General features: G+C 43.3%; 8 protein-coding genes, 2 long non-coding RNA genes and 2 pseudogenes across 16 annotated transcripts in view; 10 read left to right on the top strand and 2 right to left on the bottom strand.

Annotated features, from left to right (window-relative positions):
* LOC129603849 (uncharacterized) overlaps positions 1-5,068 on the top strand; it is a 10,672-nt gene extending 5,604 nt beyond the window's left edge. Inside the window, exons 2-3 of one of the 3 annotated variants that reach the window (XR_008694077.1) lie at positions 3,230-3,327; positions 4,484-5,049. The gene's annotated coding sequence lies outside the window, so the exon portion shown is untranslated. Of the gene's footprint in view, positions 1-3,229; positions 3,328-4,483 lie in introns of those variants that run through there. The other 2 variants (XR_008694078.1, XM_055507147.1) reach the window with 2 other exon arrangements.
* Positions 5,069-10,901: 5,833 nt separating this feature from the next.
* LOC114851054 (carbohydrate sulfotransferase 12-like) lies at positions 10,902-13,318 on the bottom strand. 3 transcript variants are annotated; one of them, XM_029142591.2, is made up of 6 exons: positions 13,194-13,318; positions 12,961-13,118; positions 12,695-12,852; positions 12,426-12,569; positions 12,048-12,349; positions 10,902-11,818 (listed from the first exon to the last, which is right to left on the bottom strand). In XM_029142591.2, exons 2-6 carry the CDS (start codon positions 13,079-13,081, stop codon positions 11,578-11,580), a joined length of 966 nt encoding a protein of 321 aa, XP_028998424.1. In that variant the 5' UTR covers positions 13,082-13,118; positions 13,194-13,318; the 3' UTR covers positions 10,902-11,577. The 3 variants fall into 3 exon arrangements, with proteins under 3 accessions (XP_028998424.1, XP_028998423.1, XP_055363121.1); XM_029142590.2 differs by having other exon boundaries at positions 12,695-12,855; XM_055507146.1 differs by lacking the exon at positions 12,961-13,118 and having other exon boundaries at positions 12,695-12,855; positions 13,194-13,269.
* A 5,298-nt stretch (positions 13,319-18,616) lies between these two features.
* On the top strand, positions 18,617-29,381 carry LOC114851047 (zinc finger protein OZF-like). Of its 3 annotated transcripts, none has more exons than XM_029142576.3 (4): positions 18,617-18,887; positions 19,043-19,087; positions 21,802-21,851; positions 24,157-29,381. In XM_029142576.3, exons 1-4 carry the CDS (start codon positions 18,632-18,634, stop codon positions 25,129-25,131), a joined length of 1,326 nt encoding a protein of 441 aa, XP_028998409.1. In that variant the 5' UTR covers positions 18,617-18,631; the 3' UTR covers positions 25,132-29,381. The 3 variants fall into 3 exon arrangements, with proteins under 3 accessions (XP_028998409.1, XP_028998412.1, XP_028998410.1); XM_029142579.2 differs by lacking the exon at positions 24,157-29,381 and adding an exon at positions 22,864-24,148; XM_029142577.3 differs by lacking the exon at positions 19,043-19,087.
* Positions 29,382-35,057: 5,676 nt separating this feature from the next.
* Positions 35,058-40,291, top strand: LOC129602895 (zinc finger protein 239-like). The gene is made up of 3 exons (XM_029142578.3): positions 35,058-35,413; positions 36,545-36,594; positions 37,174-40,291. The coding sequence occupies exons 2-3, from the start codon at positions 36,577-36,579 to the stop codon at positions 38,224-38,226; spliced, it is 1,071 nt and encodes a 356-aa protein (XP_028998411.1). The 5' UTR covers positions 35,058-35,413; positions 36,545-36,576; the 3' UTR covers positions 38,227-40,291.
* Positions 40,292-45,284: 4,993 nt separating this feature from the next.
* Positions 45,285-54,724, top strand: LOC114851051 (zinc finger protein 239-like). The gene is made up of 3 exons (XM_029142586.3): positions 45,285-45,369; positions 46,229-46,276; positions 47,019-54,724. Exons 2-3 carry the CDS (start codon positions 46,259-46,261, stop codon positions 48,144-48,146), a joined length of 1,146 nt encoding a protein of 381 aa, XP_028998419.1. The 5' UTR covers positions 45,285-45,369; positions 46,229-46,258; the 3' UTR covers positions 48,147-54,724.
* On the top strand, positions 45,300-60,715 carry LOC114866886 (zinc finger protein 431-like). Its single transcript, XM_041069798.2, has 3 exons — positions 45,300-45,369; positions 46,229-46,276; positions 56,375-60,715. The coding sequence occupies exons 2-3, from the start codon at positions 46,259-46,261 to the stop codon at positions 57,584-57,586; spliced, it is 1,230 nt and encodes a 409-aa protein (XP_040925732.1). The 5' UTR covers positions 45,300-45,369; positions 46,229-46,258; the 3' UTR covers positions 57,587-60,715.
* A 9,179-nt stretch (positions 60,716-69,894) lies between these two features.
* On the top strand, positions 69,895-75,245 carry LOC114851048 (zinc finger protein 665-like). Its single transcript, XM_029142580.3, has 3 exons — positions 69,895-70,034; positions 71,003-71,050; positions 72,231-75,245. The coding sequence occupies exons 2-3, from the start codon at positions 71,033-71,035 to the stop codon at positions 73,524-73,526; spliced, it is 1,314 nt and encodes a 437-aa protein (XP_028998413.1). The 5' UTR covers positions 69,895-70,034; positions 71,003-71,032; the 3' UTR covers positions 73,527-75,245.
* On the top strand, positions 69,896-100,588 carry LOC114851049 (zinc finger protein 470-like). Its single transcript, XM_029142581.3, has 3 exons — positions 69,896-70,034; positions 95,605-95,652; positions 96,817-100,588. Exons 2-3 carry the CDS (start codon positions 95,635-95,637, stop codon positions 98,110-98,112), a joined length of 1,314 nt encoding a protein of 437 aa, XP_028998414.1. The 5' UTR covers positions 69,896-70,034; positions 95,605-95,634; the 3' UTR covers positions 98,113-100,588.
* On the bottom strand, positions 77,767-83,492 carry LOC129603850 (uncharacterized). The gene is made up of 2 exons (XR_008694079.1): positions 79,457-83,492; positions 77,767-79,183 (listed from the first exon to the last, which is right to left on the bottom strand). It is a non-coding gene; the product is annotated as an uncharacterized LOC129603850 (long non-coding RNA).
* A 5,917-nt stretch (positions 100,589-106,505) lies between the features above and the next one.
* On the top strand, positions 106,506-111,372 carry LOC114851046 (zinc finger protein 271-like; annotated as a pseudogene).
* A 12,007-nt stretch (positions 111,373-123,379) lies between these two features.
* On the top strand, positions 123,380-126,752 carry LOC114851063 (uncharacterized). The gene is made up of 3 exons (XR_003784977.3): positions 123,380-123,988; positions 125,381-125,428; positions 126,598-126,752. It is a non-coding gene; the product is annotated as an uncharacterized LOC114851063 (long non-coding RNA).
* A 243-nt stretch (positions 126,753-126,995) lies between these two features.
* LOC114851059 (zinc finger protein 239-like) lies at positions 126,996-128,539 on the top strand (annotated as a pseudogene).
* The last annotated feature ends 9,881 nt before the right edge of the window (positions 128,540-138,420 follow it).

Below are 138,420 nucleotides of genomic sequence, written 5' to 3' on the forward strand. Positions count from 1 at the left end.
ACTAATTACACGTTCTGGAATAACATATGTTCTAATTTATTCAGAATGACAAAAAATACAAATTTACAACTAATACAATACAAAATTCTTCATAGAACTCACTATACAGGACAAAGGATGTTCCAAATGGGTCTCACAAACTCAAATATTTGCCCTCACTGTACAGATAACACAGCAGATAGATTCCTACATGCATTCTGGTCATGTTCACCTGTGCAGCAATTTTGGCAAAGAGTATGTGAACACCTGTCAACCCAGTTAAGCTGTCCAATCCCAGCAGCCCCTGCACTTTGTCTTCTAGGAGATCTAAGTGGGCTTGATCTAGAGACAAACTCATCACACACACTTCTTTCTGCCCTCTGTGTCGCAAAGAAAATCATCCTCATGAACTGGAAAGCTAAAAAAAATTAAGCATTACTCAATACCTGAACAGCTTGTTAGATTATACCACCTTAGACACATTGTCTGCTTCATCAAATCAATGACCAAAAACTATACTCTGATTGATTCCATTTCCAGGTAAGGATGCGTGGGGCTCGGGTTCTGCGTCATGTCTGGCACAGTGGTGGAGGGGTGACTGGTGGTTGGGGGTGCGTGCCTACCTAAGGGACCGGGACAACGGGACTGGTGGATTCTGGGCTGGCCGCATGGGTCCCCTGCGGCGGGGGTGTGGTGGCTGCTGAGACCGGCGGCCCTGTGCCGGGGTGGGACCATTTTGAGGGTTGGCGTGTGCCTGTCTCCGGGGAGCCGGAGGCGGGCCTCCCTGCCGGTGTGCGGGGGCGGACCTGGGGGTGGAGACCTGGGTGACCTGCGTCCGGGGGACTCCCTCTGGGGGTGCCTGCCTGTGCCCGGAGGGGTGTCTCTCCCCTGGGGCGCTGCCCCCGCTCGGGTGGGGCGCTGCCTGCCCTAGCGGTCCGACGCCCTCTGGTAACTGCTCGGGCCTGTTGCAGGGGGGGTTGGCGGACTACTCAGGCTAGAACCTTCATTGGGCCCTGGGCGGAGGCTGGCCCTCAATGCACAACCGCAGAGTATGTGTGTGGGTTTGAGTGTCACACTACACGGGGCGAGCATGGGCATACTTGAGCGAGAGAACGGGTAAGTGTGAAAGAAGGGTGAGGATGGCTCTGGATGTGCTGCGTGTGGCGCCTGGGCAGTAGTACTGCGGTCCCTGGGTCTCGGCTGTCCCTTCCTGGCTGGGGGTTGTGGGGGGTGGTGGGATAGGTAGCAGAGCCAGTCGGGAACCTGGCTCTGCGGACCCTGGCGCTCTGCTTCCCAACTACATTTCTCCGCATTCATCCACTTAGGTCTGCAAGGGGCGTCCCGCTGATGGAGGGACCGGGGCTACTGGGAAGTGGTTCCGTCCCTTCCAAGTGGGATGCTCTGCAGTTTTAATTGCATTAGTCATACACACTTGTCCAGGAATCTGGGGGCTCCTTTCGGGGGGGCCAGTAGACGGAGCCTTCCTATTGATGGCTCTGTCTGCTGGACCCCCCGGAGAATTGGGTAATTGGGTATCTCCCAAAGTTCCTCATACTTAGCTACATACACATACATTTAGGGCCGGGGATGGGCTCTTTCACTGGGGCCTGGGGCCGAGGCCAGTTGTGGCCTCGGCCACTGGCCCTGATGGGGAGATCACCACCCAGTTTTAACTGCAAAAAGAGTTGGTATGCGTGTGGTGCGGTTGAAGTGTGGGGGGTCCGGTTTTTCGCCCGGGGTACGATGATCGTCTGCCTGGGTGGCCTCTTTTCTGCTGACCCCACCAAGTGCTGGCCTTGTGCTGCAGGCCGCTGTAGCGCCAGGTGATGAGGTCGGGCCGATGGGGTAGGCCCCGCTCCGCCCATGTGGGGGTGGTGGGCTGGGGGCGGGCCCCACTCTGGGCGCGGGGGCATCTTCTGGCGGGCTCCCTACGGACCGTGGGTCCTCGGGCTCTACTCTTTCAGGCCAACCCTCCCGCCGGGGGGAGTGTTTGCCCCTGGTTCTCATGGGGCGGACAGCGTTGACCCCCGGTGGCCCACTTTGGCCTCGGGTGCTGTCTCTGTGGCTGCTGCAGCTCTGCCTGGGGGGCTCTGTGTGGGCGGCTTGGGTTGCAACACCTGCCCTCCTGGAACTGAAGGTGTGTGGGCTCCCTGGCTGCTGGGATTCCTTCCTCTGCTTGCTGGATGGGCGTAGTGGCGGAGCCCCTCACATCACCCTGGCTTCCACAAGTGGCATTGTTCATGCACCAACGTCTGCCTCACCCTTTGGGTGAATAATGTTAAGCTACAGCCTTACTAACCTTGTAGTGGGACACTTTCCAAATCCAACTGTAAGTATTATTGATACTTATCGCTACCAATATGAATAATGTGTGAATATGGAATTTGTGGTGTTGTATGTCATGACTTTTATTAAGTAGTATGGGATATGTATAATAATGCACATATGTATGTATATTGTATGTATATGTTTGAATTAGTATGTGCACATACCTTAGCACTATTATTGGTATTAGTATTAATCTCCAAGGTAAACCACAGTACAAAAATGGTTTAGTTATGAATGTGTTAGCCTAAGGTACATCCCTGCTTCTTATTTATTTTTTTTATTTATTTATTTATTTATTTGCTCCGATTGTTTACTTAACAGATTTGCTTGGTTTCAGCAGCTGGTTGCACCCCTTAATAAGTATATATATTCTAAATATACTCTTCTTGTTAAAGCAAAGCTGTCCATCACAATGTGGCATTCAGCGTAATATATGCTGCTTGCTAAACTGCTGGACAGAACAAAAAAAAAAAAGATTAGTTATTATCCTCTTTGTGAAGTGTTTATTTATGTAGTAGCTCCTTTAACTACTCCACTTAAAACTTTACTTTTAGTGTACTAATTACCAGATTGTTTTAAGTTAAAATATATATAGTATCATTTTCAGTCAAAACATTTTTTTCACTAATTTCTTATTAACCTGATCACTGAAACCATAAAAAACAATGGTCTTTTGGCCAACATCTTCCCTCATCGTGTTGCACAACCCACATCTCTCACAATACGTATGTACTACGCATACAGTACCAAACAGTGTAACATTAAAAACTAAGAATTAAACTAAAATTAAGAACTGAAATTTGCAGCATTATTTTCTACTCGAATCATATGTTAAGTTTTCAGTGTTGAACAGAACTAAATTGTCAGTGAGATGGCTGAATGAAGTAAATGATGCTGCGTTAATGCCATGTTTTTCATGCAGCTTCGGGGCAGCCAATGACCAAGCTTCAAATCCTGTCTCTATGGAGACACAAATATGTGGTCACCACCGAAATCTAGAGTGTTGCCTACTTAATTCAGGTAATCAAAAATTATTTGTTTACTTCACTCAAAAAAAGAAAAAAAATGTCACGGAAACTCAAAATGTTAGTTATAGAGTTAGTTATTAGAGCTTTTCATGAGTTTACAATACTTATTCAATTTAGTTATTTTAAACATCCGGATTTACATTGCCTTTAGACTCTTTTCAATATTCTCACTCTGCATTTTGTAGTTCTCCTCACTGTTGCTGACTCCCTTTTTAACGTTTTATGAGGTGTATGTAAATAGTTATTTTGTAAAAATTGTACGGGCTTTATTTCTACCTGTAATGGCTGAACATTCTTGACTCTACCATAAACTAGTCTCCTCCTTTTTATTATGTCCTTTTTTATATCATAACCTAAGCACTATAGAGCACACCCAAATTTAAGCCCATTAGCTTTAATACATTTTTTTTGTGTTCAGTTTTTGTGAATTCCTGTGCGGAATTACTGCAACCTGTTTCACCTCTTGTGTTCCTGGTTTTTGTCAGTTCGTCATAGTTGTCGCAGCTTACAGATATGTTATTTCTGTCTTTTGTGAAGGTTTGCTCTGTCCTATGTTTTGTTAGTCATCATGTGTGCCCTGAAGGACAGGCCTTTTTGTCTCATCTTCGATAAGTTGGTGATTGTTTTGACTTTTGTTGAGCACAGGAACTGTGTGGTTGGTGTGTAAGAATAAATGAAATGCCTTCAATATCTCTTTAAAAAGATAGCTATTTATTTAAGGTAGAAAGAAGAATCCGCTCTGTCTTCTCTGTCTATTCCGCACAGTCAGAAAGTCAATCACAAACATATGGGTGCTTCCTTAATAAAACGCGATGTAAAGTAGACACTCTGATTAATCAATGTGCTGAAAGGATTCATGTTAGGATAAATGTGGGCTATAGATAGTTTACACTCAATTTAGCTTTGATTGATGTCATATATTTGCCAAATGTGGGGCACAATAGTTTATAGGTATCTGGGCCATATCTGATCATACAGTAAGTTATGATCACTTCCATGTTACACAAACTGTAAGACCACATCTGTGTCCTGTTCAGACACACTAAAGAAGTAACAGAGGTTTTTAGACTTTGCTCCCTTTTGGTGTTGTAGTTTTCTGGTGTAATCATGAGCTTTAATTTTCTTCTCTTTTATGTCCATCTCTTTAGAAACAAAGAGGAAGAGGATGCTCAAGGGCGTATCTCTGTCAGCAATGTGACCAAACCTTCGCCAGGCCATACTCACTGAAGAATCATCAGAAGATTCGCTCTGTAGAGAAACCATATAGCTGTGACCAGTGTGCCAATACATTTAAAACAAGAAGTAAACTAAAAGCCCATCAGCAAATTCATACAAGAGAAAGACCATACACTTGCACTGAATGTGGAGCAGCTTTTAAAAGGTCAGATACTTTGAAAGTCCACTGTTTTGTTCACACTAGCAGAAACCTTATTGTTGTAAAGAGTGTGGTAAAGCGTTCTATAATCACTCTAAGTTAGTTAGACACCAACGTGTTCACACTGGAGAGAAACCTTATTTGTGCAAAAAGTGTGGAAAAGCATTGTCTTATTGCAGTAGCTTAGTGATACATCAGTGTGTTCACACTGGAGAGAAACTTTACTCATGTGAACTATGGGGTGCCAAATGTACTGTAAAAGTAGAACCTATAACTAGTTTTCTCACATTTAACTAAATGACACAACATGTTTTCTCACATTTAGTTAAATGTGCAAAAGTCTAAATGTAAATGTTAAATATAAATGTTAAATGTAAATGTTAAATGTTAAATGTTAACTGTTAAATGTTAAATGTTAAATGTAAATGTTAAATGTAAATGTTAAATGTTAAATGTTAAATGTTAAATGTTAAATGTAAATGTTAAATGTAAATGTTAAATGTTGGCCGAGTGTAAAACTGAATATTCATGAATGGGCAAGTAGACTCTACCCCTACCCTCAAACGGCGCTGATCTAAGATCAGTGACGCGGACTCAAACACGTCCAACAGTACGCATAGCTCCGCCCACATCTGACACTGGATCGGTGCACGAAAATACTGGAGAGAAGCCTGAAGTCGAAGCCATCATGGCCGCCAGCTCAGACTCCCTCCCGTTGGGGGAGATTGAACGGGCTGTAACGGCAGGTGTGCGGGCTGAGGCTCCGCTTCAAACTGCCGTTCTGTCGTAAACACCATTAATGAGGAGTCAAGTAGGTTTAAAAAGAATATTTGTGTGGCGCCGGTGGAGAATTAGTTGGCTAACTATACTAGCTAGCCGAAGTTACATCCAGGCTAAAAACAAAAGTTTCCAGATCAGATGTGGGCGGGGTTTGCGCGCACTGTTTGAGGTGATTGAGTTCGCGTCTCTGATCCGAGACCAGCGCTGTTTGAGGGTAGGGATGGAGTCTACTTGCACATTCATGAATATTCAGTTTACACTCGGCCAACATTTAACATTTACATTTAACATTTACATTTAACATTTAACATTTACATTTAACATTTACATTTAACATTTAGCATTTAACATTTAACATTTACATTTAACATTTACATTTAGACTTTTGCACATTTAACTAAATGTGAGAAAACATGTTGTGTCATTTAGTTAAATGTGAGAAAACTAGTTATAGGTGCTCCTTTTACATTTGGCACCCCATAGTGAACGGTGTAAAAAAAAGTTATTCAATTATGACCATTATCTATAGATACATAAATGTCTTCACAGTGGAGAGAAACCTTACTGGTGTGAACAGTGTGGAAAAGTGTTCTCTCAACAAAGTAATTTACTGGTACATCAACGTGTTTACACTGGAGAGAAACCTCACTCATGTGAATAGTTTGGAAAAGCGTTCTCTCTCATAACTCTACCTTAAAGAAACACCAATATGTTCACACTACACAGGAAAATTCCCATCTTCTCCTGAGCCTCTGCAGTCACTGAAAACATCTGTAGTATGTGGTTCTGAGTTCTGGGGCATCTTTTTTTGAATGCCAGCCATTGTTGAGGAAATTAATACTGTTTGTTTGAGTTTGGTTCTGTGAATTTGTTTGCAGTTATTTTGTGCAATAAAATGTTTGATTAAAATATTAAAAAGTAAGAACTGTTTTGTAACAAAATAAATGCATTATATTATATATTAAACTTATATTATCTATTAAACTTAAATTATTATATAATAAACATTAGGAAATATAAGCCAGTCATAAAACAGTTTGCTTGAGTTCGGTTCTAGTTCTGTGGATTTATTTGCAGTTTTTTTTGCTAATTTGTTCAATAAAATGTTAGATTCTATTATTAATCAAAAGAATGGTTTTGTAAAAAAATAAATGCACAAAATTAGGCAGTTATAAGACTTGTTATAAAAACATATCACTGGGTGAAAACTGGCTACAAACTTAAGAAATAACCTCTATGAGAAATTTGCGATGCTGCAGAAGGTCAACCCTATTGGACCCTAGCTTTAAAGAGCTGGGGTTCTGCAGCTTAGGCTCTGCCCGAACTGCCATCGATAGGCTGACCAGCGAGTGTGCTGCAACAATGCAGGTGGAACCAGCACAGGCACAGCCACATTCACAACCTAGAACAGGCTCTGTGAACAACTGGAGGACGGCGGTCTGTGGGCCCTGCTGGACAGGGATGTTGGGGCTCAGCAGCAGGTGACCAGCATGGAGCCAGTGCTACAGTGGAGGTTCAGAGGTAAAGTCAAGATTACGATATACATCACTATTTATTTGATGCTCTGCTGCTGAATGACAATGTCCCAATAACTACTTTATAGTTACTTAAAGGAACCCCAACTTCCACGAAGAGAGGACCCACTGAAGTACTGGGTCCCCGACAAGATTTTATACCCGCACCTTTATGAGCTGCCAATGAACTTCTTGTGCACACCTGCTTCCTCTGTGTCCTGTGAAAGGATTTTCTCCAAGGCTGGCAAAGTCGTCAGCCAAAGACGAAGGAGGCTGAAACCTAGCACTGTTCATAAAATCCTGTTTTTAAATAAAAAATCTGAAAAATAGCCCATGTAGTAATTTTAGCTTGTCCCTGTTTCACAAGCACACCCCCTCTTACTTTATACGTATTATTCACAATGTAGCACAAGCAGTTCTCACACCATCACAAATCTATCACAAAATAATCACATAAAATGATTATGTACATATTGAAGTACAGCAAGAACAATGACGCTGGTTGGAGCAGATGATTTACTTGCAATGCACCACCAGATATCACTGTTCTGTGTGGTTTTAAAGCTGCACAATATTTTTATTTTTACAGCACAATCCGATGAACCTTGTGGAAGCTTTAAGAGGCTTCAGCTACCATCCCTAGCAAAAGGCCCACAGCCCCTGCCCAGCAGCCTCCTCATACTATCTCGTGGAAATGATAAGTCCTTTTATCCTATGCCGGCTCTTTCCAGACTTATCCTTTTGCTGCACAGGGAAGACCGAGGGAATGAAATAAACCAAACGAATACATAAACATAATACAAACACAAACAATAACCAATAATCTGTGCTGTTACACTCTTCCTATTTCAATAATCAATAAAATAACTCCAAATTAAGCCAAAACCCACTACAAACTCAATTACTCCTATTAACCTTTGGCGGAGGCCAAAGGTTTCAAAATTGCGCCTGGCTATGGGGTCACTCTCTTTAGCCAAACCAACAGGAGAACATGAGGGAAGATGGTCTATGTCCTTCTGATGCATTTAAACATGTGAAATAAAAAAATTTAACTATGGTTGTGGGTAGTGATGTGTCCGGCAACACTGATGTGTTGGCGCGCAGAGCGAAACCCCGTGTCTGTGCACGTATCGCGTTAGGAAAGTCATGTGACCGATACAGATCCCGTATCAGTCGATGCCTGAGGCGCCAAACTGTTTATAAAGAAGCACATGTGTTGGGCTGCATCTGCCGAAAGGAATCCCTGAGCGTTTGGCGTTCATCGTCAAATTCCTCTATAATTATGGAGCAGCCTCAAGCTAAAAGAAAGGTTTCCACTGTGTGGGACCATTTTGATCTCATATCGGAAAATAAGGTATCTCTTTTAGTTTTTCTTGTTTCATCCTGTTCAAGTTTCCACTTGATGTATCTGAATTCAGATTAATTTCAAGGTGACTCTTAGTTTACTAATCATAATATTTTCTGCAGGTTAAATGTTTGACAGAACTTTCCTCTTTAAATAAAACCACCTCACAGTGTGTTGATCCCAGCAACACTTCTAGACCCTCTATCCAAACCTCTTCTGGCTGTCCTTACATTTTCTCTGCACTCCAGCCTCATCTGTGCTATGTAAACAGGTCTTTTCTACAGCTGGAGGACTTGTATCAAAAAAGCTAACAGACTAAAACGTTGGAAAAACTTGAAAAAATTGAAAAAGAAAGGCATCCCCATGTTCACTTAGATTTTCACATTATGAAACATGTTCACTTTGTCGACTGTGTCAGGAATATCAATTAATTATTTAATTATTTAAATTTAAATAAAGATATGAAATAATACTAAATAAAATTGAATGACTTAAATTATGTTATTGTATATATTAGGTCATCAAATAAATCAGTGTCAGCTGTCAACTAGGTTGTTTGTAAGGATTTTTAAAGTCCAGCAGGTGTCAGTATTCAGTGACACAGTATCAATACAGTTTTGCAATGCGTCTAAACGCTTCATGACGCCTCATCTAGATATGTACAGTAGATGAGTAATGTATTGGTCCAGGTTTGATAGACCGTCATAGTTCTTGGTTCATTGGCTTCCCAAAATCATGGGTGGGGTTAAGGTTAAATTAAAAGATAAATTTCTTCATAATTTGAATCTTCATCTGATTTTGTCAGGAGAGGTGTAGAACCCAAATGCACAGCTCAGAGGCGAGGTTAGGTTTAGTAGCTTTAATGCTCACTAGGTAGTCAGACAGACAGAGGTCAGTACACAGATTGGCAGAGCAAACAAAACAGGCAGGGATCAGGCAATAAGCAGTTAGTTTCCAGCACTGGTCAAAAATACAAAGGCAGAGTTCAAATACAAGAAGTGAAGAAGCAGGCAAGGCAATGTTAAGTACCAAATTAAGACTGGAAGCTAGACATGACATGACTATAGAGTCAAGTTGTTAACCAGGCTTTCTGTCTTCTTTTTCAAAATTCTTAGATGTTGGTTTTGATCTTGTTAGCATATGTCCTCCCTCTGTGGCTCCTACTGCACTAAGGTCAAGATACACATGCCCCTAAGGTTGCCTAGCTTGGATTATGGTTTGTTCCTCGTGTGACATGTTGTGGCCATTGAGGACCTTCTTTTTTAATTCTTCTTTATTTCAGACACAAAAGCAGTTGATATATAAACACACATAATTTCACACATATACAGGTAAATGCTAATCAGCTTTTAATTTACCTAGTACATGCTGGAACGGTGTAGGAAGAAGTTAGACTTATCTAGTCCTGCCCCATGACATTCCCTTTCAATCATTGGTCTGTAATCAATATCTGTACTGTACATAGAGTATTATTTTCATACATCACATAATGTATTATATTAAGGAATTATTACAGAATGTTAATATTTGTATATGACACCCACAATGTTCCATCTGATCAATCAACAAGCCTGTTCTTGCATATATTTTCAATTAACACATTATCCATTATATAATATTGCCTTTATTTTATTATATTATTTGTGTTATTTATTATATTTTTCCATTATATATTTTTTATTTGTTTTATTCTATTATTTTTTATGTCCTCCCTTAATGTATTCTATAGTTTTACACCACTTATAAAAAAAGAAAAATGTTTTTTTGGTGCGTATTAGCACAAATAGTGTCCCATTTTTAAGTTATTTAATTATTTCACTACGAGGATTGAGACCAACGATCATTCACGGTGTTCACAGAGATCATCGACTGTGCCAGGCTTCTACAGGAACTAGTTTACTAAGGGACACAGCTGTCTCAGTAAACCAACCTCTCAATTTTCTTAATCAGACATACAACACAAAAGGTCTCTGAGACTTCCTCTAAGAAGTTAAAATTCCCCTATAGATTGACTTACAATGACATCTATATAGTCTAAATTAATTAAAATTTTCGCAGTTTCTACTCTGCCACTGTGTCAGTCAATGTACTATCACAAATCTGTTTACGAGGACCCAGTCCTCTTAAGTAGAGATGGAAAAAAGGGAAATTTTGATTATTTTAACTGACTCAGATCTTTAACTCTCTAACAGTAAAGTGAACAAATTACTTCAAGTCTTTTGTTCATTTTGTTCATTTACAGCAGATAGCGCACTGGGTGTTGTAATAATGTTCGTGGTTCTCAAACACTATATACTAAAGATAACGTGGTTTGCTTCAGCGGACAAATTATAATCACAAATGCCACAAGCAATTGAAATCATGTGAAAACCTAGCAAATAGGCCACAGGGCCTGAGCTGTGAACAATGAACAAGAACGATTAACTAAACCGTGCAGCCCAAGCTGCCTTTTATTGTTGTTAAATTGTGTATTTTAAATTGTTAACTTCCTTTTTACTAAAAGAAACACAATCAGTTTAGACCTGTCATGAATCACATCCTCTGTAGCCATGTCTGTGTCATTTCCAGTTTTATTTATAATTCTAGCTCTGGTCTTAAGTCACGTTTCCTTTATTTCCTGTCGTGTTGCCAGAGCTGTTTTTTATTTGTTGTTATGTTTAGTCTAGCCAGTCACCTTGTCACCTTGCCAGATTGTTTGTACCTTTCACTTTGTCAGTCAACATTCCAGCACTCATCCAGCCGGTTATTGCTTGTGCCTGTTTTTTGACCTTACCTTGCCCTTGCCTGTACCATCGCTGAAGTTAAGATTCCTGTGTTTGACCGCTGAATGCCTGAATATCCTGCTGCCTGCTGATTTTGACCTTTAAAACTTTGTTGTATGAACCCTATATGTAAGCTACACATTTGTGTCCAACTGTACTACAGGATTTACTTGCAAGGAGAGAGCAGTTTACAGCAAAGGCAACTTCCTCTCACAAAGGTGAAGAATACAGCTCATTAAATAATTAGTGTCCACCCTGGGGCAGAGCATGGTTACACAGTACATGAGGAACATACCTTCTGCTCAGATCACACGCCTGTACTCCCTAAGCAGAAGGAAGGAGGTGTAAAACGCATAGCTATTCAGTAAAATTCTAACAATGCTTCAATTTTTAAATGCATATTTTCCAACAGTTGTGATAATTCCTGTGTGACCCAGTAGGCATATGTATTTAAATTGATTTTTTCTCAAGCATCCAGTAATTCAACTGGTTTCCTGTAACCAAACAGTCTGAAGTCTCCCTCGTAGAGCTTGTACAGCCTCCTTCTGTCCTCAAGTGGCACTGTTCTAAACCAGCCCCAAACAAAACCATTGGTAGTCACATTATAATTGCCAGGAGGGACCTTTATGTCGCTCTCCAGCTTCAAGATCTTTAGCAGGAGATCAGCATCTTCCTGAAGAGTCTCCAGATGGCCAACAAAATCATACCTGGGAGGAAAAACGAGAGCTGGATGAACTTCTAGCTCAGCAAACAAGACAGCTTGGAAGCTGTAACTTCTATTTTTTTTCATTTTCTTGGCTGTTTGGGAAAAGTTATTTTGATTTTTTATTCTTTTTTTGTTCACATCTTGTTTCCCAGTCTGTCCTCTGTTTTTTCAACACAATAAAATATAACCTTCAAAGTTTTATTTATGGTAGAAAAACTTTTCACCCTTACTGTATGAGGCAGGGCTGGCACAAGCGGTGCATCTGATTCCAGTGAGGGTCAAAGGGCTGTTTCTGCGTCTGTGGGTCCAGCAGGTACTGGATAAAGTTGTAAAATGAAGGACGCACCCCTGATGCAAAAGCCTTGGTTGCTGTCTGTGATGACTGGGAGAGGTTGCCATAGCGACGAAGAATGCTGTAGGCAATCTTTTCATAGTAGTACTCATTGTTCTGCATCTTGTCTCTGTAGGCAGAGATGAGACGGACGAATGGATCCCGCACAAACAGGAACTTTGTGTAGTGCTTCAGCTTTGCCTGTGGTCAGAACATAAGTGTCAGAACCTGTCACATGAACCTGAGCCAACTGAATCCGCCTCTGATGCAGACTCACCCTGATCTCTGCTCTCGGAAAACTGCTCAGGAGAGTGAAATTGTTCATGTTGTGGATGAAGTAAGGAGATAAAGACATGAGGTCCAGATCGAGCTGATTCTGGTTGAGGACAAACATGAACCTTTTCAAGTTGGTACATGCAACCTGTAGATAGAAAAAGACTGAGCTGTTTATAATTTTATGAACAAACATGGCTGATCAGTTAGTTGCAGAACCGATAGGTAAAATGGGGGGATGTTTAGGTTTGTGCAGGCCATTAGTTCATTCACCTTGGGAATGTAGCAGTAGATGATACCATGAGTGTCATCCACGATGAAGTTGTCCAGCTCCATTAAACTCATGCCGTCTGAAAAAGCCTCTCTGTCACCATCACATGTTTCATTCAATAGCTGCTTTCTCAGGTTTTGTGTGCGATTCATCTTCTCATCTGCTGTGATGAGAAGAAGCAAGATATTAATGCAGGATTTTAATCTATTCTGTCCATCTATCTCCTGTACAGATCCATTTACTGTCTAGTCACACAGACATGTTGCACCTATGGTTTGTTGTGTCATGTCCATTTCATGAAAGAACATCAAGAAAAGAGATGTAAAGGCCAGAAATCCCAGTAGTCCCATAAATCTGCGGGTGAGTAGTACTCTCTTGCAAGCTTCCATCACTACAGAGCTCAACCCATGAAAGCTCAACTTGGACCTGTGTGGATGTACCAGAAATTAATTTATATTTGTTCAAACTAAGGTATCACACACAGTCATGCTCATTACTCACCTTGGTGATAAGTGTCTTTCTGGAGTTACAGCTCATTAATCGTACCTCAGCGTATCTCAACACTATTTCTACCCTACTCAGAACTTTTTTTATAGGAGGTGCAATAATAAAATGTTGACTTACCTGTGTGTGCACATTTGCTGTAAATGTTAACAGGACTGGCTGGATGTGAACACAGTCAGGTGGCAGTGACGACAAGATTAGAACCGCAGATACGTCAAGCATGTGATGTATTAAAGTGAAACTCAACAGCTGCATGAAGAGGTCCTTTTATCAAGGTCAAGTCCTTCTAAAACATGGTGGCAAGGTTATAGGACTTAGAATCATGACTCAAAGACATGAAAGCGCAGCTAAGATTTATGGAGCGCTTTAGTTGGGATTCGGAAAATATGTTTTAGTTATTTTGTCAGTATTAGATTGTGGGTCACATTGTCACAGTTATGCAACTTTTATGTCAAACCTAATTCTACGTTTGTGTAGAAAGTAGAACATACAGCAGCAGCTTCACCCGTGTCATGTTCTTTTTTTACCTTAAGGAACTTTATGGATTAAGTAGTGTTCTAAAGCAAAATTGAGAAATTTGAATGTATTTTTTTTTCTATCAAATCCCTGTCAGCTACTCATTCAGTGGCTTTTTGTGAATTTGTTTTAGTATTTTCCTAAAAAAAATTGGCAGCAGTAATGCTGTCCGAGGAGTGCAGTGTGGTGCTGGCAATGCTAAGATTGTGGGAGATGCACTTTTGTGTTGGTGAGATAAATAGGGGTTTTGTCTGTTGTCTAGTTGCATCTGTCTTAAAAATCTACCACTAATCTGCCACTAACACACATCCACTGTGGTGACCCACAGTGAATAGGAGGAGTGGTCCATCCATCCATCCATCCATCCATTTTCTTAACCGCTTACTCTCTAGTGCGGGGTCACGGGGGTGCTGGAGCCTAACCCAGCTGGCTACAGGCGAGAGGCAGGGTACACCCTGGACAGGTCGCCAGATCATCACAGGGCATCACATAGATAGACAACCATTCACTCACACAATCACACCTACGGGCAATGGAGAGAAGCCAATCAACCTAATGCACGTCTTTGGACGTAGGGGGGAAGCCGGAGAACCCGGAGAGAACCCACGCAAACACGGGGAGAACGTGCAAACTCCACACAGGCACCAGGGCCGCCTCCGGGAATCGAACCCAGAACCTTCTTGCTGTGAGGCGACAGTGCCACCGCACCACCGTGCCGCCCCGAGGAGTGGTCCCTGGACTCCAAAAGGCTTCAGTTTCCTTAACAGATAGAGTCTGCTCTGTCCTTTTTTATAAAGTGCGTCTGTATTGTGTGACCAGTCCAATTTATTGTTGAGGTGAACGTCCAAGTAAGAGTCCACTCTCTCAAAGTCCCTTCCCTGGATGTTCACCGGTGTTAGTGTGTGTGCCTATTAAAGTCTACTACCAGCTCCTTGGTTTTACCTGCATTAATCTGGAGGTAGTTCCGCTGGCACCAGTCCACAAAGTTCTGAATCATTTTTTTGTACTCCCTGTCATCCGTAATCAAGCCAACAATGGCAGAGTCATGTGAGAACTTCTGCAGGTGATAGGATGCTGAGCTGGACATGAAGCCTGCGGTGTAGACAGTGAACAGAAACTGAACTGAACAGAACTGTTCCCTGTGGGGCTCCTGTGTTGCAGAGGAGCATGTCAGACTCACTGTGGTGAGCCCTCACATACTGCAGTCGGTTTGAGAGGTAGTCCAGCATCCATGCAGACAGATGTTGGTCCACCCCCATGTGCACCAACTTGTCCCTCAGCAGCAACGGTTGGATAGTGTTGAAAGCACTGGAGAAGTCAAATAACATGATTCTCACAGAGCTCCCAGCCTGATCCAGGTGTGACAGAGCTCTGTTCAGGAGGAAGATGACAGCATCCTCTGGTAATCCCATGAATTTGACCCTGGCAGGGACTTACTGCTGATGCACATAGTCAAAAGGCTGATTACTGTATGTGACCTTTGACCCTTTCAACTTTTGAGATTGTGGAAGATTGTGGATTATGTATGCTGTCAATTTACAGATTGATGATCTACAAGCATCTAAGAAGACAAATACACACTTACAAACAAACAAAATACAAACAGTGACATCTCGTGGCCGTTGGTGTAAACGTCAGAAAACAAAGTTAATTATCTTTATCAGGTCAAAGTTTCTACAGAAATGAACGAAACAGCTGTACATAACAGCATAAATGGAGTCTTTCACTTCAGATGAAGATGTTCCAATGGCAGCTACAGATGGCTGCCTCTGTGTTTTAGTGCACTCTACTTTGTCGTGTTTTATGTTTTAATTCAGTCTTCTACCACAGTTCTGGGCACCCTTTCTCCAGAGATGAGCTCATAAACATCAAAGTTACAACCCTACAAAAGCTTGACAAAGACAGAGGTAATGTTACGGTAAAGGTTAAGTCAATAATATTATCTTGCTGTTTCCGAACGATGATTGATAACGACATCTTCACTGTTAACAATTACAACATTATTTGCTAATCAATAAATAGCAATAGTGATACTGCACTTTTTAGTGTGAACTTATTATTTCTTATTGTCACAATCCAGGTCCTGTCTTATTTTGTCTCCATATCCGGTTTCTATTATAGCATGTTTAGTTCCTACTTTACTTCCTGTCACATGATTCACCAGCTGCCGCTAATCTGTAATTCATCACTGTATTCAACCTCCAGTTCTCACCCCAGTCCTCTGCCAGATCTTTGTGTGTATTATCACCACTCTCCAGCGTTCTTAGTCTTAATTTCATACCTGTTCCTGTTCATTCCTGGAATTTAATGCATTGCAACGGGGCACCACGTGAAATCTTGCCTAGGGTGCCAAACTGGTCAGGCTCGGGCCTGCCCCAGCTGTTTACTTTAATGCTGTTTCACTCCACACCCCCTTTTTAAATTAGGGGTAGACAGAAATGTAATGACCAAATCATATCCCTGCACACACACACAGACACACAGACATAAAGTAATTATCAAATTAATACGATAGTTTTGGGGAAGGAAACTAGTAAAAGAAAAGACTACATCAGTGGCCTGTCTGTGAGTTGACCCTTTCAGGGCTGGTTCAACCGGTTGAATGAGGCCAAATCCTTTTGCTGGTGCTGTGGTGTGCAAGGGGAAATTTTGTGTTGATCGCAGAAGCATGTTGGACAAAAAGAAAAGTACACCACCAGCAGTAAAACAATTGTGCAAAATCAAAACAACAGTAATATTAGTGCAAGAATACAACAATAAACAACAGTAATACCAGTAAAAACACCAACAGGAAAGTAAACACAAACAGAAAAAATATCAGCAAAACAAAACAGCAGTAATAATAGTGCAGGAAAAACAACAGTAATACTATTAAATACTTTCATTAAATACTATCAAAAATACTTGTACATAGATCAGTAATAAGGTATGAATGTTGCCTCTGCATACCCTACTTATTCACAGTGGCAACCATGATGTGGATGGTGGAGACCTGAGATACTGTACAACAAGGCATAGTGACAATTGTGTGTCACTGCAGTGATATATTGTAAAGTCTGATTAATGTGAGGGGTTACCTGCAGTAACACTCCTGCACTGTGGGTGTAACAGTCTGGTGCTAAAGGAGCACCAAATCGGCAGTACGGTGTGGTACAGCGTGCAAGTTGACATCTCCTCTGTTTTCCCTGGCATATCAAAATAAGTGGACATCTACCAGACCAGGGGGCTATTGCAAGTAGGATTAATAAAGCCAAGATAAAAGAGGAAGGGCGGCTTGACCTAGTTCAATCGGCGTGTCCTGGCTTTTTCCGTTGCACATTTGCTGAGCCAGGATGAGAAACTGCAGCTAGATCAAGCCTAGTGTAGATTGTGTAGATAGATAAGTGGGCGCTCGTGGCATTCTTAAAAAGACCAGGATTCATAGGATTAACAGTGGAGCTGACTGACTGATCAGGCACTAGGATTCATTTTAGCCTGGTTGTTAGCCTCTGTAACTCTGTCGTAGCCAGGTAAAATGATGCAAGCACTTCCAAGGTTTCAGTGTATCACTGAAACCTATAAACGCCTTTATTTTCAGTAAAATCAGTTTCATCATCACATGAAATTCTGAAGCACTAATTAGGTTAGCACAGGTAAATATAGCAGTTACATTTATGTGGATACTGGCCCACACAAAGATTAGAGGGAATGAGATAGCAGATTCACTGGCAAAGGAAGCAATTAAACAGGAAAGGTGTATGGATGTCGATATTAGTAAGGCAGAAGCGAAAACCTTAATTAAAAGTGAAATAATCAACAAATGGCAAAATAACTGGAATAAGAGACAAACAGGCAGACATTTAGAATAGGATACAAAGGGAAGTAGGAAAGATGAAGGCAGCAGGAGGAAACACAAAGGAATACAATATAATATCAAGACAAAGATTACTTATAAAGGGAAAACACCAGTCAGGGCTGTGTGAATTTTGTCAGGTGGAGGAATCAGTAGAGCATGTGGTGTATAAATGTCAACAGTACAGAACTCTTCTCTCACCCACCTCCTGCACCGTGTCCAGAGTGCAGCCCAAGACAGAGCTGGACGTGTTGATGACCCTGTCCAGTCTCTTCCTGTCCCTCACTGTGATGCTGCTGCTCCAGCAGACCACACTGTACAGCATGGCTGATATATAAGTCATAGAAGGTCTTCCAGGTCTAATAGGGTGTTAATCTGCAGTGATTCTCTCTCAGTGGTGTTTCAATTACTGTGGGGGGGAAGAGTAAAGTATCACCAGGAGGTGTTATTTGATGTTATTGAATTATTAAGTAGGAACAGTAGCAGGGAGATTGTATTGATGTGGGTTCCGGGACACGTGTGTAATAAAGGGAATGAGTGGGTGGACAGGGTGGCGAAAAGGGCAACAGAGCAGGAGGAGGTTGTGGAACATGGTAAATTGTCAAAGGGTGAAAGTAAAAGCATAGTGTGAGTGAATATTGTGAAGGACTGACTGGACAGTTGGGATGAAGAGGATGAAGGACTGAAGCTTTATAGTATCAAAAAGAATGTGGGGGCAGGTGGAGGACTAGATGGTCGGGGGAGAGAAGAACAGGTTATTTTAAGTGGATTAAGAATTGGGCACACGTATCTGAATAGCACTATACGTTTGATGGGGAGACACGTGGATGGTAGGTGTAAGTTTTGTGGTGAGGTGGACGTAGTGGAACATGTTATAATGGAGTGTGAAACGTATAGGAGGAAAGGAATGGAATGGTGAGAAGTATGAGTGAAGCAGGAATGAAAGATGTGTGTTTGAGGAGTGTGCTGGAAGTTGCGGGATCAGGGAGAGGGGCGGAAGCCTTGTTTAAGCTTTTAAATGTTACTGGGTTTAATGGGTAGAAGAACATGAGCGTGGGTGAAACCGACAGGGGGCGGTAGTGCACCAATGAGGATGCAAGCCGCCGTTAAACGCAATAGAAGAAGAAAAGTAGGAAGTCTCGAGTTGGATAGCTCTACTGAAACCAGGCCTGTTCATACTACAGCTCCATTTGGAATTCTATCCGTCGCCAAATCTCCACTACATCTCCACCAATGCTTTGATCAGCTGAACACCGGGGCGAGACGGGAGCGACGATCGAAAGCAACAAAGGAGAACAAAGGGCCGAACAGCAACCAACGCAACGAACGGAGGAATCGGCCGGGTCAGTAGTAGTAAGGTTTTAAGTCTGAGCAGAGACATAAGAACTTGTGAAAATGTCCAGTAAACGTCTTGTAGATGTTGTATTTCTCGGTAACTATGACCAGTTTGTTTTATTGTTCTGTATCTGTTTAAATTCACCCACACTGTCCGAAACAGACAAAGGCACGTGGTGGTCCGAAGGTTCGAAGCCTTACACTGCAGGTTCGTGGTGATTCATCCGACCGCGGTCCAATGGGCCGCTGTTTGCTTTTCCCTGTTCAAATGAACAGTCGCTATATTCGAGGTGCGCGATTCGTGCGATAGTTACGGTAAAAAGTGTTGCGATCACCGAAAATATTCCATCCATCCATTTTCTCAACCGCTTATTCCCTAATGCGGGGTCACGGGGGTGCTGGAGCCCAACCCAGCTGACTATGGGCGAGAGGCAGGGTACACCCTGGACGGGTCGCCAGTCCATCGCAGGGCAACACATAGACAGACAACCATTCACACACACACTCACACCTACGGGCAATGGAGAGAAGCCAATCAACCTAATGCACGTCTTTGGACTGTGGGAGGAAGCCGGAGAACCCGGAGAGAACCCACGCAAGCACGGGGAGAACGTGCAAACTCCACACAGAAAGGCACCAGGGCCGCCTCCGGGAATCGAACCCAGAACCTTCTTCCCGAAAATATTCACTGATGGAAAATATAAAAGTAAAAGGGAATCGGCCTCTATTCCAAAACTTTTTTTTAATAAAATGACTTCTTCAAATTGGTACATCACCATTTCTTCACAGTTCTGCTTAGTACTACTACCACAACAAATATCAACCTATTTTACTGCATAGTTTTATAGTTAGAGAAGAGAAATTAAAATCTTCAATGTTGTTACAGAGCGGTCATAACGTGTGCATGAAAGGTAAATGCCCTGTTGACCTCTGACAAGACAGTCGTGTGCAGAACGAATGGGCGTGTGGTGAATGCAACTTTTATCTAATCATTTTTATTCAATACTGACACACTCAAACTCAGCGTTTTGATCACAGTTCAATAGTGATGGGAGAGAATCACACTCTTTAAAAAAATAATTACAATAACTACAGTTTATTGGTTGTTATACAGAAAACATGGAGAATGGTGATGTACTACATTGAGTAACGGGTTTATTCGAAACTGAATTAGGTCATTTTTGAGTATTCTACTTTGCAGCACGATAGTAGTAGTACCAGTGATCTACGAAATAGAGAAACAGGTTTTATTCAAAGTCAAGTTTGATCAGATGATTTACATACCATTTAACAGATAAATAGTACTTTACTCCAAAACTATACATTAAAAGTATTTGATATTTTCTGTATTCCTCGTCCATGAAGTACTAAGAAGAACTGTGAAAGAACAGTAATGTACCAATTTGAGGAAGTCATTTTATGGAAGGTCAAAATTCAGATATTGATGTCCATTCAATGTACAGAATGATATTTTATTGATTGATTTCTCCCAAACTAAAAAGTAAAAGTATTTGAGGAAGTATTTTTAATGGAAGCTCAAAGTTCAGGTATTGATGTCAATTGAACTAACTTACTGTTCGATAGTTTATTGATGGATAACTCTGAAACTATACAGTAAAGGTAGGTTGGTAGGTTGATATTTGCCGTGGTAGTAGTCGAGGTAGTATTAAGCAGAACTCTGAAGGAATGATGTACCAATTTAAAGAAGTCATTTTATTCAAATCTAAGTTTTAGAATAGAGGTCAATTCCCTTTTTATATGTTCCATCAGTGAATATTTATTATAAACATTCACTGTAAATTCTTTATTTATCCTAATATCGCCTCAATTGCTCATTAGAGTGAGTGTCTCTACTCTTCTCAGTGATCGCAACAATGTTACCGTTACTATCGCACGAATCGCGCACCTCGAATATAGCGACGGCTCATTTGAACATGGAAAAGCAAACAGTGGCTCATTTGATCGCGGTCTCATACGAGCTGTTGGTTTTTATCTGTGGGTATTTTGTTGCTCTTTCTCTCTGTTCTAAACTTTCATTGGTTCTGTTGAGCGTCACAACCATTGAGTCACCGTGAGTTTTTCCCTTGACTCTTGTTACTTTGGAGTCAGGGGGCTCTGATCTTTCTGGTCTTTCTTACGCATTACCTGAGCGCAGACTGTGTTACGGGTAAAACGGTGTTTTGTTTTTTTTTTGTTTTTTTTTTTTGTTTTAAATCAAATCTGATTGCTGAAATTGTAATCACCACTGAAAAGCAAGCTGAACTTAATTAAATAACATTAAAAAAAATACAGCTTAAACATTTCGAATTTGCCAAAACAGAATTTCATATAAAATAATAATAATCTAATGCTTTCATACCTTTATTTTTTTATTATGTTTTGGCAGAAGTATTCTCTAAATTGTTTTTATTAGCTAATCATAAATAACCAGTCATAAGCATGAATCAAAGTACTTAAGCTAATGAATTGGATTGGCGCTAGAATGCAATGCAATTATTGTCAGTTCATATTAATGTAAACAACTTATAAACAAATATATAATTATTCAAATGTTTGGCAGAAGCCTTATGTTGAAAATCTGCTTTACGTTATTTTTATCTGAAGATTCTGTACGTAGGTAGATCAATAATGTCTATTCTAATTACTTATATTGTTTTTCTTTGTTTTGTGTATATATAAAGCAGTTGCTAAAGCTTTCCACTTTGTCACATTCACGATTTCCTGATTGATGTTTCCTCATTCTTTTCATTGTACTATTGAGCCACAAGCAAAATCTGATGAAAACTATATTATATCATTAATATAAATTGGCCTTTTATACTTCAAATCTACTTTACCATAAATTGGTTTTGAAACATCTGTGTATATATACTTTAATGAAATAATTCTAATTTGTACTACTGTCGTTCTCCCCTTTATCAGGTTCAGATCCACCTCTGCTTCCTCCAACAACCATGGAAGAACAGAAAAAGGTATTGTCAAACTTATTTCCTTGTTTCCAACTTTTAACCTTTTTTCTATAATCCATATTGATGGTGTATGTAACTTTTACCTTAATCCAGGTTACTTTTCTCTTTGTAAAGTAAGTGAAGTGTCATCTCATTTTTCAGATTGTCAGTACTATGTATACTAACAAATTTGTGTACTTTCCACACTTTATTCAGTGAAGGACCTTTCCTTCTGTGTCAAAGAGTCATTTGTCCTATGAAAAGAGAAAACTAAATATTTGCAGAGATGTGAGGGGTGTACTCACTCTTGTGACATACTGTACATAAATTTAATATTTCTATCTGTAATGACTGTTGAACATTCTTGGCCCTGCCATAAACTAGTCTCTTTTTTATGACCTTTTTATAAGACATGCACTACTCATTTCTAAATTGAATCCCTTTGTCATTTGTTTTTAGTTTGCTGCCTTAAATTTTCAAACACGTTTTAGAGTTTAGAGTTACACTCTGATTGATCAATGTGCAAAAAGGATTTGGTTTAGGATACATGGGCCACATATACTGCATAATATGTGAGCTACAGTTGGTTTACACTCAGTTTAGTCTGAATTGCTATCTTGTCTTTGCCAAATGTGGGCCACATTAGGATAGGGATGTTTGGGCCATATTATATTACACAGGCGAAGTTATAGTCACCTCTGTGTCCATATCACACACACTAGACTTGATTTATTGGATTGGATCAATGAAAAAACTTTGATAGAAAATGTAAACGTTATTGTTGGCTGCAGCACTACTCCATACTCAAACCCAGCTTGTGTGATTGGAGCGGCCCATATAAGCTATGGGGTCAACGTTTTGTCTTTCTTTCTTTTTTTTGCACAGACAAACATGACAAACGCAACTTTTAAAATAGATTTCCAGTGATTGCAGTTGGCATTGAAAATGTTTCTTTCTTCTTATAATATGCATATCTCTAACATTAGATCTTTCTTTTACATGCCTACCTACACCCTGCTGGCTTCTTCCAAACCAGGTTAGACCTTTTTTCCCCTCTCTTTGGCGGTGGATGCCATAAAGAAAATGTGGGCCAACAAATGTCAACACTGACAATCATCGTTTCTGAATTGAGTACAGATGGGTTAAAAGAAATTGTAGCAATGGCAATTCAATGCTCAGTTTCATTAATTCAAAGTTCAAGCAAAAACTTTATCAATTGCATCTTGTATTGTCATGTTTTTTTGTAGTCTTTATTCAAATGGCAATGCATTTTGCAATTGACAATTCAATATGCTATTTGTTAATTTAATTTGAAAATGCATTTTGCACATGGAAATACAATATGCCTTTTAAAAAAGGCATTCTGTAAATGGCAATGCATTCTTAAAGTGTTGATTCAATCACCCAGTTTCATTAATTAAAAGGTTAAATAAAAACCTAATCAATTGCATTCATTTTCTCGTGGTGTAGGGGTCTCTTATTCAAATGCGACAGCAGACAGCTGGAATGCATTGCATGATCTGTGAACACGCTTAAAGAGTGTCAAAATTCAAAAAAAGCGTTCAAACTTGATTTGGCCAATGTTAAACAGTCCTAACCAATCAGAGTCCACTACTGCAACTTCTGCGTCTGAAACTTTTTTTGATGAACAGATTAGAAATAACATTATTCCTCCGCCATCAGACAGGCCTGTGTGCTGTTTGGTTAACCGGTGTTGTGTTTGTCTAACAAAACATACCACTGTTTGTACCTGTTGGAGACCACTTTAACGAGCTTTAACACTTTAACTTAAAATGCTGCCATCAAGGCCAATGAAGGTTCCTTTCTGCCTCAGTTTCACTTTACTGCTACTGTAAGATTAGGGTTAGTTTCAAGAAGAAAAGGCGTGTCAATAAGGGAAAGGACAACAGTGTCGGCAGCAGCTCCCTCCGCTATGAGGAAAACATAAACAAGACAGCGAAAAAAGACTCAAAGTGTGTAAGGAACTAATTGTGAGGCTATTTAATTCTAACGTGTTACAGGTGCTGTATGATAAATGGATGTTGCAGTAGTGCGTATAAATTTATTTAAAAAAAATCTGTAATCTCTTTGTGAACAGTAAATATCTCTTGTTACATGAATTCATGCAGCAAACATGAAAAAAGCTTCTTTTTATTAAAATCCAGTGGGTGCTGCTCAAACTTTGGTTTGCTCTATAGTGCAGGAATTACGATAGTATTATAAAAAGAAGCAACAGCAGTTCTCAGAGACCTTGCTCTATTTTGGTGTTGTACATTTCTGGTGTGATTATGAGCATTAATTTTCTTCTCTTCTATATTCGTCACTTTAGAAACAAAGAGAAAGACGATGCTCAAGGCTGTATCTCTGTCAGCAATGTGACCAAACCTTTACCAGGCTATCAGAGCTGAAGAATCATCAGAAGGTACACCATGGAGAGGAACCATACAGCTTTGGACAATGTGGCAAAACATTCACTGCAAGAAGTAATCTAAAGACCCATCCGCAAGTTCATACGGGAGAAAGACCATACACCTGCATTGAATGTGGAGCAGCTTTCAAAAGGCCAGATGCTTTAAAAGTCCATTTACGTGTTCACACTGGAGAGAAGCCTCACTCGTGTGAACAGTGTGGAAAAGCATTCGCTAATCGCAGTAGTTTAGTGAGTCACCAACGTGTTCACACTGGAGAGAAACCTTATTCTTGTGAACAGTGTGGAAAAGCATTCTCTAAAAGAAGTAGCCTCGTTATTCACCAACGTGTTCACACTGGAGAGAAACCTCATTCTTGTGAACAGTGTGGAAAAGCATTCTCTTATCGCAGTGGCTTTGTTAATCACCAACGTGTTCACACTGGAGAGAAACCTCATTATTGTGACCAGTGTGGAAAAGCATTCTCTCAATACAGTCATCTACTGACACACCAACTCGTACACACTAGAGAGAAGCCTTACTCGTGCGGACGGTGTGGAAAAGCGTTCTCTTATTACAGTAGCTTAGTGATACACCAACACGTTCACACTGGAGAGAAACCTCACTGGTGTGAAGTGTGTGGAAAAAAATTCTCTCATCGCAGTAACTTAGTGAGACACCAGCGTGTTCACACTGGAGATAAACCTCACTTTTGTGAACAGTGTGGAAAAGCGTTCTCTCGACACACTTATTTACTGATGCACCAACAGGCTCACACAGACACTGGAGAGAAACCTCACTCATGTGAACAGTGTGGAAAGTCATTCTGTTACAGCAGTAGTTTATTCAGACATCAGCGTGTTCACACTAAAGAAAAACCTCACTGGTGTGAATAGTGTGAAAAACATCCTCTAATTGCAGTAGCTTTGTGAAACACCAACATGTTCACACCAAACAGAAAATTCCCATCTTCTCCTGAGCTTCTGCTATGGTGATTCTGACGTGCAAATCACAAACAAACAAAAAGCAACAACATTGGAACACTGAAGAAAGGGTAGGGACCAGGTCTTGTTTCTGATTGGTTGCATGCTAAGTCAGTCTGGCAGAATTTCTCTGCGAGCTTGGAGATCGAACAATGTGGTAGGTGCTTGGATAGAAAACTAAAACAGACTCCATGTTAAAACACTATGAAAATGTTTCATTAACTGAATCTGCAAAGATATCTCCCTCACATGCATTGTTTGTTAGATGGAATAACAGCTACGTACTTTGTATGGTGCAGCTTATGTACTGAGCTGAAATTTGCCTGAGCACCAACTACCTTGTTTGGTAGCCAAACAGCTGTTCAGCCCCGCAAAGTCCTGATTAGGTCGCTCTCCTTACATCTTATTAAAGAGTAGACTCCGTCCCACTGAGTCCTGCTTCTTTCAGTTTTGGTTTGAGTGTCTGAATAGACATTTAATGTTAAAAAATCCATCCACCCATTTTCATCTGCTTATCCGGGGGCCGGGTCGCGGGGGGCAGCAGTCTGAGCAGAGTTCCAGACTTCCCTCTCCCCGGACACTTCCTCCAGCTCTTCTGGTAGAACCCCAAGGCGCTCCCAGGCCAGCCGAGAGGCGTCCAGGAGGCATTCGAACCAGATGCTCAAGCCACCTCAACTGGCTCCTCTCGATGTGGAGGAGCAGTGACTCTACAGGCTCAACAGGTGACTGAGCTCCTCACCTTATCTCTAAGGGAGTGCCCTGCAACTCCACGGCGGAGGCTCATTTCGGCCGCTTGTACCCGTGATCTTGCCCTTTTAGTCATGACCCAACGATACACTGACCGCATTACTGCAGCTGCCGCACCGATCGGTCTGTCAATCTCACGCTCTTTTCTTCCCTCACTTGAGAACAAGACCCCAAGATACTTGAACTCCTCCACTTGGGGCAGGAACTCTCCTCCAACCTGGAGAGGGCAAACCACCTTTTTCCGGTCGAGAACCATGGCCTCAGATTTGGAGGAACTGATTCTCATCGCAGCCGCTATGTTAAAAAATGTTGACATTTTATCATACCAAGGATTGAACTTTAGAGCTGAGTTGCAGTAACTTTGTTTCTCTGGACTCGTGTGATCTTAATCTGAAATCCCGTGGAGTTGAATTTGCTCTGCCATACAGTGATATTTATAACTTCATCATTCTTTAATAGCATAATGCCTTATATTGAGTTCACAAAATTCAAACAAACAAAAGGAGCTGCTGTTATGGTAGATAAACTGAAAAATGTGTGCTTTAACATACATACCTGGCATTAAATAAAAATAAAACAACTTAGACCTGTGTCAATGCCAAATTACCCTGCATTTGTTTGCAGTATAACATTTTACTTGAAACGGGTACATAGAGTGACAATAGGAACATAGTAGGTTAGAAGTCAGCTCTGTCCTGGGTTGTGCTCTGGGCGCAATACAGGACGTGGGTGACAGAAGGTTCCTGGCAAAGCCGACATCTATCCTGGACCTTGACTTTCACCTACTGCAGGACACACCTTCTAATCTGGGAAGCAGCTTCAGTGACTGACTGAACCACCCTTGCTGTGTGAAGGAGAGATGACGCAGGTCAGGAAAGACATTTTCATCATGCTGGACTATAAACATAACACTCGGTTGCATATTATTAATCCAGCTTTAATGACTTAGTATAAACGGTGCTCAACTTATGTGAAGCAGACATTCAAATTTTTCAATTAGTCCTCTCCATGTTTTACTTTGATCAACTTCTTGGCACCAGAACTTTAACTAGAAAGCCAGTTGAGAACAGTTATGCTTAAGTTTACTAACTTTCCGCAGGTACTAAGAAGTAACCTTCACCCATAAGCATAGCATAGTAGCTTTGGAAAGTTTTTCTGCCGGATGCCCTTCCTGAAGCAAGGCCTCACTGAGGGGACTGTACCAGTGACCTAGACGATAGGAGTGCAGCTCAAACCACCGTGCCATAAATCAGTATATTACTTGGTGTGTCAGTAAGTCTACTTCATCTAAAGCAAAATGTTGAGCCTGGTGAAGGCATTCATTTTCATAAAAACTAATTAAAGTACTCAACCCACAGACATACAACGATAACGCACAAAATCCTTAGTTGAATAGCCCATAATATTTTAATTAGCACAGCAAAGCCACGTTTTAGCTTGCAGGGAAAAACTGGAAATGAAAGTTAGACTGACTTGGCTTGTGACCAATCAGAAACAAGACCTGGTCCCTACTCTTTCCACAATGGTTTAAATGTCGTTGTGTTTTCTCCTATTGTTTGTTTGTGATTTGCACTTCAGGGCCACCGTATTCTGCAGTCACTCAGAACATCAATAGTATGTGGCTCCAAAATCTGCAGCTGCTCTGTCCTCATGGGATCCTGGCTGCCTTATGTATGCCCAATGTCAGAGAGAGATAGAGTCCAGAGGAACAAATCTCAGTGGTGATTTTAAAATTAAACAAAGGCAAGGTGGAAAACAAACATCACAAGAGTTAAGTGTTTAAAAAATTGGGAATTTACAGCTTGTTTTACACCAGTAACTTAATGTTTTACATACACCATTAAGATGATTTTCTAATAATTGTTTGAAGATAGGTTACAATTCTTTTTAATACATATATAAAGATTTTCTGACCTTGTGATCAGGATGAAATTGAGTGTTACAGAACATGAGTCAATACATGGTAATGTTAAGAGATAAAGTGAGCATGACATAAGCAGAATATGTGATTAAAAACTGTTTAGTAGTTTTTAGTTGATTAGTAGAGAGACTACTGTTGCAGGAGGACACTGTCAGTCTGGACATAAATGAGGAAAAGATGATTTTGAAGGAGATTTGTCTAGAAAGGCATTACTGCCTCTTCATGAGGCAGGATGAAGCAGACCTGCTTCTTAGTGCAGGTTGCTCTGAAACGAGACTCTCCTGCACGACTCATGCACTCGTCAACCAGCCTTAAACTTTAGGAAGCATAGGAATTGTGAGTAGATTTGCAGTATTCATAGAGAAGGACAAACATGTATATATTCATTTTGATATTCTAGACATTTTATTACTTGCTTTTAGCTTTTGCATTTTGCTAAATAAAGTACAAACCTTGCTAAAAGTAAATTTCCTTCTTTTAGTTCTATCTTAATAGGAGTTTCTTTAAAGTGCTCACAGCTTCTCTTTCCTCATTGATGTAGATTGTATGGTTGGGTCAAGTTTGTCAGTTTATTCTAGATTGATAAATCAACACATCTTGTGTAGTAAATGTTCACCAAAAACTATTCCAGCAACCACAACAACTGTTGCAATAAGAAGGAAGCTATTGTTAATGATTAGAATCTGTGATCTACTGGTCTGTACAGGTGCTGATTGTGGTTTAAGCAAGTGGGTGAAGGTAGAGAATAGCTGGATGAATTCCTTCTCTACAGAGGAACCTCAATTTTAATACCCCAGGCAGGTTGACAAAGGATCCACTTTAAGGTGTGTGGCTCAGCTGGTTTCTCACACTAAAGAGTAAAATTATAAATTTTCACACCATGTTCATTGTTTGTTCATTTTAAATAGCTGTTGTTAACACAGCGGTGTCTTAGGTAAAATTAAGGGAGACATCCTTTCTTGTTCAGCTCCACTTGCATTGCTGCGTGTTGCTTATCACATGTGGAGTGATTTAGATTTTTCAGCATCCAGCACATAATCACTGAAGACATGCATCTCTACTTTCCCTAAATTAAAAGTTGTTTAATGTTTATATATGTTTATATATTTTTTTATTCATAGAGGTGTCTCCTACACATGTTTATGTTGCAGATGTGTTTTTGTGTTCAAATGCATTGACATTTTTAATAAGTGTAAGTGTGTTTAAAGAGTATATGAGGGTTAATTTAAGAGTTAATCTATAAACGTGTTGTAGCAGCCCAGGGGGGTTATTCCCGCCTTGAGCTGCTAAGGCTGATGGGAAAATAACAATTCTTGTGTTTGTAGTGTTATAGGTAAAGTTAGGGTTTAGGTAATCTTATAAGTTAAATTAATTTAGCCATTTGTTCATGTGTCTTTAAAATGTTTGCTTTGTTTTGTATGCTGCACCCTGACGCATTCGAGGTTCAAAAATAAACCTGGCCATCTGAGTGGATGCTTGGATGGTATCAAAAGATCATTGCTCTTCCTCTCATTGCTTCGATAAATTGCCTGGAGTCGTGCGGTGTTTCGGACACAGGCGCTCTCACCGCTAGACCTAGAGTAGCATAGTTAGCCGCAGAAGCTAGCTCAGCGTGTTGGCTGCCTGTGGCAAATGTCGACCCCTCGGCCGCCGCAGTATACTAACAGATGATTTAGGCCATTAGCCATTCTGTACCTGCTAACAACTCGATTCAATGAAGAGATGATACAAGCATGTGGCAAAGGCCAGCACACCTGTAAACGCCAAGGTAGTGAGTGGGACCTGGCCGGATGCAGTCAAGCCAGAAGAAACATAAGCAGTTGTAGATCAGATGCAGCAAACGCTCACAAAGGTGAGAACAACCAATCCCCCAGGAAGAAAGTACACCTGGAGCCAGATCAACAGAATCAAACAACACAGCCACACCCTCCAGGTCTAAGCGGGCGCCTGTCCCACCCTCACTATTTAAATAGCCAATCATTTTAAAACTGCAGTAACACTATAGTAGAAAGTGACTGAGAGACTCAACAAAACTTGCCTTCTGTGGCTTGCAACTACATCTGTACCTGCGACCTGGGTGTCAGGAATTCAACGCGCTAATCTTATTGCTATTCTGCACAAAAAAAAAACAATTTGCAGGAACTAGAGAGACACAAAGTGTACGTGCCTCCATCTTGGTCTATGATTATGATTATGTGCAGACAGTTTTATAATTTGACCTACGAATAAAGTTATACATGTAAAAGTACATAAATTCATATACACTGTGTCTGGGTTCTGTATTCATAGAGCATTTTAAGGGGCCACGTTACACAACAATATCTGAAGCGGACCACAAACATTACTTGGTAATGAATCTCAAAGTGCAGTGCATTGGTCACCTGAGACTAAACAAACCTGGACAGATGTTTGGAGCAACTGAGTAAATGTCTGGGTGTTTTTCTGCAAAAAACACACACGATCAACTGATACCATCACATTAATGACTTGTACAGTAATTAGTGTTTATTATCTGACATGCTTCATTCTTGTCAAGGGCTGAGCTCATGGACTAAAACGTGTGAATTACTTTACCTTAATGATTTAAGACAAATATGATACACATGAAATATTAGTAATAAAGATGTGCAAACTGCTCGAGATAACTGCAATAAATGTGCCATGATGACAAAAGACATCTGCTGTTACAGACTTTGGTTCAATTCAATGAGCTGAGAAAACTGATAGAGAAATTCTAATTTAAACTTTTTCACATTGTGTTGATCACCTGCATGACGTGTATCAATATCGTTACCACAGAGACTGCAGAACAGCAGACACACATACTATAGTTCTCTAGATACAGATGTGCTTTACTTTAAATTCTATGGGACCTGAAGGAAACTGATCCTTTCTAAAAGCAGATAAACATGGAGAATTATTGAGTCATGTCTTAACAGCAAAGCAGTAAGAAAAATAGAGAAAACATTTGCAGTGTATGGATTCTTGAATAGAGACCAGAGAGAAGCAACACTTTCAAAAATAAAACCTCCTTTTCAGTGGATCTGCATGGATTTTTATTGAACTAAATAGAAGAAGGAAAGAAGCATTATCTAGTTTTATTGATATGTTTAGCAAATGGATGAAGGTCTTTTCATTCACACACGCACGCACGCACACACACACACACACACACACACACACTTACACCAACAGTGGTTTCCGCCCCTTAGGTCTTGGACGATCCGAAGGACCGAAACCTTGGCGGAAACCGGGACACAATAAAAAGAAAGAGACACCGAAGAAGCCAGAAACAGCAGCGTCGGGGAAGGGCACAAGCCCGTGGGTCACTCGCATCCAGACCCAAAGCGGTAATCTGGACTGTAGCGCAGCTGTGCGTCCCGGTCGCTGCCCCCGCAGTCGTCGCTTACCAGCGAGGCGCCGCTCTCCAGCCGCTGGCGCACTAAATAAAAAACACGGTAAACTACCAGGCAGGGAGAAACCGAGGGATTTAAAGGCAAGATCAGTCCGTTACCTGAACACCACCCGCCGTGACTCGAGCTAATGCCAGCCCGGATAGCTTTTATTATGACGCCGGCTCTGTGAAGGGGTCCGGCTCTGGAAAAGAGTCGCTCATAAGCGCTGCGCCTGAGGGGGGGGGGGGGACTCAAAACCCTGCATCACCACACAGACAGCAGCTCCCCTTACCTGTAGCGATCGTACCCAGGCTTATGATCTTACCCTATGATCTTATTAGAGTGCTCACCTGCGCTCATGGGCACCAGCCACAGGCCAACAAAGAGCCCTGATCAGGTGTTCACCTGTACTTAAAGGCACCAGCCTGGCCCGCCTCCCAGGGAGCCAATTAGGTTATATGGTGGGTGGGGCAAACCTCCACACCACCACACAAGCAGAGAAATATTTCTCAAGGATTGAAAGTTATAGCAGCGCTTCCATGGAGTGTTTTCTTCTGTGCCTGGCTGGCGGCCTTGTTGCTATTGGCTACAGCGCTGCGTTCGCAACACTTCAAAAGAAACGTTTTTTTTGTTGGTACCCAGCGGAACGTTATACTTATATATACCCATATATAAATGTTTATATATTTTAATGTATATATTTTTACACACGCGTCAGTGCCACTTAGAGAATTATTATGAGGTCTCTCTCTTTCTGACAAACTAAATCAGTCATTAATAAAGTGATGCCCATGCAGCCGGGTTAAAGAAAACTGAGGAACTCAATGCAGCCTTGTCTGCAGTCACATAGCGACACCAGTCCATCGGCATTAACAGTCCCCGGTAACCCGGGCTAATTATCTGGTCGCATCGTCATTTGTGGGTCATTGTTTTTTATTTGCATCACACTATTTGCATTGCATTTGCATTGCCTCATACAATGAACATTACATACATTTCTATATGATGTAAAATTTGTCACAACGAATGACATCAACCACAGCACTTCCATTGTCCAGTGTCATTTCCGATTCTTTCTCCTGTAACAACAGCACGGCGGATAACAAACCGTGAGCAGTCGCCTTTTTTGCACTCGCTATCCAAGTACTTTCTACCATCTACAAATGCCAATGTGTTCTTGTCATCATGAAAGACATGAACATCGAGTGTAAGAACAAAGGACTCCACCACCGGGCTTTACCCGCCGTCCACCGTGCTGCGGTTACAAGAAAAAGAAGCGTAAATGACGTTTTCCATGCGTTGAGACGTTTTCTGTGCATCAGCTGAACGCTTGATTGAAACATCAATACCGCCCCCAGGTAAATTAAGTTTGAGACCCCTGTTTTTTTCCCTTTTGCATTCTTTGCAAAGCTGATTATTAGACATTAGAATAGGTACAACACTATTAAAAATGAATCAGGAAAGTTTAAAAGCAACTTTTATGGTGGAGTACTCTGGGAGTGATTGTGTTAGGGGGTTGAGATGATGTCCATGAACATGTGTGTGTGATGTGTTGATTTATGGGTCTGGACTAAACCGACAAGAACCTTCACAATTTAACCTAGATCAGTCACACACAATCAGGTGCTTTTTACATGAACAATGAGAGGATACAAGCTCATTAGAGAAACCTATATTCAGATAAAATGAAGAGAAGAAGCTGTTACTTTAACTAAAAAGTCTGTGCTTCATTTAGACAAAAGCATAAGCTAACAGCAAGTAACAAAAATGATTTAAATCTCAAAATCAAAGTACGGTCAATAAAATGTTGTTCATTCTTCCCCTATACTGCTAGTCTGCTCACAACCCCTTTGCCTCTGGAAGTTCAAGCCTGGCTGGAGTGGTGACGAGTCAAAGATGTGTAGATGGTTGGTTGAGAGTCTCTTTCTATAATGATTTTGGCTCTGAACTCGATTCTCTTCATGATGCTTCATCCTGCCTGAATGAAGGGGCTGAGCTGTTCCTTCCAAAGACTTCCTCTTCTTTTTCACTCAGTTTTCAGAGTGTCCCAGAGTGTCTGTTTCCAACCAGCCAAAACCTGGGTTTTTACATATTTTTTCTGCCCATGTCATGCTTAGTTTAATTTGTTTTAGCGTCACCCTATACACGTTCCATCATCTTGTTAGTCACATTACAGCGTGATCAATTTAAACCAATGACAAATAATGTGAACAGGCGTGATCTAATCCTTGTCCCACTTTGATTAAAATTGCATCTCATCGACACATTTAACTTGTGACCTTCTTCATTTTCTCTGGCCATGTCCTCTTTTGACCATTCTGGTATTTTTCACTTTGGTTCCTTAAAGTTTTAGCTTGCTCACAACATTTCAACATTGTAGCTTGAGCACACAAGATTGCAATACCTGCACCTGACTCCTGCACTCAAACATAAACTTCATTTCACCCTTTTTTCAAGCTCACAAAAATGTATTAGAACATGTATTAAAAATGACTGATATTTAAACCTAAGCAAATTACTCTATTGTTAAAAATCATCTGAATTATCAAACATCATCTGACTGTTTGTCCTCATTCTTCTGACTGTGTGCACTTGTTTATGTTGACATTTCTCTTTGAAACTAGTTAATAAAAGAGTCCTCTATCCTCACATCTGATTTCTATAAAGATGGCTCCCTCACCAGGACTGAGCCTACAGGCAACATGACTTTTTCTTCTCCAATTATTATTTGGAAAAACAAAACCATTTGCCCTCTTTCCACAGTGCAGAGGGCTTAATGTGATCTGATATGGATTTGTGAAGTGTGAGCACACCTGGCTTTGTCACAGGCAAATTAAACTATTTGTTTATTTGTTCTGTAAATACACAGGTAGCAATAAAATAAAAATAGTCTAATAACCATTACACACTAAAACCAGGTACGGTGAATTATAATATCATCCTAAGGGCAACTCAGCACTGATGCGTGAGCCCTACATGCATCGATCACATAGTGTAAAACACTCCAAAACAGCAGGGATGACCTCCCAACTGAACTGGTACAAAACCAGAATGAACACAGTCATTTAGCAATAAATGCATTTGGTGTATAGATGAATTGTTACCAGTTCACAAACTCAAGTGATTGTTAATGGAGGTGAGTGTGTGACATTTATAACTAATAGTGCATTTCTTACCACTTTCTGCAGAGTGGGGCAGTGACATGGCCTCTTCTTGTCCTGCTGCTTATTCTCACTTCACAACCAGGAAGAAAACGGCCCAAAAAGACACAATAGATCATCTGGTAGAATTTCACAAGGTTTGTGAGGATATTACAATGAAGTTTTAAATACTGGTTTCATTGAACCTAATGACTTATCTAATATTCTTTTACATGTGTGAGTCGTGTCAGAGTCTTGATGATCACCTCATAACCATTGAATTAAAACCATTCATGATCTTTTCTTCTATTTTGTTTAACAAATATGATGCATTTATAGTAACCAGGAACTAGGTTATATTTTTTCTAAACACTTTCAACTAAGATTTCTTTGGTTAATGCTATTAAATAATTATTTTTAAATTAACTCTAGTTACATTTCACACTATATGAATTATCATCAAGGGAGCCTGTAGAATTCAGTGGACACTAAAATGTAGTTAACTAAACTCCTGCATAGTTTATTGCAGAGGGCGGATTTTGCCGTGTTCCAAAAACAAAGGGCCATAAAAGATTTTACACACATAAAAAAAGTCTTCCCGCCGAAGCCAGGCGTCACGCTGGGACACCACGGTCCAGTTTCACCTGAGACCTTCGGCGACTGGTTGCGTCACCAGTGGGCGGAGCGAAAGCCCCTCGGCGTAAAGTCGCGCGACCTCACGTCTCTGTTTTCCCTGGCAAACGAAACCAGGTCGACACCTACCGGACCTGGTTCTCTGCTCAGGGCGAGGCAGACTGGAACCAAGCCTGCTCACACTACAGCTCCACCGGGGAAGGAAACCGTCGTCAAATCTCTGCTGCATGGGACGCTGTGATCAGCTGATCACCGGGACGAGACGCGAGCGATAGAGCTCGACGCGACGACGGACGACGGCGAAGGGCGGAAAACGGAACCGAACAGCAATCAACGCAACGAACAGAGGAATCGGCCGGGTCAGTAGCAGTAAGGCTTTACGTCTGAGCAGAGCCATAAGAACTTATGAAAGTGTCCAGTAAATGTCTTGGAGATGTTTTATTCCTCGGTTACAATGGTCAGTGTGTTTCATTGCTCTGTGGCTGTTTGAATTCACTCACACTGTCCGAAGCAAACAAACATTTTGACTGCAGCCTCGTTGGTTCTGATCAGTGGTTCTTTTTGTTGCTCTTTCTCTCTGTTCTAAGCTTTGTTGGTTCTTTTGATCGTCACAACCTCTGACTCATCAGGAGTTTTTGTTTTGACTCTTGTTCCCTTGGGGGAAGGGGACTCTGATCCTTCTCTTCTTTGTCATGAGGTCCTTCTTACGCACTACCAGTGAGAGCAGACTGTATTAGGGTTAAAACGGGTAAAACGGTGTTAGTTTTTTTAATCATATCTGATCGCTAAAATTGTAATCCCCACTGAAGGAAGTTTAAATTAATTACATAAAATAAGAAAAACCTTTTAATAGTCCTATAGTGGGAAAATTGCTTTTCACAACAGCTGAGTGGAGCAGAGAATACATACAAAACAGAATAGCAGACAGTTTGTGTTGCCTCAGTGCAAAGCAGTACAGTACAATGGTAGAGTGAGTATAAGATCATTGGGAACGGTTATTGCACAGTGTGTAAATTTAAAATTTGCACCGGTTTGCACAAATATTGCACAGAAAAGTTGGAGATTACGATATAAACCATTGACTCAGTGGGTGAATTAATGCAGCGGAAGGTAGTTAGCAGTTCTGATTATATAGTCTTTTAGCAGCAGGTATGAAAGATCTGCGATATCTCTCCTTCACACAGTGAGGGTGAATCAGTCTGCTACTGAAGCTGCTCTCCTGATTTTTATAGAATTCGAACCTATTAAGGTTTTTGCAGGCCTCTATCTAATGTAATGCAAATAAAAATACAATTTATTTGCCTATACATAGTTATTAGTAAGTCTTTTATTTATCACAACATTTGATTCAGGGATAATAAAACTTACTTTACCAATTATTGATTTTGAAGCATCTGTAAATAATTTTATGAAATCATTCTAACGTGTCATTTTAATCTATTTTATTACTTCATCAGCTTGACTGTCGTCCTCTCTCCTTTTCTTTACAGGTTCAGATCCAGCTCTGCTTCCTCCAACAACCATGGAAGAACAGAAAATGGTATTGTTATACTTATTTCTGTGTTTCCAACATCTAACCTTTTTTTCTATAATCCTTATTGACTATGGAGAACCGAAAACCACCATTATAAAATATAAATGAAAAAGGAAATAAATTAGTGTTTAAAATTGATTCGATTCTTGTTCTGAAAATGTCTTCAGTTTATCTGACAATACGGGCAGAGAAATACCCACGGTAGTAGAGCCACGTTCTGCCATCGCCCTGTGAGAAAGCCCTGTGCCCTTTTGATTTTAACCAACGTACTGGGGGTACTGTTAGCTGATCTCAGGTTGCGTGAGAGTTCATATGGAACAAGGAGGTCAGATAAGTATTAAGGAGCCAAACCGTGTAAAGCTTTGTAGGTGATTAATGAAATCTTAAAATCAATCCTGAACTTAGCAGGGAGCCAATGAAAGAGGTCAGTACGGGTGTGATATGGTAAAACCTCCCATTTCTCGTCATAGTATTATAATAAGAAGGAATAGAGGTTCTCAGAGACTTTGCTCTCTTTTGCTGTTGTAGTTTTTCTGGTGTGATCACAAGCTTTAATTTTATTCTCTTCTACATTCATCCCTTTAGAAACAAAGAGGAAGGCGACGCTCAAGGCAGTATCTCTGTCAGCAATGTGGTCAATCTTTCACCAGGCCATCAGAGTTGACGAATCATCAGAAGGTTCACTCTGGACAGAAACCCCACAGCTGTGACCAGTGTGGGAAAATATTCATTGCAAGAAGTATCCTAAAGACCCATCAGCAAGTTCATACAGGAGAAAGACCATACACCTGCATGGAATGTGGAGCAGCTTATAAAAGGTCAGATGCTTTGAAAGTCCACTGTTGTGTTCACACTGGAGAGAATCCTCACTGTTGTGAACACTGTGGAAAAGCGTTCTCTCGACACAGTCAATTACTGATTCACCAACGTGTTCACACAGGAGAGAAACCTCACTCATGTGATGAGTGTGGAAAAGCATTTACTTGCATAAGTCATTTAATGAGACACCAACATAGTCATACTGGAGAGAAGCCTCACACGTGTGAACAATGTGGAAAAATGTTCTCTCAACACAGACAGTTACTGATTCACCAACGTGCTCACACTGGAGAGAAGCCCCACTCTTGTGAACAGTGTGGAAAAGCATTCTCTCATCGCAATAGCTTAGTGATACACAAACGTTTTCACACTGGAGAGAAGCCCCACTCATGTGAACAGTGTGGAAAAGCATTCTCTCGTTGCAGTAACTTAGTGATTCACCAACGTGTTCACACTGGAGAGAAGCCTCATATTTGTGAACAATGTGGAAAAGCGTTCTCTCAACGCAGTCAATTACTGATTCACCAACGTGCTCACACTGGAGAGAAGCCCCACTCATGTGAACAGTGTGGAAAAGCATTCTCTCGTCGCAGTAGCTTAGTGAGTCACCAACGTCTTCACACTGGAGAGAAACCTTACTGGTGTGAACACTGTGGAAAAGTGTTTTCTCATCACAGTAGCTTAGTGACTCACCAACGTCTTCACACTGGAGAGAAACCTTACTGGTGTGAACACTGTGGAAAAGTGTTTTCTCATCGCAGTGCCTTAGTGAAACACCAAAATGTTCACACTACACAGAAAATTCCCATCCTCTCCTGAGCTTCTGCAGTCACCAAAAACAACAGCAGTCTGTGGCTCCAAAACCTGCAGCTGCTTTGGCTTAATGGAATCCTGGCTGCCTACATATTCATGACATCAGAGCAAGTCAGGATGTGGACAGAAAACTATCTATAGATGTGATTATACCTTATTCATGTTTTCCTCATAATATTTGAAAGTATTTACAGCTTGTTTTATAGGGGCTTAATGTTTTACATACACTATTGAGGTGATTTTCCTATAACTGTTTAAAGATAGGTTACAATTTTTTTTAACACGTATGTTGTGTGTGTATTGGTATATGGGTAAAATTGAGTGTTACAGGACACGAGTCAGTACATGTTAATCTTAAGAGATAAAGTGAGCATGACATAAGCAGAGGATGTGTATAAAAACACTTCAGTAGGTTTTCTGAAGTTAGAAAAACTGACAGGGGACACTGTCAGTCTTGTTTTCTGTTCTTCTTGTGAGCCTCCATTTGTATTTCAAAGGTCAAATCAATCATCTATATAGTTAAAGTGCACAATTTCTGTTTACAACAACAGTTTGCAGCAACAGAGAGAAGCTGCTATAAGATGGAGATGATGGAAGATGCAGATTGACACAATCACATGAACTTAGTCCAATGATTCAAAGTGCAGAAATGGACTAAAACAGAAAATGGACTCATTGATGTTTGTCCTGACGAACAGCTCATCAGAACATCCACTTATGATGATAGTGTAGCAGAGAGTGTTTACATGAGCACAGAATTTCTAAACAAATGACAATAAAACCAGAAAATACATTAATGCAGGTCCAATTACCCAATAACAATAAATAACAATGAGTCAGATTTGTTTGACTAGTTCAAATAAAATTAGGACCAGGAATCATTTTACTACATCAGAAACAACAAGCATCTGATATCAGGTCTATATAGTAAACACACAAAGTGGAGTGATAGAGTCATTACCTTGCTTGTCTTACACGGTTATCATATTGTTGGACTAAATAGTTGGAGCTGTTATCTTCAGCTTGCATGTTCCTTATACATGCAATTCATCTCATTGGTTGTCTCTGCCTGTTCCTCCCTGTATCTGGCTCCAATCTGACTCCCAAAAACAAGGCCGTCTCTCGACATTTATTGCTCCCTCTCAGACAGTTAGAAACGGACCAAAAGTCAGGAGCAACTTAGGCATTCTGTGATCTTTGCATTTTACCTTTGTGGTGTATGTTTTGATCTCTCCATATGGTTTTTGATTTATTGATTGTGCATATCAGTGTTTTAATTTGCTTTGCCATTATTATTTTTCTTATTATAATAAATGACAGAAAGGACAACTCTCTCATCAGCTTCTTTCTTGGAAATTTCCACAACACTGGTCAAACTGGTTACCTGTTAAAGTTGCTCATTCAGTCACGTCCCTCTTTATGTTCTTCTACAGTCAGACACACCTCTTAACTTTCCCTTTCTGGAATGGTTGACTCCGTCAAGGGGTTTATACCACACCTTTCCATTACTTTGATGCAACTGATCATCAGGCACTACCCCAGCATGTCCTTGCGGCTTCATGTCATGTAGGAATGTTATATATTCCTCCATAAAACTGACAATCATAACAAATTTCCTTTTCAAGCTCTGAAGACATTGATCTGCAACACATCATGGTATCTGTTTGGCTGAAATGTGAGTCCATATGATAATGACCAAATAATACTGTTGTACTACTTGCAATATTCATGAACTGAATGTCTTGTCTTGGCATTCAGGTAATTGGCTGTGGTAACTACTAGATAGTGATGATTAGATGCCACAATCAGATGTGATGCTGCATTTTTGCCAGACCTGCTAGTTTCCTCTATTGGTCTAGGCAGAGATGGGAACATGGTAGGGAAGCCATCAAATAGTTCCACATACACAGTGTTTAGCCGTCTTTCTGCCATCTACCTGAATATTGCCAGCACAGCCAAAGCTACTGCATACACGGGTGTAGTCAAATGATGAGAACTGTGACATGTGAAACAGCATTAGACATTAAAACCTGTGTTTGTTCAGCTGTCAAATTAAATGTTTTTTGAATAACATCTGGTTTGCTTGTTTGTAATTAATCATAGTTAAAAAATGTTTAGAAGGTTGATTGATGATAATCTGACATTTTGCTGTGGCCTGTTAATCCATGACGGTCCAAACCTGCCTCTCTTTCAGAAGCACCAGCTGGATGGCGTTAAAGGTACAGGTCTCTCCAGTGTTTTCATCATGTGTAATTTCAGATTTCAGGCACTGGCCCTGGGTACCTAGAACTGGTACTGGTACCAAGCACAAGGTCTTACTAAGCCATGGTACCATGCTCATCCAGGTCCTGGGTCCCAGAACTGGTACTGGTAACAAGCATAATAAATACCAAGCCATGGTACCATCCTCATTTTAGGAGCCTGGAGCTGATGCTGCTTCCTTTCCTTTCATTTTCTTTCTTCTACTTGAGATGGACAGGGGTTGAAGGAGTGTGGTGTGAAGTGTGAACTCCTCATACCTTCAGGGACCTTTCTTTAATCTGTTCATTTATTGACGGTTATTTCATGTTTACTGTTCATTTATTCCTTGTTTTTAATGTACAGTACATGTAGTACATGGGGTCATGGGTGGTGTTATGGAATCGAACCCAAGACCTTCTCGCTATGAGGCGGTTCCACCCACTACACCGTGTCACCCCTATATTCATCATTTATTATCACTTATTCATATGATAGATATGATAGATTGATAGATAGATTGTAGTAGTAGAATAATAAAACGTTAAAAAGTTATGGTTCTGTGTTCATCGTTCTTCAGACAATGTCAACGGTCACTGAAACAGGACAAGAACTCCTGACAGAAGATTGATTTGGTGTTATCAAAGTGTAATCCTGTTGTGTGTGCTCCTGTAAATTGGAATCAGGGGCCTCATGTACAAAGACTTGCGTAGATTTGCTACTAAATTTTGCGCAAGTGCAAATCCAGAAAACGGCGTAAGCGGAAAAAATCTGGATGTATCAAATTCAACTAAGTACGAATCTACGCATATTTCCTTCATACTGTACATCCCAATCAACGTAAAACTGAGCGCAGGTAAATGAATAGCAGACTCCTCCCCTGACACGCCTCATTATAAATAAGTTAATGTATTTAAAGAAACAATGCAGTTGTATTGTACTATAAATTGGCTGAGACTAATGTTCCAAACTTCAGATTTACAAGAAAAAAAAATGGTATTTTTATAGTTAATATTAGGTTGTTTAGTAGCTTGTCTCACAGTGTGGCCCTACATCACCCAGTGATGGTCACATCATTTAATAGGCAAAATGTAATTTGTACGTGAAAGTGAAAGTTTAAACAAGGACAGCAGAAGCTACACTACACATGCGCAAACACACAGGCTTAGTTACAAACACACACACACAAGTTGGGCTGAGAGTTGGAGGTTGCAAATATAAATATAAAACATTTTGTTGTGCCTCAGGTTTCCCACCAGGTGTCACCAAAGGGACACTTTGCTTTTAACTGATAAATGTTCTCAGAGTCCTGTTGTACATGAGTTAATTATGTCTACTATTGTCTAGTGTCTTCAGATTTTTATTTGTTAACTCCACCCCCTTAGCAGGACTAGGGGTGGATTAGTCATGCAGGTGATTTTTGTCCCATAATCTACGTGGTGTATTTAAACTCTTGGGACGTTCTTAACTATAGCCAGTGTTACAGTTATTCCTTGCAGTATGGTGTGGATTCCTTTGTTCCCTGACCTCTAGCCTTGATATCTCTTGAGGTTAGTTTAAACGTACGAGGTGGCTGTCCTGTGACTGATGGACTCAGGTTTGAGGCTCAGACCTGCCTGACCACATTGTTAATGGTTTTATTCAGTAAAATCACAACTTTTAATGCTATTGTTGCCTACTTAGTGGGGAGAACATTAACACAGATTTAACAAATCTTATAAATCCTTTGTCCTTCACAATATGTAATGGCTGGGTGTCCTCAACCACCATGCTAACAAGGTCTTCATCAATTTGATATTTTTGCTCCCGAGGAAAAAAAATAAAAACAAAGCAGAAACATAAATATCATACACATCAACTTATTACAGCTGTACAATATTGTTAAATTATTTAGCCACATTTGCGTGCTATATATCATTGCATTTTTGATGGCTCGCCTGGTGTTGGGCCACATTCGGTGTTGTCCTCTTTCTTAGGCAAAGCTCTGTAGTGCCTAAGCATGGATGAGGTGTTGTTATACCCCAGCTCCCTGGTACATAGCAAACACTTCACCTCGTACAAAAGCAAGCTGAAGCTGTTTTATTATGAAAAAGAAATCTTCTGTAGAACTATTAAATTCATTTTCAAGATTAAAAATCAAAAATACATTTTTAATCCCAGAGAGAAACTGCTTTGCGCACTTATGATTGCTGTGCATATCTTGTTAGAAGAAATTAGATCAAAATGTTCCCACGCAGGGGACATCCTCCTTTTCTAAACCGGCTCCATTCTCTCACTGACCGCAACTCTCCATCAAACACCCACATCTTGAATGGAGGCTGAGGGTTCATATGGCTGTAAAAACTCGCCGCAAAATCCGCACCACTTCCTGAAGCAGTCCCGTGGTACAGCCCGGCAGCGAGGCACAGGGCGTCATCATTTTCAGCCCCCTCCCCTAAATGAAGCGAGCCTTGGTACCCGCATCGCGGGAATTCCCCCTCCCCTTCTCGGCACAGGCTTCGTAGCCTCGGTACGGAACGTCACATCACTAACTGACACCATTGTGTCCAGTAGATAAAATGCTGTTATTGATGCAAGATTTGAGATGAAGATGATTTGTGTGTGATGTTTATTTGCTAAGTTACACATGTTCAAGAAAAATAGAGACCAAAATCCGTAGACATGGTAATTGTGTTATAATTATAGGTAACTCAACCTTACAATATGTTTGACTGGTAATATGCAGATTCAACTACTCCTAAAATCTTGTTGTTACTTGTATTGTGTTATATTGTATGTTACTCAATAGTAACAAAACTCTTTATCCCGTGATAACATTTCAATTGTTGCAGCATTACCAGAACCATATATGATACCTTCATAATCACAGATTTTCATTGTTTGTGCATTCTTAATCTTCACATTGATTTAAATGACAGAATAATCGTTACTAGTTCATTGTGTTATGGTGTGAGGGAATTTTGAGCTTGAGTAAAAGTGAAAAGTATAGTTTAGTCCAAATTTATTAATATTTTACATAGGATAGTTCATAGGAATTCCATCTTCCTCTGAACTTTTTATTAAATTTTATATAATCTACAATCATTGATTACCGTTGTATTCATCTCTCATACTCATTAGTATTTCTTAACATTTTTTGTATCAGTTCATAAGTTCAGACTAACCAGTTCATAAGGTCCAAAGCGCTATTTTTGTAAGAGTGCTTTAACACTTGTTGATTGCGTAGAGGGGCCTAGAGACAGTGGCTGTCTTAGATGTTTTTCGCACCTCTGAGTGACCCGTGAACCCCCAGCTACATTGACAGGGTTGCTCTTTTAACTAAAAAATATGTAGAATTAACTGAGAAACAAACACAACAACAAGGTTCCTAGGGGCAAGCTATATAGTGTAGCACATGCAAAAATATTTAAGAATAAATACACACAAAGGGGGAAAACAAATTAATGGCGTTGCATGTGCAGAAAGGCAAAACTAAATACTAACTAATACAGATTACTGGATTAATGAGACAGTCAGCATTCATGTTACTTGAGCACCGTAGCTTTGAGACTGTCAGAACCCACGGAGGAGGACCCAAATGCACAGCGCGCAGACGTGTTGAGGATGGATTCAGGTTTTATTTCCACAATCAGAGTCAAACGGTCCAGGTCATACACAGGGGAGCACGGGTTTAAAGCACAGTCGAGGAGCAGGCAATCTCAGGTCCAATAAACAGGCAGGGTTCGGTACACAGAAGAGCACGGCGACGGTACAGACAAGGACTAGGCAAACTCACGGTCAAATGATCAAGCAGGGTTCTATCCAGGCGAAAGTACAGGCAAGGTTCAGACAGGATTCGGCGGTCGGGGTAATCAGGATCAAAACACGAGAGACTATACAAGAAACGCTGGATAGAAGTACAGGACTTGGCAATCTGGCAGCTAGAGTGTGTGTGAGGTGAAGACTAAATACCGGTGCTTGATTAACTAATTACTGACAGGTGTGCTAAAGAACAGGAAGTACTACAAAGTAAAAACAGGAAGTGGCATAAAACGTGACAGAGACCACGAACATTTTGAGTAGGTTGGATGACCTCTAGTTCTGCATTTCTTGATCCCTGAATACTGTAGTTCTTTTAAAACCCATCTGAGGTATGTGGAGTTTTACAGAATAACTGTTGTTTTTGTAATAACTGTTTAATTTAAAATGTTGAATTAATCATCAATTTGCTTGTAGTAGAGTAAATGAAAAAAAAAATGCATTTTATTAGATAAATATAAGACAACAAGTAAGTGAGCTGTAACCACTTTCACATATTATCACATATATTTTTAGTTAACAGTAATAAAGAATTATTTTTAATTTGAATCTAGCTAAATTTAACACCGCATGACAGAGTTTTACCACGAAAGGAGTTTATTCAGTGGTCACACATTGACACTAAAATGTAGTTAACTAAACTCCCAGATAGTTTATTCCAGAGCACGGAATTTTCTGTGTTCCGAGAACAAAGGCCCACAAACACGCACAGTCTCGCTGGGACACCAGGGTCCCGTTTCACATGAGACCTCCAGCGAGCGTATGCGACACCAGAGGGCGGAGCGGAAGCCCCACGTCATAAAAGCGCGCCACCTGAAGTCTCCTCTGTTTTCTCTGGCAAATCAAGGTCCTTCGACCTCCACAGGACCTGGTTCTCTGCTCAGAGGGAGACAGACTGGAACAGAACCTGCTCCCACTACAGCTCCACCGGAAAGGAATCCGTCGCCAAAAACAGAGGACGCTGTGATCAGCTGATCACCGGGACGAGACGGGAGCGATAGACCGTGAGCTCGACACGACGACGGACGACTGCGACGGAAAGCAACACGGAGGACGAAGGGCCAAAACCGGGACCGAACAGCAATAAACGCAACGAACGGAGGAATCGGCCGGGTCAGTAGTAGAATGGCTTTACGTCTGAGCTCAGAAATAGGAAATTATGAAAGTGGACAGTGAAAGCCCTGTATGTTTTATTTTTCGACACGGTCTTTGACTGCAGCCTCGTGGTGACTCATCAGAGCCGTTGGTTTTGATCTGTGGTTATTTTATTGGGTTTTCTCTCTGTTCTAAACTTCGTTGGTTCTTTTAAACGTCACAACTTCTAACACGAGTTTTTCTCTTGACCTTTTTTTTATCAAATCTGACTGCTAAATTGTAATCCCCACCAAAAAGCAAGCTGAAACGAATTCACACTTATAAATATTTACAGTTAAAATGTTTAGAATCTGCCAAATCCAAATTTCCTAGAATCATTTAATGCTTTCATACTTTTATTTTGGTATTATATTTTGGCAACACACCAAATCTAGATTTATTGATTTTGAGAGCAGCTGTGGACGCCATTCAAGGGTTCATTATTAGTGGTTATCAGCCCATACATTGCCGTCATTGATTCGTAAGGTAGATCACTGCTCGGATGATTTAACCGACAGAATCAGTAGGGGCACTGTTGAGCGGTTGTTGTTCAGACGGGAGGATCAAAGTGTTTGATTTTGATTATATTAGCAAGCATAACTTAGCAACTAGCTAGCTGTATTGTGTTAGCTAACTGTAACCTGAAACCCCCACAAGTTATCTAACCCTAACCTTAACCACAATAGTATCCAAAGCTGCTGAACGTAGCAACTTAGCTAGCTGCTAGCTGTTAGCAAGTAGGTAGAGTAGGTTTTTTTATGTAATCATGCTAATTTGTACTAATTTATTTTGTTACTTTATCGGCTTCACTGTCGTCCTCTTGCCTTTTCTTTAACAGGTTGGGATCCACCTGCTTCCTCGAACAACCATGGAAGTACAGAAAACGGTATTGTTAGACCTTTTTCCAACTTCTAACCAGTTTTTCTATAACAATATAACAATTAATGTGTAAGCGTGGTACAGCCCCACTAAGTCTACAGGTACAAATCTGGATACGCACACACAGATAGGTTTACGTACGCATAAATCTAGCCTGACCCTAATTTGACTCCATATTCTGAGTTTTCATGACTATGTTTTGTCCTTCTATTTGGAATGACCGCTTCCTGTCTCACTTTTCTGTGTTGGCTAGAATATCAAATTACAAATAAGATCAACAAGCAACACAACATAGTAAACATATATCATAATTCCTGGACTATAAGATTCTACTTTTTTTCCCACTACATTAAACCCTGCATTTGCAACGGTGCGGCTAATTTGTGGATTTTTACCAACTTACGAGCTTCATGCTGCCGAACACGGCCAAGATGTTTACATTAGATCCGACTGAAGGCTGTTGAATCTTGCGTGTTGTTTGCCTGTAGTCATTGGTATGCATTAGCGTTGAGACTTTTCAGTGGGCTCTTACTGCCAGTGTTCCGTTACAGCTCTTCCCGGCTCTTCCTCTTTCCTCTTCTCTACTACTACTATTACCTACTACTGCCACTATAGTAGATTTACAGTAGTAATAGTAGTAGTATAATAAGAAGCAACAAAGTTTCTCAGAGACCTTTCAATCTTTTGGTGTTGAAGTTTTCTGGTGCGATCGTGAGCTTAATTTTTCTTTTGTATATGTTTCACCTTAGAAACAAAGAGGAAGACGATACTCAAGACAGTATCTTTGTCAGCAATGTGACCGTACCTTCACCACATCATCAGCGCTAAAGAATCATCAGAAGCTTCACTCTAGAGAGAAACTATACAGCTGTGACCAGTGTGGCAAAACATTTACTGCAAGAAGTAACCTAAAAAGTCATCAGCAAGTTCATGCAGGAGAAAGACCATACACCTGCACCGAATGTGGAGCAGCATTTAGAAGGTCAAGTACGTTGACAATCCACAATCGTGTTCACACTGGAGAGAAACCATACTCATGTGAACAATGTGGAAAAGCATTCTCTTGCAGAAGTCATTTACAGAGTCACCAACTTGCTCACACTGGAGAGAAACCATACTCATGTGAACAGTGTGGAAAAGCATTCGGTCACAGACCTGATTTAATGAGACACAAACTTGTTCACACGGGAGAGAAGCCTTATATTTGTGAACAATGTGGAAAAGCATTCTCTCAGCGCAGTCATTTACTGATTCACCGACGTGTTCACACCGGAGAGAAGCCTCATATTTGTGAACAATGTGGAAAAGCATTCTCTCAACGCAGTCAATTACTGATTCACCAACGTGCTCACACGGGAGAGAAACCTTACTCATGTGAACAGTGTGGAAAAGCATTCTCTCACCGCAATAGCTTAATGATACACAGACGTTTTCACACTGGAGAGAAGCCTCATTCGTGTGAACAGTGTGGTAAAGCATTTTCATGCAGCAGTCATTTACTGAGTCACCGACGTGTTCACACCGGAGAGAAGCCTCATATTTGTGAACAGTGTGGAAAAGCATTCTCTCATGGCAGTAGCTTAGTGAAACACAAACGTTCTCACATGGGAGAGAACCCTTACTCATGTGAACAGTGTGGAAAAGCATTCGCTCAACACAGAAGTTTACTGACTCACCAACGTGTTCACACGGTAGAGAAGCCTCATATTTGTGAAAAATGTGGAAAAGCATTCTCTCAACGCAGTCAATTACTGATTCACCAACGTTCTCACACAGAAGAGAAGCCTCACTCATGTGAACAGTGTGGAAAAGCATTCTCTGACAGCAGTCATTTACGGAGACACCAACATGTTCACAATAATGAGGATTCTCTCTAGTGTAAACAGTGTGGGAAAGTATTTGTGATGTTACATGTGCTGCCTTTCTCGTGCCCCAGTAAAGGTTGTGTGGCATCACCATTAGGCCAATAGGCGAAAGACAACATTGAAACAAAAACTAGGCTAAACATAATTTAGATGTCAACCATAATAACTACAGTTTCTTTTCTATTCTGCGTCAGCGACGTGCCCGGGGTGGGGAATAGCCACTGCCCATTTGCCCTCACAATTCGAAGTGCCCTGAACAATGGCAAATAATTAATTTTTTTCCTACTCCACTCTGGGTTTTACTTTTCTCGTTCAAGCCCAAATAGCCACAGTCTCTGTCAGTCTCTGCCCTTAAAAATGTCTGCACAGCACTGACCTGTGTAATGAAAAAAATGTCTTTCTTATCATATAGTCTTATCTTATAGTTTATGCCCCATTGTGTGCATGGAATTCATCTCATTCGGTTGTCATATCAGTTTTATGTATTATATGGGGAAAAATTGTTCTTCCTTATTCTATTTGGTTTTTATATGATTTATGGCTTCTGTTCGGCAATTAATAACCTGTGTTTTGTCTTACATCTGTTTTATGTATTTGACATTTCACCTAGATTGTTCAATAGTTGTCTCTGCCTGATAGAATCTGGACTCTAGCTCCCAAACCCAAGGCCAGGGAGTTCTGTCTCTGTCTGACTTACAGAGACGTACTGTAGTGCTCCTTCCTCTCTGATAGTCCGACACCAGTGATGCAGGTGTGAGAATGTAAACATTTCCACACACACTGCGACAGGGATGAGATGGTGCATGTGGTTTGATTGGGCTAGAAAAACATTTCACCCTGGACAGAGGGGTTAAAAGGCAGAAGTAACTTGAGGACTTTTTGCATCACTCCTACGTGGTGTGTGCCGTAATCTCCCCGGCTGGTTTTTGGTTTGTTGATGTGCACGATCGGCATCCATGTTTTTGATTTGCTTTCTCCATTATTTTTGTAATAAATCACACAAGACAACTCTCTCTCATCTGCTTGTTTATGGAAAATTTCCACCGACCACATTGCTTAGACAGAGTATGGTTTATGGTTGTTTCTGCATGTCACTCCCTGGATCTAGTTCCTATCTGACTCCCGAAACCAAGTTTGAGGAGCTGTCTCTCGCTCTTTGTCTCATGACTTTTATTCCTCTTTCTCTGACAGCGAGACGTCATTGGTACCAGGTGGAAGAATGTTAACATCTCCATTCGCAGTCACATGGATAAGGTGATAACATGCAATTTGATTGGACCAGAGAAGGACACTCCACCCTGCCAGGGAAGGAACAGAAGGCAGGAGCAACTTGGGCATTCTGGGATGTTTGCCTTGTACCTTCGTGGTGCATGTTTTGATACCCCCATATGGTTTTTGGATTACTGATTGTTCACATCAGTGTTTTAATTTGTGTTGCCATTACTGTTTTTACTATTATTGTTTTTGTTATACCATCGACTTACACAAAAGACAACTTTCCTCTCTTCCATTCAACTTCTTCTGGAAATTTCCACAAAGGAATTTTTAATGGGAGTTGACCAAAAACACGTGGAGGATTATTGAAGAACAAAGGGACACTCAGAGTCCTCCATAATATCTATGCAGTGAAATTATCACTTACTTCTCTGCATGGAGTCGCCGGGCAGTTCAAAATGACGTAAAACACGTCAACTGACCTGGTGAATTTTGTGGGATTTTAATTAAACTACTTCATTTTGTAGAGGCAACATCAGTTTCCCTGCTGCCAATTTCTCTTAGATGAAGTTACAGATTCTCCTGCTGACCGAGGGTTTTGCCTAAATGAATTCCAATTAATGAATTCTTTGCTTTGATTCAAAAAAAAAAGGCAGAGGAGTAACATGCCCCACAGTCAGGTACGTTCCAATCACAGAAGGATGGAAGGTTCATCTTGGAGCAATGCATTCTGTGTGTTGTAGGATTTGACCATTTTCAGCCAGATCACATAATGCTGCTACTTTTTTCTGTTTTCCCTCGACACAGGCCATCAAAAGTACACATTTTTGCACATTTTGGCTAATAAAATGTCCAATTTTCATATTACGACTTGCCTTTCAGCGTTGAAGTATCTCTTCAACTTTCCTTTTCTGGGTTGGTTGACCGTGGACTGGAGTTTATACCACGCTTTTCCATTACTCTGATGCAACAGGTCATAAGGCACTACCTCAGCATGGTCTTGAGACTTTGTCATGTAGGAATGTTATATATTCCTCCCTAAAACTGACTTTCTTTCCTTTTTCCTTTTCAAGCTCTGAAGATGTTGACCACATGGCAGGTGTGATGCTGCATTTTTGACTGACTTTGGTGACACCTGGCGGGGAAACTGAGGCACAACATAGTACCAGGTGTAACAAAATGTTTTATATTTCGCGATTGCTCCATCATCTGCAACCCCCAACTCTCAGCCCAACTTTGTGTGTGTGTGTAGTGTAGTGTAGTGTGTGTGTGTAGCGTAGCGTAGCGTAGCGTAGCGTAGCGTCTACTGTCCTTGTTCTCTTAATTTTTTAACTTTCACTTTCACATACAAATGACATTTTGCATATTAAAATATGTGACTATCAAATATGGGCCACACTGTGGGACAACAAGCTATTAAACAACCCAATACTTATCCCTGTATAAAAATACCATATCTGCTTTTTTCTTTTGGAAAAATTGGAACATTAGTCTCAGCCAATTTCTTGTACAATACCACTACATTGTTTCTTTCAAACTCTTAAATGATATTTCTTTACCCTACTGTAGCTACAAATCCTCTGCTTTGTTTAGCTTTAGATTTGATTCATGGCCTCCTATCTTGTGTGGGAAGTTTAAACTTCAATCCTCCTGATGTTTGATGAATCTGGTCCTGCTGAGACACACTAGGAATAACTCTGTGCTGCATGATTTACTGGTTCCAGGTGAATTAAATTTCAAATTCTAAACCTGTGTTGGTAAAGTTGTTTTCAAAATTTTATTGTATATTCTAAATTTGCTTTTGCACTTTCTTGCTCTCAGGTTTGCAGGGTTTGGCTCAGACATGTGTCTGTTACAGATCACCTGTTTAGTCGAAACCCATATGCAAGACTGAACAGGAATGGCAATTTAAAACTCAACTCAAAATAAACTGCCAGGTGGGCACAGCAACACCAGGTCGTCTAACACAAAATGCTGCTGAAGCAAGAACTACAATTTAGAAAATACAAACAAAAAAGATAGAAACTAACAAACAAAATCACTGCACTTGCTGGAAATAAAATTTACTATTTCAATTCTAAGTAATTCTAAATACATTTACTGTCTGACTCAAGATTAACAATTACGAGGTTGGAGGAGGAAAGATGACATAAAACGCTAAAATTCCACCCCTAAAACCATCATGTGGTGCATTTAACAAAAGACACACAAACATTTAGTTTTATAGAGCTAGCATGGAGGTGCTGCGTTGAATGCATTAGGTGTCAGTAGTCTATAGGTTGGGTGGGGATGCTCATCAAACAACACATAAAACACTACATAGAGCCTATAATGTACTGTACTTTGCTCATTTGCATGACTGGGATATTGGAATGTTCTCTGTCTATACTTTAATCACATCACCTCCATGACCAGTGTTGTGATGCTCTAACGTTCAAACACTGATCATACTTTGAAATTTGTCATTCTGTTAGTTTGTCCTAAATGTCATTGAGAAATACTGTATTCATCAGTTCTTTTAGCAAATAATTAGTTACTATTGTAACAATGTGTTTAAATATTCAAAAAATGAGCAGCTGGGCACTGTTGCTACAGTTTGTAGAAGAACTTTATATAAAATATATAAAAAGGAAGTACAGACGACCACTTTTTCCGACGACCCATTTATTGACTTTATTCAAGTCGTCCATGCTGGTTTTAACTGCTATTGTTTATTAAGAGATAAGTGACTTTTAGAAGGTTTCTAACAACCTGTTGTTTTTTAAGCAATGAAATAATTTAAGATTATGAGATTAGTTTATAAAAACAGTGAATAGACTTGTAGCTTCAGAATTACAGTAGCAGAACCTTAGAGCTACAGTTCAGCATGATTCTCTTTGAGAGACTGAATAGCTTTCATCATTTGTTCCAGTTTCTCTTCACCCTCCTTTTTTTGTGCAGCGAACACCTCATTCTGACTGTTCACATGAGCATTTACTGTCTCCATGTAGCCTTGGAGAGTAGCCAAAACATTCTCCACAGCAAGAAAGTGGTCAGGGAATTTGTTCACGTCTTTTCTCATCCACGCTGCCATGGAGTTGATCACGTTGGTTCCTTCATTTAATATATCTGAGGTGCTGCTCATATGTGCCTAATGGAGGAAAACAAAACCAGTTTACAAATTAGACACTATTCAGTTTATGATGTCAACTCATGACACATGAATACAAACACATTTTTTCACCTTTGTTAAGAAGCTCTTGTCATTCAGTGCGCATACATACAGTAAGTGACTGACTCACCTCAACTCTGTCAATGAAGTGTTGTGCATCTTCCACAAGCTTGTTCTGCAGATCCAGAAAAAGCAACATACATGTACTAAACATCTGAGCATGATATTGTCATATTGTCATTATGTTACAAAAATATAGTGTGTCGTTGTATTTATATAATATTTCAGCACCAGTTCCTCGGTATTAAGTGAATTTGAGAAGGACACCAGACAGAGCAGAGTGAAGGTGATGAGCAGGCCTCCAACACCAGCACATCCTCTGCTCCTGGAAAAACCTGTCGATGCCATCATGGATCTAGATAAAACTGAGAAAGTTCAGTGGAGAATCATAAACACAGGCGTGAATCAAATCTGAGCTTCAACATTTGTTGAGTAAACGTTGTAGACTGAGTAGAAACTTCTGAACTTACGTGTGATGAAAGAAGAGCTGTAGGACAGGTGAACGATCAAACGTAAAACTGTAAATTGAGAAACTACTTCCCCTGTTGCCCCACCCTCTGCAGCCTCCGATGCACTGCCCAACTTAAGGGGTTATTTTACTATATTTGCATTTTTCCTAATTCTAAAGCTGTGCTGAAGTGTTTTACATAGTTTTTTGCATTTGCATTTCCTTATTTTGCTTAGAGTGGGGAAAAAGCACAACTACTAGTTTGTCAGCCTCTCGAACCTGAACAGGGAGCTGGTTCCACAGCAGAGGAGCTTGGTAGCTAAAAGCTCTGCCTCCTGTCCTACATTTAAAGACTCTAGGAACCACAAGTAGCCCAGCGCTCTGAGAACAAAGCGTTCTGCTGGGAGCATGAGAACCTATGAGGTTTATAAGATAAAAAGGAGCTTTATTATTCAGTGTTTTGTACATGAGTAGGAGAATTTTAATTCTATCCTACATTTTACAGGCAGCCAGTGAAGAAAAGCTAATGTAGGAGAAATGTGATCTCTCCCATCAGAACTCGGGCTGCAGCATTTTTAATAAGCTGTAGGGTCTTTAAGGATCTGTTAGGACATCCTATGAGTAAAGAGTTACAGTAGTCCAGCCTAGAGTTAACAAATGCATGGACCGGGTTCTCTGCATCACTCTGAGAGAGGATGCAGAGACCTAAAGCTGCAGGTAAGAAAGATCTGCACTATCTCTCCTTCACACAGAAAGGGAGGATCAGTCTGTAACTTAAGCTGCTCTCCAGAGCAGACAGTGAGTCCTCCAGTGGGTGCGAGTCCTGGTCCAGGATGGATGTCAGTTTAGCCAGAACCCTTCTCTCACCACCTCCTGCACCGCGTCCAGAGTGCAGCCCAGGACAGAGCAGGTCTTTGATGACCCTGTCCAGTCTCTTCCTGTCCCTCACTGTGATGCTGCTGCTCCAGCAGAACACACTGTACAGGATGACTGAGGCCACACACACTACTGAGCCTCATTTGGGCTTGTTTTAAGGACATTAAATCAATGTTGGATCAGCCTGTATTGTGTTTTTCCACTGTTACCCCCAAGCCTATTTTCTGGTGTCTTTTAAAAAATGGCATAGCATGTTAAAGATGTGTACATATCTGCAACCATGAGGCCTATTTAAATGCTTTTGGTGTCATAACGTAGGGCACACTTTTGAGGTGTGATAATGTCACGGTTTGAATCATGTTCCTGTTTTAATTTGAAAGGACTTCCGTCTCTGGTCACATCACAGTAGTTCCTGTGTTACTTCCGGTTCTCATTACTCACACCTGCCTGTGATCAGTAATCACTCACCGGTATTTAAGCTCCAGTACTCACACAAACCAGTTGCCAGATTGTTGCGTGTTCTCACCACTATCCAGCGTTACTTACCTGGTTGACTCCCGATTTGGATCCTGTTTCTGACTGTCATTTCCTGAAACCTGCCTGATCCTCGTCTGTCCTGTAACTGTGTCTGCCTCGTAATTATCCTGCTTGCTTTTTGACCTGAGTCTGCCTTGCCCTGAACTGTACCTTAGCCGAGACTGCCTGTTACTGAACCCTGCGTGTTTTTTGGACCTGAGAAAGCCTGCTCCTAGCCTGTACCGACACCGTGCCTGACTGTGTATGACCCTGCCTAAACTGACCTTGTCTGTGCCAAAATAAAGACCATTATATTCCATCCTACGTCTCTCTGGAGCTGTGCATGTGGGTCCCTCATCTCCGTGGTTCTGACAGATAAAAGGTGTAAAAAGTAACTACTTTCCAGCCACTAACAGCAGATGAAGAAAAGAAGAGTCTTTTGGCTAAATGAAGAATCTGTGGTTTTCTAAAAACTGTCTGCTTTGGTTCAAAATTAAAGGCTGCTAAACGCGGACGTTGAGTGGTAAAGTATCCCTTTAAGCATAAAAGAGAGGAAGGTTAAGTTAAGCAGAACTTGTCAGACAAGTGTTAAACACAAGTAAAACACAATGTATTTTGTATAAACAAAGTTTGATTGCTGTATGACCCAGCAGCCACGTGGATTTGATTTTATCTCAAGCATCCAGTAATTCAACTGGTTTCCTGTAACCAAACAGTCTGAAGTCTCCCTCGTAGAGCTTGTACAGCCTCCTCGTGTCCTCTAGGGGCACTGTTTTAAACCAGCCCCAAACAGAACCGGTGGTAGTCACATTATCATAGGCAGGAGGAAACTTGATGTTGCTCTCCAGCTTTAGGATCTTCAGCAGGAGATCAGCATCTTCCTGAAGAGTCTCCTGATGGCCAACGAAATCATATCTGGGAGGAAAGACGAGAGCTGGATGAACTTCTAGCTCAGCAAACAAGACAGCTTGGAATCTGTAACTTCTTTTTTTTCATTTTCTTGGCTGTTTTGGAATAGTTACTTTTCTTTTTTTGTTCACATCTTGTTTCCCATTCTATCTTCTGTTTTTTTTAAATACAATAAAATATAAACTTCAAATTTTATAAACCATTTTACAAAGTAAACGTTTGTAACATGGTTCCATGGTTTTGAACCATGTTCCCTGCGAAGATGTCATCTCCACTGTCTTCAGTGGGTCCGGGTTGTTAACGCGTCATCTCTATCAGAGATGAGGTCGATGAGGGTGGTGTTATCAGTAAACATCAGGAGTTCAGACGTGCAGCCGTTTGTGTGCAGGGAGAATAGCAGGAGAAAGAGGACACAGCCTTGGGGGGATCTGGTGCTGATGGCCTGAGAATCAGAAACAAGCGTCCCCAGCCTCACATACTGCTGTCTGTGAGTGAGAAAGTCTGTGATCCACTTGCAGATGGAGTCAGGCACATTCAGCATTAGTTTGTCATGGAGCAGGGATGGAACAGGCGCTCAAAAGACTTTATGAATACGGAGGTCAGGGCCATTGGTCTGAAGTCATGGAGTCCTGTGATTCTCGTCTTTTTGGGGACAGGGATGATGACTGAGGATTTGAAGCAGACTGGCACATGACACGTCTCCAGTGAGGTGTTAAAAATGTCTGTGAGCACTGGAGACAGCTGGTTGTTACAGTGCTTCAGGGTGGAGGGGGAGACAGATGGACAGAGGTGTGAGGGGGGTGGGGGACACTGAGGTGTGAAGCTGTGTGGGTGGATCAGGTGGGGCTGTGGGGGGAGGCCTGTTGCTGTGTGAGTGTGAGGCTTAAACTCACAAAACTACTACTACTACTACCTACTACTGCCACTATAGTAGATTTACAGTAGTAATAGTAGTAGTATAATAAGAAGCAACAGAGTTTCTCAGTGACCTTTCAATCTTTTGGTGTTGAAGGTTTCTGGTGCGATCGTGAGCTTAATTTTTCTTTTGTATATTTGTCACCTTAGAAACAAAGAGGAAGACGATACTCAACACAGTATCTTTGTCAGCAATGTGACCGTACCTTCACCAGATCATCAGCGCTGAAGAATCATCAGAAGCTTCACTCTAGAGAGAAACTATACAGCTGTGACCAGTGTGGCAAAACATTTACTGGCAGAGGTAACCTACAGAGTCATCAGCAAGTTCATGCAGGGGAAAGACCATACACCTGCACCGAATGTGGAGCAGCATTTAGAAGGTCAAGTACGTTGACAATCCACAATCGTGTTCACACTGGAGAAAAACCTCACTCATGTGAACAATGTGGAAAAGCATTCTCCTGCAGCAGACAGTTACTGCTTCACAAACGTGTTCACACGGGAGAGAAACCATATTCATGTGACCAGTGTGGCAAAACATTTACTGCAAGAAGTAACCTAAAGTGTCATCAGAAAGTTCATGCAGAAGAAAGACCATACACCTGCACCGAATGTGTGGCAGCGTTTAAAACATCAAGTGCTTTGAAAATCCACAATCGTCTTCACACTGGAGAGAAACCATACTCATGTGAACAGTGTGGAAAAGCATTCTCTTGCAGCAGTCATTTACAGAGTGACCAACGTGTTCACACAGGAGAGAAACCATACTCATGTGAACAGTGTGGAAAAGCATTCGGTCACAGACCTGATTTAATGAGACACAAACTTGTTCACACGGGAGAGAAGCCTTATATTTGTGAACAATGTGGAAAAGCATTCTCTCAGCACAATAGCTTAATGATACACAGACGTTTTCACACTGGAGAGAAGCCTCATTCGTGTGAACAGTGTGGTAAAGCATTTTCATGCAGCAGTCATTTACTGAGTCACCGACGTGTTCACACCGGAGAGAAGCCTCATATTTGTGAACAATGTGGAAAAGCATTCTCACAACGCAGTCAATTACTGATTCACCAACGTGCTCACACGGGAGAGAAGCCTCACTCATGTGAACAGTGTGGAAAAGCATTCGCTCAACACAGAAGTTTACTGACTCACCAACGTGTTCACACTGGCGAGAAACCTCATCCTTGTGAACAGTGTGGAAAAGCATTCTCTCATCGCAGTAGCTTAGTGATACACAAACGTTCTCACACAGGAGAGAAGCCCTACTCGTGTGAACAGTGTGGAAAAGCATTCTCTGACAGCAGTCATTTACGGAGACACCAACGTGTTCACAATAATGAGGCTTCTCTCTAGTGTAAACAGTGTGGGAAAGTATTTGTGATGTTACATGTGCTGCCTTTCTCGTGCTCCAGTAAAGGTTGTGTGGCATCACCATTAGGCCAATAGGCGAAAGACAACATTGAAACAAAAACTAGGCTAAACATAATATAGATGTCAACCATAATAACTTCAGTTTCTTTTGTATTCTGCGTCAGCGACGTGCCCGGGGTGGGGAATAGCCACTGCCCATTTGCCCTCACAATTCGAAGTGCCCTGAACAATGGCAAATAATTAATTTTTTTTCCTACTCCACTCTGGGTTTTACTTTTCTCGTTCAAGCCCAAATAGCCACAGTCTCTGTCAGTCTCTGCCCTTAAAAATGTCTGCACAGCACTGACCAGTGTAATGAAAAAAAATGTCTTTCTTATCATATAGTCTTATCTTATAGTTTATGCCCCATTGTGTGCATGGAATTCATCTCATTTGGTTGTCATATCAGTTTTATGTATTATATGGGGAAAAATTGTTCTTCCTTATTCTATTTGGTTTTTATATGATTTATGGCTTCTGTTCGGCAATTAATAACTTGTGTTTTGTCTTACATCTGTTTTATGTATTTGACATTTCACCTAGATTGTTCAATAGTTGTCTCTGCCTGATAGAATCTGGACTCTAGCTACCAAACCCAAGACCGGGGAGTTTTGTCTCTGTCTGACTTACAGAGACGTACTGTAGTGCTCCTTCCTCTCTGATAGTCCGACACCAGTAATGCAGGTGTGAGAATGTAAACATTTCCACACACACTGCGACAGGTATGAGATGGTGCATGTGGTTTGATTGGGCTACAAAAACATTTCACCCTGGACAGAGGGGTTAAAAGGCAGAAGTAACTTGAGGACTTTTTGCATCACTCCTACGTGGTGTGTGCCGTAATCTCCCCGGCTGGTTTTTGGTTTGTTGATTTTTTTGTTGTTGTTGATGTGCACGGCATCCATGTTTTTGATTTGCTTTCTCCATTATTTTTGTAATAAATCACACAAGACAACTCTCTCTCATCTGCTTGTTTATGGAAAATTTCCACCGACCACATTGCTTAGACAGAGTATGGTTTATGGTTGTTTCTGCATGTCACTCCCTGGATCTAGTTCCTATCTGACTCCCGAAACCAAGTTTGAGGAGCTGTCTCTCGCTCTTTGTCTCATGACTTTTATTCCTCTTTCTCTGACAGCGAGACGTCATTGGTACCAGGTGGAAGAATGTTAACATCTCCATTCGCAGTCACATGGATAAGGTGATAACATGCAATTTGATTGGACCAGAGAAGGACACTCCACCCTGCCAGGGAAGGAACAGAAGGCAGGAGCAACTTGGGCATTCTGGGATGTTTGCCTTGTACCTTCGTGGTGCATGTTTTGATACCCCCATATGGTTTTTGGATTACTGATTGTTCACATCAGTGTTTTAATTTGTGTTGCCATTACTGTTTTTACTATTATTGTTTTTGTTATACCATCGACTTACACAAAAGACAACTTTCCTCTCTTCCATTCAACTTCTTCTGGAAATTTCCACAAAGGAATTTTTAATGGGAGTTGACCAAAAACACGTGGAGGATTATTGAAGAACAAAGGGACACTCAGAGTCCTCCATAATATCTATGCAGTGAAATTATCACTTACTTCTCTGCATGGAGTCGCCGGGCAGTTCAAAATGACGTAAAACACGTCAACTGACCTGGTGAATTTTGTGGGATTTTAATTAAACTACTTCATTTTGTAGAGGCAACATCAGTTTCCCTGCTGCCAATTTCTCTTAGATGAAGTTACAGATTCTCCTGCTGACCGAGGGTTTTGCCTAAATGAATTCCAATTAATGAATTCTTTGCTTTGATTCAAAAAAAAAAGGCAGAGGAGTAACATGCCCCACAGTCAGGTACGTTCCAATCACAGAAGGATGGAAGGTTCATCTTGGAGCAATGCATTCTGTGTGTTGTAGGATTTGACCATTTTCAGCCAGATCACATAATGCTGCTACTTTTTTCTGTTTTCCCTCGACACAGGCCATCAAAAGTACACATTTCTGCACATTTTGGCTAATAAAATGTCCAATTTTCATATTACGACTTGCCTTTCAGCGTTGAAGTATCTCTTCAACTTTCCTTTTCTGGGTTGGTTGACCGCAGACTGGAGTTTATACCACGCTTTTCCATTACTCTGATGCAACAGGTCATAAGGCACTACCTCAGCATGTTCTTGAGACTTTGTCATGTAGGAATGTTATATATTCCTCCTTAAAACTGACTTTCTTTCCTTTTTCCTTTTCAAGCTCTGAAGATGTTGATCACATGGCATCTGTTTGTCCATGTGATAATGACCAAATAATACTGTTGTGCTGTTGCAATATTCATGAACTAAATGTCTTCTCTTTACATTCCAGTAATCAGCTGAGCCAACTAATAGATAGTGATGATTAGATGCCAGAGTCAGGTGTGATGCTGCATTTTTGACTGACTTTGGTGACACCTGGCGGGGAAACTGAGGCCCAACATAGTATCAGGTGTAACAAAATGTTTTATATTTCGCGATTGCTCCATCATCTGCAACCCCCAACTCTCAGCCCAACTTTGTGTGTGTGTGTGTGTGTGTGTGTGTGTGTGTGTGTGTGTGTGTGTGTGTGTGTGTGTGTGTGTGTGTGTGTCTGTGTGTGTGTGTGTGTGTGTAGTGTCCTTGTTCTCTTAATTTTTTAACTTTCACTTTCACGTACAAATGACATTTTGCATATTAAAATATGTGACTATCAAATATGGGCCACACTGTGGGACAACAAGCTATTAAACAACCCAATACTTATCCCTGTATAAAAATACCATATCTGCTTTTTTCTTTTGGAAAAATTGGAACATTAGTCTCAGCCAATTTCTTGTACAATACCACTACATTGTTTCTTTCAAACTCTTAAATGATATTTCTTTACCCTACTGTAGCTACAAATCCTCTGCTTTGTTTAGCTTTAGATTTGATTCATGGCCTCCTATCTTGTGTGGGAAGTTTAAACTTCAATCCTCCTGATGTTTGATGAATCTGGTCCTGCTGAGACACACTAGGAATAACTCTGTGCTGCATGATTTACTGGTTCCAGGTGAATTAAATTTCAAATTCTAAACCTGTGTTGGTAAAGTTGTTTTCAAAATTTTATTGTATATTCTAAATTTGCTTTTGCACTTTCTTGCTCTCAGGTTTGCAGGGTTTGGCTCAGACATGTGTCTGTTACAGATCACCTGTTTAGTCGAAACCCATATGCAAGACTGAACAGGAATGGCAATTTAAAACTCAACTCAAAATAAACTGCCAGGTGGGCACAGCAACACCAGGTCGTCTAACACAAAATGCTGCTGAAGCAAGAACTACAATTTAGAAAATACAAACAAAAAAGATAGAAACTAACAAACAAAATCACTGCACTTGCTGGAAATAAAATTTACTATTTCAATTCTAAGTAATTCTAAATACATTTACTGTCTGACTCAAGATTAACAATTACGAGGTTGGAGGAGGAAAGATGACATAAAACGCTAAAATTCCACCCCTAAAACCATCATGTGGTGCATTTAACAAAAGACACACAAACATTTAGTTTTATAGAGCTAGCATGGAGGTGCTGCGTTGAATGCATTAGGTGTCAGTAGTCTATAGGTTGGGTGGGGATGCTCATCAAACAACACATAAAACACTACATAGAGCCTATAATGTACTGTACTTTGCTCATTTGCATGACTGGGATATTGGAATGTTCTCTGTCTATACTTTAATCACATCACCTCCATGACCAGTGTTGTGATGCTCTAACGTACAAACACTGATCATACTTTGAAATTTGTCATTCTGTTAGTTTGTCCTAAATGTCATTGAGAAATACTGTATTCATCAGTTCTTTTAGCAAATAATTAGTTACTATTGTAACAATGTGTTTAAATATTCAAAAAATGAGCAGCTGGGCACTGTTGCTACAGTTTGTAGAAGAACTTTATATAAAATATATAAAAAGGAAGTACAGACGACCACTTTTTCCGACGACCCATTTATTGACTTTATTCAAGTCGTCCATGCTGGTTTTAACTGCTATTGTTTATTCAGAGATAAGTGACTTTTAGAAGGTTTCTAACAACCTGTTGTTTTTTAAGCAATGAAATAATTTAAGATTATGAGATTAGTTTATAAAAACAGTGAATAGACTTGTAGCTTCAGAATTACAGTAGCAGAACCTTAGAGCTACAGTTCAGCATGATTCTCTTTGAGAGACTGAATAGCTTTCATCATTTGTTCCAGTTTCTCTTCACCCTCCTTTTTTTGTGCAGCGAACACCTCATTCTGACTGTTCACATGAGCATTTACTGTCTCCATGTAGCCTTGGAGAGTAGCCAAAACATTCTCCACAGCAAGAAAGTGGTCAGGGAATTTGTTCACGTCTTTTCTCATCCACGCTGCCATGGAGTTGATCACGTTGGTTCCTTCATTTAATATATCTGAGGTGCTGCTCATATGTGCCTAATGGAGGAAAACAAAACCAGTTTACAAATTAGACACTATTCAGTTTATGATGTCAACTCATGACACATGAATACAAACACATTTTTTCACCTTTGTTAAGAAGCTCTTGTCATTCAGTGCGCATACATACAGTAAGTGACTGACTCACCTCAACTCTGTCAATGAAGTGTTGTGCATCTTCCACAAGCTTGTTCTGCAGATCCAGAAAAAGCAACATACATGTACTAAACATCTGAGCATGATATTGTCATATTGTCATTATGTTACAAAAATATAGTGTGTCGTTGTATTTATATAATATTTCAGCACCAGTTCCTCGGTATTGAGTGAATTTGAGAAGGACACCAGACAGAGCAGAGTGAAGGTGATGAGCAGGCCTCCAACACCAGCACATCCTCTGCTCCTGGAAAAACCTGTCGATGCCATCATGGATCTAGATAAAACTGAGAAAGTTCAGTGGAGAATCATAAACACAGGCGTGAATCAAATCTGAGCTTCAACATTTGTTGAGTAAACATTGTAGACTGAGTAGAAACTTCTGAACTTACGTGTGATGAAAGAAGAGCTGTAGGACAGGTGAACGATCAAACGTAAAACTGTAAATTGAGAAACTACTTTCCCTGTTGCCCCACCCTCTGCAGCCTCCGATGCACTGCCCAACTTAAGGTGTTATTTTACTATATTTGCATTTTTCCTAATTTTAAAGCTGTGCTGAAGTGTTTTACATAGTTTTTTGCATTTGCATTTCCTTATTTTGCTTAGAGTGGGGAAAAAGCACAACTACTAGTTTGTCAGCCTCTCGAACCTGAACAGGGAGCTGGTTCCACAGCAGAGGAGCTTGGTAGCTAAAAGCTCTGCCTCCTGTCCTACATTTAAAGACTCTAGGAACCACAAGTAGCCCAGCGCTCTGAGAACAAAGCGTTCTGCTGGGAGCATGAGAACCTATGAGGTTTATAAGATAAAAAGGAGCTTTATTATTCAGTGTTTTGTACATGAGTAGGAGAATTTTAATTCTATCCTACATTTTACAGGCACTCCTCCCTGAACCGCCGCCTTACCGTGGTGGAGGAGTTTGTGTGCCCGAATGACCCCGGGAGCTATGTTGTCGGGGGCTAAATGCCCCTGGTAGGGTCTCCCAAGGCAAACAGGTCCTGGGCGACGGGCCAGACTAAGAGCGGTTCACAACCCCCCTATGAAAGACAAACCACCAAGGCCAGAGACGTCGCCCGGTATGGCGCAGCCGGGGCCCCACCCTGGAGCCAGGCCCGGGGTTGGGGCTCGTATGCGAGCGCCTGGTGGCCGGGCCTATTCCCACGGGGCCCGGCCGGGCACAGCCCGAAAGAGCGACATGGGGCCGTCCTCAAGTGGACCCACCATCCGCGGGAGGAACCGTAGGGGGCTGGTGCAGAGTGGATTGGGCGGCAGTCGAAGGCGGGAGCCTGGGCGCCCCAATCCCTGGATAAGCAATCTGGTTATTGGGACATGGAATGTCACGTCACTGGGGGGAAAGGAGCCTGAGCTTGTGCAGGAGGTCGAGCGGTACCGGCTAGAAATAGTCGGGCTCACCTCCACACACAGCCTGGGTTCTGGAACCCAACTCCTTGAGAGGGGCTGGACCCTTTTCTACTCTGGAGTTGCCTGCGGTGAGAGGCGGCGGGCTGGTGTGGGCTTGCTCATAGCTCCCCAGCTTAGTCGCCATGTGTTGGAGTTTTCCCCGGTGGACGAGAGGGTCGCTTCCCTGCGCCTTCGGGTGGGGGATAGGTCACTCACCGTCATTTGTGCTTACGGGCCGAATGGCAGTGTGGAGTACCCGGCCTTCTTGGGGTCCCTGGAGGGAGTGTTGGAAAGCGCTCCAACTGGGGACCCCATCGTTCTTCTGGGAGATTTCAATGCCCACGTAGGTAACGACAGTGATACCTGGAGAGGCGTGATTGGGAGGAACGGCCTCCCTGATCTGAACCCGAATGGTGTTATGTTATTGGACTTCTGTGCTAGGCACAGTTTGGCCATAACTAACACCATGTTCGAACATAAGGGTGTCCATCGGTGCACGTGGCACCAGGACACCCTAGGCCGGAGGTCGATGATAGACTTTGTAGTCGTTTCACCTGACCTTCGGCCATATGTTTTGGACACTCGGGTGAAGAGAGGGGCTGAGCTGTCAACTGATCACCACCTGGTGGTGAGTAGGATCCGCTGGCAGAGAAGGAGGCTGGAACGACTTGGCAGGCCCAAACGTATTGTGAGGGTCTGTTGGGAACGCCTGGCTGAACCCTCTGTCAGACGGACCTTTAACTCACACCTCCGGGAGAGCTTCGACCAGATTCCGAGGGAGGTGGGAGACATAGAGTCCGAGTGGACCATGTTCTCCGTCTCCATTGTCAACGCGGCCGTTCGGAGCTGTGGACGCAGGGTCTCCGGTGCCTGTCGTGGTGGTAATCCCCGAACCCGGTGGTGGACGCCGGAGGTAAGGGACGCCATCAAGCTGAAGAAGGAGTCCTACCAGGTATGGTTGACCTGTAGGACTCCTGAGGCAGCTGATGGGTACCGGCAGGCCAAGCGTGCTGCAGCCCGTGCCGTTGCGGAGGCAAAAACTCGGGCTTGGGAGGAGTTCGGGGAGGCCATGGAGGAGGACTATCGCTCGGCCTCAAAGAGATTCTGGCAAACCGTCCGGCGCCTCAGGAGGGGGAAGCAGTTCTTTACCAACTCTGTTTTCAGTGGAGGTGGGGAGCTGTTGACCTCAACTGGGGATGTTATCGGACGGTGGAAGGAGTACTTTGAGGATCTCCTCAACCCCTCCGACATGCCTTCTGCTGAGGAAGCAGAGGCAGGGGACTCAGAGGCGGACTCGCCCATCACCCAGGCTGAGGTCACCGAGGTAGTTAGTAAGCTCCTCGGTGGCAGAGCAGCGGGGGTGGATGAGATCCGTCCTGAGTACCTCAAGTCTCTGGATGTTGTGGGGCTGTCTTGGGTGACACGCCTCTGCAACATCGCGTGGAGGAGGGGGACAGTTCCTCTGGACTGGACAACCGGGGTGGTTGTCCCTCTTTACAAAAAGGGGGACAGGAGAGTGTGTTCCAACTATAGGGGGATCACACTTCTCAGCCTCCCTGGGAAAGTCTATGCCAGGGTACTGGAGAGGAGAATTCGGCCGATAGTCGAACCTCGGATACAGGAGGAACAATGTGGTTTTCGGCCTGGTCGTGGAACGCTGGACCAGCTTTATACCCTCAGCAGGGTGCTTGAGGGTTTGTGGGAGTTTGCCCAACCAGTCTACATGTGCTTTGTGGATCTGGAGAAGGCATTCGACCGCGTCCCTCGTGACATCCTGTGGGGGGTGCTCCGGGAGTATGGAGTCCAGGGCCCTTTGCTAAGGGCTGTTCGGTCTCTGTACAACCGGAGCAGGAGCTTGGTTCGCATTGCCAGCAATAAGTCAGACCTGTTCCCGGTGCATGTTGGACTTCGGCAGGGCTGCCCTTTGTCACCGGTTCTGTTCATTATTTTTATGGACAGAATTTCTAGGCGCAGCCAGGGGCCGGAGGGGGTCTGGTTTGGGGACCACAGGATTGCATCTCTGCTTTTTGCAGATGATGTTGTCCTGTTGGCATCATCAGGCCAGGACCTCCAGCGTGCGCTGGTGCGGTTTGCAGCTGAGTGTGAAGCGGCTGGGATGAGAATCAGTTCCTCCAAATCTGAGGCCATGGTTCTCGACCGGAAAAAGGTGGTTTGCTCACTCCAGGTTGGAGAAGAGTTCCTGCCTCAAGTGGAGGAGTTTAAGTATCTTGGGGTCTTGTTCACGAGTGAGGGAAGGAGGGAGCGTGAGTTTGACAGACGGATCGGTGCGGCGGCTGCAGTAATGCGGTCGGTGTATCGGTCCGTCGTGGTGAAGAGGGAGCTGAGCCGAAAGGCAAAGCTCTCAATTTACCGGTCAATCTACGTTCCTACCCTCACCTATGGTCATGAGCTTTGGGTCATGACCGAAAGGGCAAGGTCACGGATACAAGCGGCTGAAATGAGCTTCCTCCGCAGGGTGGCTGGGCGCTCCCTTAGAGATAAGGTGAGGAGCTCTGTCACCCGGGAGGAGCTCGGAGTAGAGTCGCTGCTCCTCCACATCGAGAGGAGCCAGCTGAGGTGGCTCGGGCATCTAGTTCGGATGCCTCCTGGACGCCTCCCTGGGGAGGTGTTCCGGGCATGTCCCACCGGTAGGAGGCCCCGAGGAAGACCTAGGACTCGCTGGAGAGACTATGTCTCTCGGCTGGCCTGGGAACGTCTTGGGGTCCCACCGGAAGAGCTGGAGGAAGTGTCCGGGGAGAGGGAAGTCTGGAACTCTCTGCTTAGACTGCTGCCCCCGCGACCCGGCCCCGGATAAGCGGATGAAAATGGATGGATGGATGGATTTTACAGGCAGCCAGTGAAGAAAAGCTAATGTAGGAGAAATGTGATCTCTCCCATCAGAACTCGGGCTGCAGCATTTTTAATAAGCTGTAGGGTTTTTAAGGATCTGTTAGGACATCCTATGAGTAAAGAGTTACAGTAGTCCAGCCTAGAGTTAACAAATGCATGGACCGGGTTCTCTGCATCACTCTGAGAGAGGATGCAGAGACCTAAAGCTGCAGGTAAGAAAGATCTGCACTATCTCTCCTTCACACAGAAAGGGAGGATCAGTCTGTAACTTAAGCTGCTCTCCAGAGCAGACAGTGAGTCCTCCAGTGGGTGCGAGTCCTGGTCCAGGATGGATGTCAGTTTAGCCAGAACCCTTCTCTCACCACCTCCTGCACCGCGTCCAGAGTGCAGCCCAGGACAGAGCAGGACTTTGATGACCCTGTCCAGTCTCTTCCTGTCCCTCACTGTGATGCTGCTGCTCCAGCAGAACACACTGTACAGGATGACTGAGGCCACACACACTACTGAGCCTCATTTGGGCTTGTTTTAAGGACATTAAATCAATGTTGGATCAGCCTGTATTGTGTTTTTCCACTGTTACCCCCAAGCCTATTTTCTGGTGTCTTTTAAAAAATGGCATAGCATGTTAAAGATGTGTACATATCTGCAACCATGAGGCCTATTTAAATGCTTTTGGTGTCATAACGTAGGGCACACTTTTGAGGTGTGATAATGTCACGGTTTGAATCATGTTCCTGTTTTAATTTGAAAGGACTTCCGTCTCTGGTCACATCACAGTAGTTCCTGTGTTACTTCCGGTTCTCATTACTCACACCTGCCTGTGATCAGTAATCACTCACCGGTATTTAAGCTCCAGTACTCACACAAACCAGTTGCCAGATTGTTGCGTGTTCTCACCACTATCCAGCGTTACTTACCTGGTTGACTCCCGATTTGGATCCTGTTTCTGACTGTCATTTCCTGAAACCTGCCTGATCCTCGTCTGTCCTGTAACTGTGTCTGCCTCGTAATTATCCTGCTTGCTTTTTGACCTGAGTCTGCCTTGCCCTGAACTGTACCTTAGCCGAGACTGCCTGTTACTGAACCCTGCGTGTTTTTTGGACCTGAGAAAGCCTGCTCCTAGCCTGTACCGACACCGTGCCTGACTGTGTATGACCCTGCCTAAACTGACCTTGTCTGTGCCAAAATAAAGACCATTATATTCCATCCTACGTCTCTCTGGAGCTGTGCATGTGGGTCCCTCATCTCCGTGGTTCTGACAGATAAAAGGTGTAAAAAGTAACTACTTTCCAGCCACTAACAGTGGATGAAGAAAAGAAGAGTCTTTTGGCTAAATGAAGAATCTGTGGTTTTCTAAAAACTGTCTGCTTTGGTTCAAAATTAAAGGCTGCTAAACGCGGACGTTGAGTGGTAAAGTATCCCTTTAAGCATAAAAGAGAGGAAGGTTAAGTTAAGCAGAACTTGTCAGACAAGTGTTAAACACAAGTAAAACACAATGTATTTTGTATAAACAAAGTTTGATTGCTGTATGACCCAGCAGCCACGTGGATTTGATTTTATCTCAAGCATCCAGTAATTCAACTGGTTTCCTGTAACCAAACAGTCTGAAGTCTCCCTCGTAGAGCTTGTACAGCCTCCTCGTGTCCTCTAGGGGCACTGTTTTAAACCAGCCCCAAACAGAACCGGTGGTAGTCACATTATCATAGGCAGGAGGAAACTTGATGTTGCTCTCCAGCTTTAGGATCTTCAGCAGGAGATCAGCATCTTCCTGAAGAGTCTCCTGATGGCCAACGAAATCATATCTGGGAGGAAAGACGAGAGCTGGATGAACTTCTAGCTCAGCAAACAAGACAGCTTGGAATCTGTAACTTCTTTTTTTTCATTTTCTTGGCTGTTTTGGAATAGTTACTTTTCTTTTTTTGTTCACATCTTGTTTACAAAGTAAACGTTTGTAACATGGTTCCATGGTTTTGAACCATGTTCCCTGCGAAGATGTCCTCTCCACTGTCTTCAGTGGGTCCGGGTTGTTAACGCGTCATCTCTATCAGAGATGAGGTCGATGAGGGTGGTGTTATCAGTAAACATCAGGAGTTCAGACGTGCAGCCGTTTGTGTGCAGGGAGAATAGCAGGAGAAAGAGGACACAGCCTTGGGGGGATCTGGTGCTGATGGCCTGAGAATCAGAAACAAGCGTCCCCAGCCTCACATACTGCTGTCTGTGAGTGAGAAAGTCTGTGATCCACTTGCAGATGGAGTCAGGCACATTCAGCATTAGTTTGTCATGGAGCAGGAATGGAACAGGCGCTCAAAAGACTTTATGAATACAGAGGTCAGGGCCATTGGTCTGAAGTCATGGAGTCCTGTGATTCTCGTCTTTTTGGGGACAGGGATGATGACTGAGGATTTGAAGCAGACTGGCACATGACACGTCTCCAGTGAGGTGTTAAAAATGTCTGTGAACACTGGAGACAGCTGGTTGTTACAGTGCTTCAGGGTGGAGGGGGAGACAGAATCCGGGCCTGCAGTTTTGTAGAGGTTCAGCCGCGTCTGGTCACATCTCCCTCTTTGATGGACAGAGGTGTGAGGGGGGTGGGGGACACTGAGGTGTGAAGCTGTGTGGGTGGATCAGGTGGGGCTGTGGGGGGAGGCCTGTTGCTGGACAATGGCTGGGAAGGGAGGGTGTCCCATTGTTTATCAAAGCAGCAGTAGAAATCATTCAAGTCATTGGCCAGACGCAGGTCGTCTGGTGATAAAAGTAATATGCTGTTACACACTGCACGTTCAATTTAATGAGCTGAGAGTTAGTTACTTAGTTGGTTATTAGTTACGTTTTAAAATCAAATAAAAATTCTAATTAACTTAACTAAATTTAAATTGTAACTGTTTTTTTGTTTATGTTATCTTCCAAAATAGCAGCTCTCTTATACAGGGTATAACTATAAATACAAATAAAGAGTAAATGAAAAAAAATGCATTTTATTATTTAAATATAAGACATTTATAGTAAACAAGTAAGTGAGCTGGTCACACATTGACACTAAAATGTAGTTAACTAAAGTCCCAGATAGTTTTATTCCAGAGCACGGAATTTGCTGTGTTCCAAGAACAAAGGCCCACAAACACTCACAGTCCCGCTGGGACACCAGGGTCCCGTTTCACATGAGACCTCCAGCGAGCGTATGCGACACCAGTGGGCGGAGCGAAAGCCCCACGTCATAAAAGCGCGCCACCTGACGTCTCCTCTGTTTTCTCTGGCAAATCAAGGTCCTTCGACCTCCACAGGACCTGGTTCTCTGCTCAGAGGGAGACAGACTGGAACAGAACCTGCTCCCACTACAGCTCCACCGGGAAAGAAATCCGTCGCCAAAAACAGAGGACGCTGTGATCAGCTGATCACCGGGACGAGACGGGAGCGATAGACCGTGAGCTCGACACGACGACGGACGACTGCGACGGAAAGCAACACGGAGGACGAAGGGCCAAAACCGGGACCGAACAGCAATCAACGCAACGAACGGAGGAATCGGCCGGGTCAGTAGTAGAAAGGCTTTACGTCTGAGCTCAGAAATAGGAAATTATGAAAGTGGACAGTGAAAGCCCTGTATGTTCTATTTTTCGACACGGTCTTTGACTGCAGCCTCGTGGTGACTCATCAGAGCCGTTGGTTTTGATCTGTGGTTATTTTATTGGGCTTTCTCTCTGTTCTAAACTTCGTTGGTTCTTTTAAACGTCACAACTTCTAACACGAGTTTTTCTCTTGACCTTTTTTTAATCAAATCTGATTGATAAATTGTAATCCCCACCAAAAAGCAAGCTGAAACGAATTCACACTTATAAATATTTACAGTTAAAATGTTTAGAATCTGCCAAAACCAAATTTCCTAGAATCATTAAATGCTTTCATACTTTTATTTTGTTATTATATTTTGGCAGTGTTCTGTAAATTGTTCTTATTGATTCTTGTTGATGACTAGTTATTTACGTACTTAAGCTAATAAATTGGAGTGGTGCTGAAATGCAAGGTTATTATTTTCAGATCATATGAATATGAATGGAAAAATAAACATATATTATTCAAAGCAGCCTTATGTTATGCTGAAAATCTGCTTTTAGTGTTGTCGCTATACCAACATTTTGGTACAGATACAAACAAGTATTCCGATACTTTTCAATTATTTTTCGAATTAAAAACAGAACACAATAATGTCTTTACTGACTTAATTTAAAATCTATATCTAATGTAAAGCAACAACATTAGTAAGACAGTATGGCAAAAATAATATTGGCTCCTCATATTACACTTCCCTCCACTATTGCTTTGTACAGATGTGTACTGATGTAGATAAGTACTGATCAGCCCATATGTTACGGGCGATAACCTCCGAAGCGGGTGATTTTGAAGCATCTGTATATACTTTTATGTAATCATTCTAATTTGTACTAATTTATTTTGTTACTTCATCAGCCTCACTGTCATCCTCTTGCCTTTTCTTTAACAGGTTGAGATCCACCTGCCTCCTCGAACAACCATGGAATTACAGAAAACGGTATTGTTAGACCTTTTTCCAACTTCTAACCTGTTTTTCTATTGTCCCGTCCAGTCAAAGGACTGCAACAACATCCTTGTTCATTAGCCAATCAGAGCGTGGAGGCAAATTAGGGTCACCTTAATTTTACTTGTAAATTTAGCCACAATGAGCGTGTAATTTTAATGCCTCAATCAATATGTGTAAGCGTGGTACAGCCCCACTAAGTCTACAGGTACAAATCTGGATACGCACACACAGATAGGTTTACGTACGCATAAATCTAGCCTGACCCTAATTTGACTCCATAGTCTGAGTTTTCATGACTATGTTTTGTCCTTCTTGACCTCTTCTTGTCTCACTTTTTCTGTGTTGGCTAGAATATTTTATTACAAATAATTACAAATAAGAGCAACAAGCAACACAACATAGTAAACATATATCATAATTCCTGGACTATAAGATTCTACTTTTTTCCATTACGGTAAACCCTGCATCTGCAACGGTGCGGCTAATTTGTGGATTTTTACCAACTTACGAGCTTCATGCTGCCAAACACGGCCAAGATGTTTACATTAGATCCGACTGAAGGCTGTTGAATCTTGCGTGTTGTTTGCCTGTAGTCATTGGTATGCATTAGCGTTGAGACTTTTCAGTGGGCTCTTACTGCCAGTGTTCCGTTACAGCTCTTTATTTTTAAGGAAGCACTCGTATGTGATAGAATTGCTGTCCGAGTCATATAGACAGAGCTGATAAGTAAATTCTTGAATAAAACACAAGTTTTCCAAAAGTGATTGTAACTTACTTATTATTACACGCAAAGCATGCTCAACAAAAGCCAAAACAATAGCCACTTTAAAAGAGTTGAGACAAAAAGGCCTGTCATCAGGGCACGGACAACAGCAGCTCCGTCCAAGTCAATGTAAGCAAAGCAGAAAGACCCAGAAAGTGTGTGACAAAGTAATTGTAATTTTTATGAAAGAAAACTTTTTATATTAAAATTTACTGTGTGAGGCTTAAACTCACAAAACTACTACTACTACTACTACCTACTACTGCCACTATAGTAGATTTACAGTAGTAATAGTAGTAGTATAATAAGAAGCAACAGAGTTTCTCAGTGACCTTTCAATCCTTTGGTGTTGAAGGTTTCTGGTGCGATCGTGAGCTTAATTTTTCTTTTGTATATTTGTCACCTTAGAAACAAAGAGGAAGACGATACTCAAGACAGTATCTCTGTCAGCAATGTGACCGTACCTTCACCAGATCATCAGCGCTGAAGAATCATCAGAAGCTTCACTCTAGAGAGAAACTATACAGCTGTGACCAGTGTGGCAAAACATTTACTGGCAGAGGTAACCTACAGAGTCATCAGCAAGTTCATGCAGGGGAAAGACCATACACCTGCACCGAATGTGGAGCAGCATTTAAAAGGTCAAGTACATTGACAATCCACAATCGTGTTCACACTGGAGAAAAACCTCACTCATGTGAACAATGTGGAAAAGCATTCTCCTGCAGCAGACAGTTACTGCTTCACAAACGTGTTCACACGGGAGAGAAACCATATTCATGTGACCAGTGTGGCAAAACATTTACTGCAAGAAGTAACCTAAAGTGTCATCAGAAAGTTCATGCAGAAGAAAGACCATACACCTGCACCGAATGTGTGGCAGCGTTTAAAACATCAAGTGCTTTGAAAATCCACAATCGTCTTCACACTGGAGAGAAACCATACTCATGTGAACAGTGTGGAAAAGCATTCTATTGCAGCAGTCATTTACAGAGTCACCAACGTGTTCACACAGGAGAGAAACCATACTCATGTGAACAGTGTGGAAAAGCATTCGGTCACAGACCTGATTTAATGAGACACAAACTTGTTCACACGGGAGAGAAGCCTTATATTTGTGAACAATGTGGAAAAGCATTCTCTCAGCACAATAGCTTAATGATACACAGACGTTTTCACACTAGAGAGAAGCCTCATTCGTGTGAACAGTGTGGAAAAGCATTTTCATGCAGCAGTCATTTACTGAGTCACCGACGTGTTCACACCGGAGAGAAGCCTCATATTTGTGAACAATGTGGAAAAGCATTCGCTCAACACAGAAATTTACTGACTCACCAACGTGTTCACACTGGCGAGAAACCTCATCCTTGTGAACAGTGTGGAAAAGCATTCTCACAACGCAGTCAATTACTGATTCACCAACGTGCTCACACGGGAGAGAAGCCTCACTCATGTGAACAGTGTGGAAAAGCATTCGCTCAACACAGAAGTTTACTGACTCACCAACGTGTTCACACTGGCGAGAAACCTCATCCTTGTGAACAGTGTGGAAAAGCATTCTCTCATCGCAGTAGCTTAGTGATACACAAACGTTCTCACACAGGAGAGAAGCCTTACTCGTGTGAACAGTGTGGAAAAGCATTCTCTGACAGCAGTCATTTACGGAGACACCAACGTGTTCACAATAATGAGGCTTCTTTCTAGTGTAAACAGTGTGGGAAAGTATTTGTGATGTTACATGTGCTGCCTTTCTCGTGCGCCAGTAAAGGTTGTGTGGCATCACCATTAGGCCAATAGGCGAAAGACAACATTGAAACAAAAACTAGGCTAAACATAATTTAGATGTCAGCCATAATAGCTTCAGTTTCTTTTCTATTCTGCGTCAGCGACGTGCTCGGGGTGGGGAATAGCCACTGCCCATTTGCCCTCACAATTCAAAGTGCCCTGAACAATGGCAAATAATTAATTTTTTTCCTACTCCACTCTGGGTTTTACCTTTCTCGTTCAAGCCCAAATAGCCACAGTCTCTGTCAGTCTCTGCCCTTAAAAATGTCTGCACAGCACTGACCTGTGTAATGAAAAAAATGTCTTATCATATAGTCTTATCCTTTAGTTTATGCCCCATTGTGTGCATGGAATTCATCTCATTCGGGTTGTCATATCAGTTTTAAGTATTGTATGGGGAAAAAGTGTTCTTCCTTATTCTGTGTGTTTTTTATATGATTTATGATTAATGTTCTGCAATTAATAACTTGTGTTTTGTCTTACATCTGTTTTATGTACTTGACATTTCACCTAGATTGTTCAATAGTGGTCTCTGCCTGATAGAATCTGGACTCTAGCTCCCAAACCCAAGGCCAGGGAGTTCTGTCTCTCTGTCTGTTAACTGTTATAACACTCCCCCCTTTTTATTATACATTAATCAAACACTAAGAATAAAAATTGTCAAACATAGCATTTCCTAATAATAAAAGACCCTTGCAAATAAAACAATAAGTGTTTTAACTCATCAAAATTCAAAAATACAGCTTCACATAAAATGCAGGTAACTTTGGGAGCTGTTTTTGTGGGTACCAAAATCATCATCAAACTCATTAAGTGAATTAGAGTCAGGGTTTCTGAACATAGTGCATTGTGTCATTTGATACGAGAGTGCTGCTGAGGTCACACGCATGATGAGACCTCTAACCAGTGGGATAACGCAACAACCAAGCAAGAGAATCACAGCCATCACAATGATAAAGGAAACAGCTGCAGACATGAGAACAGATTTCCACTTTCCAGATCAGATATTTCGTCTAGCCAATTCCAAGAGGAAGAATTTGTACCAGAGTTAGCTGAGACTCTGAAGGCCGTGCAATACCTTCGCCACAGTACCATTAGAATCAGTATTATTTGGGATACAAGTACAACATGCCTCTTCGAACATAACACATGCCTCGTTTGTCGTTTGCTAACAACATGTCTACTGTCATTTGATTCTGCCATGCCGTCTGGGATGTAAGAGCCAATTGTTCAGACATGACCTTCATGCCATTATAACATTAATGAAACGCCATTGATTGTAATAAAAACAGTTAATGTATGTTAACCATCATTCCAGTGGGGTTCTGTTTCATATAATCTTAAAATAGTTTTCATGCTTTTGGATTTTAAATTGGACATTTGGATCTAGAGAATCAGGGATTAACCAGAATGATGATGCATTCGCTGCTTGTGTTGTCTTATAACCATTTGAACTATTTGTTGTTGTGAAATGTTCTCATTCACAAAAAGTGTAAAATTACACAGAAACATCATATGATCAAGGTAATAATCAGAGTAACATAAAATGAGTTCTAACAGCATGGTTGCAATTGATTTCTCCTAACGATTCGCTTCGTCCTGTTGAACAGTAGCGTTAGATGGTTTCATACCTGTGTGTTGATGGTGGACAGTGACAGTTTGTTGGGGTCCTTCAGGTTGTGATCAGCTGATCACAGAGACATTTAGGATTTGTCATCACTGCCAGGTTTCCCTCCCAATGTTGTTTGAGCCACTGTCACTTCTGTTATGTGAAGAGTCTAAACGTCGTCCAGCGTTGGCAACTTAAGACTGCTCGTGTGTGTTTTCTCAGGAACGTGTCACCTGTTGGGAAATCTGAATTGTGGGGAAAAAGTGTTTGGGCGGCACGGCTTGTCATCGGGCCCAAACCAGACTCCATGGCTACAGGTGGAACCATTCGTCTGCCAGAGTCTGTGTTCCTGTGAGGTAGAAAATGTTTAAAGCACAGGGAGAGATGAGGAAGGAGAGGGTAGAGAGTGTTGGAGAGGAAACAAGGATCAGGAGAGGAAACGAGGATCAGGAGAGGGAAGAGTTGCCGGGCAGCGACCTTCGCAGCAGCGTCTGCAGCTGCATTTTGGCAGAAACAAAGTCGTCACTGATGGTGTGAGTTGGACAGTTACAAACAGCATTAGCTGTAGGTGGCAGAACAATGTCCAGCAAAGCAGTAACCTTATCATGATGTAAGATAGGTTTGCAATCAGACTTCAAAAGCTTCCTAAGCTTCCACAGAGCGTCAAAGTGTGACTCCAAAAGCATCTCTGGAGTCTGTGTAGATGGTAACAGACATTCCTTCTGCTAGTTTACAGGCTTCAGTCAACGTGATCAACTCTGCAGCCTGAGCAGAGTAGTGTCTTAGCAAAGCGGCAGACTTCAGGACGCCATGAGGAGTGCAGACTGCATACCCAACCTGACATTGGCCCGTAGCAGGGTCTAGAGGCGGAGCCATAAACACAGTTGTGAAGATCGTTGGGGCCTAAAAGTGGCTGGGTTGAACACATTGCACCTCTTAACAGTGTTGTATCTAAGCCATGGAGCTGTAGAAAGATGTGATGTTTTCTATTCCTAAAGGATCAAAGACACAACATGAGGAACCAACAAGGTGACGTCAGAGTAGCCAATAATGTCACATGATGCCAGAACAGCTTCCTCTGTTGCAGCCACTGCTCATAGACACCGTGGAAGTTCAGCAGCAGCTGGTTGAAGCAGGAAAATAGGCTGCAGGACAAAAGCACAGAAGTCGTACAATCCTGATTTCTCATCCACTTTTTAAGTGAAAGGTCGCGTGGGGTCAGATCAGGAAGATCCAAAGTAGGAGCCGACTGAAGGGCAAGCATGAGGTCAGTGAACGTTGTTCAGCCTCAGACATCCACGTGAGACAAGAAGTGGACGATGAAGACGTCTGCATCAGAACCCTGAGTGGGGCCTCAAAGACAGTAAAAGTAAAACGTGCACGTTTTAGGCAGGTTTCCAATTGCTTCAACTTGGTTGGGTGAGATGGATTTGCCATCAGCTGTAATTACAATTACCCAGAAAAATAACCTTTGTCTGAACTAACTGTAATTTTGACAGGCTCTTTGTGGCCTGTAGCATCCAGTGTTTCAGTAGCTTAGTGGTGTCTGTAGTAACGCCATCTATGGCTTCCTTTCAGAGGGTGTTGTTGTTTAAATCATGGTCTGTGGTCAGATTTACGTGTGATGACCACTGGTTAACATCCTCTGATCAAACCTACATCATATCTGTGTGTGTTGTGTCAGAGCGTCCTCTGAACAAAATATCTAAAAAAAACATTAGAATGTGTCATTAGAATGTTGAGGTACCCAGTTCACTGTTTGCTGTGCATGACAGACAGAATAAAAAAGGTTTTCAAAAGTATGCAAAGTAGGTGAATACGTCACATGGGGTCAGAAGTCGTTCACCAGTCTTCACCCCGTTGACATCTGTTCACGAAAGGACCCACGTCCTGTCATCTGTCTCCATATTGTTTCACAGAGGGATGTGTGGAACTGTAGAATAAAAATCAAAAATCTTTTTGCTCAGCGCAAAGAGGGAACTTAAGGTCAGTTTGTCAGTGTGTGTGTGTGTGTGTAAAATCATAACTCTTCAAACCTCTCATCCGGACCAGAAGACACATGTGCTGTACAGGACAGGTCAGATGCGTCTCTGGAGGTCGTATCACATGGGGAAACAAGCTGTGATGCAGCCTGTATGCATCACCCCCCCACCCCCCCCACCCCCCCCCCCCCCCCCTCAGCAGCCAATGATAAGAGCACAGCTGAGCTGAAGTTAACACCAACAAAAGAGGGATTATTTAGAATGTCTGTAGATGTAACCTGCACTCCGTCTGGAGTGGAAATCAATCAAATACCCAAACTACACATTAGATCTCTTCCTAAGAATTTAACCGGGCATAAGTTTGTGTGGTGGAAATTTTCCATAAAGAAGTAGATGAAGCTGTGAGAGTTTGTCATAATAGTGAATAAGAATAATGGAGCGCTTGTTGTTGGTCAGCTGCCAGAGAGACGATGCTTCATCTAATCAGTATTAACAATGATTCACTTTCTAACTGAAGATCATTGCCGTTCTTGATGAAATGGTACATAAAGAAGTAGATGAGAGAGAGTTGTCCTTTTGTGCGATTTATTGAAATAATAAAGAAAATAAAAATAATGGGGAAAGCAAATAAAAAGCATGGATGTTGATCGTGCACATCAACAAACCAAAAACCAGCTGGGGAGATCAGTGCACACACCACGAAGGTGTGATGCAAAGAGCCCACGATCCTCAAGTTGCTTCTGCCTTTTAGCTTCTCTGTCCGACTAGGGTGGAATGTCTTTCCAACCCAATCAAATTACATGCACCATCTCCTCCCTGTCGCAGTGTGTGTGAAGATTTTTACTTTCTCACACCTGCATCGCTGACGTCCAACTATCTGTGAGAAAGGAGCACCAAGTCTCAACAGACAGAGACACAACTCCCCGACCTTGGGTTTGGGAGCTAGAGTTGAGAGTCTATCAGGCAGAGACAACCATTGAACAATCTAGGTGAAATGTCAAATGCATACAGTAAGACAAAACATAAGATATTAATTGCAGAACATAAGTCATAACTCGTATAATAACTGCATAGAAATAAGGAAGAGACATAGAAATAAGGAAGAGACAATTTTTGCCATAACACTCCCCCCTTTTGATTACACATTAATCAACCACTAAGAAGAAAAATTGTCAACATCACATTCTGTAATAATAAAAGATCCTTGCAAATGAAACAATAAGGGTATTAACTCATCAAGATTCAAAATACACCTTCACATAAAATGGAAGTAACTAAGGGACAAAAGGTTGGGAGCTGTTTTTGGGTAGTTATACAAGAATAACCTCTGTATTGGCATGTGAAGAAAATAAGCTCATAATCATATTTGTATCAGATTATATTTTGTGATTAGATAGCCTAAGATCATCGTCAAAGTCATTAAGTAAATTAGAGTTGGGGTTTTTGAACATAGTGCATTGTGTCATCTCATACGAGAGTGTTGCTGAGGTCGCACGCATGATGAGACCTCTAACCAGTGGGATAACGCAAAAACCAAACAAGAGAATCACAGCCATCTCAATTATAAAGGAAACAGCTGTGGACATGAGAACAGATTTCCATTTTCCAGACATTTCGTCTAGCCAATTCCAAGAGGAAGAATCTATACCAGAGTTAGCTGAGATTCTGAAGGCCGTGTAGCGCCTTCGCCACAATACCATTAGAATCAGTGTTATTCAGGATGTAAGTACAACATGCCTCTCCAAACATAACACAAACGCCTCCTTTCTCTGCTAACAACGTGTCTACGGCCATTCAATTGTAATGTAATAAAGACAATTAATGTATGATAGCCATACGTTTCCGGTGGGGTTCTGTTTCATATATTCTTAAGATAGATTTAATGCTTTCGGATCTTTAATTGTACATTTGCGTCTAGAGCGAATAGGAGATTCAGGGATTTAACCAGAATGATGATGCATATTTCCGCTTCTGTTGTCTTTCATCTGTAGATGAAGGATAGAACTAATTGTAGCAGTGAATAAAGTGATTGTGAGCAAATTAAACACCAAGTCAACTTCAGGATATTTAAACTCAGTGTTGTTGTTGTTGTGAATTTTCTCATTCAAAAGTAGTGTGTAAAGTTACATAGAAACATCATATGCTAAAGGCAATAATCCAAGTAACATAAAATGAAGTCTAACAAAGCATGTTTACAATTGATGTCTCGTAACAATCTGCTTCTTCCTGTTGAACAGTAGCGTTAGATTGTTTCCAACCTGTGTGTTGAAGTATTGACAGTTCGTTGGGGTTCTTCAGGTTGTGATCAGCTGATCACAGAGACACTTGGGGTTCGTTATCACCGCCAGGTTTCCTCCCAATGTCGTCTGAGTCACTGTCACTCCCGTGATGTGAAGAGTCTACACGTCGTCCAGCGTCGGCAACTCAAGGCTGCTCGTGTGTGTGTTTTCTCAGAAACATGTGTGTAGATGTATGGTCTGATAGTGTGATTCACCGGTGCATATTTAGGCGGCGCTTGGCTCACACCTTTAGCTGAACGGTCAACGCAGCCTCGCCTCAGTGCGTGTGTGAGCACAGCGAGGGTCGTCCTTCTCAGTTCTTTTCGTCAGTGGTGGCTTTCTCGTGTGGTGTAGATGTAGATGGAGGGTCGTCTGTTGGATCTGGGACCTTCCTGCAGTGGATGGAGTGGATCCAAGTCACTCTCACTGCGATCTTTCAGCCGTGTGGGTCGTCAGAAGGACCTGGAAGGGGCCTCGCCATCGTTTGGAGTCCCAATGCTTCCTCCTGAAGTCCTTAACAATCGCCCAGTCCCCTGGTTGGATGGTGTAATGGTCCTGTCGCCTGTTTTCACCTGTTGGGAAATCTGAATTGTGGGGAAAAAGGTGTTTGGGCGGCACGGCTGCCATCAGGCCCAAACCAGACTCCAAGGCTACAGGTGGAACCATTCGTCAGCCAGAGTCTGCGTTCCTGTGAGGTAGAAAATGTTTAAAGCACAGGGAGATGAGGAAGGAAAGGATAGAGAGAGTTGGAGAGGGAACAAGAGGAAACGAGGATCAGGAGAGGGAGGGGTTGTTGGGCAGCGACCTTCGCAGCAGCGTCTGCAGCTGCATGTCGGCAGAAACAAAGTCGTCACTGATGTTGGACAGTTACAAACAGCATTAGCTGTAGGCAGCAGGACAGCGTCCAGCAAAGCAGAACCTTATCATGATGTAAGATAGGTTTGCAATCAGACTTCAAAGCTTCCCATGCTTCCAAGGAGAACCAAAGTGTCACAAGCATCTGTGGAGTCTGTAGATGGTAACAGTCTCTCCTTCTGCTAGTTTACTAGCTTCAGTCAACGCGATCAACTCTGCAGCCTGAGCAGAGCAGTGTCTTTGCAAAGCGCCAGACTTCACGACGGACTCTTGATAGTAATTTTCAGCATGTTGAGCAAGGTGGTGTTGTATCTAAGCCATCTGGCTGTAGAAAGATGTGATCTATTCCAAAAGAATCAAAGACAGTATGAGGACAAAACAACAGAAGTCGTACAACCTGATTTCTCATCCACTGTTTGAGTGAAAGGTCGTGTAGGGTCAGATCAGAAAGACCCAAAGTAGGAGCCTGAAGAGCAAGCTTGAGGTCAGTGAACGTTGTTCAGCCTCAGACGTCCACGTGAGACAAGAAGTGGACGATGAAGACGTCTGCATCAGAACCCTGAGTGGGGCCTCAAAGACATTTAATTTAGGAACGAAAGTCCTACAATAAGAACAAAAACCTAGAAAAGACATCAGCTGTTTATACGTGCACGGTTTAGGCAGGTTTCAAATTGCTTCAAATCTGTTGGGTGAGATGGATTTGCCATCAGCTGTAATTACAATGACCCAGAAAATAACCTTTGTCTGAACAAAGTGTAATTTAGACAGGCTCTCTTTGTGGCCTGTAGCATCCAATGTTTCAGTAGCTTAGTGGTGTCTGCAGTAACACCATCTATGGCTTCCTTTAAGAGGGTGTTGTTGTTCACATGGTCTGTGGTCAGATTTAGGTGTGATGACCACTGGTTCACATCCTCTGATTGAACCTATATCATGTCTGTGTGTGAGCCACAGGGAAACAGGGCTTCCTGTAAGGCTGAGTGTTGGCTCAGAGCGTCCTCTGAAAATAAAAATAAAAGCAAAAGCATGTAATGTGGGTAAATACGTCACATGGGGTCAGAAGTCGTTCACCAGTCTCCACCCCGTTGACATCTGATCACGAAAGGACCCACGTCCTGCATCTGTCTCCATCATGTTTTCACAGAGGGACGTGTGGAACTGTAGAATAAAAATCAAAAATCTTTTTGTTCGTTAGGAAAAGAAATCGCAAGCGCAGACCTGTGTTCATCCCAAAAGAGGGAAGTTGAGGCCAGTTTGTCAGTGTGTGTGTGTGAAATCATAAACAAGCTGTGATGCAGCCTGTGTGAGGGCCTCAGTTACAGCCCCCCCCCCAGCAGCTAATGATAAGAGCACAGCTGAGCTGAAGTTAACACCAACAAAAGAGGGATTATTTAGAATGTCTGTAGACGTAACCTGCACTCCGTCTGGAGTGGAAATCAATCAAATATCTAAACTACATGAGATCTCTTCCTAAAAATTTAACTGGGCACAAGTTTGAAAGCAAAAATGAATGTTAAGGTGTCTTGCTGTCAGATGTTGCACAAGACAGTGAAACAGTAAGTTTTCTTTAATAGTCTGGTACGTACAGTAATTATTATTACTTCTCTCTAATAGTCGTCTTCCCTTTAATAGTCATTAATAGTCTGTTTCAGTCAGTCTCAGTCTTCCTATAGTCTGTTTTTTTGTTTCTTTTTCTACCGTCTGTTTTGTTTTCTCTATAGTCTGTTTTGTTTCCTATAGTCTTCTAGTCTGGCCAGACAAACCTATATTGTGCACAAACCCTTTTAGAAACATAGAGGATTTTATTACTGAATTTGTTGCAAGTTAAAATAGTTTGAACCCATCAGACTGTAAAGTCATGCAGCAGTTGTCATTTAGCTGTTTGTCATCATTTTAAAATCACTCTGTGGGATTTTTCAAAGCAAAAAGCGATTCTTCATTGCGAGCAGATAAGCATGAACATGAATTTGAGCGTGTATCAGCTGTAAGCGTGTTTCTTCATTGCGTGTATGAATGTGTGTGTGTGTTTGCGGTACCGTCTTGTACGTCACGTGAAAAGGAACCGTCACCTTCCTCCTTCCCCAACCATCAGTCTGATGTGAGCGCCAGCGGGTGAAGCCTTTCAATGGGACAGTTGTTCCTCGATGACAGACCTTTCCTGGATCCTCAGATGCAGCTCTTTTGGGCCGATCACGTCTGAAGCCTCTCCTGTTGTTTCAACCAGTGTCTGTGTCAGAGCACGTCTTCTCTGCTGTTGCTCTGTCCTTGTTTTCCTTTGCTGATTGTCATAAGCAGGTGTCTGTGTCAGACACACACGCTTGTAGTAGCTGGTTCATCTGATGAGCCCAGAACGTGATGGCTGCAGACGTTGTGAGAGTCGCTGAGGCGTCCATGCTGTGGTGTGTGTCCTCCAGCTGCTGTGGTGTCAGAGCTTCCACCCTGTTCTGGTTGTTGGTCGGCGCTTCTTCTCCTTCGGTTCTTCTGCTGATGGTGGGAAAGGAGTCCAGATCCGGATTTACCCTCATCACGCTCAGTTCTGCATTAGGACAAAGAGCAGAAACAATGGGAGCATTTGCTCTTGGCATGATATGTGTGTGTGTGTGGTGTGTGTGTGGCAGAGTGCAAACAATTCTTCCCCAGAGTTGTTATCTCCTTTTTTCCTGTTACTCTCATCTCTCTTTTGTTTCTTTTAGGGCTTTAGTTTTGATAGTTTTGCTTTTTCAAGTATTTTCTTTTGTCTCTAATTTTTCTTTTAAGGTGCGTATGTCCTTACACAAAGCGATTATCCTTTTGAACCCATAACCAGTTTCCCACTCATGGAAACATGAAACGCACTAATAACCATATTAACTTTTTACTTTTAATTACCTTTAGTTTTGTACGGTTGCTGTCTGGTGGTGAAGACTCAAATTGCCCCGAACCCGTCTTTCAGAGTCCGGCGGTTTCCTGCCTTAGATTTTTTGTGTGTTCCGGCCGGAACCTTCCCAAAATGTCTTTTTATCGGACGTCTCCGTAAAAAGGGAACCAACCTGATCTGGCGACAGAGCCTTTCACGAAGTATTTCCTCAACGTTAGGCCCCTCTAGGCCCGGGTCCCTCGTATCTTGAAAATACTTCACTCTGCAAACGCACTCCATCTTTCAGAAGCCGTCTTTTATACTCAGTCCCCCATGTGTGGACCACGCACAGATCAAAAAAACATGTCTGTATCCTCAGTACAGACGGAAGCTCGGTTCCACGAGCCAAACCTTAGCAACCGCCGTCTCACCACCCAGAGCAGACTTTGACCTAATTAAGAACATGTATTATTGGGATTACTATATTTTTTTTCCTCGAAAAAAATAATTTTCCTAATCAAATTTAGTGTTTCAACCAAATAGAAGATTTCTTTTCTTTTTTTTTCAACCAATTGAAATGTTTCAGCTAAATTAAAAATAAAAGTTCCAATCTTTTTGTTTTTTCCCGAATCAAAAGGAATCTCTCTCGCCGAGCCAAATTAGGATTTGAGTTTGAATCTGAGTTCGCGGATCTCGTCAGAGGCGATCCAGACGGGTGAGCAGTCCTCCCAGCTCTGAATGTCTGTAGAGGTTTGGAGGCTGAGCGACCCTAGTCCTCAGGACTATCGTCCCTGGTCACACCGTCCAGACGACCTGCCGCGGGATCCTGCCGACAACGCCAATTTCTGTGGTGGAAATTTTCCATAAAGAAGTAGATGAGAGAGAGTTGTCCTTTTGTGCGATTTATTGAAATAATAAAGAAAATAAAAATAATGGGGAAAGCAAATAAAAAGCATGGATGTTGATCGTGCACATCAACAAACCAAAAACCAGCTGGGGAGATCAGTGCACACACCACGAAGGTGTGATGCAAAGAGCCCACGATCCTCAAGTTGCTTCTGCCTTTTAGCTTCTCTGTCCGACTAGGGTGGAATGTCTTTCCAACCCAATCAAATTACATGCACCATCTCCTCCCTGTCGCAGTGTGTGTGAAGATTTTTACTTTCTCACACCTGCATCGCTGACGTCCAACTATCTGTGAGAAAGGAGCACCAAGTCTCAACAGACAGAGACACAACTCCCCGACCTTGGGTTTGGGAGCTAGAGTTGAGAGTCTATCAGGCAGAGACAACCATTGAACAATCTAGGTGAAATGTCAAATGCATACAGTAAGACAAAACATAAGATATTAATTGCAGAACATAAGTCATAACTCGTATAATAACTGCATAGAAATAAGGAAGAGACATAGAAATAAGGAAGAGACAATTTTTGCCATAACAGTTTGAAAGCAAAAATTAATGTTGAGGTGTCTTGCTGTCAGATGTTGCACAAGACAGTGAAACAGTTTTTCTTCAATAGTCTGGTACGTATAGTAATTATTATTACTTCTCTGTAATAGTTTTCTTCCCTTTATTAGTCATTAACAGTCTGTTTCATTTAGTCTTTTTGGTCTTTATTTCTGTCTTTTTTTTGTTTTCTTATAGTCGGTTTTATTGTTTTCTTTCATAGTCTGGTATTGTTTTCCTACAGTCTGGCCAGACAAACCTATAGTGTGCACAAATCTTGTCACGGGAGGCGCTCGGATGAGGACCCAAATGCACAGCGTACACAGGTTGACGGTGAACAAAAGGTGGTTTATTCCGGTTAGGCAGAGACGACGTCAGGGACAGGCAAGGTTCATACACGAGAGAAATATAATACCAGAATCATTGAGCGACAGATCGTGGTCAGGCAGGCAAGGTCGGTAACAGGCGGGTACAACACCAGGGCAGACAGAACAGACAGGGATAAGGCAGGCTCAGAGTCAACAGTCCAGAAACAAGGTATGTAACACACGGCCGGTAGGATCAAGGAAACTGGGAGCTATGACGGGTACACACAAACAACGATCTGGCAGAGAACTAATGTGACAGGTGGTGGTTAAATGCAAGGAGTTGATTACTGATACAAAACAGGTGAGTGTAATGAGGACCGGGAGTGAAGCGGGAACTGCTGTGGTGTGATAAGAAACGGAAGTGCTTACAAAATAAAACCGGAAACTGGGATCAAAAACAGAAAAGTCCTTTCAAAATAAAACCAAGAACGAAAACCTGACAGTACCCCTCCCTCTAGGGCGTCTTCCACGGCGCCCACGGAAGCCCCCCCCCCCGAACCAGGGCGGGCGGAGGGTGGTCACAGGAGGAGGGACCGAATCCCTCCCCTTCCAGGCAGACAAGCAGGGTGGGTGGAGGAAGGACCGGAGGAGGGTCAGAACCAAAAACAACCCGCACAGAACACAGACAGGGCGGGCGGAGGGCGGACCGGGGGAGGGCAAAACGGGAACCCCCGTCAAACAGAATTCACGCCCGAACACAGGCTGACCAGAAAAACAAAGAACAAGTCTCATAATCAAGAGAACCCAACATGAATGTCCACAAGACAAGAACAAAGTCCACGATGCATGAACAACAACGACGTCTCGCTGTTCCCTCTTAAGGCGGGTGGAGACGCGGCGAGATCCTGCCCAGCCGCCGCTGAGGCAGGGGGGCACACCCAGTGCCCTTGGGCTGGGCCAGCGTCCACGGGGACCCCCCCGAACAGCGATGTCCTCCTGGCGGACGCTGATCCAGGAGGTTGAGGAGTCGAGGCGGACGGCGCCGCAGGAGGCAGCGCCATCCAAGCAGCAGGATGCGCCGAGGGCGAGGCCACCAGTCCGGCAGCAGAGACAGAGACGAGGCAGGAACCAGAGGCGAAGACAGACGTGGAGACGAGGCAGGAACCAGAGGCGAAGACAGACGTAGAGACGAGGCAGGAACCAGAGGCGAAGACAGACGTGGAGACGTCCTCCTTGGACCTCCGCGACGAGACACAGGAACCAGCGGCGTCCTCCTTGGACCTCTGCGACGAGACACAGGAACCAGCGGCGTCCTCCTTGGACCACCGCGACGAGAAACAGGGACCAGCGGCGTCCTCCTTGGACCACCGCGACGAGACACAGGAACCAGCGGCGTCCACCTTGGACCACCGCGACGAGACCCAGGTGCAGGTGCGGCCGGAGCCGGGCCGCCAGGAACCGATGCAGGTGCGGCAGGAATTGCGACGGGCGCGACCCCCTCCTGGAGGTCCGCCGGGACTACGACGGGCGCGACCCCCTCCTGGAGGTCCGCCGGGACTGCGGCGGGCGCGACCCCCTCCTGGAGGTGGGCCGGGACTGCGGCGGGCGCGACCCCCTCCTGGAGGTGCGCCGGGACTGCGGCGGGCGCGACCCCCTCCTGGAGGTGCGCCGGGACCGCGGCTGGCGCGACCCCCTCCTGGAGGTGCGCAGGAACTGCAGCTGGCGCGACCTCCTCCTGGAGGTGCGCAGGAGCTGCAGCAGGCGCGGCCTCCTCCTGGAGGCCGGCGTGCGCTGCGGCTCCGAGGGTGACAGGGGCTGGAGCGACCTCTCTCGGGCCGACAGGGACTGGGACAGGAACTGGAACGGCCGCAACATGGCCGACGGGGACTGGGACAGGAACTGGAACGGCCGCAACCTGGCCGACGGGGACTAGGACAGGAGCTGGAACGGCCTCAACATGGCCGACGGGAACAGGAACGGCCTCAACATGGCCGATGGGAACAGGAACGGCCTCAACATGGCCGACGGGAACAGGAACGGCCTCTACATGGCCGACAGGAACAGGAACGACCTCTACTTGGCCGACAGGAACAGGAACGACCTCTACTTGGCCGACAGGAACAGGAACGACCTCTACTTGGCCGACAGGAACAGGAACGACCTCTACTTGGCCGACAGGAACAGGAGCGGCGTCCTTACTAGAGCCGGCGGCGCTGCTCTCAGGCTCCCCACTAGAGCCGGCGGCGCTGCTCTCAGGCTCCTCACTAGAGCCGGCGGCGCTGCTCTCAGGCTCCTCACTAGAGCCGGCGGCGCTGCTCTCAGGCTCCTCACTAGAGCCGGCGGCGCTGCTCTCAGGCTCCTCACTAGAGCCGGCAGCGACTGAGACGGCGTCTACTCCGGAGCCGGCTTGGCTGCTTGCAACCGCCGAGCTCGACGGAGCAGACGTCGGGCCTGATCGGGTGTGCCTAGCACCCGTTCGACAGGTGGTGTCCTCTGACTGGGACAAGACCTGCGCGTGACTGGACTGAACTGGGACAGGACTCGACTGTACTGGGACAGGACTCGACTGTACTGAGACAGGACTCGACTGAACTGGGACAGGACTCGACTGAACTGGGGTCTGGACAGGACTCGACTGGACGGGGACTGGACTGGACTCGACTGGACGGGGACTGGACTGGACTCGACTGGACGGGGACTGGACTCGACTGGACGGGGACTGGACTCGACTGGACTGGGGACTGGGCTTGACTGGACTGGGGACTGGGCTCGACTGGACGGGAACCTGGACTGGGCTCGACTGGACGGGAACCTGGACTGGGCTCGACTGGACTGGGCTCGACTGGACTGGGCTCGACTGGACTGGGCTCGACTGGGCTGAAACCTGGACTGGGCTCGACTGGGCTGAAACCTGGACTGGGCTCGACTGGACTGGGCTCGACTGGACTGGGCTCGACTGGACTGGGTTCGACTGGACTAGAACAAGAGCGTGGCGAGGCTGGACTGCGACTGGAGACTGGGCAAAACACGGCTGAACTGGAGACTGGGCAAAACACGGCTGAACTGGAGACTGGGCAAAACACGGCTGAACTGGAGACTGGGCAAAACACGGCTGAACTGGAGACTGGGCAAAACACGGCTGAACTGGAGGCTGGGCAAAACACGGCTGAACTGGAGGCTGGGCAAAACACGGCTGAACTGGAGGCTGAACAGCGCGCGGCTGAGCTGGAGACTGAACAGCGCGCGGCTGAGCTGGAGACTGAACAGCGCGCGGCTGAGCTGGAGACTGAACAGCGCACGGCTGAGCTGGAGACTGAACAGCGCGCGGCTGAGCTGGAGACTGAACAGCGCGCGGCTGAGCTGGAGACTGAACAGCGCGCGGCTGGACTGGAGACGGGGGACCGCATGAGAGCAGGAAATCCTCCCAGCGGGGCAAACATGGAGCTGGGCAGGTTGGTGCAGACATGACGGTCCGACGGGGCGGGGAGGAGGAAACCAAAACCATCGGCGGTGCGACCGGCGCTGGCGTGGTGCGGAGCGCGTCGCTTAGTTCATTGAACCTTGCGCACAATCGCTCATAGAGGCGACGAACACTGGAGCGCTCTAACACGCTGTCCTCGTCCTCCAAAGTCAATATCGCCACCTCCACGGCGCTGCGCTGGTTTTCCGGGTTACGCGCTTGTCGGTAATCCTCCGCGAGGATTTTAAAATAAGTCTGTAGATCACTAGGTAGCTCGGCGCAGGTAAACTCCATTTTCCCCGCAGGTGAATGGGACTCGCCGCCAAAAAACAAAACCCAAAATAAGAAACAAAAACAGTCACTGACCTAGACGGAGGCTGGATGCTGGCTGGGTCCAAGTCTGGCCAGATCGTTCTGTCACGGTAGGCGCTCGGATGAGGACCCAAATGCACAGCGTACACAGGTTGACGGTGAACAAAAGGTGGTTTATTCCGGTTAGGCAGAGACGACGTCAGGGACAGGCAAGGTTCATACACGAGAGAAATATAATACCAGAATCATCGAGCGTCAGATCGTGGTCAGGCAGGCAAGGTCGGTAACAGGCGGGTACAACACCAGGGCAGACAGAACAGACAGGGATAAGGCAGGCTCAGAGTCAACAGTCCAGAAACAAGGTACGTAACACACGGCCGGACAGGATCAAGGAAACTGGGAGCTATGACGGGTACACACAAACAACGATCTGGCAGAGAACTAATGTGACAGGTGGTGGTTAAATGCAAGGAGTTGATTACTGATACAAAACAGGTGAGTGTAATGAGGACCGGGAGTGAAGCGGGAACTGCTGTGGTGTGATAAGAAACGGAAGTGCTTACAAAATAAAACTGGAAACTGGGATCAAAAACAGAAAAGTCCTTTCAAAATAAAACCAAGAACGAAAACCTGACAAATCTTTAGCAACAATGGCATCATTAGTTCTTGAACGTGGGGTTCGATGCCGTCTTGCAATTGTTGGGGTCACCAGCATGTGGCCCGGCTTTTCCGAGACACCCTTCTTTGGATTTAGAGGATTCCCAATTGGGATGGATTGATTTTCAAAGGGCGAAGGCATTGTATGCAGAGACATCCAGGAGACTGTAATAAAGCACCAGTGGCTGGTTTTTAGAGATGGGAAGTTTGATTTTTTTAACTGACTCGGATCTTTAACTCGCGAACAGTAAAGTGAACGAATCATTTTGAGTCATTCGTTCATTTCCAGCTGGCGGAGCTGTGGGTGTTGTAAAAATGTCCATGGTTCTTCATGGTTCTATAGAGTCATTATTTTTATTCCTGATTTTTATTTTCATTTCTGAAGAAATTTTTTTCCAATGGTCAAATATTTCAAGGGTGCCAAGCGCTACGCTAAAGGTGTAATGGCTCAGATGCCGGATGAAGACGTAGCTGCAACAAGAGAGAAGGAACGTGACCGTGAAGAAATCATCAAGCGGGTTAAACTTTAAAAATCTGAAATTCTTGTAAGAAGTTGTATTGACATGGGCTAATTTTGCTAAACAGGCTGCCTTTGATACATGTTTTTAATACTTCTTGTAAACCTGCTTTTCTATTAGTTGTTCTTTTAGAAACACAAACTACGTAATGATAGTGCTACATCTGCTACTATTTATTGGGGACATATACTGTAGTAGAGAATATTGTGAAAAGATGCTTTAGTTCTTAATAAACAATATTATATTATTCATATAATAAATGCAAAGGTGTTTTCACATCTGTTAGTTACGGGAAAACAAACTAAAACCAACGAAGCCTTTTACAGAAATGCTTTGATTTTATTAAAAGTAACAATAATAAACTCAAAGTCTGATGAATTTAATTGCAAAGGACAAAACAAAAATGCAGTTTGAAGAAGGACACTAGACCAATAAAAATAATAGCAACTGAACAACAAAGTTTAAACTAAAAATTACTGCAATATGCAGGTACAAGGCAAGATACACTGAACTGAAAAGTGATAGTAGGATGCTGTCGGTGAAGATTCTCAGTCACCCAGGAGGCTCTTGACGTTGTTCTTTCTTTGACAGTGTCAGACAAGTGTTAAACACAAGTAAAACACAAGTAAACTCATTTCAACCATGTACAGAATATGCAGGTTCCTCTGCTGGTTCTGGTTCTCAGGCTGACCTTTCTCTGCCTTGTTGAAGTAGCTGCAGGTCCTGAGAGCCCCCTTCAGATCAGTCTTCAGTCTTCTTGGCTTCTGTGAAAGGGAACATCCTCTACTCTGTGGTTCAGAGTGAAGATTAAACTGAATTAACTAGATAAATGTTATTTTGTGCCAATATATATAAAATGTTTTGTCCTTAGCAGAAGCAGCCTTTTTTTTCAGATTTATTTTCCTTGATTTGAGTGGCCCCCATATCTTTATGCTTGGAGAAGTTAAATAGCCAGCCACAAAGGGGCAGAATGGGATCTAGAATGAACATGACGTTGAAGTAACTTTTGGTGGCTTGTGTCCAGATTGAACACATGATCAGAGTCAAACAAAGTTATTGATCTAGCACCACATGTACAAACATTAATATGATGTATTTTGTATAAACAAAGTTTGATTGCTGTGATGATTGCTCTACGACTCAGCAGCCACGTGGATTTGATTTTATCTCAAGCATCCAGTAATTCAACTGGTTTCCTGTAACCAAACAGTCTGAAGTCTCCCTCGTAGAGCTTGTACAGCCTTTTCCTGTCCTCTAGGGGCACTGTTTTAAACCAGCCCCAAACAGAACCGGTGGTAGTCACATTATCATAGGCAGGAGGAAACTTGATGTCGCTCTCCAGCTTTAGGATCTTCAGCAGGAGATCAGCATCTTCCTGAAGAGTCTCCTGATGTCCAACGAAATCATACCTGGGAGGAAAGACGAGAGCTGGATGAACTTCTAGCTCAGCAAACAAGACAGCACGGGGAGAATTACCTTTTTAATTTTCTGTTTCCATGCAGAGAATTGAAGCGTCCACAATCCACATTTGGACCGAGGTGATGTGAACTCTTACAATAAACATGATTTTATGATGAGATACTCTTCTCTAACCCATTCCCAAGATATGGAGCTGTGATGTAAATTTTATATTATCCATTAATGTTGATTATTTTGATCATTTATATGCCTTAATATCATTTGATTTATTCTCATACTTAAAGTGTTTGTTCAGTGACCGGACATAAGTAGCAAAGAGCACATCTGAGCGGAGGGGTAGTTCTCCTTTGTGAGCAGGAGGCCCGTTCTCTTTTTATTACCCTGTGAGACAGTGTCTGACTTGGATAAGGACAAGGTGCCCTTTGAGTGACACATGAACCCCAGTGCACCAACAAGATCCTCTTTCTCACCTCTGATTTTGCAAACTTAGCAAACCTGAAATGTCAACTGTCGAATAATATTATAGACTTGGTGCTGTTTCCTGACGTTAAGCTCATTCTGTCTAGAGAATGAATGGGAGGGTGTTTGTGTTAGAGGAAGATGGTTATCTTTAATGTCTTAAGTACTCCAGGACAGGGAAGCAGATGTTTTCAGAGAACTCTGGTGTGCACCTTGCGTGAGCATCAACTTGTCCTCTCCACCCGGTGCCTGTCTTATACTTATTGATATTTTCTTTCATTTTCATATGCATATCTAGAAATAACTTTACAAAGTCACTTTTTGGATTCTTCTCTTTATTGAGCCAGTTAGAAACCCTCGTGGTAATTTTTCCACAACAGAGCACAAAAGACTCTTTCCTTTTAAAAACAGCTAAAAACTAGATCTGACATCAAAGACCACTTAGGGTGACACAACTTTAAGTCCTAAAAAAACTCTCCTCTCCTCTCCATTATCAGTTAAGCAGATACTAGACGTCTCATAACTTCTAAAACTAAAACCCCTTTCTCAGCCGCTGCCACTAGCACAGGGAGGTAATGGTCAAGATAACCAAATGCTCACTCCTTATGAAAAGAGAAGACTTTCAGTTGACCCAAGTTATGAATTTTAAAACTGTAGTTTCCTGTCTTCTTGGGGTTTCTGACGGCTCAAGGACAAGAGGAATCCAAACGTTGTCTTTGTGGTTTTATTTCTCTTGCATATGTGAATAATAAAACGTTTTTAAAAACGGCACCCGGGTGGAGACTCTTCCTGAAGAGTCATAAAATAAAAATAATAAAATAAAAAATCATACCTGGGAGGAAAAGATGAGAGCTGGATGAAACTTCCAGCTAAGGCAAACAAGACATCTTGGAAGCCCATAACTTTTTTTTTCATTGTCTTGGCTGTTTTGGAAAAGTTACTGTGATGGAAATTTTCCATAAGAAGTAGATGAGAGAGAGTTGTCCTTTGTGCGATTATTGAAATAATAAAGAAAATAAAATAATGGGGAGAAGCAAATAAAAAGCATGGATGTTGATCGTGCACATCAACAAACCAAAAACCAGCTGGGGAGATCAGTGCACACACACACGAAGGGGCACGAAGAGCCCACGATCCTCAGTTGCTTCTGCCTTTTAAACCCCTTTCCTCCTGGCTCTGGTGGAATGTCTCTCTGCAGCATGAGAATTGTTTGCGCCACCTTAATCTCGCTGTGAGTTGAGAATGTTTGCTTTCTCACTTCTGCATCGTCATGTCTGTTAATCCAAAGGAAGGAACACAGAGCTTTCAAGACAAGATGCATTCGCTTTAAAACAGCCTTGGGTCTGGTGGGGAGTCAGATAGGATGGAGCCAGAGTCCGGGTGTAAAAAGAACAACAATATCATAAATTATTAGTCAGTCAAATGGAACATCGGATGTTTAGACTTGATGTACGTCAGGGCACAAGAGATTAGTTGTTTGTGTAAGAATGTTCAGTTCAGTATTGCTTCTAACCAGCACATGACGAGTGTGTTGGATAAGAAACAGCACTAAGGTAAAATTTTTCCATTACAGTTACTTTTCTTTTTTTGTTCACAAGATTCTTCTTCAAGATTTGAAGCAGACTGGCACATGACACATCTCCAGTGAGGTGTTAAAAATGTCTGTGAACACTGGAGACAGCTGGTTGTTACAGTGCTTCAGGGTGGAGGGGGTGACAGAATCCGGGCCTGCAGTTTTGTAGAGGTTCAGCCGCGTCTGGTCACATCTCCCTCTTTGATGGACAGAGGTGTGAAGGGGGTGGGGGACACTGAGGTGTGAAGCTGTGTGGGTGGATCGGGTGGGGCTGTGGAGGGAGGTCTGTTGCTGCACAATGGCTGGGGAGGGAGGTTGTTAGGACTGACCCATTGTTTATCAAAGCAGCAGTAGAAATCATTCAGGTCATTGGCCAGACGCAGGTCGTCTGGTGATAAAAGTAATATGCTGTTACACACTGCACGTTCAATTTAATGAGCTGAGAGTTAGTTGCTTAGTTAGTTAATAGTTACTTAAACGTAAAATCAAATTAAATATCTAATTTAAACTAAATTTAAATTGTACCTGTTTTTTGTACATGTTATCTTCCAAAATAGCAGCTCCCTTATACAGGGTATAACTATAATTACAAATAAAGAGTGAATGAAAAAAATGCATTTTATTAGATAAATATGAGACATTTATAGTAAACAAGTAAGTGAGCTGTAACCACTTTCACATATTATCACATATATTTTTAGTTAACACTAATAAAGAATTATTTTTAATTTGACTCTAGCTAAACTTGACACCTTATGACAAAGTTTTTACCACGAAAGGAGTTTATTCAGTGGTCACACATTGACACTAAAATGTAGTTAACTAAACTCCCCAGATAGCTTATTCCAGAAACACGGAATTTCCTGTGTTAGAAGAACAAAGGGCCACAAAACACTCACAGTCCCGCTGGGACAACCCAGGGTCCCGTTTCACATTGAGACCTCCATGCGAGCGTATGCGACAACCAGAAGGGCGGAGCGAAAGCCTCACGTCATAAAGACGCGCGCGACCTGACGTCTCCTCTGTTTTCTCTGGCAAATCAAGGTCCTTCGACCCTCCACAGGACCTGGTTCTCTGCTCAGAGGGAGACAGACTGGAACAGACCTGCTCCCACTACAGCTCCACCGGGAAAGGAATCCGTCGCCAAAAACAGAGGACGCTGTGATCAGCTGATCACCGGGACGAGACGGGAGGCGATAGACCGTGAGGCTCGACACGACGACGGACGACGGCGACGGAAAGCAACACGGAGGGACGAAGGGCCAAAGACCGGGACCGAACAGCAATCAACGCAACGAACGGAGGAACCGGCCGGGTCAGTAGAAGAAAGGCTTTACGTCTGAGCTCAGAAATAGGAAATTATGAAAGTGGACAGTGAAAGCCCTGTATGTTTTATTTTTCGACACGGTCTTTGACTGCAGCCTCGTGGTGACTCATCAGAGCCGTTGGTTTTGATCTGTGGTTATTTTATTGGGCTTTCTCTCTGTTCTAAACTTCGTTGGTTCTTTTAAACGTCACAACTTCTAACACGAGTTTTTCTCTTGACCTTTTTTTAATCAAATCTGATTGATAAATTGTAATCCCCACCAAAAAGCAAGCTGAAACGAATTCACACTTATAAATATTTACATTTAAAATGTTTAGAATCTGCCAAAACCAAATTTCCTAGAATCATTAAATGCTTTCATACTTTTATTTTGTTATTATATTTTGGCAGTGTTCTGTAAATTGTTCTTATTGATTCATGTTGATGACTAGTTATTTACGTACTTAAGCTAATAAATTGGAGTGGTGCTGAATTGCAAAGTTATTATTTTCAGATCATATGAATATGAATGGAAAAATAAACATATATATTATTCAAAGCAGCCTTATGTTATGCTGAAAATCTGCTTTTAGTGTTGTCGCTATACCAACATTTTGGTACAGATACAAACAAGTATTCCGATACTTTTCAATTATTTTTCGAATTAAAAACAGAACACAATAATGTCTTTACTGACTTAATTTAAAATCTATATCTAATGTAAAGCAACAACATTAGTAAGACAGTATGGCAAAAATAATATTGGCTCCTCATATTACACTTCCCTCCACTATTGCTTTGTACAGATGTGTACCGATGTAGATAAGTACTGATCAGCCCATATGTTACGGGTGATAACCTCCGAAGCGGGTGATTTTGAAGCATCTGTATATACTTTTATGTAATCATGCTAATTTATATTAATTTATTTTGTTACTTTATCGGCTTCACTGTCGTCCTCTTGTCTTTTCTTTAACAGGTTGGGATCCACCTGCCTCCTCGAACAACCATGGAAGTACAGAAAACGGTATTGTTAGACCTTTTTCCAACTTCTAACCTGTTTTTCTATTGTCCAGTCCAGTCAAAGGACTGCGACAACATCCTTGTTCATTAGCCAATCAGAGCGTGGAGGCAAATTAGGGTCACCTTAATTTTACTTGTAAATTTAGCCACAATGAGCGTGTAATTTTAATGCCTCAATCAATATGTGTAAGCGTGGTACAGCCCCACTAAGTCTACAGGTACAAATCTGGATACGCACACACAGATAGGTTTACGTACGCATAAATCTAGCCTGACCCTAATTTGACTCCATAGTCTGAGTTTTCATGACTATGTTTTGTCCTTCTTGACCTCTTCTTGTCTCACTTTTTCTGTGTTGGCTAGAATATTTTATTACAAATAATTACAAATAAGAGCAACAAGCAACACAACATAGTAAACATTTAGCATAATTCCTGGACTATAAGATTCTACTTTTTTCCATTACGGTAAACCCTGCATCTGCAACGGTGCGGCTAATTTGTGGATTTTTACCAATTTACGAGCTTCATGCTGCCAAACACGGCCAAGATGTTTACATTAGATCCGATTGAAGGCTGTTGAATCTTGCGTGTTGTTTGCCTGTAGTCATTGGTATGCATTAGCGTTGAGACTTTTCAGTGGGCTCTTACTGCCAGTGTTATGTTACAGCTCTTTATTTTTAAGGAAGCACTCGTATGTGATAGAATTGCTGTCCGAGTCATATAGACAGCTTCAAATTCTTGAATAAAACACAAGTTTTCCAAAAGTGATTGTAACTAAATTATTATTACACGCAAAGCATGCTCAACAAAAGCCAAAACAATAGCCACTTTAAAAGAGTTGAGACAAAAAGGCCTGTCATCAGGGCACGGACAACAGCAGCTCCCTCCAAGTCAATGTAAACAAAGCAGAAAGACCCAGAAAGTGTGTGACAAAGTAATTGGAATTTTTATGAAAGAAAACTTTTTATATTAAAATTTACTGTGTGAGGCTTAAACTCACAAAACTACTACTACCTACTACTGCCACTATAGTAGATTTACAGTAGTAATAGTAGTAGTATAATAAGAAGCAACAAAGTTTCTCAGAGACCTTTCAATTTTTTGGTGTTGAAGGTTTCTGGTGCGATCGTGAGCTTAATTTTTCTTTTGTATATTTGTCACCTTAGAAACAAAGAGGAAGACGATACTCAACACAGTATCTTTGTCAGGAATGTGACCGTACCTTCACCAGATCATCAGCGCTGAAGAATCATCAGAAGCTTCACTCTAGAGAGAAACTATACAGCTGTGACCAGTGTGGCAAAACATTTACTGGCAGAGGTAACCTACAGAGTCATCAGCAAGTTCATGCAGGAGAAAGACCATACACCTGCACCGAATGTGGAGCAGCATTTAAAAGGTCAAGTACGTTGACAATCCACAATCGTGTTCACACTGGAGAGAAACCATACTCATGTGAACAGTGTGGAAAAGCATTCTCTTGCAGAAGTCATTTACAGAGTCACCAACGTGTTCACACAGGAGAGAAACCATACTCATGTGAACAGTGTGGAAAAGCATTCGGTCACAGACCTGATTTAATGAGACACAAACTTGTTCACACGGGAGAGAAGCCTTATATTTGTGAACAATGTGGAAAAGCATTCTCTCAGCGCAATAGCTTAATGATACACAGACGTTTTCACACTGGAGAGAAGCCTCATTCGTGTGAACAGTGTGGTAAAGCATTCTCTCAACGCAGTCATCTACTGATTCACCAACATGCTCACACGGGAGAGAAGCCTCACTCATGTGAACAGTGTGGAAAAGCATTCGCTCAACACAGAAGTTTACTGACTCACCAACGTGTTCACACTGGCGAGAAACCTCATCCTTGTGAACAGTGTGGAAAAGCATTCTCTCAGCGCAGTCATTTACTGAGTCACCGACGTGTTCACACCGGAGAGAAGCCTCATATTTGTGAACAATGTGGAAAAGCATTCTCTCAACGCAGTCAATTACTGACACACCAACGTGTTCACACGGGAGAGAAGCCTTACTCATGTGAACAGTGTGGCAAAGCATTCTCTGACAGCAGTCAATTACTGATTCACCGACGTGTTCACACAGGAGAGAAGCCTTACTCATGTGAACAATGTGGAAAAGCATTCTCTCAACGCAGTCATTTACTGATTCACCGACGTGTTCACACCGGAGAGAAGCCTCACTCATGTGAACAGTGTGGAAAAGCATTCGCTCAACACAGAAGTTTACTGACTCACCAACGTGTTCACACTGGCGAGAAGCCTCATATTTGTGAACAATGTGGAAAAGCATTCTCTCAACGCAGTCAATTACTGATTCACCAACGTTCTCACACAGAAGAGAAGCCTCACTCGTGTGAACAGTGTGGAAAAGCATTCTCTGACAGCAGTCATTTACGGAGACACCAACGTGTTCACAATAATGAGGCTTCTCTCTAGTGTAAACAGTGTGGGAAAGTATTTGTGATGTTACATGTGCTGCCTTTCTCGTGCCCCAGTAAAGGTTGTGTGGCATCACCATTAGGCCAATAGGCGAAAGACAACATTGAAACAAAAACTAGGCTAAACATAATTTAGATGTCAGCCATAATAGCTTCAGTTTCTTTTCTATTCTGCGTCAGCGACGTGCCCGGGGTGGGGAATAGCCACTGCCTATTTGCCCTCACAATTCAAAGTGCCCTGAACAATGGCAAATAATTAATTTTTTTCCTACTCCACTCTGGGTTTTACCTTTCTCGTTCAAGCCCAAATAGCCACAGTCTCTGTCAGTCTCTGCCCTTAAAAATGTCTGCACAGCACTGGCCTGTGTAATGAAAATAATGTCTTATCATATAGTCTTATCCTTTAGTTTATGCCCCATTGTGTGCATGGAATTCATCTCATTCGGGTTGTCATATCAGTTTTAAGTATTGTATGGGGAAAAAGTGTTCTTCCTTATTCTGTGTGTTTTTTATATGATTTATGATTAATGTTCTGCAATTAATAACTTGTGTTTTGTCTTACATCTGTTTTATGTACTTGACATTTCACCTAGATTGTTCAATAGTGGTCTCTGCCTGATAGAATCTGGACTCTAGCTCCCAAACCCAAGGCCAGGGAGTTCTGTCTCTCTGTCTGTTAACTGTTATAACACTCCCCCCTTTTTATTATACATTAATCAAACACTAAGAATAAAAATTGTCAAACATAGCATTTCCTAATAATAAAAGACCCTTGCAAATAAAACAATAAGTGTTTTAACTCATCAAAATTCAAAAATACAGCTTCATATAAAATGCAGGTAACTTAGGGAGGTTGGGAGCTGTTTTTGTGGGTACCAAAATCATCATCAAACTCATTAAGTGAATTAGAGTCAGGGTTTCTGAACATAGTGCATTGTGTCATTTGATACGAGAGTGCTGCTGAGGTCACACGCATGACAAGCCCTCTAATCAGTGGGATAACGCAACAACCAAGCAAGAGAATCACAGCCATCACAATGATAAAGGAAACAGCTGCAGACATGAGAACAGATTTCCACTTTCCAGATATTTCGTCTAGCCAATTCCAAGAGGAAGAATTTGTACCAGAGTTAGCTGAGACTCTGAAGGCCGTGCAACACCTTCGCCACAGTACCATTAGAATCAGTATTATTTGGGATACAAGTACAACATGCCTCTTCGAACATAACACATGCCTCGTTTGTCGTTTGCTAACAACATGTCTACTGTCATTTGATTCTGCCGTCTGGGATGTAAGAGCCAATTGTTCAGACATGACCTTCATGCCATCATAACATTAATGAAACGCCATTGATTGTAATAAAACAGTTAATGTATGTTAACCATAATTCCAGTGGGGTTCTGTTTCATATAATCTTAAAATACATTTCATGCTTTTGGATTTTTAATTGTACATTTGGATCTAGAGAATCAGGGATTAACCAGAATGATGATGCATTTGCTGCTTGTGTTGTCTTATAACCATTTGAACTATTTGTTGTTGTGAAATGTTCTCATTCACAAAAAGTGTAAAATTACACAGAAACATCATATCATCAAGGTAATAATCAGAGTAACATAAAATGAATTCTAACAGCATGGTTGCAATTGATTTCTCCTAACGGTTCGCTTCGTCCTGTTGAACAGTAGCGTTAGATGGTTTCATACCTGTGTGTTGATGGTGGACAGTGACAGTTTGTTGGGGTCCTTCAGGTTGTGATCAGCTGATCACAGAGACATTTAGGATTTGTCATCACTGCCAGGTTTCCCTCCCAATGTTGTTTGAGCCACTGTCACTTCTGTTATGTGAAGAGTCTACACGTCGTCCAGCGTTGGCAACTTAAGACTGCTCGTGTGTGTTTTCTCAGGAACGTGTCACCTGTTGGGAAATCTGAATTGTGGGGAAAAAGTGTTTGGGCGGCACGGCTTGTCATCAGGCCCAAACCAGACTCCATGGCTACAAGTGGAACCATTCGTCTGCCAGAGTCTGTGTTCCTGTGAGGTAGAAAATGTTTAAAGCACAGGGAGAGATGAGGAAGGAGAGGGTAGAGAGTGTTGGAGAGGGAAACAAGGATCAGGAGAGGAAATGAGGATCAGGAGAGGGAAGAGTTGCCGGGCAGCGACCTTTGCAGCAGCGTCTACAGCTGCATGTCGGCAGAAACAAGTCGTCACTGATGGTGTGAGTCGGACAGTTACAAACAGCATTAGTTGTAGGTGGCAGGACAATGTCCAGCAAAGCAGCAACCTTATGATGGTGTAAGATAGGTTTGCAATCAGACTTCAAAAGCTTCCTAAGCTTCCGTAGCACCAAAGTGTGACATTAAAAGCATCTATGCAGTCTGTGTGGATGTTAACAGGCGCTCCTTCTGCTAGTTTACTGAGTCAGATCAGGAAGATCCAAAGTAGGAGCTTGCTGAAGAGCAAGCATGAGGTCAGTGAACGTTGTTCAGCCCAGACGTCCACAGTGAGACAGAAGGTGGACGATGAAGACGTCTGCATCAGAACCTGAGTGGGGCCTCGAAGACAGTAAAAGTAAAACGTGCACGTTTTAGGCAGGTTTCAAATTGCTTCAACTCTGTTGGGTGAGATGGATTTGCCATCAGCTGTGATTACAATGACCCAGAAAAATAACCTTTGTCTGAACAAACTCATTTTGACAGGCTCTCTTTGTGGCCTGTAGCATCCAGTGTTTCAGTAGCTTAGTGGTGTCTGCAGTAACGCCATCTATGGCTTCCTTTTAGAGGGTGTTGTTGTTTACATGGTCTGTGGTCAGATTTAGGTGTGATGACCACTGGTTCACATCCTCTGATCAAACCTACATCATGTCTGTGTGTGTTGTGTCAGAGCGTCCTCTGAACAAAATATCTAAAAAAACATTAGAATGTGGAGGTACCCAGTTCACTGTTTGCTGTGCATGACAGACAGAATAAAAAAGGTTTTCTAAAAGTATGCAAAGTAGGTGAATACGTCACATGGGGTCGGAAGTCATTCACCAGTCTTCACCCCGTTGACATCTGTTCAAGAAAGGACCCACGTCCTGCATCTGTCTCCATATTGTTTTCAAAGAGGGACGTGTGGAACTGTAGAATAAAAATCAAAAATCTTTTTGCTCAGCGCAAAGAGGGAAGTTAAGGTCAGTTTGTCTGTGTGTGTGTGTGTGTGTGTGTGTGTGTGTGTGTGTGTGTGTGTGTGTGTGTGTGTGTGTGTGTGTGTGTGTGTGTGTGTGTGTGTGTGTGTGTGTGTAAAATCATAACTCTTCAAACCTCTCATCCGGACCAGAAGACACATGTGCTGTACAGGACAGATCAGATGCATCTCTGGAGGTCGTATCACATGGGAAACAAGCTGTGATGCAGCCTGTATGAGGGCCTCAGTTACAGCCCCCCCCCCCCCCTCAGCAGCCAATGATAAGAGCACAGCTGAGCTGAAGTTAACACCAACAAAAGAGGGATTATTTAGATTATTTATTTTCTGTAGATGTAACCTGCACTCCGTCTGGAGTGGAAATCAATCAAATACCCAAACTACACATTAGATCTCTTCCTAAGCATTTAACCGGGCATAAGTTTGAAAGCAAAAATTAATGTTGAGGTGTCTTGCTGTCAGATGTTGCACAAGACAGTGAAAGAGTTTTTCTTCAATTGTCTTGTACATACAGTAATTATTATTACTTCTCTCTAATAGTTTTCCTTAACTTAAGTCTGTTTCATTCAGTCTTTTTGGTCTTTATTTCTGTCTTTTTTTTGTTTTCTTATAGTCTGTTTTATTGTTTTCTTTCATAGTCTGGTATTGTTTTCCTACAGTCTGGCCAGACAAACCTATAGTGTGCACAAATCTTTAGCAACAATGGCATCATTAGTTCTTGAACGTGGGGTTCGATGCCGTCTTGCAATTGTTGGGGTCATCAGCATGTGGCCCGGCTTTTCCGAGACACCCTTCTTTGGATTTAGAGGATTCCCAATTGGGATGGATTGATTTTCAAAGGGCGAAGGCATTGTATGCAGAGACATCCAGGAGACTGTAATAAAGCACCAGTGGCTGGTTTTTAGAGATGGGAAGTTCGATTTTTTTTAACTGACTCGGATCTTTAACTCGCGAACAGTAAAGTGAACGAATCATTTTGAGTCATTCGTTCATTTCCAGCTGGCGGAGCTGTGGGTGTTGTAAAAATGTCCATGGTTCTTCATGGTTCTATAGAGTCATTATTTTTATTCCTGATTTTTATTTTCATTTCTGAAGAAATTTTTCCCAATGGTCAAATATTTCAAGGGTGCCAAGCGCTACGCTAAGGGTGTAATGGCTCAGATGCCGGATGAAGACGTAGCTGCAACAAGAGAGAAGGAACGTGACCGTGAAGAAATCATCAAGCGGGTTAAACTTTAAAAATCTGAAATTCTTGTAAGAAGTTGTATTGACATGGGCTAATTTTGCTAAACAGGCTGCCTTTGATACATGTTTTTAATACTTCTTGTAAACCTGCTTTTCTATTAGTTGTTCTTTTAGAAACACAAACTACGTAATGATAGTGCTACATCTGCTACTATTTGTTGGGGACATATACTGTAGTAGAGAATATTGTGAAAATGCTTTAGTTCTTAATAAACAATATTATATATTCATATAATAAATGCAAAGGTGTTTTCACATCTGTTAGTTACGGGAAAACAAACTAAAACCAACGAAGCCTTTTACAGAAATGCTTTAATTTTTTAAAAGTAACAATAATAAATCAAAGTCTGATGAATTTAATTGCAAAGGACAAAACAAAAATGCAGTTTGAAGAAGGACACTAAACCAATAAAATAATAGCAACTGAACAACAAAGTTAAACAAAAAATTACTGCAATATGCAGGTACAAGGCAAGATACACTGAACTGAAAAGTGATAGTAGGATGCTGTCGGTGAAGATTCTCAGTCACCCAGGAGGCTCTTGACGTTGTTCTTTCTTTGACAGTGTCAGACAAGTGTTAAACACAAGTAAAACACAAGTAAACTCATTTCAACCATGTACAGAATATGCAGGTTCCTCTGCTGGTCCTGGTTCTCAGGCTGACCTTTCTCTGCCTTGTTGAAGTAGCTGCAGGTCCTGAGAGCCCCCTTCAGGTCAGTCTTCAGTCTTCTTGGCTTCTGTGAAAGTGAACATCCTCTACTCTGTGGTTCAGAGTGAGAATTAAACTGAATTAACTAGATAAATGTTATTTTGTGCCAATATATATCAAATGTTTTGTCCTTAGCAGAAGCAGCTGAGCAATTAATTTATTAATTAATTAATTGCTTTTTTTTTTCAGATTTATTTTCCTTGATTTGAGTGGCCCCCATATCTTGATGCTTGGAGAAGTTAAATAACCAGACGTTGAAGTAACTTTTGGTGGCTTGTGTCCAGATTGAACACATGATCAGAGTCAAACAAAGTTATTGATCTAGCACCACATGTACAAACATTAATATGATGTATTTTGTATAAACAAAGTTTGATTGCTCTACGACCCAGCAGCCACGTGGATTTGATTTTATCTCAAGCATCCAGTAATTCAACTGGTTTCCTGTAACCAAACAGTCTGAAGTCTCCCTCGTAGAGCTTGTACAGCCTTCTCCTGTCCTCTATGGGCACTGTTTTAAACCAGCCCCAAACAGAACCGGTGGTAGTCGCATTATCATAGGCAGGAGGAAACTTGATGTTGCTCTCCAGCTTTAGGATCTTCAGCAGGAGATCAGCATCTTCCTGAAGAGTCTCCTGATGGCCAACGAAATCATACCTGGGAGGAAAGACGAGAGCTGGATGAACTTCTAGCTCAGCAAACAAGACAGCACGGGGAGAATTGCCTTTTTAATTTTCTGTTTCCATGCAGAGAATTGAAGCGTCCACAATCCACATTTGGACCGAGGTGATGTGAACTCTTACAATAAACATGATTTTATGATGAGATACTCTTCTCTAACCCATTCCCAAGATATGGAGCTGTGATGGAAATTTTATAATATCCATTATTGTTGATTATTTTGATCATTTATGCCTTAATATCATTTGATTTATTCTCATACTTCAAAGTGTTTGTTTCAGTGACCGGACATAAGTACAAGTGTTTTTCTTACGATTGTTAGAAGCACATCTGAGCGGGGGGTAGTTCTCCTTTTGTGAGCAGGAGGCCCAGTTCTCTTTTTATTACCCTGTGAGACAGTGTCTGACTTGGATAAGGAACAAGGTGCCCTTTGAGTGACACATGAACCCCAAGTGCACCAACAAAGTTCCTCTTTCTCACCTCTGATTTTGCAAACTTAGCAAAACCTGAAATGTCAACTGTCTAAATAATATTATAGACTTGGTCTGTTTCCTGACGTTAAGCTCATGTCTGTCTAGAGAATGATTGGGAGGTGTTTGTGTTAGAGGAAGATGGTTATCTTTATGTCTTAAGTACTCAGGACAGGAAGCAGATATTTTCAGAGAACTCTGGTGTGCACCTTGCGTGAGCATCAACTTGTCCTCTCCACCCGGGTGCCTGTCTTATACTTATTGATATTTTCTTTCATTTTCGTATGCATATCTAGAAATAACTTTACAAAGTCAACTTTGGATTCTTCTTTTTATTGAGCCAGTTAGAAACCCTCGTGGTAATTTTTCCACAACAGAGCACAAAGACTCTTTCCTTTTAAACAGCTAAAAACTAGATCTGACATCAAAGACCACTTAGGGTGACACAACTTTAAGTCTAAAACTCTCCCTCCCTCTCCATTATCAGTTACCAGATACTAGACTGTCTCATAACTCCTAAAACCAAAACCCCTTTCTCAGCCTCTGCCACTAGCACAGTTCCCACTAATGGTCATGATACCAAATGCTCACTCTTAATGAAAGAGAAGACTTTCAGTTGGACCCAAGTTATGAATTTTAAACTGTAGTTTCTTTCTTCTTGGGGTTTCTGACGGCTCAAGGACAAGAGGAATCCAAACGTTTTACTTTGTGGTTTTATTTCTGCATATGTGAATAATAAAACGTTTTTAAACGGCACCCGGGTGGAGACTCTTCCTGAAGAGTCATAAAAATAAAAATAATAAAATAAAAATCATACCTGGGAGGAAAGATGAGAGCTGGATGAACTTCCAGCTAAGCAAACAAGACATCTTGGAAGCCATAACTTTTTTTTTTTCATTGTCTTGGCTGTTTTGGAAAAGTTACTGTGGTGGAAATTTTCCATAAAGAAGTAGATGAGAGAGAGTTGTCCTTTTGTGCGATTTATTGAAATAATAAAGAAAATAAAAATAATGGGGAAAGCAAATAAAAAGCATGGATGTTGATCGTGCACATCAACAAACCAAAAACCAGCTGGGGAGATCAGTGCACACACCACGAAGGTGTGATGCAAAGAGCCCACGATCCTCAAGTTGCTTTTGCCTTTTAACCCCTTTCTTTGGCTCTGGTGGAATGTCTCTCTGCAGCAATGGAATTGTTTGCGCCACCTTATCTCGCTGTGAGTGAGAATGTTTGCTTTCTCACTTCTGCATCGTCATGTCTTGTTATCCAAAGGAAGGAACACAGAGCTTTCAAGACAAGATGCATTCACTTTAACAGCCTTGGGTCTGGTGGGGAGTTAGATAGGATGGAGCCAGAGTCCGGGTGTAAAAGACAAACATATATCATAAAATATTAGTCAGTCAAATGGAACATCGGATGTTTAGACTTGATGTACGTCAGGGCACAAGAGATTAGTTGTTTGTGTAAGAATGTTCAGTTCAGTATTGCTTCTAACCAGCACATGACGAGTGTGTTGGATAAGAAACAGCACTAAGGTAAAATTTTTCCATTACAGTTACTTTTCTTTTTTTGTTCACAAGATTCTTCTTCAAGATTTGAAGCAGACTGGCACATGACACGTCTCCAGTGAGGTGTTAAAAATGTCTGTGAACACTGGAGACAGCTGGTTGTTACAGTGCTTCAGGGTGGAGGGGGAGACAGAATCCGGGCCTGCAGTTTTGTAGAGGTTCAGCCACGTCTGGTCACATCTCCCTCTTTGATGGACAGAGGTGTGAGGGGGGTGGGGGACACTGAGGTGTGAAGCTGTGTGGGTGGATCAGGTGGGGCTGTGGGGGGAGGCCTGTTGCTGGACAATGGCTGGGAAGGGAGGGTGTCCCATTGTTTATCAAAGCAGCAGTAGAAATCATTCAAGTCATTGGCCAGACGCAGGTCGTCTGGTGATAAAAGTAATATGCTGTTACACACTGCACGTTCAATTTAATGAGCTGAGAGTTAGTTACTTAGTTAGTTAATAGTTACTTAAACGTAAAATCAAATTAAATATCTAATTTAAACTAAATTTAAATTGTACCTGTTTTTTGTACGTTATCTTCCAAAATAGCAGCTCCCTTATACAGGGTATAACTATAATTACAAATAAAGAGTGAATGAAAAAAATGCATTTTATTAGATAAATATGAGACATTTATAGTAAACAAGTAAGTGAGCTGTAACCACTTTCACATATTATCACATATATTTTTAGTTAACACTAATAAAGAATTATTTTTAATTTGACTCTAGCTAAACTTGACACCTTATGACAAAGTTTTTACCACGAAAGGAGTTTATTCAGTGGTCACACATTGACACTAAAATGTAGTTAACTAAACTCCCAGATAGCTTATTCCAGAACACGGAATTTCCTGTGTTAGAAGAACAAAGGGCCACAAACACTCACAGTCCCGCTGGGACACCAGGGTCCCGTTTCACATGAGACCTCCAGCGAGCGTATGCGACACCAGTGGGCGGAGCGAAAGCCCCACGTCATAAAAGCGCGCCACCTGACGTCTCCTCTGTTTTCTCTGGCAAATCAAGGTCCTTCGACCTCCACAGGACCTGGTTCTCTGCTCAGAGGGAGACAGACTGGAACAGAACCTGCTCCCACTACAGCTCCACCGGGAAAGGAATCCGTCGCCAAAAACAAAAAACGCTGTGATCAGCTGATCACCGGGACGAGACGGGAGCGATAGACCGTGAGCTCGACACGACGACGGACGACGGCGACGGAAAGCAACACGGAGGACGAAGGGCCAAAACCGGGACCGAACAGCAATCAACGCAACGAACGGAGGAATCGGCCGGGTCAGTAGTAGAAAGGCTTTACGTCTGAGCTCAGAAATAGGAAATTATGAAAGTGGACAGTGAAAGCCCTGTATGTTTTATTTTTCGACACGGTCTTTGACTGCAGCCTCGTGGTGACTCATCAGAGCCGTTGGTTTTGATCTGTGGTTATTTTATTGGGTTTTCTCTCTGTTCTAAACTTCGTTGGTTCTTTTAAACGTCACAACTTCTAACACGAGTTTTTCTCTTGACCTTTTTTTAATCAAATCTGATTGATAAATTGTAATCCCCACCAAAAAGCAAGCTGAAACGAATTCACACTTCACATAAATATTTACAGTTAAAATGTTTAGAATCTGCCAAAACAAAGTTTTCTAGAATCATTTAATGCTTTCATACTTTTATTTTGTTATTATAGTTTTGGCAGTGTTCTGTAAATTGTTCACGTTGATGACTAGTTATTTACGTACTTAAGCTAATAAATTGGAGTGGTGCTGAAATGCAAGGTTATTATTTTCAGACCATATGAATATGATTCGAAAAATAAACAAATATATCATTATTCAAAGCAGCCTTATGTTATGCTGAAAATCTGCTTTTAGTGTTGCCGCTATACCAACATTTTGGTAGAGATACAAACAAGTATTTCGATACTTTATAATTATTTTTCAAATTAAAAGCAGAACACAAAAATGTCTTTGCTGACTTAATATAAAATCTATATCTAATGTAAAGCAACGACATTAGTAAGACAGTATGGCAAAAATAATATTGGCTCCTCATATTATACTTCCCTCCACTATTGCTTTGTAAAGATGTGTACTGATGTAGTCATTTAAATGCTTCGTGTTTCAGTGACCCAGGGATAACACCAAATCTACATTTATTGATTTTGAGAGCAGCTGTGGACGCCATTCAGTGGTTCATTATTGGTGGTTATCAGCCCATACGTTGCCGTCATTGATTCGTAAGGTAGATCACTGCTCGGACCGACAGAATGAGTAGGGGCACTGTTGAGCGGTTGTTGTTCAGACGGGAGGATCAAAGTGTTTGATTTTGATTATATTAGCAAGCATAACTTAGCAACTAGCTAGCTGTATTGTGTTAGCTAACTGTAACCTGAAACCCCCACAAGTTATCTAACCCTAACCTTAACCACAAAAGTATCCAAAGCTGCTGAACGTAGCAACTTAGCTAGCTGCTAGCTGTTAGGAAGTAGGTAGAGTAGGTACCTGCTGGCCCATACGAATGGGCTGATAAGTACTGATCAGCCCATATGTTACGGATGATAACATCCGAAGCGGGTGATTTTGAAGTATCTGTATATACTTTTATGTAATCAACCTAATTTGTACTAATTTATTTTGTTACTTCATCAGCTTCACTGTCGTCCTCTTGCCTTTTCTTTAACAGGTTGAGATCCACCTGCTTCCTTGAACAACCATGGAAGTACAGAAAACGGTATTGTTGGACCTTTTTCCAACTTCTAACCTGTTTTTCTATTTCCCAGTCCAGTCAAAGGACTGCGACAACATCCTTGTTCATTAGCCAATCAGAGCATGGAGGCAAATTAGGGTCACGTTAATTTTACTTGTCTATTTAGCCACCATTAGCGTGTAATTTCAATGCTGCAATTAATATGTGTAAGAGTGGTACAGCCCCACTAAGTCTACAGGTATAAATCTGGATACGCACACACAGATAGGTTTACGTACGCATAAATCTAGTGTGACCCTAATTTGACTCCATAGTCTGAGTTTTCATGACTATGTTTTGTCCTTCTTGACCTCTTCTTGTCTCACTTTTTCTGTGTTGGCTAGAATATTTTATTCCAAATAATTACAAATAAGAGCAACAAGCAACACAACATAGTAAACATTTAGCATAATTCCTGGACTATAAGATTCTACTTTTTTCCATTACGGTAAACCCTGCATCTGCAACGGTGCGGCTAATTTGTGGATTTTTACCAATTTACGAGCTTCATGCTGCCGAACACAGCCAAGATGTTTACATTAGATCCGATTGAAGGCTGTTGAATCTTGCCTGTTGTGTTTGCCTGTAGTCATTGGTATGCATTAGCGTTGAGACTTTTCAGTGGGCTCTTACTGCCAGTGTTATGTTACAGCTCTTTATTTTTAAGGAAGCACTCGTATGTGATAGAATTGCTGTCCGAGTCATATAGACAGAGCTGATGAGTAGATTCTTGAATAAAAAAAGTTTGCCAAAAGTGATTGTAACTTACTTATTCTTACATCAACAAAAGCCAAAACAATAGCCACTTTAAAGGAGTTGAGACAAAAAGGCCTGTCATCAGGGAACGGACAACAGCAGCTCCCTCCAAGTCAATGTAAACAAAGCAGAAAGACCCAGAAAGTGTGTGACAAAGTAATTGGAATTTTTATGAAAGAAAACTTTTTATAATAAAATTTACTGTGAGGCTTAATCTCACAATACTCCTACTACTACTATCTACTACTGCTACTATAGTGGATTTACAGTAGTAGTAGTAGTAGTACAATAAGAAGCAACAGAGTTTCTCAGAGACCTTTCAATCTTTTGGTGTTGAAGTTTTCTGGTGCGATCGTGAGCTTAATTTTTCTTTTGTATATTTGTCACCGTAGAAACAAAGAGGAAGACGATACTCAAGGCAGTATCTTTGTCAGCAATTTACTGCAAGAGGTAACCTAAAAAGTCATCAGCAAGTTCATGCAGGGGAAAGACCATACACCTGCACTGAATGTGGAGCAGCATTTAAAAGGTCAAGTACGCTGACGTTCCACAATCGTGTTCACACTGGAGAAAAACCTCACTCATGTGAACAATGTGGAAAAGCATTCTCCTGCAGCAGACAGTTACTGCTTCACCAACGTGTTCACACGGGAGAGAAACCATATTCATGTGACCAGTGTGGCAAAACATTTACTGCAAGAAGTAACCTAAAGCGTCATCAGCAAGTTCATGCAGAAGAAAGACCATACACCTGCAGCGAATGTGGAGCAGCATTTAAAAGGTCAAGTACGTTGACAATCCACAATCGTGTTCACACTGGAGAGAAACCATACTCATGTGATCAGTGTGGAAAAGCATTCTCTCAATGCAGTCATTTACGGATTCACCAACGTGTTCACTCTGGAGAAAAACCTCACTCATGTGAACAATGTGGAAAAGCATTCGGTCACAGACCTGATTTAATGAGACACAAACTTGTTCACACGGGAGAGAAGCCTTATATTTGTGAACAATGTGGAAAAGCATTCTCTCAGCGCAGTCATTTACTGAGTCACCGACGTGTTCACACCGGAGAGAAACCTCATATTTGTGAACAATGTGGAAAAGCATTCTCTCGACGCAGTCAATTACTGATTCACCAACGTGTTCACACGGAAGAGAAACCTTACTCATGTGAACAGTGTGGAAAAGCATTCTCTGACAGCAGTCATTTACTGAATCACCGACGTGCACACACGGGAGAGAAGCCTTACTCATGTGAACAATGTGGAAAAGCATTCGCTCAACGCAGTCAATTACTGATTCACCAACGTGCTCACACAGGAGAGAAACCTTACTCATGTGAACAGTGTGGAAAAGCATTCGGTCACAGACCTGATTTAATGAGACACAAACTTGTTCACACGGGAGAGAAGCCTTATATTTGTGAACAATGTGGAAAAGCATTCTCTCAGCGCAGTCAATTACTGAGTCACCGACGCGTTCACACCGGAGAGAAGCCTCATATTTGTGAACAATGTGGAAAAGCATTCGGTCACAGACCTGATTTAATGAGACACAAACTTGTTCACACCGGAGAGAAGCCTCATATTTGTGAACAGTGTGGAAAAGCATTCGCTCAACACAGAAATTTACTGACACACCAACGTGTTCACACTGGCGAGAAACCTTATTCTTGTGAACAGTGTGGAAAAGCATTCTCTCATCGCTATAGCTTAGTGATACACAAACGTTTTCACACTGGAGAGAAGCCTTACTCGTGTGAACAGTGTGGAAAAGCATTTTCATGCAGCAGTAATTTACTGATTCACCGACGTGTTCACACGGGAGAGAAGCCTCATATTTGTGAACAATGTGGAAAAGCATTCTCTCAACGCAGTCAAATACTGATTCACCAACGTTCTCACACAGGAGAGAAGCCTCACTCGTGTGAACAGTGTGGAAAAGCATTTTCATGCAGCAGTCATTTACGGAGACACCAACGTGTTCATAATAATGAGGCTTCTCTATAGTGTAAACAGTGTGGGAAAGTATTTGTGATGTTACATGTGCTGCCTTTCTCCTGCTCCAGTAAAGGTTGTGTGGCATCACCATTAGGCCACAAGACGAAAGACAACATTGAAACAAAAACTAGGCTAAACATAATTTAGATGTCATCTATAATACCTTCAGCTTCTTTTCTATTCTGCTGGGCTTTTCCAACTCCACTCTGGGTTTTATCTTTTTTCATTCAAGCACAAATAGCCACAGTCTCTGTCAGTCTCTGCCCTTTAAAAATGTCTGCACAGCACTGACCTGTGTAATGAAAAAAATGTCTTTCTTATCATATAGTCTTATCTTATAGTTTATGCCCCATTGTGTGCATGGAATTCATGACATTCGGTTGTCATATCAGTTTTACGTATTGTATGGGGAAAAAATTGTTCTTACTTATAATTTTTATATGATTTATGTTCTGCAATTAATAACTTGTGTTTTGTTTTACATCTGTGTATTATGTATGTATGTATTCGACATTTCATCTAGATTGTTCAATAGTTGTCTCTGCCTGATAGTTGATAGTTGACTGATTGTTCACATCAGTGTTTTAATTTTTGTTGCCATTACTGTTTTTACTATTACTATTTTTAATATAAAAATCTATATTACACAAAAGACAACTTTCCTTAAAAGTTAAAGAAAATGTGCATAGACAGTGAGGTCTCGTTATCTATTAGTCAGTTTGTTGCCGCTTCTTTTTACCTTTTTCCCCAGCACTAATACTCACCTCTCTACTGAGTCTGCAGTCTGCTACTTCCCTCAGGTGGTTACACTGAGCACCACACATATCATAACATGGGGGTGACCAAAAACATGTGGGGTAATATTTAAGAATATAGGGACACTCGGATACCTTGATAATATTATATTATTATTATAAAGAAATTATTGTTTACTCCTCTGCATGGAGTCGAAATTCACCAGGGCAGTTGATGTGTTTTACGTCATTTTCCATGTCCCAATAACCAGATTGGTTATCCAGGGATTGGGGCGCCCAGGCTCCCGCCTTCGACTGCCGCCCAATCCACTCTGGCCCCCTACGGTTCCTCCCGCGGATGGTGGGTCCACTTGAGGACGGCCCCACGTCGCTCTTTCGGGCTGTGCCCGGCCGGGCCCCGTGGGAATATTCCCACGGGGCCCGGCCACCAGGCGCTCGCATACGAGCCCCAACCCCGGGCCTGGCTCCAGGGTGGGGCCCCGGCTGCGCCGTACCGGGCGACGTCTCTGGCCTTGGTGGTTTGTCTTTCATAGGGGGGTTGTGAACCGCTCTTAGTCTGGCCCGTCGCCCAGGACCTGTTTGCCTTAGGAGACCCTACCAGGGGCATTTAGCCCCCGACAACATAGCTCCCGGGGCCATTCGGGCACACAAACTCCTCCACCACGGTAAGGCGGCGGTTCAGGGAGGAGTGAAGCGGCTGGGATGAGAATCAGTTCCTCCAAATCTGAGGCCATGGTTCTCGACCGGATAAAGGTGGTTTGCTCTCTCCAGGTTGGAGAAGAGTTCCTGCCTCAAGTGGAGGAGTTTAAGTATCTTGGGGTCTTGTTCACGAGTGAGGGAAGGAAGGAGCGTGAGTTTGACAGACGGATCGGTGCGGCGGCTGCAGTAATGCGGTCGGTGTATCGGTCCGTTGTGGTGAAGAGGGAGCTGAGCCGAAAGGCAAAGCTCTCAATTTACCGGTCAATCTACGTTCCTACCCTCACCTATGGTCATGAGCTTTGGGTCATGACCGAAAAGGCAAGGTCACGGATACAAGCGGCTGAAATGAGCTTCCTCCGCAGGGTGGCTGGGCGCTCCCTTAGAGATAGGGTGAGGAGCTCTGTCACCCGGGAGGAGCTCGGAGTAGAGTCGCTGCTCCTCCACATCGAGAGGAGCCAGTTGAGGTGGCTCGGGCATCTAGTTCGGATGCCTCCTGGACGCCTCCCTGGGGAGGTGTTCCGGGCATGTCCCACCGGTAGGAGGCCCCGAGGAAGACCTAGGACTCGCTGGAGAGACTACGTCTCTCGGCTGGCCTGGGAACGTCTTGGGGTCCCACCGGAAGAGCTGGAGGAAGTGTCCGGGGAGAGGGAAGTCTGGAACTCTCTGCTTAGACTGCTGCCCCCGCGACCCGGCCCCGGATAAGCGGATGAAAATGGATGGATGGATGGATGGACGTCGTTTTCAACTGCCCTGGTGAATTTCGCCCGTTTTTCAGTCATTTTCATCGTCTCAGCGCTTCATCGCAGGATCATCGTTCAACTTCCTGAACGTGTCATTATAAGGAGATAGGGGCTATTACTCTTTACGTTTTCAGCTCTTCAACTTTTTTTTCGTTTTTTATAACGGTTGTCCATGGGGTTCCATGGGAACGGTTGTACCATTAGAATCAGTATTATTTGGGATATAAGTACAACATGCCTCTTCTAACATAACACATGCCTCATTTGTCTGCTAACAACATGTCTACTGTCATTCGATTCTGCTATGCCATCCGCAATGTAAGAGCCAATTGTTCAGACATGACCTTCATGCCATCATGTAACATTAATGAAACACCATTGATTGTAATAAAAACAGCTAATGTAGGTTAGCCATAATTCCAGTGGGGTTCTGTTTCATATAATCTTAAAATACATTTCATGCTTTTGGATTTTTAATTGTACATTTGGATCTAGAGATCAGGGATTAACCAGAATGATGATGCATTCGCGGCTTGTGTTGTCTTATAACCATTTGAACTTAGTGTTGTTGTGAAATGTTCCCATTCACAAAAAGTGTAAAATTACACAGAAATATCATATGATCAAGGTAATAATCAGAGTAACATAAAATGAATTCTAACAGCAGGTTACAATTGATTTCTCCTAACGGTTCGCTTCGTCCTGTTGAACAGTAGCGTTAAATGGTTTCATACCTGTGTGTTGATGGTGGACAGTGACAGTTCGTTGGGGTCCTTCAGGTTGTGATCAGCTGATCACAGACACATTTGGGATTTGTTTTCACCGCCAGGTTTCCCTCTCAATGTCGTCTGAGTCACTGTCACTCCCGTGATGTAAAGAGTCTACACGTCGTCCAGCGTCGGCAACTCAAGGCTGCTCGTGTGTGTGTTTTCTCAGGAGCTTGTCATCAGGCCCAAACCAGACTCCATGGCTACAGGTGGAACCATTCGTCTGCCAGAGTCTGTGTTCCTGTGAGGTAGAAAATGTTTAAAGCACAGGGAGAGATGAGGAAGGAGAGGGTAGAGAGTGTTGGAGAGGAAATGAGGATCAGGAGAGGGAACAAGGATCAGGAGGGGGAAGAGTTGCCGGGCAGCGACCTTCGCAGCAGCGTCTGCAGCTGCATGTCGGCAGAAACAAAGTCGTCACTGATGGTGAGTCGGACAGTTACAAACAGCATTAGCTGTAGGTGGCAGAACAATGTCCAGCAAAGCAGTAACCTTATCATGATGTAAGATAGGTTTGCAATCAGACTTCAAAAGCTTTCTAAGCTTCCACAGAGCGTCAAAGTGTGACTCCAAAAGCATCTCTGGAGTCTGTGTGGATGGTAACAGACATTCCTTCTGCTAGTTTACAGGCTTCAGTCAACGTGATCAACTCTGCAGCCTGAGCAGAGTAGTGTCTTAGCAAAGCGGCAGACTTCAGGACGCCATGAGGAGTGCAGACTGCATACCCAACCTGACATTGGCCCGTAGCAGGGTCTAGAGGCGGAGCCATAAACACAGTTGTGAAGCTCGTTGGGGCCTAAAAGTGGCTGGGTTGAACACATTGCACCTCTTAACAGTGTTGTATCTAAGCCATGGAGCTGTAGAAAGATGTGATGTTTTCTATTCCTAAAGGATCAAAGACACAACATGAGGAACCAACAAGGTGACGTCAGAGTAGCCAACAATGTCACATGATGCCAGAACGGCTTCCTCTGTTGCAGCCACTGCTCATAGACACCGTGGAAGTTCAGCAGCAGCTGGTTGAAGCAGGAAAATAGGCTACAGGCTAAAATAGGCTTCAGCCCCCCAAACCCCCATGCCCCCCCCACCCCCCAGCAGCCAATGATGAGAGCACAGCTGAGCTGAAGTTAACACCAACAAAAGAGGGATTATTTAGATTATTTATTTTCTGTAGATGTAACCTGCACTCCGTCTGGAGTGGAAATCAATCAAATACCCAAACTACACATTAGATCGCTTCCTAAGAATTTAACCGGGCATAAGTTTGAAAGCAAAAATTAATGTGTCTTGCTGTCAGATGTTGCACAAGACAGTGAAACAGTTTTTCTTCAATAGTCTGGTACGTACAGTAATTATTATTACTTCTCTAATAGTTTTCTTCCCTTTATTAGTCATTAAAGTCTGTTTCATTCAGTCTTTTTGGTCTTTATTTCTGTCTTTTTTTTTGTTTTCTTATAGTCTGTTTCATTGTTTTCTTTCATAGTCTGGTATTGTTTTCCTACAGTCTGGCCAGACAAACCTATAGTGTGCACAAATCTTTAGCAACAATGGCATCATTAGTTCTTGAACGTGGGGTTCGATGCCGTCTTGCAATTGTTGGGGTCATCAGCATGTGGCCCGGCTTTTCCGAGACACCCTTCTTTGGATTTAGAGGATTCCCAATTGGGATGGATTGATTTTCAAAGGGCGAAGGCATTGTATGCAGAGACATCCAGGAGACTGTAATAAAGCACCAGTGGCTGGTTTTTAGAGATGGGAAGTTTGATTTTTTTTAACTGACTCGGATCTTTAACTTGCGAACAGTAAAGTGAACGAATCATTTTGAGTCATTTGTTCATTTCCAGCTGGCGGAGCTGTGGGTGTTGTAAAAATGTCCATGGTTCTTCATGGTTCTATAGAGTCATTATTTTTATTCCTGATTTTTATTTTCATTTCTGAAGAAATTTTTCCCAATTGTCAAATATTTCAAGGGTGCCAAGCGCTACGCTAAAGGTGTAATGGCTCAGATGCCGTATGAAGACGTAGCTGCAACAAGAGAGAAGGAACGTGACCGTGAAGAAATCATCAAGCGGGTTAAACTTTAAAAATCTGAAATTCTTGTAAGAAGTTGTATTGACATGGGCTAATTTTGCTAAACTGGCTGCCTTTGATACATGTTTTTAATACTTCTTGTAAACCTGCTTTTCTATTAGTTGTTCTTTTAGAAACACAAACTACGTAATGATAGTGCTACATCTGCTACTATTTATTGGGGACATATACTGTAGTAGAGAATATTGTGAAAAGATGCTTTAGTTCTTAATAAACAATATTATATTATTCATATAATAAATGCAAAGGTGTTTTCACATCTGTTAGTTACGGGAAAACAAACTAAAACCAACGAAGCCTTTTACAGAAATGCTTTTATTAAAAGTAACAATAATAAACTCAAAGTCTGATGAATTTAATTGCAAAGGACAAAACAAAAATGCAGTTTGAAGAAGGACACTGGACCAATAAAAATAATAGCAACTGAACAACAAAGTTTAAACTAAAAATTACTGCAATATGCAGGTACAAGGCAAGATACACTGAACTGAAAAGTGATAGTAGGATGCTGTCGGTGAAGATTCTCAGTCACCCAGGAGGCTCTTGACGTTGTTCTTTCTTTGACAGTGTCAGACAAGTGTTAAACACAAGTAAAACACAAGTAAACTCATTTCAACCATGTACAGAATATGCAGGTTCCTCTGCTGGTCCTGGTTCTCAGGCTGACCTTTCTCTGCCTTGTTGAAGTAGCTGCAGGTCCTGAGAGCCCCCTTCAGATCAGTCTTCAGTCTTCTTGGCTTCTGTGAAAGTGAACATCCTCTACTCTGTGGTTCAGAGTGAGAATTAAACTGAATTAACTAGATAAATGTTATTTTGTGCCAATATATATCAAATGTTTTGTCCTTAGCAGAAGCAGCTGAGCAATTAATTTATTAATTAATTAATTGCTTTTTTTTTTCAGATTTATTTTCCTTGATTTGAGTGGCCCCCATATCTTTATGCTTGGAGAAGTTAAATAACCAGCCACAAGGGGGCAGAATGGGATCTAGAATGAACATGACGTTGAAGTAACTTTTGGTGGCTTGTGTCCAGATTGAACACATGATCAGAGTCAAACAAAGTTATTGATCTAGCAACCAAACAGTCTGAAGTCTCCCTCGTAGAGCTTGTACAGCCTTCTCCTGTCCTCTAGGGGCACTGTTTTAAACCAGCCCCACACAGAACCAGTGGTAGTTGCATTATCATAGGCAGGAGGAAACTTGATGTCGCTCTCCAGCTTTAGGATCTTCAGCAGGAGATCAGCATCTTCCTGAAGAGTCTCCTGATAACCAACGAAATCATACCTGGGAGGAAAGACGAGAGCTGGATGAACTTCTAGCTCAGCAAACAAGACAGCACGGGGAGAATTGCCTTTTTAATTTTGTTTCCATGCAGACAATTGGGGCGGTGGGTAGCACTGTCGCCTCACAGCAAGAAGGTTCTGGGTTCGATTCCCGGAGGCGGCCCTGGTGCCTTTCTGTGTGGAGTTTGCACGTTCTCCCCGTGTTTGCGTGTTTTCTCTTCGGGTTCTCCGGCTTCCTCCCACAGTCCAAAGACGTGCATTATGAGTTTACTATGAAGACCTTCTATGACTCTGTGGTGGCATCAGCCATCCTGTACGGTGTGGTATTCTGGGGCAGCAGCATCACAGCGAGGGACAGGAAAAGACTGGACAGGATCATCAAGAAGTCCAGCTCTGTCCTGGGCTGCACTCTGGACACGGTGCAGGAGGTGGTTGAGAGAAGGGTCCTGGCTAAACTGACATCCATCATGGACCAGGTCTCTCACCCACTGGAGGACTCACTGTCTGCTCTGGAGAGCAGCTTCAGTAGCAGACTGATCCACCCTCGCTGTTTGAAGGAGAGATATCGTACATCTTTCCTACCTGCTGCTATCAGACTGTACAATCAGAACTGTTGACCACATCCCACCACAGTCACTCACCCACTGCATCAGTGGTTTATATAGCAACCTGCTCTGCACAATACTTGTGTAAATCTGTGAACAATCATGTATGTTGTTACCGGTACAAATCTTATACCCATTACTGTGCAATAACCCTGCAATGACCTCATACTCACTCTAACTGTACTGTACTGCTTTGTACTGTGCCAACACAAACTGTTCTGTACCTGTATTCTTGCTCATCTGTGAGTTATGTTGTGAGAGGTAATTTCCCCACTGCGGGACTATTAAAGGTTTTCTTATTCTTATTCTTATTCTTATTAGGTTGATTGGCTTCTCTCCATTGCCCGTAGGTGTGAGTGTGTGAGTGAATGGTGGTCTGTCTATGTGATGCCCTGCGATGGACTGGCGACCCGTCCAGGGTGTACCCTGCCTTTCTGTTACGAGCGAGGGTCAAACCAGACTGAACAAGATTCTAAAACACGCTCCTTGAGCGGGGAGACAAACTACAATGGTCTACAAACTGGACTGGAGGGAGGACCCAAACGCAACGACCCTGAGACAGGACTGACGACAAATGGTTTAATAATAACACATACAGAAAGGACAATACAAACTAAGGACGCTGCGTATGCACGATAAACCAGAAAACCAAACATGCACACTAACACCTAAAACTCACAGATAAACTAAAAATCGCTGCAGAGCAGGAAACTAAATAACTATCCTAAACACAAAACATGCAAACAACAGTATCAAACGTAATCAGCAAACAAACACACAAACCTGGACAGGACACGATGGCACGGTAACAAGTGACGAGTAACACATAACGAGTATGAGTATGAGTAACAAGTACGAGTATGAGTAATGCACCAACAAAGACTGTGCACAAACTGAGACCTTAAATACAAGACAAGACAGGTGAACCCAATCAAACTAATACAGGAAACACAAGACAGGAAACAAGGACACAAAACCAAAAGGGTGAAGCCAGGCTGCCCCTGGTGGCGTGGAAGCCGAGTCACAACAGAGCCCCCCTCTCAAAGTCGGCTCCCAGACGGCGAACTCGCACAAACTAGACGAGCCGGGCGGAGGTAGGCAAGGAGGAGGGCCAAACGAAAAGACAAAAACACAGACAGAAACGAGAACCCAACATGACACCCAGACAGGAGACACTCCAAACAAAAATAACCCATAACCTCACAAACACTTGTATGATCAAAACATAACCCCACTAACATAACTCCCAATAGTTAACCAAGTCCAAAACAAACTAAGGTAGTCCACAAATAACGAGTCTTCCACCAGTCTCATGGTGGGTGCCAACGAGGCAGGGTCCAACCCAGCAGCCGCTGGGAGTCGACTGGCACTCCTGGTGCCCCTGAACACGGGCCCAGCTCCCTGGGTGGGCGTCGACGGTAGAGGCAGAGCCAGCGTAGCAGCGGGTGATTATGGCGGCAAGGCGACCAGTCCGGTGGCCTAGCCCCCATGAGCCCTAAGGCCCCTTGTGGACCACCAAGACGACGAACGGGAACTAGCGGCGTCCTCCTTGGACCTCCGCGCCAACGAACAGGAACCAGCGGCGTCCTCCTTGGACCACCGCGACGACAAACGGGAACCAGCGGCGTCCTCCTTGGACCACCGCGACGACAAACGGGAACCAGCGGCGTCCTCCTTGGACCACCGCGACGACAAACAGGAACCAGCGGCGTCCTCCTTGGACCACCGCGACGACAAACGGGAACCAGCGGCGTCCTCCTTGGACCACCGCGACGACAAACGGGAACCAGCGGCGTCCTCCCTGGACCACCGCGACGACAAACGGGAACCAGCGGCGTCCTCCCTGGACCACCGCGACGACGAACGGGAACCAGCGGCGTCCTCCTTGGACCACCGCGACGACGAACGGGAACCAGCGGCGTCCTCCTTGGACCACCGCGACGACAAACGGGAACCAGCGGCGTCCTCCTTGGACCACCGCGACGACGAACGGGAACCAGCGGCGTCCTCCTTGGACCACCGCGACGACAAACGGGAACCAGCGGCGTCCTCCTTGGACCACCGCGACGACGAACGGGAACCAGCGGCGTCCTCCTTGGACCACCGCGACGACAAACGGGAACCAGCGGCGTCCTCTTTGGACCACCGCGACGAACAGGAACCAACAGCGTCCTCTTTGGACCACCGCGACGAACAGGAACCAACGGCGTCCTCTTTGGACCACCGCGACGAACAGGAACCAACGGCGTCCTCTTTGGACCACCGCGACGAAACGTGGCCTCCACTGGACCACCAGGAACCTCAAGGGTCAAACGTGGCTTGGCGACAGGAACCGTACGAGGTGCTGCCCTCGGGGAAACAAGAAGCAGCCCCACCCTCAGAGAAGCGCCCTTCTTGGAGGGCAGACGTGGAGCCGGAACCGGAGACGAAACCAGACGTAGAGCCGGAACCGGAGACGAAGCCAGACGTGGAGCCGGAACCGGAGACGAAGCCAGACGTGGACGTGGAGCCGGAACCGGAGACAAAACCAGACGTGGAGCCGGAACCGGAGACGAAACCAGACGTGGAGCCGGAACCGGAGACGAAACCAGACGTGGAGCCGGAGCCGGAGACGAAACCAGACGTGGAGCCGGAACCGGAGACGAAGCCAGACATGGAGCCGGAACCGGAGACGAAGCCAGACGTGGGGCCGGAACCGGAGACAGAGACGAAACCAGACGAGGAGCCGGAACCGGAGACGAAACCAGACGTGGAGCCGGAACCGGACCACCCTCAGGAACAGACGTGGCCTTCTCCAGACCACCAGGAACGGACGTGGTCTCAACCAGACCACCCGGAACGGATATGGTCGAACGTGGCTTAATTGTCCGTTTAAAATCCACCGTTCCAACACCCTGTCCCTTCAGCTCCCTCCATATCCTTCGGGCCTCTGATGGAGAGAGATAAACAGCTCCGGGCACGGTCTCCCTCTGAGTGACGGGAGCCGTGGGCGGAGCTACGGCAGACACTGCTGCCGGTTGGGAGTCTGTTGGCGCCCCTGAATAAAAATAGCCCACCGCAGTTCTGGCCGCTGCCAAAAATCCAGACCGCAGTGCTGGATATCGCTGTGATGGCGAGCGTCCGGCCAGCTGGGCAGCCATTAATGTTGATTATTTTGATCATTTATGCCTTAATATCATTTGATTTATTCTCATACTTTAAAGTGCTTGTTTCAGTGACCGGACATAAGTACAAGAGCACATCTGAGCGGGGGGTAGTTCTCCTTTTGTGAGCAGGAAGCCCAGTTCTCTTTTTATTACCCTGTGAGACAGTGTCTGACTTGGATAAGGAACAAGGTGCCCTTTGAGTGACACATGAACCCCAAGTGCACCAACAAAGTTCCTCTTTCCCACCTCTGATTTTGCAAACTTAGCAAAACCTGAAATGTCAACTGTCTAAATAATATTATAGACTTGGTCTGTTTCCTGACGTTAAGCTCATGTCTGTCTAGAGAATGATTGGGAGGTGTTTGTGTTAGAGGAAGATGGTTATCTTTATGTCTTAAGTACTCAGGACAGGAAGCAGATGTTTTCAGAGAACTCTGGTGTGCACCTTGTGTGAGCATCAACTTGTCCTCTCCACCCGGGTGCCTGTTTTATACTTATTGATATTTTCTTTCATTTTCGTATGCATATCTAGAAATAACTTTACAAAGTCAACTTTTTGGATTCTTCTTTTTATTGAGCCAGTTAGAAACCCTCGTGGTATTTTTTCCACAACAGAGCACAAAGACTCTTTCCTTTTAAACAGCTAAAAACTAGATCTGACATTAAAGACCACTTAGGGTGACACAACTTTAAGTCTAAAACTCTCCCTCCCTCTCCATTATCAGTTACCAGATCCTAGACTGTCTCATAACTCCTAAAACCAAAACCCCTTTCTCAGCCTCTGCCACTAGCACAGGGAGGTAATGGTCAAGATACCAAATGCTCACTCCTTAATGAAAGAGAAGACTTTCAGTTGGACCCAAGTTATGAATTTTAAACTGTAGTTTCTTTCTTCTTGGGGTTTCTGACGGCTCAAGGACAAGAGGAATCCAACGTTTTACTTTGTGGTTTTATTTCTGCATATGTGAATAATAAACGTTTTTAAACGGCACCCTGGTGGAGACTCTTCCTGAAGAGTCAAAAATAAAAATAATAAAATAAAAATCATACCTGGGAGGAAAGATGAGAGCTGGATGAACTTCCAGCTAAGCAAACAAGACATCTTGGAAGCCATAACTTTTTTTTTTTCATTTTCTTGACTGTTTTGGAAAAGTTACTTTTCTGTGTTTTTGTTCACAAGATTCTTCTTCAAGATTTGAAGCAGACTGGCACATGACACGTCTCCAGTGGGGTGTTAAAAATGTCTGTGAACACTGGAGACAGCTGGTTGTTACAGTGCTTCAGGGTGGAGGGGGAGACAGAATCAGGGCCTGCAGTTTTGTAGAGGTTCAGCCGCGTCTGGTCACATCTCCCTCTTTGATGGACAGAGGTGTGAGGGGGGTGGGGGACACTGAGGTGTGAAGCTGTGTGGGTGGATCAGGTGGGGCTGTGGGGGGAGGCCTGTTGCTGCACAATGGCTGGGGAGGAAGGGTGTTAGGACTGACCCATTGTTTACCAAAGCAGCAGTAGAAATCATTCAGGTCATTGGCCAGACGCAGGTCGTCTGGTGATAAAAGTAATATGCTGTTACACACTGCACGTTCAGTTTAATGAGCTGAGAGTTAGTTACTTAGTTAGTTAATAGTTACTTAAAATTAAATCAAATTAAAATTCTAATTTAAACTAAATTTAAATTGTAAATGTTTTTTGTACATGTTATCTTCCAAAATAGCAGCTCCCTTATACAGGGTATAACTATAATTACAAATAAAGAGTGAATGAAAAAAATGCATTTTATTAGATAAATATAAGACAACAAGTAAGTGAGCTGTAACCACTTTCACATATTATCACATATATTTTTAGTTAACACTAATAAAGAATTATTTTTAATTTGACTCTAGCTAAACTTGACACCTTATGACAAAGTTTTTACCACGAAAGGAGTTTATTCAGTGGTCACACATTGACACTAAAATGTAGTTAACTAAACTCCCAGATAGTTTATTCCAGAGCACGGAATTTTCTGTGTTCCAAGAACAAAGGCCCACAAACACTCACAGTCCCGCTGGGACACCAGGGTCCCGTTTCACCTGAGACCTCCAGCGAGCGTATGCGACACCAGTGGGCGGAGCGAAAGCCCCACGTCATAAAAGCGCGCCACCTGACGTCTCCTCTGTTTTCTCTGGCAAATCAAGGTCCTTCGACCTCCACAGGACCTGGTTCTCTGCTCAGAGGGAGACAGACTGGAACAGAACCTGCTCCCACTACAGCTCCACCGGGAAAGGAATCCGTCGCCAAAAACAGAGGACGCTGTGATCAGCTGATCACCGGGACGAGACGGGAGCGATAGACCGTGAGCTCGACACGACGACGGACGACTGCGACGGAAAGCAACACGGAGGACGAAGGGCCAAAACCGGGACCGAACAGCAATCAACGCAACGAACGGAGGAATCGGCCGGGTCAGTAGTAGAAAGGCTTTTACGTCTGAGCTCAGAAATAGGAAATTATGAAAGTGGACAGTGAAAGCCCTGTATGTTTTATTTTCGACACGGTCTTTGACTGCAGCCTCGTGGTGACTCATCAGAGCCGTTGGTTTTGATCTGTGGTTATTTTATTGGGTTTCTCTCTGTTCTAAACTTCGTTGGTTCTTTTAAACGTCACAACTTCTAACACGAGTTTTTCTCTTGACCTTTTTTTAATCAAATCTGATTGATAAATTGTAATCCCCACCAAAAGCAAGCTGAAACGAATTCACACTTATAAATATTTACAGTTAAAATGTTTAGAATCTGCCAAAACAAATTTCCTAGAATCATTAAATGCATTCATACTTTTATTTTGTTATTATATTTTGGCAGTGTTCTGTAAATTGTTCTTATTGATTCATGTTAATGACTAGTTATTTACGTACTTAAGCTAATAAATTGGAGTGGTGCTGAAATGCAAGGTTATTATTTTCAGACCATATGAATATGAATGGAAAAATAAACAAATATATCATTATTCAAAGCAGCCTTATGTTATGCTGAAAATCTGCATCTAGTGTTGTCGCTATACCAACATTTTGGTACAGATACAAACAAGTATTCAGATTTTTTTCAATTATTTTTCAAATTAAAAACAGAACACAAAAATGTCTTTACTGACTTAATTTAAAATCTATATCTAATGTAAAGCAACAACAGTAGTAAGACAGTATGGCAAAAATAATATTGGCCCCTCATATTATACTTCCCTCCACTATTGCTTTGTAAAGATGTGTACTGATGTAGTCATTTATATGCTTCGTGTTTCAGTGACCCAGGGATAACACCAAATCTACATTTATTGATTTTGAGAGCAGCTGTGGACGCCATTCAGTGGTTCATTATTAGTGGTTATCAGCCCATACGTTGCCGTCATTGATTCGTAAGGTAGATCACTGCTCGGACCGACAGAATGAGTAGGGGCACTGTTGAGCGGTTGTTGTTCAGACGGGAGGATCAAAGTGTTTGATTTTGATTATATTAGCAAGCATAACTTAGCAACTAGCTAGCTGTATTGTGTTAGCTAACTGTAACCTGAAACCCCCCATTATCTAACCCTAACCTTAACCACAAAAGTATCCAAAGCTGCTGAACGTAGCAACTTAGCTAGCTGCTAGCTGTTAGCAAGTAGGTAGAGTAGGTACCTGCTGGCCCATACGAATGGGCTGATAAGTACTGATCAGCCCATATGTTACGGATGATAACATCCGAAGCGGGTGATTTTGAAGTATCTGTATATACTTTTATGTAATCAACCTAATTTGTACTAATTTATTTTGTTACTTCATCAGCTTCACTGTCGTCCTCTTGCCTTTTCTTTAACAGGTTGAGATCCACCTGCTTCCTTGAACAACCATGGAAGTACAGAAAACGGTATTGTTGGACCTTTTTCCAACTTCTAACCTGTTTTTCTATTTCCCAGTCCAGTCAAAGGACTGCGACAACATCCTTGTTCATTAGCCAATCAGAGCATGGAGGCAAATTAGGGTCATGTTAATTTTACTTGTATATTTAGCCACCATTAGCGTGTAATTTCAATGCTGCAATTAATATGTGTAAGAGTGGTACAGCCCCACTAAGTCTACAGGTATAAATTTGGATACGCACACACAGATAGGTTTACGTACGCATAAATCTAGTGTGACCCTAATTTGACTCCATAGTCTGAGTTTTCATGACTATGTTTTGTCCTTCTTGACCTCTTCTTGTCTCACTTTTTCTGTGTTGGCTAGAATATTTTATTACAAATAATTACAAATAAGAGCAACAAGCAACACAACATAGTAAACATTTAGCATAATTCCTGGACTATAAGATTCTACTTTTTTCCATTACGGTAAACCCTGCATCTGCAACGGTGCGGCTAATTTGTGGATTTTTACCAATTTACGAGCTTCATGCTGCCGAACACAGCCAAGATGTTTACATTAGATCCGATTGAAGGCTGTTGAATCTTGCCTGTTGTGTTTGCCTGTAGTCATTGGTATGCATTAGCGTTGAGACTTTTCAGTGGGCTCTTACTGCCAGTGTTATGTTACAGCTCTTTATTTTTAAGGAAGCACTCGTATGTGATAGAATTGCTGTCCGAGTCATATAGACAGAGCTGATGAGTAGATTCTTGAATAAATAAAAAGTTTGCCAAAAGTGATTGTAACTTACTTATTCTTACATCAACAAAAGCCAAAACAATAGCCACTTTAAAGGAGTTGAGACAAAAAGGCCTGTCATCAGGGAACGGACAACAGCAGCTCCCTCCAAGTCAATGTAAACAAAGCAGAAAGACCCAGAAAGTGTGTGACAAAGTAATTGGAATTTTTATGAAAGAAAACTTTTTATAATAAAATTTACTGTGAGGCTTAATCTCACAATACTCCTACTACTACTATCTACTACTGCTACTATAGTGGATTTACAGTAGTAGTAGTAGTAGTATAATAAGAAGCAACAGAGTTTCTCAGAGACCTTTCAATCTTTTGGTGTTGTTGAAGTTTTCTGGTGCGATCGTGAGCTTTAATTTTTCTTTTGTATATTTGTCACCGTAGAAACAAAGAGGAAGACGATACTCAAGGCAGTATCTTTGTCAGCAATTTACTGCAAGAGGTAACCTAAAAAGTCATCAGCAAGTTCATGCAGGGGAAAGACCATACACCTGCACTGAATGTGGAGCAGCATTTAAAAAGGTCAGTACGTTGACGTTCCACAATCGTGTTCACACTGGAGAAAAACCTCACTCATGTGAAACAATTGTGGAAAAAGCATTCTCCTGCAGCAGACAGTACTGCTTCACCAACGTGTCACACGGGAGAGAACCATATCATGTGACCAGTGTGGCAAAACATTTACTGCAAGAAGTAACCTAAAGCGTCATCAGCAAGTTCATGCAGGAAGAAAGACCATACACCTGCATGCGGAATGTGGAGCAACATTTAAAAGGTCAAGTACGTTGACAATCCACAAATCGTGTTCACACTGGAGAGAAACCATACTCATGTGATCAGTGTGGAAAAGCATTCTCTCAATTGCAGTCATTTACGGATTCACCAACGTGTTCACCTCTGGAGAAAAAACCTCACTCATGTGAACAATGTGGAAAAGCATTCGGTCACAGACCTGATTTAATGAGACACAAACTTGTTCACACGGGAGAGAAGCCTTATATTTGTGAACAATGTGGAAAAGCATTCTCTCAGCGCAGTCATTTACTGAGTCACCGACGTGTTCACACCGGAGAGAAACCTCATATTTGTGAACAATGTGGAAAAGCATTCTCTCGACGCAGTCAATTACTGATTCACCAACGTGTTCACACGGAAGAGAAACCTTACTCATGTGAACAGTGTGGAAAAGCATTCTCTGACAGCAGTCATTTACTAAATCACCGACGTGCACACACGGGAGAGAAGCCTTACTCATGTGAACAATGTGGAAAAGCATTCTCTCATCGCTATAGCTTAGTGATACACAAACGTTTTCACACTGGAGAGAAGCCTTACTCGTGTGAACAGTGTGGAAAAGCATTTTCATGCAGCAGTCATTTACTGATTCACCGACGTATTCACACGGGAGAGAAGCCTCATATTTGTGAACAATGTGGAAAAGCATTCTCTCAACGCAGTCAAATACTGATTCACCAACGTTCTCACACAGGAGAGAAGCCTCACTCGTGTGAACAGTGTGGAAAAGCATTTTCATGCAGCAGTCATTTACGGAGACACCAACGTGTTCATAATAATGAGGCTTCTCTATAGTGTAAACAGTGTGGGAAAGTATTTGTGATGTTACATGTGCTGCCTTTCTCCTGCTCCAGTAAAGGTTGTGTGGCATCACCATTAGGCCACAAGACGAAAGACAACATTGAAACAAAAACTAGGCTAAACATAATTTAGATGTCATCTATAATACCTTCAGCTTCTTTTCTATTCTGCTGGGCTTTTCCAACTCCACTCTGGGTTTTATCTTTTTTCATTCAAGCACAAATAGCCACAGTCTCTGTCAGTCTCTGCCCTTTAAAAATGTCTGCACAGCACTGACCTGTGTAATGAAAAAAATGTCTTTCTTATCATATAGTCTTATCTTATAGTTTATGCCCCATTGTGTGCATGGAATTCATGACATTCGGTTTGTCATATCAGTTTTACGTATTGTATGGGGAAAAAATTGTTCTTACTTATAATTTTTATATGATTTATGTTCTGCAATTAATAACTTGTGTTTTGTTTTACATCTGTGTATTATGTATGTATGTATTCGACATGTTCATCTAGATTATTCAATAGTTGTCTCTGCCTGATAGTTGATAGTTGACTGATTGTTCACATCAGTGTTTTAATTTTTGTTGCCATTACTGTTTTTACTATTACTATTTTTAATATAAAAATCTATATAACACAAAAGACAACTTTCCTTAAAAGTTAAAGAAAATGTGCATAGACAGTGAGGTCTCGTTATCTATTAGTCAGTTTGTTGCCGCTTCTTTTTACCTTTTTCCCCCAGCAACTAATACTCACCTCTACTGAGTCTTGCAGTCTGCTACTTCCCTCAGGTGGTTACACTGAGCACCACACATATCATAACATGGGGGTGACCAAAAACATGTGGGGTAATATTTAAGAATATAGGGACACTCAGATACCTTGATAATATTATATTATTATAAAGAAATTATTGTTTACTCCTCTGCATGGAGTCGAAATTCACCAGGGCAGTTGATGTGTTTTACGTCATTTTCCATGTCCCAATAACAGATTGGTTATCCAGGGATTGGGGCGCCCAGGCTCCCGCCTTCGACTGCCGCCCAATCCACTCTGCACCGGCCCCCTACGGTTCCTCCCGCGGATGGTGGGTCCACTTGAGGACAGCCCCACGTCGCTCTTTCGGGCTGTGCCGGCCACCAGGCGCTCGCATACGAGCCCCAACCCCGGGCCTGGCTCCAGGGTGGGGCCCCGGCTGCGCCGTACCGGGCGACGTCTCTGGCCTTGGTGGTTTGTCTTTCATAGGGGGGTTGTGAACCGCTCTTAGTCTGGCCCGTCGCCCAGGACCTGTTTGCCTTAGGAGACCCTACCAGGGGCATTTAGCCCCCGACAACATAGCTCCCGGGGTCATTCGGGCACACAAACTCCTCCACCGCGGTAAGGCGGCGGTTCAGGGAGGAGTGAAGCGGCTGGGATGAGAATCAGTTCCTCCAAATCTGAGGCCATGGTTCTCGACCGGATAAAGGTGGTTTGCTCTCTCCAGGTTGGAGAAGAGTTCCTGCCTCAAGTGGAGGAGTTTTAAGTATCTTGGGGTCTTGTTCACGAGTGAGGGAAGGAAGGAAGCGTGAGAGTTTGACAGACGGATCGGTGCGGCGGCTGCAGTAATGCGGTCGGTGTATCGGTCCCGTTGGTGAAGAGGGAGCTGAGCCGAAAGGCAAAGCTCTCAATTTACCGGTCAATCTACGTTCCTACCCTCACCTATGGTCATGAGCTTTGGGTCATGACCGAAAAGGCAAGGTCACGGATACAAGCGGCTGAAATGAGCTTCCTCCGCAGGGTGGCTGGGCGCTCCCTTAGAGATAGGGTGAGGAGCTCTGTCACCCGGGAGGAGCTCGGAGTAGAGTCGCTGCTCCTCCACATCGAGAGGAGCCAGCTGAGGTGGCTCGGGCATCTAGTTCGGATGCCTCCTGGACGCCTCCCTGGGGAGGTGTTCCGGGCATGTCCCACCGGTAGGAGGCCCCGAGGAAGACCTAGGACTCACTGGAGAGACTACGTCTCTCGGCTGGCCTGGGAACGTCTTGGGGTCCCACCGGAAGAGCTGGAGGAAGTGTCCGGGGAGAGGGAAGTCTGGAACTCTCTGCTTAGACTGCTGCCCCCGCGACCCGGCCCCGGATAAGCGGATGAAAATGGATGGATGGATGGATGGATGGACGTCATTTTCAACTGCCCTGGTGAATTTCGCCCGTTTTTCAGTCATTTTCATCGTCTCAGCGCTTCATCGCAGGATCATCGTTCAACTTCCTGAACGTGTCATTATAAGGAGATAGGGGCTATTACTCTTTACGTTTTCAGCTCTTCAACTTTTTTTTCGTTTTTTATAACGGTTGTCCATGGGAATCATCGTTCAACTCTCTGTCAACATCCCTCTTTTCATCAGCGTCTGTCATCGTCATACTTTGACGTAGGAACGCCGTTTCAACTTCAAAAGCCTCGATCACCTTTTAACTTTATCTTTCTAAATCAACGTCCTCGTATGTTCATTAACTCCAATAGATAATAGGGCCCGGTTCATGAAGGAGGTTTAGTTGAAACTCTGAGTTTGTTAACCCCAAAATGAGGAAAACTCAGAATTTTCAAAAACAAATTCAGAAACGGAGGTAACTTAAACCCGTGAAGGCAGGATAAGTTAAACCCGTTTCAAGAAGAAAGGTCATCTAAACTCAGAATCAGTTACTTCCGATACTGGCTATTTAATGTTTCATCCATAATATTCACATTATTTTATTCATTCATTCTGTAGCAGTAGATTGATAAAATGTTAAAAAAGGATCTGATTTTGTGTTCATCGTTCTAAAGACAATGTCAAAAGTCACTGAAACATGCAACAAGGACTCATGACCTTAGACTTATTTGTTTTTTATGGTAAATTCCTGTTGTTTAATTAAATTGATATCTGTTAAGACTTAGCGCTTCTTCCTCACTGATAGTCAGACGTCAGCGATGCAGGTGTGAGAATGTAAACATCTGCATCATGCAATTTGATTGGCCTTCACATGTGTTCATAAATCACATAATAACTGCATAGAATAAGGAAAAAACGAATTTTCCCATAACACTCCCCCCTTTTGATTACACATTAATCAAACACTAAGAATAAAAATTGTCAAACATAGCATTTCCTAATAATAAAAGACCCTTGCAAATAAAACAATAAGTGTTTTAACTCATCAAATTTAAAAATACACCTTCACATAAAATGCAGGTAACTTATGGAGGTTGGGAGCTGTTTTTGTGGGTACCAAAATCATCATCAAACTCATTAAGTGAATTAGAGTCAGGGTTTCTGAACATAGTGCATTGTGTCATTTGATACGAGAGTGCTGCTGAGGTCACACGCATGATGAGACCTCTAACCAGTGGGATAACGCAACAACCAAGCAAGAGAATCACAGCCATCACAATGATAAAGGAAACAGCTGCAGACATGAGAACAGATTTCCACTTTCCAGATATTTTGTCTTGCCAATTCCACAGTACCATTAGAATCAGTATTATTTGGGATATAAGTACAACATGCCTCTTCTAACATAACACATGCCTCATTTGTCTGCTAACAACATGTCTACTGTCATTCGATTCTGCTATGCCATCCGCAATGTAAGAGCCAATTGTTCAGACATGACCTTCATGCCATCATGTAACATTAATGAAACACCATTGATTGTAATAAAAACAGCTAATGTAGGTTAGCCATAATTCCAGTGGAGTTCTGTTTCATATAATCTTAAAATACATTTCATGCTTTTGGATTTTTAATTGTACATTTGGATCTAGAGATCAGGGATTAACCAGAATGATGATGCATTCGCGGCTTGTGTTGTCTTATAACCATTTGAACTTAGTGTTGTTGTGAAATGTTCTCATTCACAAAAAGTGTAAAATTACACAGAAATATCATATGATCAAGGTAATAATCAGAGTAACATAAAATGAATTCTAACAGCAGGTTACAATTGATTTCTCCTAACGGTTCGCTTCGTTCTGTTGAACAGTAGCGTTAAATGGTTTCATACCTGTGTGTTGATGGTGGACAGTGACAGTTCGTTGGGGTCCTTCAGGTTGTGATCAGCTGATCACAGACACATTTGGGATTTGTTTTCACCGCCAGGTTTCCCTCTCAATGTCGTCTGAGTCACTGTCACTCCCGTGATGTGAAGAGTCTACACGTCGTCCAGCGTCGGCAACTCAAGGCTGCTCGTGTGTGTGTTTTCTCAGGAGCTTGTCATCAGGCCCAAACCAGACTCCATGGCTACAGGTGGAACCATTCGTCTGCCAGAGTCTGTGTTCCTGTGAGGTAGAAAATGTTTAAAGCACAGGGAGAGATGAGGAAGGAGAGGGTAGAGAGTGTTGGAGAGGAAATGAGGATCAGGAGAGGGAACAAGGATCAGGAGGGGGAAGAGTTGCCGGGCAGCGACCTTCGCAGCAGCGTCTGCAGCTGCATGTCGGCAGAAACAAAGTCGTCACTGATGGTGAGTCGGACAGTTACAAACAGCATTAGCTGTAGGTGGCAGAACAATGTCCAGCAAAGCAGTAACCTTATCATGATGTAAGATAGGTTTGCAATCAGACTTCAAAAGCTTTCTAAGCTTCCACAGAGCGTCAAAGTGTGACTCCAAAAGCATCTCTGGAGTCTGTGTAGATGGTAACAGACATTCCTTCTGCTAGTTTACAGGCTTCAGTCAACGTGATCAACTCTGCAGCCTGAGCAGAGTAGTGTCTTAGCAAAGCGGCAGACTTCAGGACGCCATGAGGAGTGCAGACTGCATACCCAACCTGACATTGGCCCGTAGCAGGGTCTAGAGGCGGAGCCATAAACACAGTTGTGAAGCTCGTTGGGGCCTAAAAGTGGCTGGGTTGAACACATTGCACCTCTTAACAGTGTTGTATCTAAGCCATGGAGCTGTAGAAAAATGTGATGTTTTCTATTCCTAAAGGATCAAAGACACAACATGAGGAACCAACAAGGTGACGTCAGAGTAGCCAACAATGTCACATGATGCCAGAACGGCTTCCTCTGTTGCAGCCACTGCTCATAGACACCGTGGAAGTTCAGCAGCAGCTGGTTGAAGCAGGAAAATAGGCTACAGGCTAAAATAGGCTTCAGCCCCCCCCCCCATACCCCCCCCCCACCCCCCAGCAGCCAATGATGAGAGCACAGCTGAGCTGAAGTTAACACCAACAAAAGAGGGATTATTTAGATTATTTATTTTCTGTAGATGTAACCTGCACTCCGTCTGGAGTGGAAATCAATCAAATACCCAAACTACACATTAGATCGCTTCCTAAGAATTTAACCGGGCATAAGTTTGAAAGCAAAAATTAATGTGTCTTGCTGTCAGATGTTGCACAAGACAGTGAAACAGTTTTTCTTCAATAGTCTGGTACGTACAGTAATTATTATTACTTCTCTAATAGTTTTCTTCCCTTTTATTAGTCATTAAAGTCTGTTTCATTCAGTCTTTTTGGTCTTTATTTCTGTCTTTTTTTTTGTTTTCTTATAGTCTGTTTCATTGTTTTCTTTCATAGTCTGGTATTGTTTTCCTACAGTCTGGCCAGACAAACCTATAGTGTGCACAAATCTTTAGCAACAATGGCATCATTAGTTCTTGAACGTGGGGTTCGATGCCGTCTTGCAATTGTTGGGGTCATCAGCATGTGGCCCGGCTTTTCCGAGACACCCTTCTTTGGATTTAGAGGATTCCCAATTGGGATGGATTGATTTTCAAAGGGCGAAGGCATTGTATGCAGAGACATCCAGGAGACTGTAATAAAGCACCAGTGGCTGGTTTTTAGAGATGGGAAGTTTGATTTTTTTTAACTGACTCGGATCTTTAACTTGCGAACAGTAAAGTGAACGAATCATTTTGAGTCATTCGTTCATTTCCAGCTGGCGGAGCTGTGGGTGTTGTAAAAATGTCCATGGTTCTTCATGGTTCTATAGAGTCATTATTTTTATTCCTGATTTTTATTTTCATTTCTGAAGAAATTTTTCCCAATGGTCAAATATTTCAAGGGTGCCAAGCGCTACGCTAAAGGTGTAATGGCTCAGATGCCGTATGAAGACGTAGCTGCAACAAGAGAGAAGGAACGTGACCGTGAAGAAATCATCAAGCGGGTTAAACTTTAAAAATCTGAAATTCTTGTAAGAAGTTGTATTGACATGGGCTAATTTTGCTAAACAGGCTGCCTTTGATACATGTTTTTAATACTTCTTGTAAACCTGCTTTTCTATTAGTTGTTCTTTTAGAAACACAAACTACGTAATGATAGTGTCAGGGACTCGGGCAGGCGGCGGACCCACATGCACAGCACGGAGGCGAGGTATAATCAAAGAGGTTTATTATCCAAGGCACGGTCAGTCGGTCCAGGTCATACACAAGAATGGCTCGGCAAAAGTACAGGCAAGAAACAGGCAAAACTCACGGTTAGGTAGTAGTCCAGGTTCTTTCACAGGCAGGATAAACGGAGCAAGGCAAAACAGGAACAGGCACGATGAGCACGGAACACGAAACACAAAAGCACGGGAAACTAGGAACACTCAGGGAACACGAAACACTAATGAGACTCGAATACACTGGAGAACACGAACACTCATGGACTCGAATCCGACAATCTGGCAAGTGACTACGGGACAGGAGGTGACTAAATACACGGTGAGTGATTTACTGATGCAGCGCAGGTGAGGATACGACCGGGTGAAACAAGAAACAGCTGTGACGTGAACATGACTCGGAGTGAAGCTAGAACACAAAACAGAGACCGGGGGACTACCAAAATAAACAGGAAACGGAACCTGGAACCAAAATAAGACAAGGAATCAGCTAGAACAAAAACACGATCATGACAAGAACAAAAACACAGATCATGACAGTACCCCCCCCCTATGGCGCCTTCCACGGCGCCTACGGAAGCCCCCCCCCCCAAACCAGGGCGGGCGGAGGGTGGTCCCAGGCGGAGGGACCGAATCCCTACCCCTCAAGGTACATGAGCAGGGTGGGTGGAGGGAGGACCGGGGGAGGGCCAAAACAAGAGTCCACAACAAAGTCCGCGACCAGGGAAGACATGAAGTTCAGAGATTCCGTCACGGAGGGTGACGGCGTGGCGAGACCCTGCTCAGCCGCCGCTGAGCCAGGGTGGCACGCTTAGTGCCCTTGGGCTGGACCGATGTCCCCGGGAGCCACCCCGAATGGCAACGTCCTCCAGGCGGACGCTGATCCAATGGGCTGAGGAGTCGAGGCGGACGTCGCCGCAGGAGGCAGCGCCATCCGGGCAGCAGGAGGCGCCGAGGCAAGACCACCAGTCCGGCGGCCGAGACGAGGACGAGGCAGGGAACCAGCGGCGTCCTCCTTGGCCCACCGCGACGAGAGGCAGGAACCGATGCAGGAGCAGCCGGAACCGGGCCGCCAGGAACCGATGCCGGTGGCGGCCGGAGCCGGGACGGGAGCGACCCCCTCCTGGAGGTCGGCAGGAACTAGGACGGGAGCGACCCCCTCCTGGAGGTCGGCAGGAACTACGACGGGAGCGACCCCCTCCTGGAGGTCGCAGGAACTACGACGGGAGCGACCCCCCTCCTGAGGTCGGCAGGAACTACGACGGGAGCGACCCCCTCCTGGAGGTCGGCAGGAACTACGACGGAGCGACCCCTCCTGGAGGTCGGCAGGAACTACGACGGGAAGCGACCCCCTCCTGGAGGTCGGCAGGAACTACGACGGGAGCGACCCCCTCCTGGAGGTCGGCAGGGAACTACGGCGGGAGCGACCCCTCCTGGAGGTCGGCAGGAACTACGACGGGGAGCGACCCCCTCCTGGAGGGTCGGCAGGAACTACGGACGGGCGCGAACCCCCTCCTGGGGTCCGCCGGACTGCGGACGTGGCGCGACCCCCTCCTGGTGGTCCGCCGGACTGCGCGGGCGCGACCCCCTCCTGGGGGTCCGCCGGGACTGCGGCGGGCGCGACCCCCTCCTGGGGTCCGCCGGACTGCGGCTGGCGCGACCCCCTCCTGGGGTCCGCCGGACTGCGGCTGGCGCGACCCCCTCCTGGAGGTCCGCCGGGACTGCGGCTGGCGCGACCCCCTCCTGGAGGTCCGCCGGGACTGCGGCTGGCGCGACCTCCTCCTGGAGGTGCGCAGGAACTGCGGCTGGCGCGACCTCCTCCTGGAGGTGCGCAGGAACTGCGGCTGGCGCGACCTCCTCCTGGAGGTGCGCAGGAACTGCGGCTGGCGCGACCTCCTCCTGGAGGTGCGCAGGAACTGCGGCTAGCGCGACCTCCTCCTGGAGGTGCGCAGGAACTGCGGCTAGCGCGACCTCCTCCTGGAGGTGCGCAGGAACTGCGACTGGCGCGACCTCCTCCTGGGGACCGGCGGGCGCTGTGGCTCCACGGGTGACGGGGACTGGAACGACCGCTACAGGGCCGACAGGAACGGGGACTGGAACGACCGCTACAGGGCCGACAGGAACGGGGACTGGAACGACCGCTACAGGGTCGACAGGAACGGGGACTGGAACGACCGCTACAGGGCCGACAGGAACGGGGACTGGAACGACCGCTACAGGGCCGACAGGAACGGGGACTGGAACGACCGCTACAGGGTCGACAGGAACGGGGACTGGAACGACCGCTACAGGGTCGACAGGAACGGGGACTGGAACGACCGCTACAGGGTCGACAGGAACGGGGACTGGAACGACCGCTACAGGGTCGACAGGAACGGGGTCAGAGACAGGGGTGACCTCTACTTGGCCTACGGGAACGCCCTCAACTTGGCCTACGGGAACGCCCTCTACTTGGCCTACGGGAACGCCCTCTACTTGGCCTACGGGAACGCCCTCTACTTGGTCGACAGGGACAGGAGCTGGAACGACCTCAACTTGGTCGACAGGGACAGGAGCTGGAACGACCTCAACTTGGTCGACAGGGACAGGAACTGGAACGACCTCAACTTGGTCGACAGGGACAGGAACTGGAACGACCTCAACTTGGTCGACAGGGACAGGAACTGGAACGACCTCAACATGGCCGACAGGAACAGGAACTGGAACGACCTCAACTTGGTCGACAGGGACAGGAACTGGAACGACCTCAACATGGCCGACAGGAACAGGAACTGGAACGACCTCAACTTGGTCGACAGGGACAGGAACTGGAACGACCTCAACATGGCCGACAGGAACAGGAACTGGAACGACCTCAACATGGCCGACAGGAACTGGAACGACCTCAACATGGCCGACAGGAACTGGAACGACCTCAACATGGCCGACAGGAACTGGAACGACCTCAACATGGCCGACAGGAACTGGAACGGCCTCTGCTTGGCCGACAGGAACTAGAACGGCGTCCTCCTCTGAGGAGCCGACAGGAACTGGAACTAGAACGGCCTCAATATGGCCGACGGGAACAGGAACGGCGTCCTCCTCTGAGGAGCCGACAGGAACTAGAACGGCCGCAACATGGCCGACAGGAGCTGGAACGGCCGCAACATGGCCGACAGGGACTGGAACGGCGTCAACTCCGGAGCTGGCATGACAGCTTACAGCTGCCGAGCTCGACGGGGAAGACGTCGGGCCTGATTGGGTGGGGTTAACAATCGTCAGACGGGCGGTGCCCTCTGACGGGGACAAGGACGGAACTGGGGTCTGGGCAACACACGACTGATCTGGGGTCTGGGCGACACACGGCTGATCTGGGGTCTGGGCGACACACGGCTGATCTGGGGTCTGGGGCGACACACGGTCTGATCTGGGGTCTGGGCGACACACGGCTGATCTGGGGGTCTGGGGCGACACACGGCTGATCTGGGGTCTGGACTAGGTTCGACTGGGCTGGGGCCTGGAGACGACAGGGCTGCACCGGGGCATGAGTAACACACGGCTGAACTGGGGTCTGGACTAGGTTCGACTGGGCTGGGGCCTGGAGACGACAGGGCTGCACCGGGGCATGAGTAACACACGGCTGAACTGGGGTCTGGCAGCGCGGCTGATCTGGAGACTGAGCAGCGCGCGGCTGATCTGGAGACTGAGCAGCGCGCGGCTGAACTGGAGACTGAGCAGCGCGCGGCTGACTTGGAGGCTGAGCAGCGCGCGGCTGACTTGGAGGCTGAGCAGCGCGCGGCTGACTTGGAGGCTGAGCAGCGCGCGGCTGACTTGGAGGCTGAGCAGCGCGCGGCTGAACTGGAGACTGAGCAGCGCGCGGCTGACTTGGAGGCTGAGCACCGCGTGAGAGCAGGAAATCCTCCCAGGGGAAACAACCATGGAGCTGGGCAGGTTGGTGTAGGCACGACGATCCGACGGGGCGGGGAGAAGGAAACCGAAACCATCGGCGGTGCGACTGGCGCTGGCGTGGTACAGAGCGCGTCGCTTAACTCGTCAAACTTCGCGCACAGTCGCTCGTAGAGGCGATGAACGCTGGGGTGATCTAACGCGATGTCATCGTCCTCCAGCGTCACTATTGCCACCTCTACGGCGCTGCGCTGATCCTCCGAGTTACTAGCCCGTCGGTAATCCTCCGCAAGGATCTGGAAATACTTATGTAGGTCGCTGGGTAGCTCGGCGCAGGTAAACTCCATACTTCCGCGGGAGAGTTATATTTGCCGTAAAAAAAACAAGGGAAAAACAGT

Source organism: Betta splendens, chromosome 2, assembly GCF_900634795.4.
Source record: "Betta splendens chromosome 2, fBetSpl5.4, whole genome shotgun sequence".
NCBI classification, from domain to species: domain Eukaryota; kingdom Metazoa; phylum Chordata; class Actinopteri; order Anabantiformes; family Osphronemidae; genus Betta; species Betta splendens.

Excerpts from the sequence above, each read along its gene's own strand:
- LOC114851054 (XM_029142590.2), bottom strand. The coding sequence starts at position 13,081 with ATGGAAGCTTGCAAGAGAGTACTACTCACCCGCAGATTTATGGGACTA. Across the intron at positions 12,350-12,425 it reads TTCCGAGAGCAGAGATCAGG|GCAAAGCTGAAGCACTACAC; the intron begins GTGAGTCTGCAT and ends TTCTGACCACAG. Across the intron at positions 11,819-12,047 it reads TGCCAGCCCTGCCTCATACA|GTATGATTTTGTTGGCCATC; the intron begins GTAAGGGTGAAA and ends TTTTCCTCCCAG.
- LOC114851047 (XM_029142576.3), top strand. The coding sequence starts at position 18,632 with ATGAGGATGCAAGCCGCCGTTAAACGCAATAGAAGAAGAAAAGTAGGA. Across the intron at positions 18,888-19,042 it reads CGAACGGAGGAATCGGCCGG|ACAAAGGCACGTGGTGGTCC; the intron begins GTCAGTAGTAGT and ends TGTCCGAAACAG. Across the intron at positions 21,852-24,156 it reads CCATGGAAGAACAGAAAAAG|AAACAAAGAGAAAGACGATG; the intron begins GTATTGTCAAAC and ends TCGTCACTTTAG.